Source organism: Schistocerca nitens, chromosome 3 (assembly GCF_023898315.1).
Source record: "Schistocerca nitens isolate TAMUIC-IGC-003100 chromosome 3, iqSchNite1.1, whole genome shotgun sequence".
NCBI lineage: Eukaryota > Metazoa > Arthropoda > Insecta > Orthoptera > Acrididae > Schistocerca > Schistocerca nitens.
In genome coordinates this window covers 431945068-432089246 of record NC_064616.1, presented here as the reverse complement: position 1 = coordinate 432089246, position 144179 = coordinate 431945068, and the positions used below count along the sequence as shown (strand labels likewise).

At 42.7% G+C, this 144179-nt stretch overlaps 1 protein-coding gene across 1 annotated transcript; it reads right to left on the bottom strand.

Moving 5' to 3' along the window:
• Positions 1-33402: 33402 nt before the first annotated feature.
• Positions 33403-118579, bottom strand: LOC126249267 (toll-like receptor 7). The gene is made up of 4 exons (XM_049950921.1): positions 118528-118579; positions 96083-96289; positions 91638-95704; positions 33403-33901 (listed from the first exon to the last, which is right to left on the bottom strand). The coding sequence occupies exons 1-3, from the start codon at positions 118577-118579 to the stop codon at positions 91656-91658; spliced, it is 4308 nt and encodes a 1435-aa protein (XP_049806878.1). The 3' UTR covers positions 33403-33901; positions 91638-91655.
• Between the last annotated feature and the right edge of the window lie 25600 nt (positions 118580-144179).

Below are 144179 nucleotides of genomic sequence, written 5' to 3'. Positions count from 1 at the left end.
TACAAGCAAGTATGACTCGTGCAAGTAATAACAACATTACCCCAGGTTGTAACCAATCCACCCATCAACAGATGGCAACCAGGAATTCGGATTCTGGGGAACCTGGACTTACACGATTACATCAGAGAAAGTCGGAGCTCTCTGGCAAACTTCCACTTAAAACACCTACATACATTGGAACCTTTAACATAAATACATTAATCCAACCAGGAAAACTTCTAAACCTTACAACAGAACTTGAAAAGCAAAAGATAGTAATACTAGCTTTACAGGAGACACGTTTTACAGATGAAGAAACATCAGATTATGGCAACTATCGCATCTTTAAGAGCAAAACGGATAAACGAATCGGAAGAGGAGCCCCCCATCTCGGGATGGCGTTTATCATACACAAGAGCGTGCTCAGCTCCATCAAGGAAGTTACTCCCGTAAATAATAGGATAATGACGATGCGCTTACAATGTGCCAACAAAACATACAAAACGGTTAATGTTCATGCTCCCACAAACGGAGACAACAAGAAAAACGCCATAGAAACAGAAAAGTTCTGGGAAAATTTGGAGAATATAATGGCCAGGATTCCAAAAGATGATACAAAAGTTCTACTCGGTGATTTTAATGCCCAAATGGGTAGAGAGAAAATCCACCAAAAAACCGTAGGCAAATATCCTGCACATAAATTTACCAATAAAAATGGTACAAGGCTCGTCGAACTATGTAAGCAGAATAACCTGAAGATAATGTCAACATCTCTAAGAAAATGTCCAAGAAAACAAAAGACATGGAGATCTCCTATACAACAAATTGGCGAGTTTCAAATAGATCATGTGGCGATTTCATACCCAGTACAAAAAGAAATTTACGACGTCCAAGTACGCAGAGGAGCAAACATTGATTCAGACCATTACCTAACTAGAATTAAAATCAAGTTTACAGCACGAAGAAGTCATCAGAAGAAAACAGAAATACAGAAATATGACACCAAGAAGCTTAAAGAATCTAAAGTAAAAGAAGAATGGGAGAAGGAAAAGGCAAACACATGGGAAGAATTTCATTCTAAAATCACGCGAATAGCTAAGGAAACTATTCCCTTGAAAAAGATATTCAAACACCCTTGGTGGGATTCGGACTGTGAAAATGCATTGGAAAGGAGAAAAAAGGCATTTCAAGAATATAACAGTAAAAAATCACAAGAAAGTCTACATTTATTTAACGAGGTTAGAAAACAGGTTTCAAAATCTATTAGGCAAGCAAAAAGGAAGTACACAAAGGCACAACTGGATGCCATAGAAGAAAATTTCCAAAACTGTAATACAAGAGACTTCTACAGAACTTTCGCAGATAAAATACGAGGATATATCCCTCGAAATTTATGTTTCAGAATACCAGATGGTAAAGTAGCCCTAACAAACCAGGAAAACTGTCAAGTATTGGCTCAATATTTTTCTAACCTACTAAATTGCCCAGAACCTAGTTTAAGGTTTCCCAAAGAAATCTGTGCCAACGCTCAACCGGATTCATTACCACCAACACAGGAAGAAATCAAATGTCACATTAAAAACTTAAAAAAATAATAGAACATCTGGCGAAGATGGCATTGTTGCAGAGCTATTAAAAAACCTAGGACCAAAGACGTTGCAAGAGCTCACAAAAATAATAACAAAAATATGGGAAACAGAAAAATTACCAGAGGAGTGGAAATGTGCCCTTATTCACCCGTTACATAAAAAAGGAGACAGAACAAATGTCAATAACTACAGGGGAATCTCACTTTTACAAGTCACCTACAAAATTCTCTCAACATGCCTGCTGAAAAGAACACAAGAGCAGCTGGAATGCCAAATTGGTGATTATCAAGCAGGCTTCCGCCCCGGTCGCTCATGCATAGAACAAATATTTAATTTAAAGACAATATTAAAACACAAAGCAATTAGAAATGCCCCCATAATTTGTACATTTGTAGATTTTAAGAAAGCCTATGACTCAATTGACCGGCAAACTTTGTCTAACATTTTAGAGGAACGTGGACTTGACTCCAAAACACTAAGGCTTATCAAAGAATCACTGACAGACACTGTATCTAAAGTTAAATTCAGGGGAGAAATCTCTGAACCTTTTCTCATAAAAACTGGAGTACGTCAAGGTGACGGGCTATCTCCACTTTTGTTTAATATAGTCCTGGATAAAGTCATTAAGGAATGGGAAAAAGAATTAAAAAATCAATCCTACTGGAAACCAATCCATCTTGGTAGAACAAAAGACAACGTGGAGATATCTTGTTTAGCATTCGCGGACGACTTGGCCATACTTGCAGATGATGAAGAAATCGCCACCAAACAAATAGAGATCCTTAAGGAATGCGCGGATAAAGTAGGTTTACAAATTTCGTTTCAAAAGACAGAATTTTTCTGTACAAAATTCCATATACACAGTTTGAACACAAAATATGGAAAAATAAATAGAGTAAAACATTTTAAATACCTAGGTGAAATTTTGGAGCCAACCGGAGGAGAGAAAGTTGCACAGAAGATCAGACAACAGAAAATGAAGAGAGCATATGGTATGACACATGAAATATACAATAAAAAAATGCATCTCCTCGAACACAAAAATCAGACACTACTGCGCAGTAATTAAGCCAGCAGCACTATATGCTAGTGAAACGCTCACACTCCACACAAAATGTGATTTAGAAAAAATACTAAAAGAAGAACGAAAAATTACGTGAAAGATTTTAGGTCCAAAATTAACAGAAGAAGGATACCGGATACAATCAAGAAGAACCACAGAAACTATATCAAACCTGGCAGCAGACATAAGAAGGCGAAGATTAAAATTTTATGGACATGTCACTAGACTTCCCCCCACACGACTCACCAACAGAATTCTCACTTACATAGAAAAAGTCAAATCAACAACACCATGGATTAGCCAAGTAAAATTAGATTTACAAAAAGCAAATATTGAACTTAAAGATGTCAAAGATAGAAAAACTTTTAGAAATAAGGTGGAAAAGTGGAATGTATTGTCGGAGAAGGAAGCACTAAAGAGACCAGGAACAAAATGGACAGAAGAAAGACAAAGAAAACATGGAGAACGAATGAAAGAAGTATGGAAGAAACGACGTCAAAAAGCTTTGCGTGATCCTTCTGGGTCCATTCGCGATAAGCAAGTATATATATATATATAAGAACGAAAAATTACGTGAAAGATTTTAGGTCCAAAGTTAACAGAAGAAGGATACCGGATACAATCAAGAAGAACCACAGAAACTATATCAAACCTGTTTATATATATATATATATATATATATATATATATATATATATATATATATATATATACTAGGATTATTTGTGACCGGGAGAATAAGAACTCTTAAGAAAATTAGCACTCCTTATTGCCTACTAGCTAATAACTCTCTTTTGTGTGACAAAAATTAAATATGAAGGCATAAAACCAGTAAAGACAAGAGACAAACAAGACAATGCACATTTCTTCAACCCTTTGGTACCCGCATTTTTTCTCTCTAATCTTGCTACAGCTTTACATGGTAGTATGTTTTCCTTTCTGCGAAAGAATCTATTGCTTCATCAATGTCTGTCAAACGTTTTGCTATGCGAAAACTGAAAAAGCTGTTAATACGAGTAGCACCCAAGGCAGGTGTGGTTTCTCGATTTAATGACGTCTATTTGGTCACTGTCTGCTAGATAAAACGAAAGAGACCTTCCAGTTTGCCAGAAATTGTAATACACGTCACATACAAGAGACTATTTTGGCACAAATCGTCATTTTTATGTACCTACTTACATAAATAACACGACAGAATATAATTCGCGAAATACCGATATGAAATACCTATTTGGCCTACTACAAGCAAAAAGCTTTCTGTTAGGAAATAGTTTCACATTTCATTCATACGCTCCAGTTTCTCAAGCTTGAGATCGAAAAGTAGTAGAAAGAAATTTTCATATGAATTTGGAATCGTTATATTCTTCCATATAATTTGTGTGATGTCCCCGTTTCTTCTCCTTCCTTGTTCTAACAAAGAATCTTGTCATCACTAATTCTGTAACTGTTTCTGCCATTGTCAAAACTTATTCTCCAGTTAATTTCGCTAACTCTGTCAAAATCACCGGTTCAGCTTTCCCGCGTTTATTCTCCGGTTAGGCGTTATTGTAGCTTCGAACAACGCGTTTTTCGCGCTATTCCAAGAACTGAACTAGCGGCTACTAACCGGGACTGTACAACTGGTCCTTAGCAATTTAGCGATCTGGCAAAACTTTTCTGTTACAATTTCATTTTCTTGGATACACCGAGAAGATAATATCTAGTCCTTACAACCTGTTGTTCCTGTTAGTCGTTTATTTCCACTCTGGAAGTCTCAATCTGTGCATTACGCTAACAATTACAACAACGCTGATCATTCGCACACCCAATCAACCACATAAACAAATGCGATTAGCATTCACCCGTTCGGGTTTATTCGGCTCCTTTTGCATGCATTCAAAAATCAACATATAATTCGTTCAGAAATCAACTTATAATATGTTCAAAAACAAACTGGGATGCGTTTCAAAATCATGCAAATAATCGATAGACCAACATACGCTAGATGCCAGGGGCATTGTGAAACAAGTTTTTTTCTTCAAGAATATGAATTTGGTGCCCCCTGAAATTGCCGCCCGGGGCAGATACCCTGGTTTGCCCCCTGCCACCCTTACCCTATATTCGGGCTTGATAACTTCAAGCTATGTATGGTAATGGTACAAGCAACTGATGACACAACTTTACGTCAGATTATACTAGGTCCTCACCTGTTACCCATCTACATCCACTTACATACTCCGCAAGCCACTGCGTGGTACGTGGCGGAGAGTACCTTGCACCACTAATAAATAGTCATTTCCTTCCCTGATACACTCACAAACAGAGCAAGGGGGAAACGCCTGCCTGTAATGCCTCCGTACCAGAGCTAATTTCTCTTATCTTCGTCGTCTTTACGCGAAATGTATGTTAGTGGCAGTAGAATCTTTCTACAGTAAGCCTCAGATGACGGTTCTTTATAAATTTTCTCAATATTCTTCCTCGAAAAGAAAGTTGCTCTCCTTCTAGGGATTCCCATTTGATTTCCCGAAGCATTTCCGTAATAGCTGCGTGCTGATCGAACCTACCAGTAACAAATATAGCAGCTCGAAGCTGAACTGCTTCGATATCTTCCTGTAATTCGACATCGTGGGGATCCCAAAGACACGAGCAGCACTCAAGAATGAGTCACACTGGTGTTCTGTTCTCGATCTCCTTTACAAGTGGACCACTTTCCTAACTTTCTCCAAAGAAACCGTAGTCTATCAGTTGCCTCCCCTACTACAATCCTTGCATGCTCGTTCCATTTTATATCGCTTTGCAACGTTACGTCTAGATATTTAATCAGCTTGCTTATGTCGTGCAGCACACTACTAACGCTGTATTCGAACACTACAGGTTTGGGTTTTCCTACTCATCTGCATTAACTTACATTTTTCTGCAGTTAGAGTTAGCTGCCACTAATCACACCAACTACAAGTCATCTTGTACCTTCCTACAGTCACTCAAAGACGACGGCTTCACATACACCACAGCATCATCAGCAAAAAGCCGCAGACAGGTGCGCACCCTGTCCGTCAGACCATTTATGTATAAGTTATAGAGAAAAACAACGCTCCTAGCAGAATTTCCTGGGGCACTCCCATCATGAAACCGAGTGCTGGAACCATCTTTCATAGGGACTATACCTCTTCACATAGTAGCTATTGCTGTTAACTGACTGCATGAAGATTATATTTCTCATTTGTCTAGCTAGGTCCACCGATCAGTCTCCGGTAGGACAGTTGTGTTACCAGCGTTAACGTCAGCTCCACATCGCTATTAATGTCCTGGACATGGAGCGTAAGTTACATCATTTGTTGAGTACTTGCTTCAGGGTATCAGCAGAAGATACACCAGATGTGTGACACCCTTAACTACACAAGTAGTTTTCGGTCCCGGCTCGACCAATAGCATCATCGTATTGCCAGCTTTGTTGTAAGCCACATAACGTCTAAATACACGAAGTTTCGTTTCATTTTCTTCTAACTATATTTTTTCCAAGACAGTATATGACTGTCTACAGCGCTCAGGGAGATTTGCACTGTTCTTTAGCAGATACTCCGACGACGATTTGCCGACGTTCCTGATACAGCGTGACCAAATGAAGTGTTGTACTTTGATAATGGCTTAGAGGTTACCTGGGCACTGTGGGAAAACAAGAAAAATACTATATGCCATTTTACCGATCGAATTAATCTCCGCTTACAGAAGAAACAAAATAATTTGGTTAAAAAGCCTGTAAGCATACGTCGCCTCAAGTTGTTCCAAATACCGCCATTTTATTTGCAGCCATTATATTGGTTTGTTAGGGACATTCTTTTGTAGTTTTCTTTTCATGAAAGAAGCAAGTTAATAAGATTGTAAAAGTAAGTAATCCCACCGCTTATGAAATTCTCATTAAAAGAGAGCGCATTCGTGACGGAGTATGAACCATGAGCTTCTGACTACAACGTGTATTCTAAACTGCTGTCAACGCAGTGCAACCATCAATCTTACCAAAGCTGCAAAGCGTTGAACGGACTCAGTCTTCACAGGAATTCGTGGCTATTGCATTTTGGGACTGAAGAGTATAGGCGGAATTTTTAGAGCCTTGAAAATCCATTCAATCTGAGATGTACTCCCAGACTAATTTGAAACTGGGACATGCTATTCTCAAGTCATGGAGTTAAAAGCTGAAATCTGGAGCGGTCTTGATTCAAGACAATTCACGCCCACGTATTATCACCCACACTGGTATAATCCCTTTACAACGTTCAATTCAGTACTGACTGAAACTCCATTAAAAGCTAAATCTCTCCTCATTGCGTTATGGAGTGAGAGACAGAGGCATAGTTGTAGTTATCCGTCGGCTGAATGGAGACGTTAGGATCGGTAGCACCTTGGCTCAGTGACTCACACGATATAGGTACACATCCAGCACATCATAACAAGTCGGAGAAAGGTAACGACAAATCACAGCCACGAGGACCTTCCCCTGTACGGCAATGCATGGCTCTCGTATCCTCCCTCCCCCAGCGCCACCACCTAACGCTCATATTCTGACTAAGACTCTAACATCTGGCAATATTCGGTACGTTTGCATAGCGTAGGTTATTAAGCAGCCACTTTCTGGACAAAAAGTTGGTTCACATGATAATCTAAACCGACCGATCTTGTGCGGCATTTTGTCGTGGTCGCACATAATGTTGGACTGCTTCCATGTTCACATCTGAGACAATAGAGTATCTTGAGCATCAAAATTGAATCGCTTGAAATTGCTTCATTATATTTATTATTTTACTTCAGTACAGTCTCCACGATCAACTCCTTTCGGTTCTACACTGCGCTTCTTTGAGTAAAAGGACGTATGTGATCGGGAAGAATGAACAAGGAGGAAACAGAGATCCTGTAGTTGACGCAGCCAAAACGCAGGGTTCAAAGGGTTTGTGGAGGCAGTGGTTAAAATTCTAAAGTTATCCTCCTGCATACTTCAATATCACATAGTGCAGTCTTATTAGATGCGGAAAACTGTTTTCCGAAAAAGAAAATCTCGTAACAGGAAGGTCTTTATAGCAAAAGTCGTCGAAATGAACCAAAAAATGAACTATCCTACGCTAACGGAGACCAAGAATAAACAACAGCCAGTCCATCTCATCTGAATGGCCAGCGGTCTCCCTAAATTAGGTAACACACCCGACAGCTGCCCATAATGTTGTCTCTAGCAGCTATGGTCATGGCCCCATCCTGGTTGAAACCGAGGCTATGCACTGTCTATAACAAACTTGTTGTAGACAAGACATTAAAAACGAGAGAAAAGCAAGAGGGAAAGTAAGAAGAGAAACTATTCGAAGCTCATAGTCTATTGAAACTCTGTTATGGTCCTATGTTCGTTGACTGTTTACGAGTTCTGTGTATCAAAATTTTATTTTTAAACTCCTCCGTATGACGTGCACTCTGTCTTTGTGTGGTGAACATTTAATGAACATTAGAAGGGAAAATATACCAAATGTATCGGCAGATCACTGATTTAAAGCTCGTGTCTGAAGTCTGTCATCGACTGACTCGAGCCATAGTCTTGCTGCTGAATTTCCAAAATAAGTCAAATGGCACCCGACTCAATGGCAGTAGTAGTTATGTGTATGTATTACAGCTACAGTTGCAATTGCAAGCGCAGGGAATTCAGTATGTATATTTTACCATCAATTTTACGCACGACATACTAGTCTAGTGCCATTGCCCGCATCTCGTGGTCGTGGGGTAGCGTTCTCGCTTCCCACGCCCGGGTTCCCGGGTTCGATTCCCGGCGGGGTCAGGGATTTTCTCTGCCTCGTGATGGCTGGGTGTTGTGTGCTGTCCTTAGGTTAGTTAGGTTTAAGTAGTTCTAAGTTCTAGGGGACTGATGACCATAGATGTTAAGTCCCATAGTGCTCAGAGCCATTTGAACCATTTGAACTAGTCTAGAAAACATATGACAGAGGAGCTCGAAAACACGCAGACACGCTTAACATTGGTCATGTTTGGTAGAGCTATAATTTACAACGCCAAAATGCATGACCCATCCTAAATATTCAATTCTTTAACGTTAGCTACCAAAGACCTCCGTGTTACGTCGTGTCTCAGCTCAGCGTCTCAAACACTCCCCACACGTGAATAAGGGACTGACACAAGAAAATAGAGAGGCTCATTTGTTATTATTCCCATTGTGTCGAAATTATTTTCAGTGTAGCATTTCCTTGGAAGTTATATATCCACAGGGCGTATTTGCTCTACACGAACGTAAGATGCGTGTAGTGTAGTAACTGTAACACAGCATCATCATTACTACGCCAAAGTGATACCGACCAGCACGATTAATGAGCAAATTGTTACAATCCTATAGCTGTAATCTGGTGGACAGGTGTTCAGCTCACCACCCATGATGTATTTTTACCATGGTTTCCCTAAAAAGACTTCCGTCTAAATTTTAGAATGTTCCTTCGAAAATTCCAGATTGATTCCTTCCCAGCTATTGTCTAATTCAACCTTGTGCCCCGATCATTTTATATTTAACTTCATTTTTTCAACATGTTCCATTACAATATTTGTAATACTACAGGATTTAGATACCGAGATACACAAAGAATAAGTCTAATTATGTCGAGTTACAATAGCATGGATGAAAAGTATTCGCAATAGAAAAATTATGCGAGGTTTGCAGGTAGAACATGATAAAAATACGTTGTGACTCTTGTCTCTTCACTTTTTGTCTGAAATAGCAAATAACTTACGTAGAAAAATTAAGCTAAATTTGACTGAAATTCAAGCGTCTCAATTGAGAGACGAGCGACTATGTAATTATTTTCTTTTTGAAGCCAGTGGTTTTGAGTTTCGCACATGCATACCGTTCTATTTCTCTTAAAGAAGCATCGTTAGGGCTACGAATTTTTGTTAGATTGACAATTACTTCGCGTGAAGATTTTGGTGTGTACGAACATGTGTAGTTCTAATAGTTGTGTTGTTATGTCTGTAACTAGGGAACATTAATTGTTACACTTGTTATAAAACAAAAATTATTTTGCGCATGTCATTCATTTCACTATTACCAAAAGGTCCTGAAAAAATGAAAAACTATTCCAGTGTTCTGTTTCCTAAACGACCGGCACATGTTGCTCACGATCACCATTGAGTTTTCTGAATTTCCTAATAAGTACATTATTTCATACTTCTGTTAAAAAATTAAACATTAGGCGTATCACAGTTCTAGTATAAAGCGAACAGTAAAAATAACGTGAACAGGAAGAAAATATGTGATCAAACTTTGTAGAAATCTCCAACAGTAAAAGTAGAACGAAACAGATCAGTTAATACCTGGATCAAAAATGTTGTGCCGCGTGGGATTAGCCGAGCGGTCTCAGGCACTGCAGTCATGGACTGTGCGGCTGTTCCCGGCGGAGGTTCGAGTCCTCCCTCGGGCCTGGGTGTGTTTGTTTGTCCTTAGGATAATTTAGGTTAAGTAATGTGTAAGCTTAGGGACTGATGACCTTAGCAGTTAAGTCCCATAGGATTTCACACACATTTGAACATTTTTTTTGAAAAATGTAGTAGTCTTGTCACGACGATCAAGTTAACCTTTGGGGACGACGTAGAAAGGTGACTGTTACCCAAGGTAAAAATCAAGCACGAAATAAGGAGCTAAACAAAAGAGATATAATACCATAATGAGGCTATGCTGCCATGACAATGAAACCAGCTGAACTCTCGGACAGACAGTTATGCGAAATACTATTGATCACGTTTCCTGAAAATGCTTTTGAGCAGCTAGCAAGGCAGTCCACGCGCAATGGAAGTATCTTAGCCCTTGTAGCTACAAATACACTCCTGGAAATTGAAATAAGAACACCGTGAATTCATTGTCCCAGGAAGGGGAAACTTTATTGACACATTCCTGGGGTCAGATACACCACATGATCACACTGACAGAACCACAGGCACATAGACACAGGCAACAGAGCATGCACAATGTCGGCACTAGTACAGTGTATATCCACCTTTCGCAGCAATGCAGGCTGCTATTCTCCCATGGAGACGATCGTAGAGATGCTGGATGTAGTCCTGTGGAACGGCTTGCCATGCCATTTCCACCTGGCGCCTCAGTTGGACCAGCGTTCGTGCTGGATGTGCAGACCGCGTGAGACGACGCTTCATCCAGTCCCAAACATGCTCAATGGGGGACAGATCCGGAGATCGTGCTGGCCAGGGTAGTTGACTTACACCTTCTAGAGCACGTTGGAGATCGCTCCCCACACCATGATGCCGGGTTTTGGCCCCGTGTGCCTCGGTCGTATGCAGTCCTGATTGTGGCGCTCACCTGCACGGCGCCAAACACGCATACGACCATCATTGGCACCAAGGCAGAAGCGACTCTCATCGCTGAAGACGACACGTCTCCATTCGTCCCTCCATTCACGCCTGTCGCGACACCACTGGAGGCGGGCTGCACGATGTTGGGGCGTGAGCGGAAGACGGCCTAACGGTGTGCGGGACCGTAGCCCAGCTTCATGGAGACGGTTGCGAATGGTCCTCGCCGATACCCCAGGAGCAACAGTGTCCCTAATTTGCTGGGAAGTGGCGGTGCGGTCCCCTACGGCACTGCGTAGGATCCTACGGTCCTGGCGTGCATCCGTGCGTCGCTGCGGTCCGGTCCCAGGTCGACGGGCACGTGCACCTTCCGCCGACCACTGGCGACAACATCGATGTACTGTGGAGACCTCACGCCCCACGTGTTGAGCAATTCGGCGGTACGTCCACCCGGCCTCCCGCATGCCCACTATACGCCCTCGCTCAAAGTCCGCCAACTGCACATACGGTTCACGTCCACGCTGTCGCGGCATGCTACCAGTGTTAAAGACTGCGATGGAGCTCCGTATGCCACGGCAAACTGGCTGACACTGACGGCGGCGGTGCACAAATGCTGCGCAGCTAGCGCCATTCGACGGCCAACACCGCGGTTCCTGGTGTGTCCGCTGTGCCGTGCGTGTGATCATTGCTTGTACAGCCCTCTCGCAGTGTCCGGAGGAAGTATGGTGGGTCTGACACACCGGTGTCAATGTGTTCTTTTTTCCATTTCCAGGAGTGTAGGCCGGACCTTATCGAACAATGTCAGTATAGAAACGGGGATTAGCGATCATGACGTTATTATAGCAACTATGAGTACGAAAGTTAATAAATCAGTGAAGAAGGATAGGAGAGTGTTTCTGCTAGACAGAGCAGATAAGCAGTTATTAACATCTTACTTAGACAATGAATTGGCATCTCTTAGCACCAGTAAGGTGAATGTAGAGGAATTATGGGCGAGGTCTAAGCAAATTGTAAATCGTGGTCTGGAGAGTCACGAGTCTAGTAAGTGAATAAAGGATGGAAAAGACCCACCATGGTTTAATAACGAAATTCGTAAGATGCTGAGGAAGCAGAGGCTGTTGCACTCTAGGTTCAAAAGGGGACGCACAAACGATGACAAGCGAAGGTTAGTAGAGATTCGTGCGTCTGTGAAAAGATCTATGCGCGAAGCATACAACAACTACCACCGTCACGCCTTAGTAAAGATGTGGCAGAGAAACCGAGAAAATTCTGGTCGTATGTAAAATCGCTAAGTGTGTCTAAGGTATCCATTCAGTCCTTTGTTGACCAACCTGGTGTGGCAGTAAAAGACAGAAAAACGAAATCTGAAGTTTTAAATTTCACTTTCAAGAAACCGTTCACAAAGGAGAAAAGTACAAACATACCGTCATTTGACCATCGGACAGGCTCCCGTATGGATGACATGGAAATACGCATACCTGGCGTAGAGAAGCAACTGAAACATTTGAAAGCAAATAAATTAACAGGTCCGTATGGAATTCCAGTTCGATTTTACAGAGAGTACTCTACGGCATTGGCCCCTTACCTAGCTAGTATAAGAAACTTCCTTCAGGTTAAGAAGCCTATGTCCACGTATCAGAATGGTTTTAGAAAGCATCGTTCGTGAGAAACTCAGCTTGCCCTTTTCTCACATGATATATTGAGAACTATGGATGAAGGGCAACAGGCAGATTTCATATTTCTAGATTTCTGGAAAGCATTTGACACGGTGTCCACTGCAGGATGTTAACGAAGGTACGAGCATGTAGAATATGTCACAGGTAAGTGAGTGGCTCGAAGACTTCTCAAAAACCCAATATGTTGTCGTCGACAGCGAGTGTTCATCAGAGAAAGTGTATTGTCAGGAGTGCCCCACTGAAGGACCGCTGTTGTTAGCATCGCTGTTGCTCTCCATATACATAAATGATTTGGCGGACAGGGTGGGCAGCAGTCTGCGATTGTTTGCTGATGATGCAGTGGTGTACGGAAAGGTGTAGAAGTAGGAAGATACAAGATGACTTATTAGAAATTTCCAGTTGGTGTGATGAATGGCAGCAAGCCCCAAATGGGAAAAATTTAAGTTAATGCGGATGAGTAGGAAGAACAAACCTGTAAAGTTAGGATACAGTATTACTAATGTCCAGCTTGACACAGTCAAGTCGCTGGTGCGACCTATTCTTGAGTACTGCTCGAGTGTCTGGGATCTGTACCAGGTCGAACTGAAGGAAGACATGAAAGCCATTCAGAGGAGGGCTGCTAGATTTGCTACCGGTAGGTTCGAACAAAACGTAAGAGTTACAGAGATACTTCGGAAGCTCAAATGGGAATCCACGGAGGGAAGGCGGTGTTCTTTTAGGGAAAAACTACTGAGAAAATTGAGAGAAGCGGCATTTAAAGCTGACTGCCGAACGATTCTGCTGCCACCAACATGCATTTTGCATAAGGACCATGAAGATAAGATACGAGAAATTTGGCTCATAGGGAGGCGTACAGACTGTCGTTTTTCCCTCGCTCTATTTGCGAGTCCTACAGGAGGGGAAATGACAAATAGAGGTACAAGGTACCATCCGCTACGCACATTAAGGTGGCTTGCGGAGTACCTATGTAGATGTAGGTGTAGCTGTAGAATCAGAATAAAAGAGTGTTGTCAATATCCTTAGATGAAGTGTAAAACAATGACGAAAGGATAATCAGTTGTTAATTTTTATGAGTCACAGGAAGAAAAAAAAATTCTTCCTCATTATTTCATACGAACACGTCACACAGTTCGTCTCTTAGAGGTTTTAGTAGCGTGAAATTCACTAGTAGATGAGATGGTCCAGAAAATTCAGCTTAGGATCAGTGTTGGGGTGATTTAGTATGTACTTGTATAAGTGAAAGACATAATCAACGCAAGAAAACTCTAGACACATAAGAGGTATGTGAAATCCACCATTATTGTTGAAGTACCAAGATTAACAATTCTTTGAATTTCTAACAGGAAACACAACCTTGTGTTGTACATTTGCCAAACCCAGAACCTCTAGTTCGCTTCTCAGGTATATTTCGATCCAAACCTCCTGACTAGTCGAATACGCAATTACGTTTCTAGTTGAAAACAGATTTATGAAGATATATGTAAGTCATATCGGTGTCGACCGAGATGGAACGTGTGTCTCCTAGCTCACTTTTTCATCTGCTTACTATATGGTTCTCAATTTTTCTAAACGGTTTCCCATGCACATACGGTTTCCAAGATCCAGCACCGCAGCCTCATTTCCAATTTTCACGTTGGCCTTCATGTACACTGAAATCAGTTCAAGATTAAAGGTTATGGCATATACACACGGTGAACGACATAAGTGGATCAGATACTCTACCTCTTTTGCTGAACGAATGAGTAACCATTTATTCTGTAGGGCAGTTTTTAACCACTTTGACATTATGCTACTGTAAAACTGTCATAGGAACTATAATGTAACTTGGTTTTACCTAATGCTAAGTGAAAAACTGGAGTAAATGTAAGCTGGAAAAAACTCAAACTATAATTCTTGAAACTGAAGTTTAGCTCCGGAAAACGTAGCATATATTAATTCTAATACTCTTAATTAATTTTAGTATTACTGTTGCCTCATCCTTATGTCTGTCAGAAAATGTCTTTGTGTTGAGATACGTAATATGAAAGAAATGTTTTCAGGTCTGCTTTTAAGAAATTTGAAAATATTGTAAATTTTAACCAACAGCAAACTAAAACAGGCACACATGTACAAACACAGCAGATCTAAATGAAGAAAGACGGACTACGATCATTATAATACTGACTGAATACTAAGAGACCACTCACGTATTAGTAATCCTGTGCTTTATTTCAAAGTTATGGGTGTAATTAGCCGATAACGTGAAAACATTCAACAGAAATGATACAGGATAAGGATATAGTTTATAATCAAGTAAGTAATAACTTCAGATGGAAGAAGGTAGGCAAAACTAACCACTAAATAGGGCCCTTTAACGTATACTGTTTCCAAAGGCGCAAGAGTGAAGAATGAGAGGTAATGAAACACAATACACTACACTAAAAAATTACAGAAAAATTTTCGTTTGGTTAATCCACGTCTCATGCTACTGGTTTGATTTCATTTATCTCGCATCGGCAATTTACTCTGAGCTATAAGTTTTGTACTAGTTTTACTATTCCTAATGAACACTAATGATTACTTCTCTTACTACCAGATTAAGAAACTGTTAGGATATCAGGTTTCTTTAGTTTTAGAACATATTTCTTCCTTTCTTTCTTTATTTTCTACTAGGTAAAAGCACACGCTAACGAGTTTTACAAAAAAAGCTATTTAGGACAGCCTTCTGTAATATCAGCTGAAGTGTTATAACACTTCGTCTTCTTGGTTCTTCCACGACTGAAGTTTCATTTCCGCAAAATGTTAAGCTGCAAAAATCGGTTTTCAAATCAGAATCATCGTTTTAACACTATAGACGTCACCATTCAAAAAGATAGATCCATGCTAATTTCCTGCAATTGATCGTTTATTCAGATATCTGATGCTCTTTTGCTTCTCTATTTTCAGTATCTAATTTGAAATACTTCACTGTTGACATGTGCCTGCGGCATTGTATCCTTGTAAATCGCTTGAGAAGTCACAGGGTCACGGACAGAGCGATGTATAGTTGCTGATGCAAGATCAGTTATACGGCCTCAGATAGGAACTGGGGTATATCCTTGCTCTAATTCTCTTAGGATGGCGCCCAAGTCCCCTAAGCTCCTGCTTAAATCAGTGCCAAAGCGTTAATTCCTCACAGCGGGATTAAGGGTTAGCCGAAGTACGAAGCCAGCTCCACTAGCTTCTCCGTCTTGCCGTTAAGCGGCATACAAAGACTACCACAGACCTTCTGCACCAATAGACTTAACAAAGAAATAAGTGGCCATAATGACTCATAAAAAATAAAAACTAGATTAAAAGTTAACCTAGGATGATGCTGGTTTTAACCACGGATGATGCTGATTTTAGAATTCAATATTTCGCAGTTAACCATCTGCAAGATGTGGACAAGGTTATAGAGAAAAGCAACTGATACAGTTTACGACTTTACCTTAGATTATTTGATTTCGAGAATCAAAAAAGTTATACTTGGTTGACAGCAACTTAGAAACTCGAAACCGAATCCCAGTAAATCGATTCGCAACCCACACATACAGTTAAGTCAGTTGAGGATTGAAAATGCAGTAAGACAAGGAAATTTCATCCATCGATAGTGTGTCTGTGAACTTGAAAATGGATTTTAAACTTCAGGCTCGATATGAAATGTAGTGCATTTTAGAGTGTTTTGCTACTGATTTGGTTTAGTTTCAACGCAGAAAAATTTAAACAGAGAATAAGAGTAACACAGAGAGATTTTTATGTCTGGCTGAAACGCAACCATAGTTTGCACAGAATCAAGTACAGCGAATGTAAGGCAGCGAAGATGAACAACACATTACTGAAAAAGGTGATATACTTCAGATACATGCTTGTGTGTGTGCGTGTGTGTGTGTAGAGTATAGCTTGAACAGTTGGAGGAAATCTAACCAAACTTGGTACCTATGCACCTCACTATCTTAAAAGAATTACTGGGTTCAATCCTAACATCACTAGGATGGTGGGAGGACGTGATACTCGGGTGCTTCGAGGTATTTCAACCAAACTTCAGAGATATGTCAATTATTATTAGGAAAGAAATATTTTCAGTACTGAGTGAGGAGGAGATGATATATACGAGGGTTGGAACTTTAACAGTGGCAACTATTTATTCACAGCTCGTGCAGAATAGATGCGTTTTTCGAAGTTTTACTGACCTTCAAAGGAGTCACCAGCATTGTGTATAACCAGTTGCCAGCGATGTGGAAGTCATAGGATACTCTTAGCAGTGCCAGTTGTGTTGACAGTTCGAGCGGCGCGGTCTATTGCCCGACGATTTTGCAGCAGTTCTGAAGCGAATGCCGTGAAGTGTTTCCTTCAGTTTAGAAATCGAGCTGAACTCACGAGGACTTAAGTCAAGGGAGTGCAGTAGGCGGAATAGCACTTAGCAGCCCCATCAGTCAAACAAATCAGTAACATCTTGCACTGTACGTGCTTGAGCATTGTCTTGCAAAGTGATGGTCAGGTCCTGCCGAAAGTGTCATCACTTCTGTCTCTAAGCTGGTCGTAGGTTGTGTTCCAAAAATGAAGAGGATGGGGAATAGAATGTCTGAACGAAGCACCACTGTATGGGGCGTTAGACAAGATTGTTGACTCTCCGCTTTATTGCTCAACTTATACCTGGAAGAGATTATTGGGAAAGGCGTAGATGGAAAATGACGAGTCTGTATTGATGGAAAGAGAACAGAACGTATACGATTTGCTGATGACATGGTATTAGTGCCAGAAAGTGAACGAACTGTAAATAAAATGTTAAAAGATCTGAACGGTGCTTGTGTGGAATAATGGATGAGAATCAATACAACAAAAACAAGGAGTATGGTGAACGTCAAAGGAAGGAGGCTGGCACTTACGAAGATAGGACAGATTATTATTGATCAAATAAGAGTAGTTAAATATCTTGGAAGTATGTTTACTGAAGGCTTTAGATACTATCAGGGACATGAAACTCCCATTGCTATAGCGAAGGATTACTATTTGACAAATTAGTCTGAGGAAAAGACTTGGCAAATGTTATGTCTTCAGTGTGGCAAACTAGCAGCAGAAGTATAGACACGGAGACGAGAAGATGAGAAAGGACTGGATGGAAAGATTAAGTGACGGAAGTGTTGGAAAGGAGTGGCGAGATCAGACGACTGCAGCAGATTATAACAGTAAGGAAGGGGAACTGGATGGGATATTCTTTGAGATGTGAGTGCCTGCTAACAGACGCTTTTGAATGTCTAGTTCGTGACAGGTCATTGAGGAGGAAGAAGGAGATACAAGATGATAAACCACATAAAGGGAACAGGAAATTACACGGACCTGAAGACGATGGCAGAAGAAAGGAGAGCATGGAAAGTTACCACGTGAAAACATACCTTGGGGCAGAATACTGATAATGATTTTTTGTATTGAAGTACCAGTGCCTTTAGCATGAAACCATCGACGCTGTTGCAAGACACAGACATCTAGTGATACCGTAAGGTACTTCCACAAAAGTAGAGAATTGCAGCACACACTTACAGCGTTCAAAAGAACAGGTGGAGCGGCGATTGTTCTACGTGATTGTAGTATATTGTGACAATAACAGCGGCCACGTTGAGGAGATCACTGCCAGTGAAATTCCGTAACAACAGCTAAATCTATTGTAAATCTGACCTTATAATACTGCTTTTATCAGTGGTTTGGAAATGAAAGCAATGGGACAGCATGTAGCTGCGAGACAGAATTCATTAATCTCCATATTGTCCCGCTGGCATACGTCATTACATTACAGTCACAAAATCCTAACAACACTCACTAAACGTAGTTACAATACTACATGTCACTAAAGACATTGGTTTTTGCTTGTTATTTAGAACTATAAATTGTTTTAGGTATTATGTGTTCATGGAAATTTCAAAACGTGGGATTGTGTCTAGGAAAAATGAGAATTTGCTTACAAATATATCACAGGAATTTGTGGGTGGTTGAAAACTGTATGTCCTAGTGGTGCCCTGGTGGTGTCCTTAAAACATTGATTGTTTGCTTTTTGCCAATTTCTTTTTTTATTCATTGCTTACTCTGATAATAATAGATATTTTTTAAAAAATTTAAAATTATTTATTTTTTCATGTTGGGGCTCAGAGGATTAAACCTTGATCGTTCTTCTTTCCTTCTAACTCTTTCGCACACAACTGGCAAAACTGTTGAATTTTCTAGTTTTGCTAACATTTTTATACGGTCCTTTTTTGACACACCAGCTAGTTTGGAACAATAAACAGCTGTCCTGTGCCATGTGGGATTATCTGTCATGGACATCTGTGACCACACTTCACGACATCCATTTCAAGTTTTCACTGTTATGTTTATTTCATAAAATATTTCTACTGTCTGTAGTATCGCCAAATTCCTTAGTGCCTATTCAATGACTGCTAGGTTATTAAAAAACATCTTATACTACGTAATACCCTAAAGCTACGACGCAGATTCTGTTACTTAGATCAGGGGTGTCCAACGTTTTAGCTTACCTGCGCCACATTGGAAGAAGACGAGTACTTTTGGGATGCAAATAAAAGTATGTTGGACATCTCTGGCTTAGATGAAGAACGAAAATATCCCAAAACAGAAATATTTAGAAATGGAGAATAATCTCGTTCGTAAGTTATAACGAGTGAGGATACTGGCTTAAGTAATTATAAGCTGCGGGTTTCGAAACCACGGCTGCCCATCTGGTCTACGTATCCCGTGGTTTCTCAAAAATAAATGGTGCTTTTTACAAACAAACATTACGCTTGTAAGTCTTATACGTTGGACTTGTCCACATGACCAACTCTTATCGAGGCGCTTTTATTTAACATGAGTTTCTATGGCATTGCTTCTATATGGCAGCAGCGCCAAGCGAGAGATTCAGATTTGCGTTCCTCTTATCCAGTTTTTCCCATGTGGACAGCGAGCACCTCCCACGACTTCAGCAACACACGTCGGGGGGGGACTGAGGGGCGTGCCGTCAGTTTACCGGGGATAGTTGTGTAAAGGAAATTAGGTCCTGGGCGTGCACATTCCAGCTGCGTAGCGTTTGTCAGGCGCGAGGGAAAGGGAAGCCCACACTGGGGCAGATCGCGCCGCAAGGGGTGTCCAGGCGGCAGCCAGGGATGCACAAATTAGCTGGCAGTCGCCAACCTCCCGCCTTGCGCTCCGCAGTTCGCATTAGTCACGACGCAGCCACGAATTCCTTGCGACGCCCGAACGTGGTCGTGCAATTACGCTCCACTTTGTACTGCTTTGAGTGCGTTTAGCTTTCCTTTTGCGCGCCTCGGGAGGCTCGCCGGCTTACGTTCCTCAGTGTCTCGACCGCCGACAGCCGGAATGCCGCCGCAACAGCGCCGTACGTCAGCAGTTACGCCCTGTAACTGGACACGTCAACTTTCTTTCCTCAGCCGCTCGCCTTTTTCTTTTCCTTATTCCAGTTTCACCTTTGCGACAAATTTTCGACCCGCATCGTAACAGGTTAGACCGGTTCTAGTAAGTACTGGACATCAGCGACCGCGCCGGTTGTCGAGTTAAGACAGCGTACAAATGGTTCTACTGGTGCAACCACTATCTCTTACAAGACATTCCGTAGACCCTAAATAGCTCTCTAGGTAGGACTAATACATGTAATACATTACAGTTTCTAATTATCGCCTCCCAATATTTCTATTTAGTATCAGTTTGAATGGTTTGCGTCACAGGTTTCCGTAAGAAGTAGAACAAAGCCGTGAGGCATCATATATTAAATCCTAAGAGTTATTGTACTAACCGACTGTATAACTAGTTACTCCCAAAATTCGTCATTCGAAATATATAGATCGATTCACACTCAGAGATGAAGCTTTAATAACTGAGGTCAATGTTATTACATTCTGTAGCATCCCATTCCAGGCGTTAAAATTACGAGTTATAGTGTTCTTTTAATACATTTGATGCAGTTTCCATAAGAGACGCGTTAGCGTTTGAATTTTGCGACAACCGATTTCTTAAAAGTGACCAGAGCATTCAGTTTACTTTCACTGTCAAATCTTCAAGACGATAAATAGTAGCGGTTGACAACCGACGCAGTTATAGAAGTGATTACATTGAGACATATCTTAGAGTTTGTAGTTCACAACTGGTTCACGTGGACAATACGACTCTAATTTTAAGTTCATGGGGTCCGCAGCTCGTGGTCGTGCGGTGGCGTTCTCGCTTCCCACGCCCGGGTTCCCGGGTTCGATTCCCGGCGGGGTCAGGGATTTTCTCTGCCTCGTGATGACTGGGTGTTGTGTGCTGTCCTTAGGTTAGTTAGGTTTAAGTAGTTCTAAGTTCTAGGGGACTGATGACCATAGATGTTCAGTCCCATAGTGCTCAGAGCCATTTGAACCATTAAGTTCATGGTCATTAACGAAACACGAGTATCCAAACAGCTGTGTGGCAGCTAGGAAGCGAACATTAGCAGATGCCGTCAGATGAAAAACAGATTACAAAATGCTACCTGACAACGTAGGAGTTTTAAGAGACCTGAAAATGTAAGGTTTACAGATATGAACCAGCACATTATGCAAGAGTTGCGATGGAAACTCTATGAAGCCTTCCCCATTACTCAAGAGATACTCACAGTGAAAGTGCTGGAGATACAGATGCAGAATTCAAAGCGACTACGGAATGGTGCGTGAAGAGTACGCAGTAGTAGAGAGGGGTGGGAGTGGGAGGGAGGGGGGAAGTGGCGTGGGAAGATTTATTACTACATGGAGAATAGCAAAACTCTGGTTCAGTGCCTTCATGAGGCTAGAAACCAACAGCATTTCAGCGCCAAGAACCTACTGTAAGGAAACAACATGTTGTTGTTGTTGTGGTCTTCAGTCCTGAGACTGGTTTGATGCAGCTCTCCATGCTACTCTATCCTGTGCAAGCTTCTTCATCTCCCAGTACCTACTGCAACCTACATCCTTCTGAATTTGCTTAGTGTATTGATCTCTTGGTCTCCCTCTACGATTTTTACCCTCCACGCTGCCCTCCAATGCTAAATTTGTGATCCCTTGATGCCTCAGAACATGTCCTATCAACCGATCCCTTCTTCTAGTCAAGTTGTGCCACAAACTTCTCTTCTCCCCAATCCTATTCAATACCTCCTCATTAGTTACGTGATCTACCCACCTTATCTTCAGCATTCTTCTGTAGCACCACATTTCGAAAGCTTCTCTTCTCTTCTTGTCCAAACTAGTTATCGTCCATGTTTCACTTCCATACATGGCTACACTCCATACAAATACTTTCAGAAACGACTTCCTGACACTTAAATCTATACTCGATGTTAACAAATTTCTCTTCTTCAGAAACGATTTCCTTGCCATTGCCAGTCTACATTTTATATCCTCTCTACTTCGACCATCATCAGTTATTTTACTCCCTAAATAGCAAAACTCCTTTACTACTTTAAGTGTCTCACTTCCTAATCTAATCCCCTCAGCGTCAACCGATTTAATTAGACTACATTCCATTATCCTCGTTTTGCTTTTGTTGATGTTCATCTTATATCCTCCTTTCAAGACACTGTCCATTCCGTTCAACTGCTCTTCCAAGTCCTTTGCTGTCTCTGACAGAATTACAATGTCATCGGCGAACCTCAAAGTTTTTACTTCTTCTCCATGAATTTTAATACCTACTCCGAACTTTTCTTTTGTTTCCTTTACTGCTTGCTCAATATACAGATTGAATAACATCGGGGAGAGGCTACAACCCTGTCTCACTCCTTTCCCAACCACTGCTTCCCTTTCATGTCCCTCGACTCTTATAACTGCCATCTGGTTTCTGTACAAATTGTAAATAGCGTTTCGCTCCCTGTATTTTACCCCTGCCACCTTCAGAATTTGAAAGAGAGTATTCCAGTTAACGTTGTCAAAAGCTTTCTCTAAGTCTACAAATGCTAGAAACGTAGGTTTGCCTTTTCTTAATCTTTCTTCTAAGATAAGTCGTAAGGTTAGTATTGCCTCACGTGTTCCAACATTTCTACGGAATCCAAACTGATCTTCCCCGAGGTCCGCTTCTACCAGTTTTTCCATTCGTCTGTAAAGAATTCGCGTTAGTATTTTGCAGCTGTGACTTATTAAACTGATAGTTCGGTAATTTTCACATCTGTCAACACCTGCTTTCTTTGGTATTGGAATTATTATATTCTTCTTGAAGTCTGTGGGTATTTCGCCTGTCTCATACATCTTGCTCACCAGATGGTAGAGGTTTGTAATGACTGGCTCCCCCAAGGCCATCAGTAGTTCTAATGGAATGTTGTCTACTCCCGGGGCCTTGTTTCGACTCAGGTCTTTCAGTGCTCTGTCAAACTCTTCCCGCAGTGTCGTATCTCCCATTTCATCTTCATCTACATCCTCTTCCATTTCCATAATATTGTCCTCAAGTATATCGCCCTTGTATAAACCCTCTATATACTCCTTCCACCTTTCTGCCTTCCCTTCTTTGCTTAGAACTGGGTTGCCATCTGAGCTCTTGATATTCATACAAGTGGTTCTCTTCTCTCCAAAGGTCTCTTTAATTTTCCTGTAGGCAGTATCTATCTTACCCCTAGTGAGACAAGCCTCTACATCCTTACATTTGTCCTCTAGCCATCCCTGCTTAGCCATTTTGCACTTTCTGTCGATCTCATTTTTGAGACGTTTGTATTCCCTTTTGCCTGCTTCATTTACTGCATTTTTATATTTTCTCCTTTCATCAATTAAATTCAATATTTCTTCTGTTACCCAAGGATTTCTATTAGCCCTCGTCTTTTTACCTACTTGATCCTCTGCTGCCTTCACTACTTCATCCCTCAGAGCTACCCATTCTTCTTCTACTGTATTTCTTTCCCCCATTCCTGTCAATTGTTCCCTTATGCTCTCCCTGAAACTCTCTACAACCTCTGGTTCTTTCAGTTTATCCAGGTCCCATCTCCTTAAATTCCCACCTTTTTGCAGTTTCTTCAGTTTCAATCTGCAGTTCATAACCAATAGATTGTGGTCAGAATCCACATCTGCCCCTGGAAATGTCTTACAATTTAAAACCTGGTTCCTAAATCTCTGTCTTACCATTATATAATCTATCTGATACCGATTAGTATCTCCAGGATTCTTCCAGGTATACAACCTTCTTTTATGATTCTTGAACCAAGTGTTAGCTATGATTAAGTTATGCTCTGTGCAAAAGTCTACAAGGCGGCTTCCTCTTTCATTTCTTCCCCCCAATCCATATTCACCTACTATGTTTCCTTCTCTCCCTTTTCCTACTGACGAATTCCAGTCACCCATGACTATTAAATTTTCGTCTCCCTTCACTACCTGAATAATTTCTTTTATCTCGTCATACATTTCATCAATTTCTTCATCATCTGCAGAGCTAGTTGGCATATAAACTTGTACTACTGTAGTAGGCATGGGCTTTGTGTCTATCTTGACCACAATAATGCGTTCACTATGCTGTTTGTAGTAGCTAACCCACACTCCTATTTTTTTATTCATTATTAAACCTACTCCTGCATTACCCCTATTTGATTTTGTATTTATAACCCTGTAATCACCTGACCAAAAGTCTTGTTCCTCCTGCCACCGAACTTCACTAATTCCCACTATATCTAACTTTAACCTATCCATTTCCCTTTTTAAATTTTCTAACCTACCTGCCCGATTAAGGGATCTGACATTCCACGCTCCGATCCGTAGAATGCCAGTTTTCTTTCTCGAAAAGGAAACTCTTAGTACTTTTCATCTGAATGTAAAAATAAATGTCACAAAAAGGAAATGAGATGTTGCCCATATGGACTAGCGGGTTGACATGATTTGAAATATTTCTTTGAATTCATGTTCGAATATGCCAATATGCTTATTCGCATTAAAGATAGATACTACACAAATCAGGAGAAAAGCAGGAAGTGAGAAAGAAGTGTATAAACACGATGGCAAAATACAGATCAAAAAAGGCTGAGCGGACCCCTCACGTTACCGAAGTTGTTTCAACTGCGCTGCGGAAGTTTCGCTGGCGAGCCCTTTACACATCCTCACACAGTTGCGATTTCCATATCTTTGGAGCCCTGAAGATAGGCCACTGATTTGCTTCGGCAAGGCAACAATACACATGTTTTTAATGAAGGCGCTGACTGCTTTGCCTCACAATGTGTTAACCGTTACGTCGACTACTTTTGAAATTACTGACAGTTCGCTTACTTCTTACTTTTTTTCTGTCTGCTCCTTTGTCATTTGACTCACATTTATATTTCAACTGAGTATGTCTGTATCAAGCTGCTACTGGGCTGAACGATCAACATGTCTAAGAAGAACGAGGTTCAGTCATTGAGACTGTCGAGTATTCTTAAATAATCTTCTCCATTACTTCCGAAGAAGATCTCTACTTGCGGAGTCGTAGCTAATAAAGTATTACATTTGGAAATAAAAATTTCCCACCTACAGTCTGGTTTTGTTACATTCCTTTGTATTTCATTTTTTCGTGCAGATGAGGTAAGACTACTTCTACACAGCTTGGTAGTACACATGAATGAGCGCTTGAGAAAGGGGCTTCTAGAAAAAATGAAATATAGATGAATAAAACATCAACTAAGTGTAGCTGGTTCCTTAAACAATGTTCTGAAATGGTAAGCGAAATGACATCTGATCCACTGCCTCGCGTGGACAACTCAGGAACTAACTGAAAAGAATCGGCCGCGGTTTCGTAGGCCGACAGAATGTACCGGGAAAATTGGTATGTTGACCGCATATCGCAACATTAGTAGAAAACGTCGGATGCTCTTTAGGGTTATTCGCAGATGATGCAGTTTTCTATACCAAAGTGGCAACGCCAGAATGTAGTAAGAATTGGAAGAACGACCTGCAGGGAATTGATGAATGGTGCAGAATCTTGCTGTTGACCCTGAACGTAAATAAATGTAACATATTGCACATACTTAGGAAAAGAAATCCACTACTGTACAACTACATATTGATGACAAATAGGTGGAGATAGCGCCTGCCGTAAAATATCTAGGCGTAACTATCCAGAGCGACCCTAAATGGAATGACCATATAAAACAGACAGTGATAAAAGCAGACACCAGGAAATGTAACTCATCCACGGAAGAATTGGCTGATGAGGCACTTGTTCCCCCAATTCTTGAATATTGTTCATCCATCTGGGATCCCTATAAGGTAGGACTGATAGAGGAGATAGAGAAGATCCAACGAAGAGCGGCGCGTTTCGTCACCAGATCGTTTTGCTGGCGAGAGAGCGTAAAGGAGATGCCAAGCAAACTCCAATGTCAGACGTTACAAGAGAGGCGTTGTGCATCACGGAGAGATTTGCTATTGAAATTTCGGGACAGTACATATCAGGAGGAGTCGGACAATATATGACTTCCCGCCACATACATATCGCGTATTGACCACGACGAGAAACTTCGAGAAATTAGAGCCAATACAGAAGCTTACCGACAATCATCCCTCCCACGCGCTATTCGCGAGTGGAACAGGGTTGGAGGAATCAGGTAGTGGTACCGAAAGTACCCTCCGCCACTCACCATTAAGTGGCTTGCGGAGTATGATGTAGATGTGCTGCTGTATGACCAGGTCTGATGCAGAGGCTGCAGCAACGGACGATAGTATAAAAATCTGTGTGGACCGTAGTGCCACTAAGTTTACTTTTAAGTCTGGATTAAACTTCTAGCTAGCTGCTCAGAATTTGTAAGAACCACAAACTGAGGAATTGGGGAGACCGCCAAAGTTGTGGCAACCCAGAACATGACAAGAACGTCAGTGTATTTGTTAAACGTTCTGTGTAATAAAAGGTATATGAAGTTCATTTGCAAATCATTATAAAAATATCCGGAATTTGATTGCAGAAAGGATAGACGCCTAACTTCACACAGCTGGTCCGGAAAATGGTTACAAATAAATCCCAGTATTTTACCTTTGTTGATCTCCGTTAGCCCCCAAAGGTACTGCTCCATACAACGTTATATCTGATCTTGTATCCTGCTTCTGAATTTATGCTGCCCATTGTTGCCTTGTGGATATTCACTACTTTGTTCGTTCTTTCAGTTTACCTTATTCATTTCTTTTGATAGAATGTGTCCCAGTGTGCCATCAGTATGTTGTCCCTTCAAGCTTTCTTTCCGAAGTTGTTCCCTATTAGCATTTGAATTGCTATTTAATGATGACTTACGCTCAAAGGCAATAATGAAGCATTTATCGCCACTTGCTTTTCTTTCAAGTACCCAAGTTATTTAAAACGCAAACACCCAGAAGAATATCTGTAAATCACTTAAATAATTTGAAGTAATGGTACTAATCATAGGCTATTAAAGTTTAGCGCACTACTTTATGCTACGCGTTGGTTTAATATTATGATCCCCTATGTACTTGGTATTTTCTTCACACAATAAAGCATGTATTTTAGTTTTTGCCGTCTGCCAACAAATTTTCTTATACATCGTTTGCGCACATTGTTTCTCTGGAAAATTGCTCAAAAATGAAATGTTCCAACTTCAATTAGCTTCAGGAATTCGAAAATTAAAAATCAATAACCTCATCGCAATACAGTAGTTCACGTTTACAAGTTTCATGCTGTGATGTTAAGGTATAATATGTTTCTATCGGTTTCTATACTTCTTCTCCGAGTCTGTGTATCTACTAGTGTTTTCCAGACAAGATTCATTCATTGCAGTTAACCTGTAAACTAAATCGTAGGATGCGAGTATCGCACACGATTTCGTTTCACAAACCATCCTATCCTATCACTATAGTGGTTATTAAGACAGACCGGTTTTGATACTTTTTACTGATGTCTGAAAGTTATGTAAGTGTAAACATTTCTATGGAGCCCATAAGCAGAGAAAGACAAGTCAATTACTTTGCTTCTAACGTTGTACGTCACTGACATCATGTCAGAAGAAGGAAGGAGGCAAGTTAGAGCCGCACGTTCCATCGGCCAAGAAGGTAATTGAAGACTGAACACAAGCTTGGAATGGACAAGCATAGCGTCCGAGTTCAATAGAACCGGCCTTGTTTTACAAGCTTTAGGAAGCGTGGAAAACCTCAAGCTAGAGACCTGAAGCCAACGTTTCCGAATGCCAGTCAAGTGTCTTAAGCGAAGTACAACCTCGGTTGGTAATTTTTTGTACTTCCACCTACAAGTGATGAAACGATGTATGTACGGGTATTTAGGAACGAAAACGATTAATGTTGATGACTAAGCTGGTAAATCACATACTTTTAATATGTTGGAGGGCTATCAAGTTGCAGCCATCGGGTTTTTAATGCTGTCCGTTTTTAATACGTGATCAGTGTGAAAGTGTTTCTCAGTGAATTAGTAAGAAACAAGAGGGAAAAAGGATTTTATTCCTGTTTTACGACTGAAGAAAACATATGTTTGTAACATTTGTAGAGAGCTTTTGACACTTATTGCTGGAATGTTCTAAAATACTGAAGGTGTCAGTAGTTGGGAAGGGATTGAGAAAAAGTTTTACCCAATCCGTGATATTATCCAGTCCGCGCATTAAGCAAGCAGTACCGGAAACGAAGAATTAACTCCAAAACTTCAAAGAGAAGGAATAAAAACTTTGCCGATTATATTAATATTCTTTCAAAGATGGCAAAGTACTTGGAAAATCAGTGGGACCCAATGGATACTGCCTTGAAAAAAAAGTTATAAGGTGAATATCGACAAATGCAAAACAAGGGTAATGGAATGTAGTCGGATTAGATCAGGCAATGTGGAGAGGGACAGATCACGGAACAAGAACTTGAAGTGTTGATGGCTATTGCTGTCTGGGCAGTGAAATAAGTAAAGACGGCGGAAGTATAAGGGGCATAAATTACAGGCTGACAAACACAAGAAAAGTGTTATTGAAAAAAAGAAACTTTTTGCATCGAGTATAAGTTTAAATGTTATTAAATACCTTCCGAAGGTATTTGTCTGGAGTGTAGTCTTGTACGCATATTCAATGCGGACAACAAACAATTTAGACAATAAGAGATTACAGGGCTTTGAAATATGATGTTAGAGAAGAATGGTGAAGATTCGATAGGTAGACAGAACAACTAATCACGAGATACTGAATCACATGTGGGAGATAATAAATGAAATATATTCCATATTTTGATCTCGGTTAATGTGAAACATCCAGAGGCATCTAGGTATCGTAAATTTGGTAAGGAAGAGAAGTGTAGGTGTACAAATTATTGAGGGAATCCAAAGCTTGATTGCAGAAAGCAAGTTCGAATAGGTTGCAGCAGTTGTGCAAGGACGCTTTCACAGATCAGATTAGCACTGATAGCTGCATCAGCCCGCATCTCGTGGTCGTGCGGTAGCGTTCTCGCTTCCCACGCCCGGGTTCCCGGGTTCGATTCCCGGCGGGGTGAGGGATTTTCTCTGCCTCGTGATGGCTGGGTGTTGTGTGCTGTCCTTAGGTTAGTTAGGTTTAAGTAGTTCTAAGTTCTAGGGGACTTATGACCACAGCAGTTGAGTCCCATAGTGCTCAGAGCCATTTGAACCATTTGAACCATAGCTGCATCAAACCAGTCTTCGGATTGAAGCCCATAATATCGAAACGCAACAATTTTATGTAACGGCGAGATTTTCATGGAAAATGTCAAGCTTCCATTGAACTTTTAGTCCCGCCCAAACTTAAATCATAAATTGGCAGTGTCTCTTTAGAAACTGTAGTGGACACGAAGTGCAACATAACTTGCTTCCCTAATACAGAAGAGGCATAACCGAAGAAAAAGAAATAATGTGAATCAAAGGACGCAGATCAATCGGATACCTGTTGTTATAAAGGGTGTTTCACAATTCATGTTACACACGCTTCTGGAGATTGTAGAGCGGGTACGTACAAGTTGTTGTTGCTGTTTTTCTTTCTTTTTTTTTTACGCTGGAACCCATGTCCAGAAACGATATTCATCGACACTACAGAGAGTCAAAGCTATATGCGCCGGCGCCTGTAAATGTACGTATAAACAGGGTGATTCCATGATGATATCATAAACTCTCTAGGATTACGGAGGAAAATAAATGCATTAGTTTTTAAGGTAAGAAACCCTGAATCGAAAACTAATGCATCGAGAGTTACTAGCGAAAACTGTTCTGATACCTCTGACAATGGAATACATGTACTGGTAGTGTTGTTGTCTACATTACAGCGCAGGCAACGTTCAGAGGTATGGACCAAAACAAGGAAAAAATGCCGGGTAAACATGGGCTCTAAAATGTATACCTGCGGAGCTATGTGCACTTGTTCATCTTCGTTAGTGTGAAACATATTTCCTCTACTGTACAAGTGCTCATAGCTCTTAAGGCATGCATTTTAGAGCCCTTGTTTACTACACATTTTTTCCTTGTTTTGATCCATACTGCCACCTCTGAAAGTTGCCTACCCCACAGTCTTAGAAACAACAGTACCAGCACATGTTTTCCGCTGTCAGAGGGATCAGACCAATTTTCGCTTATAATTTTCGACTCGTTCGCTCCCGGTATACAGGCTCTTACGTCAAATCGTTACATTTATCCTCCTCCATCATCTTAGAAAGTTTGTAACATCAGTCAGGTTTCACGTTGTATATACATACATTTACAGGTGTCTGCACCTGTAACTTTGACGCTATGTAGTGTCGATGGATGACGTTTCTGGACATGGGTTCCTGTGTAAAACTTGATCTACCAAGTCCCCTCTACAACCTCTATAAGTGTGTAACATGAATTGTGAAACGGCCTGTAGATGTAGGATGTCTCTCAACACTGTTGATTGTCTTCAGCAAACACATGAAGTCTATGAGGGGGGTTCTTATGTGACAGTAGCTTGAAGTCCCGCTCACAAGGCTTCAAGAATACTGATAAGCAGGACAACAGTGCAGTTTTAGAAATGCAGAAACATCCCTTAAACTTGACACTTGTTCGCAGAAATAACATTTCATAACGCAGGGAAGTACTGGCTTGTGATACTTTATAGATTCACTGAGAAAATCTGTGTTCCATGTGCCACTTGTTGGTATTTATGTGGATGTCGTCTCCTGCATTCCTCGCCAAGCCTGCAAGGTAAAGGCAACTGCTGTATCTATATCGACGGGAGGTATAGCCTAAGTGGAACAAGGGGCCGCTTTTGTGTATATCAACTGACCGCGCACCGGAAACTTGTGTCGTCTTCCAGTGATGGCGCTGCTCTGCTCCTCTCTACGCTTCTGCAGCCATCGCCCTAGCTGGGAAAAAGTTTGAGCATGGGAAACTGTATGTATAATGCTGGCAACGCTCTGAGCAACAGCTGCATCCACTGTAAAAATAAAGCTGTCGGAGAAAGAAACGTTATTAGTATGTCTGGAGAGCATCCTGAAAAAAAGATTTCAATCGATTTCCGACTATACCTGGTCGTTGGCGGCCGGCGAGCTACGCAGAAGAAAATGCCACCGATCGGGCCGTTCGTTATAGCTGTAGAAAATGATTCAACATAGTGGATTTATGCTGATTCATAACAACAGCGGTTCTGTTGCACAGCTGCTGTTGTTCACTCCGCCGCCTCAGTGACGGCGTGTATCTGGTTTCCATGACATGCTTCGAGGGTAGAAGTAAAAGTGAACAGCTGTTTTCAGTGGTGCCTCGAAGATACACTACAGTTTTCTGTTACTATCTGTGGAAGTAAGTGGACTGAACTGCAAAAGATCATAGAATTTGCACGTTACACTTTACTCACATACACTATCTGATCAAAAGTATCCGGACACCATTATGTAATGCGGAAATTACCTCTAGATGCGACGAGACGTGGAGCTGGCAGTATAAAAGGAGGCAGGGATATAGCGTTGTCGGTAGAAAAGCAGTAATAGCAGAGTGAGTCAGTCAAGAGCGCTCTCGGTCTTCGAACGTGGACTAGTCATTGGATGCCACCTGAGTAATGAATCCACTAGGGAAATTTCAATTCTTCTGAAGCTGTTGAAGTCGGCTGTCTGTGATGTTATTGTGAAGTGGAAACGCGAAGGAGCTGCCACGGCTGAAGTGAGACCGGAAAGACCTCATGTACTGACGAACAGGGACCGTCGAGCATTGCGGAAGTTGGGTGTAAGAAATTGTATGAAGCCAGTGAAAGGAAGTGAGATACGAGCAGTCCAGCTAGCACAATGACTGTGAGTACGGTATTAAACGAATTGGGGTAAAATGGAATTAAAAATAATGGGCTACAGTGTCCGAGCAGACCCGCATAAGCTACAGAGATCTGTAGTCAGAGCTAAGCGCCACTTGAAGAGATGTTTAGCGTTTGGGTTCGACGAATGTCTGGAGAACGTTACTTGTCATGTCCTGTAATGCCAACAGTGAAACACGGTGAAATTGGTGGTACATTAAGCAAATGCTAAAGGCGTCAGAATATGAATATATTTTGCGGCATTTGTACTAAGTTAAGGAACATTTTGGAGGCGATAATGGTTCGCATCAGCATAACAATGCACACTGTCATGATACAGTATCTGTGAGGCAATGGTTTGTGGACAATAACATTCCTGTAATGGGATGGCCTGCGCAGGGTCCCGAAATGAATCCAATGGAACACCCTTGGGACGGGTTAGAAAGTCGACTTCGCTCCAGACCCCAGCTTCCAAATTCACAACCTCCTCTGCTTTCGGCTCTTGAGGAAGAGTGGACTGCCTCCCTCCACATACACTCAGACATCTCGTTGAAAGTGTCCCTAGTAGAGTTCAAGCCATCATAAAGGTGAAGCGCGGCCACAATCCGTATTAATGTCCACTAATAGGTGTCCGGACACTTTCGAACAGACAATGTATAATTATTTTCTCGCTGTGCAGTTGGGATATAACATTAATGTGGAGACAAACTAATGCCAAAGCAACGATCATTTAATAGGAGACTGTGAAATCCTAGCTAATAAGTGTCAGACTATAAATACTAATATTCGGATTTCGTCAACTTACTGCTCTAGTTTCATTGTCACCTATAGTTTTTTTGCTTAAAAAACGCTTCACTGTACATCCAAAAAGGCGTCGTATAAATCATATGCTCTTTTAAATGGCTCTCGAAGTATGTGAAAAATGTGCACAATAGCACTTAATATTATATTTATTTGAATATTTCTATAAACAGTGCAATTAAGAGCACTGAGCACTTAAAAAGATACTTCTTGGCGCGCTGTCATATCTGCAAAACCTTATCTCGTAATCTTCAGTTGTTTATGGATTACTAGGAGTGCCTAGGTTAATTGAGAGATTATGATTAGGCAGCCTGCTCGAGTGTTAAAGATATTACTGTGCCCTCTGCCACAGAATCGTAGCAGTATCATTTTATGCTTTTGCCGGAGAATCCCGAAATACTGACTTCTAAAATGTACTGTTTTTAGTGAAGACCATCTGTTACTACCTAAATAATCACTTGTAATTTGCTGAAGCCAAAAAATAAACTGTGTATATTTTCTGCTTTTTTTTTCCTAGTTAAAAGTATTCGTAGAACCAAAGGTACTGATGAACATAGTTCCTTTTAACGAACGGGGCATGTTGACGTTACAGTGAAACAATGAAAGACATCAATGTTCATCTCGTATACCTTTTTCTTTTCGTGTTTAGGTTTTGGAGTGTAACCCACGTGATAGCAAGAACGAAAGCTTTGCCACCATAACAGAAATGAATGGAACTGGTGCTCAATAAAAATCAGAGTGATTGTATATTACGGTTAAAAGATCATGGGAGTAACAACTGCTTCAGATAGCTAAAATAAAGACATAATATTATTAAATAAAAGACAGGCATACACATTTATTGACAATGAAATCAAATACAGGTAATATTCAGTCGGGAGAAAACACTCAAACGCTTAAGAATGCAAAAGTACATTCACTACAGCGACAAGTCATGACTCAGTCAGCACATCATACATATAATACTGCTTAGTAATTGCGAAATTTATTCTTTAAAGAGAGAATGCAAGAATTCGGCTGAAATATGAAGGAAACAACCGACAAACAATTAGCAATATAGTAGCGCTATTTATACAGCAATCACACGTTCACTTTACGTATTTACAAATAATAATACACAATAATCACACACTAGTAACGTTGCAGAGGAAAATGTAAAAAAAGGAAGTCTCTTCCAGCTACATTTGGCAATTGGATTTCAAGAATAGATAATAAAATTAATATCACAGCGTAGTTTGTTGGTTAACATGCAGGAGGACCACGGCACAGGCTGCTCCCCGACGTTGTCGCAGCTTGCCCTGGTCCGCGCCGGCCGACACCTCCTGGATCCCTGCCAACAAGGTGCACTATTTTAAATCTACCGTTTCCAGCCGGTCACTGCACTTCTCAAATATATTAGTAATGGCTGTAGAGTGAGGAGTGTCACACACTCGGCTGTTAGTGAAAGAGAGCGGGATGCTTGTGTTCGAGCCAATGGCAACACGGGAGTATTTCTCTAAGAAGGCTGATTGCTGATTGGCCAGCGTGGAAAGTATTTTCAGGCCTGTTAGTGGAGAAAAAAGAAGTTAGTCACATTCACAAAGAACGTTAATGACGTTCGTTCATTCATACAAGATCTGTAAAAGAAAAAGTAATGCTTAGACGAGGATGCCAGCCTTGTGTTTTCAGTAAGCAAAGTCGCCCTGTGACGGCTCGTTCATGAAATGCTTGCTCCTTTCTATTTAAAGACGTGTTGTCTTTCAAAAACATCAGACCAAAAATATCTCGCAGTTAGTTTAGATGGAAAAGCATGCACGGACGAAATACTAGTTGATTTTCCAGCACTCCTTTCGTGGACTGACTTCAGAGTGGCGCCATACCGCGTATAGGAGGTATTGAAAAGGAAGCAGTAATAAAAACCTAAACGTAATGCACACGTGTTATTGTGTATTTCGATTTTTTCCATCCTTCCGCTGTGGTGCTTTTGTTTGTCGTCGGCAGTACACTACTCACTGACTTAATCCATCTTTTACTCTTTTCGATATTCTACTTTTAAGCAGCAGACCCAAGAGAACACTTGGTAAGCACAGATCGTGACGCTGAGGTTGGCCATGACATCCCCTATCTCCTGCCACCACGTTGAATTAAGTGCGCTACCACTGTTTCTGTAGTTTCTTTTCACGTGGTGTTCACTTAGATGTAATCACAGCGTAGATTGTAACTATGTAGACTTTCGCGGCGTATTAACAGATCAGATTCTTGACATGTCTTCAGCAGGGTCGAACTGTCATCTGCACACAATATTTCAGCAGTCGACCTGGCCGCCATTATTAGGTGAGGAAAGCTAAGGCAGTCTCGCCGATAACTGTTGATGGCGGACTGGTAGACAGCGGAAATATGACAGTTTGGGCCGGCTGAAGACCCGACAAGAATCTGATCACAGCGTAGACTCCTACCTAAATGACTTTATGTAAGCCCCGCTTGTAACTGCACTTCCTCCTTTATAAAAAAGGAAACTATGTAAACATTTATTTTTCATTTTATTATGTGATTACATAGGATTCTCTCAGACTATAACCACAGCGTACATAGTTACTCAAAAGACTTTGTGGCTGTCCGATTTGTAACATTATTTCTGCAATTTTCGGAGTGTATAAGAAATTTGTTTAAAATTTTTTTGTTTATGTTTAATGGCCCTATAACGGTGCCTGTGCGTTTTATTAATTACCAAATGTGTATTATTATATATCAGTTGCAATAACTTCATAAAATATTAATCCAGCCTCATATACGTACATTACGCAATGAGCGCTACAAGAATAACTTTTTGTAGCTTCTGCAAATAATAATTATTTGGCAATAATTTTTAAAACACGAGTTGAGAGCTCATCCACGTTATTAGCAATCACGCTATAATGTGACTAGTGTATGGATAGACTGTATCTCGGAAGCAGGTGATCACACCATCGATCTAATGCTACCACGCTGAACTAGTGTTTCCACCATTGCTGTAATTATTCCTTTTTGGCTCATGTGGTTTTCACTCAGATTTTTCTGCAGCATGGATGGTTACTCAAAAGACATGTGTAAGCCCTGCTGATAACTGTTTTTATAACAATGTTTTAATTTTTTTGTTTTGATTTTTATTATGCTACAATCTGAGCACACTGTTGTTACTTTGGACATAGTCATAGTTTACACGGCTGCTTAAATGACGCGATAGAAGCCCAGATTGCTCAAATGACCTTGTGTAAGCCCAACTGATTATCATATTTACACACTTTATAATAAATATTTTTACTATGTTATAATTTGAGTACATTGTCGTTGCTTTGCATGTAACCACAGTTTACACCGCCACTTTAATAATACTGAAGGAGCCCAGATTGTAATTTCTACCCCTGCATTTTAAAGATTTCTAATACTCTGAAAATTTTTCAAAGTAATTTAATGACCTTGTAAGTGTATCTATGGTTTTTGTCAATTGTTAAGTTCTGTGTTAAGTAATCTACAGTCAATTAGTTTGTGGTAACTGTACCAAACATAAATTCAGCTTCTACGTAGGAACATGGTTTAATTAACGTTATATGAATAATTTTTTTAGAGTCTGTGTTAATTATTAATTGGCAATTTTATAAACACGCTATTAGATTTATTTTCGTCCAAGTTTCAGTTAGCACGCTATATGTAATCAAATAAATGATTTTAAGCAAGAAATACATGTTATACTAGGGTCACCTGTCGATCCAATTGTCAATGCCTATCCTTCCTGGTCACCACCTGCCAGTCCAGCGGCGCCCTGGCTGCAATGAAGTGATCTGTTGTGAGTGACACAAGACAGATGTATGTGGTGAATAACAGTGTGTACAGTTGTTTTACTTTTGATATGTCGATGCATGGGTCTTTAAGCCTGTTACGTACCTGCCCATTCATGAGAAACAATACTTTTACTGCTATTTTAAGACATACGCAATAATCTGTCTGTCGAGGTATGTTGTTTTACTGTTTAGTTTTCTTGTATTCTCTGATACTCTATAACACAATTGTTTAGCATATAGTCACACTTTGATTACCGTAACCGGTTATCGAGAAAAAAAGTTTGTTAATAGCGATCTTGTTTATCTTCGCTCATGTACATATATTTTACACTTCTTGTAACGTTCGAACACACTGTAGTTCCTATTTTAGTTATAACGCTATGAATTGGTTCAAAGGTATTACTGGGAATATACAGATGCTTCACATTTAACGAATACAGAAATTTTTTTAAAACCTTATAAAGGCGATATCAAGATGCGCCACCTACGGGAACATTCGGAAGAGTTCCTTCTTAAGCCATGCCTAAAGATTGTTAGATCACATAGAAAGCGTTATCCGTACAGCTGCTTATGATTATGTTTAGTGCTTAAGTTGCTGCAGCGTGACATGTATGCATGATACAGACTGTAGAGCACAGTAGATTTCCGGAACGAGTTCGAAAGCATTTCTTATGTGTTTCCCCAAAGTCTATGGGTCCGCTCTAAGCACACAAAAGAAATTATTTGTAGTAAGCACACTGAGGAAAAAACAGTTCATTTCTCACTACACGGGGCGAGGCAGCTTATGAAGCTCTGGCGCATTTGTGTGTAGTGCGTTTCATATTTCGTCCAGCCGTCAAGAATTAACGTTTAAGTGTTTTCCCTAAGCCGATTAAGGTAACCAGGATGGTTTCTTTGAAAATGGAACGCATCGTGCTGCTCGCCATTCTTGAAGTGTACGAGTGTGTGCAGAGTGTGTGACGACATACTCATCAGATAGCACGAGAAGCCTTAATATGCCTTGCTACTTATTTTCTCTTTATTTTCTCCAAACGTGTTTCAGTTCTGTTGTACCATATCTAGTAAGATCCTTTATCACTGTATAGGTTTCTTTGGTACTGTTGACACAGGTAAGACCGACGTAACATTTCCACTTAATACACACAAAAACTATGCATGAGATCCACATACAGTGACATAGCTGGACGTTTGTGTTCTTTGGTACAGGGTAATATTTCCTTCAGTGTGGCATTTGAAACTAACCATGCATTTACTTAAAACATATTACACTGTAACGAAAATTTTCATAATTTTTGTTTACTTTTACAAAACTGAAGAGTAAAGGAAGACTCTGTGTTTCGTTCAAAGCTTTGAATAAATATGTTGATTGTTTAAAAGAACACGGGACTGTAGCTCGCCCAACTGAAGTGTGGGCTTCGGAAAATAAGCATATGTATTGGAATATTAACACGTACAGAAGCCCAGTGCATCTTTCACATACATTCTGAGGTAACACATTTTTAGGATGTTTCCTAGTTTCCTACTGCACTGAGTACTCGAATAGCTCCTCACATTCCTAAACGCACCACGAGAGCTACCTTGGAGAAGTGAAATTTATATGTCATCTCGGAGCACTAGAGTTAGCTTTTCCGTCCTTTCCCCAAACCACAGGATGGTTCTTTTTAGCAAAGCAAGCACCTGTCGCTATAAAATAGTAAGCTACAAAAACCCCAGTGTGTTCGTTTATGAATTCTCACGATGCTTACTTGCAAATGAGGCACCAAAGGCACGTGCAATGCACTCGTACCATTCAATTAATCCCACTCTTTCTGTTTAAGAAAGCACTTTGCAGATATTCAACAAACATCTTTAACGGGGTACGAAAAGTCGATTGGTGGACGACTCTGTGTAGCTATTTGGTGCGCACTTAAACAAGAAGACACGATATTCGGCTGAGAGGCAGCCGCGTAGAGTCGCAAGACAGGCGCCCGCACTGCTTGTTTATTGTGTTGCACGGTGTATAAGCAGCCTTGGCAAACATCAGCACCCAGCAAAACAAACAGATTTCACGCGCTGGCGCCGCAGCTTTTTGCCTAATCCAGCTACGCGGGCTTAAGCCTTCTTCTCCAAGTACTACTTGGTCAAATGTGAGCCGGCTTTTCCACTGCGTGCGCGCAAGCTGTCCTGCGAAGCAACGAGGTGATAAAGCATGGCAACGCTATTACAGGGAATATTCATCCCAAAGCGCCCACAGACATGCGAAACGACAACAAACGGTGAAACTCACATTGTGCAAAGATGGCGAAGGACCGGCTGCTTCCTTCCGAATGGAACGCCCTCAACTTAATTTAAAAATCAATATACTTAATTCGACTCGGTACCATGTATCAATTCTCCAGTTTACGAATACAGCATCGAACAGTCTACATAAGGCACAACACATCTGCTAATTACAAGATAATTTTTATATGTATGTAGATGTCCGAATAGAATTTAAAGCGTGAGCAAATACAATTATATTGACCTGAAACTAAGAAACATTAACGAATTTCGTGATATAATGACTACGGCCTTTTCTGTACGGTACTTCTCAAGTTCGTCTATAAACTAAAAGCAGCAGTGATCACATATGACTACTGTAATTTTGAAAGACCTGGAAAACGCACGCAGGACCATTTCAATGGCAACATTTATGTAGATCTCTTCACAATTTTAACTTCCGTACCGGCTTCAGACAATGGCCCTGGATGCCGTTGTCTGTGGTGGCCGCAAAGTGGAACGTAATTTTGTCTTCACAGGAAACGCTGTGAAGTCTGATGCGGTGTGCAATTTCCAGCGATAACAACTGACAATGAGAAACATAATTATGTCCTCAGACAGCTGTTTATTTTAGCATGCTTAAATTCATTTCATCTGTTAAATCGTGAAATGAGGAATATACGCTGTGCAATTAGCTACACCATCATCAGTGGCAACTATCATCTATTCTTCCAGTTTCAGATTCGTCTTTCCTTGTGGCTGCTGAATTGTTAACTCAGCGCATTTCCGAAACGCGAATCACTCGCGCACTCTGACAACGAATGGACAATAAAAGAGATCCTATCAATCATCGACAAGGCATTCTAAAAAGACATGCACCTACTGTGCTTTACTACGGGTTCTATCGAAGTTTTAGCTACGAACAGCAAAATATAAATAATACGTTACAAACAAGGTCTTCACAAAATACTATGATATCAACCACTATACAGTGGACGCAAGATTCGAAATTATTGCAATTTATTGGTCTCAGCACAAAGAACGTCGGCTCAATGTACCCCACAAGGAAGCAAAATTGTGGCAGAAGTAATTAACGAGAGGCTGCCAATATGTTATTGATCACGGCTCCTGACAGAGTGATCAAAGTATTCGCCCAGATATCGTGAGTGCTACCGCAAAAAGAGCAGCATGGTATTACGTCCAATACGCACGATCTCCATCGCATGAAACACGCTGAGTAATGCTTCATTTACAGCAGTTTACGCATATTCTGGAAACGCAATACTAATTTGCAACATAAACGATACTCTGGACTTCTCAACTAGCCTCTATTCGTACTAATCCCTTCATTGTTAACAGTGAAACACATCGTCACAATTTTTTACGTTATACATTCAATGTACCAAAGTACCGAATGAAACATAATACGCTTTCTCCTGGAACGAGTCCCTACTTTTGCACGGCAGCTACAGCAATAGCGCAGATCTCTCTCTCTCTCTCTAGGTATTGCGCTCTACTTCGTACATGCGATGAAAGTCGTGTACTTGCGCAGGGATAGGAAATATTACTGATGCCGAACACCGTAGCACACGTGATGCTACAGTTTCATGGAATGTCGTATCCGTGTAAATCCTTGAAGAGAAAACAACTAGTGTCGAGGAAGCTAATTCAAAGTAACGTAAGAAATGATTCAAGCGATTGAAGCAGGTTTGCAAAAAAATAGTTTTTGCTTTACTTGTTTTTTGTTTTATTACTTTCTGAAAACAAATATTTATTACAAACAGTAAGTCAAAATCAGAAGAAGTTAGCTGAATCATGAAAGGTATTTGCTAAAAGCAATATGGAACGTCGTAATTAGACTGATGTGTGTAGAGTAATTTGTAGTCCTCGGATTCTGAACAGCAATTATCATCAGCTACTGAAACGCAGCAACAACGAGTGTGACTGTGCGCGTCGTGGGCACAAATCGCATTCTGGAAACTTGTTTTGAGACGAATAGACAAAGACACAAAATATATCAAAATTTGCCATATTCACAAATAACATTCTTGTACGTTATCCTCCACGTTCGCCGTTCTCGAGCCTCAGACTTTCACACGACACACGCTGAGAACAAAAACTGCATCCTTTCAGTTGTAGAACTTTCTTCATAAATTACTCCGTGACATTCATTGTTGGTTCAAATGGCTCTGAGCACTATGGGACTTAACTGCTGAGGTCATCAGTACCCTAGAACTTAGAACTACTTAAACCTAACTAACCTAAGGACATCACACACATCCATGTCCGAGGCAGGATTCGAACCTGCGACCGTAGCAGTCGCGCGGTTCCGGACTGAAGCGCCTAGAACCGCTCGGCCACCACGGCCGGTATTCATTGTTGGTTTTACAATTGTAATTAGTGCACATGATGGACGCCATCCTGTGTTTTCTCCACAGGAAGGAAGTGGAAACATCAATGCTCCTCTTTATCATATTACAGTACAGAAATAGAGTACAGTAACTGCCTCCTGTATGTAACCTAGCCTACTGAAAGATAAGGAGCCTGAGCTGAACAAGAGTTAACTTCTAGACGCCGCGTTTACAGTTATTACTCAAGAGACCCGAACTTAAAAATAATAAAACTCAACGTTCCCTAGGAGTGCCCCGCTACATTCTACAAATGAATTAGATCCAATTTTGATTTTGGTATATTTTTCGTCGTTCATGTTACAACATTAATTTCACACTGTGTTAAGTTTAACACAGTGGTTTTTCGTCCCTCATTTCTCATTTAAAGTTAACAGATGTAGGATAATTCATTCCTTCGTCGGGGATTAATCCTCCTTCAAAAGGTGATTTATAATATTTCTGATAACTTGAAAATAAATTCTTCCTACCTTCGCACTATGATATGTAAATCTTGAATTGGATTACCTCTTCTGATGTTACGGTTTCACCATGAATACTTCGGCAATAGCTGCAAATTTTTAGTACGTGTTGTTCTAAGTACAACGTCGAAAAAGTATTTAAGGGGCTCCGGAAAGGCTCAAAATCATGAAAAGTTCAATTTTTACTTTTTTGCGTTTTCTGAATCTGCAGACTATTACCTTTTAATAGATATATAATTTATTCAATTCCGAAGACTACAACTATTTTTAAATTTTTTTTGAAATGTGTTCTACATGGGCGTGACCCACTGTGGCGCTGTTAAACTGCTGTCAAATGGTGTTATTATTAACGTCCATGTTCATCAGGTACATTTTAGTGATGTGAGATAAAGTATGTGTTGTGGCTAACCTGTGATGGTTCAATATATATCGCTGGTGTGATTGTCGATTGTTTCACTCTGTTTTGTTGAAGTATAATAATGAGTAAAAGTAAAGTTATTAGAAATCCTCTGAAGGCTTTTAAGAAAAGGAGAAATGTTGGAAAGCCAAGGGTATGTGTTATTACTGTAAACAATAAAGACGATGAAAATCCCCAACATAGCTTGTGTCCCAAAGAAGAAGAGAGGTGGTGTAAATATAACAAAGGAATGCTAACTGGTGAAGTGTACACTCATAAGCATAGTCTGCCTCATGCAATAATGGAGGTGATAAAACCTATTTTCAGAGACTTAGCAGCACCTGAACTGTTGAAAAAGTGTATTCACGGAAAAACTCAAAACCCCAATGAAAGTGTAAATAGTGTTATATGGTCGAGAATCCCCAAGACTGTATTTGTTGGAATAGAAACACTTCACTTTGGTGTGTATGATGTTGTTGCGACTTTCAATGATGGCAACATTGTAAGGTGCAAGGTATCTAGAAATATGGGAATGAAGATAGGTTCTAACATGGTACGAGCGATGCTTGCTTTAGACAAGGAACGCCTTCGGGCTGCAGACAGGGCTGTAAAGAGTCTAGAAATACAAGCAAGAGTAAACAGGAGGAGGAACAAGAGGAAGCTGGAGGAGAGTTTGCAGAGGATGAAGATAATCCATCCTATGGACCTGGAATGCACTAAAAAGTTAATCCAATCTTTGTCGCTCGATTCCCAAAACTTTTATTTTCTCATACTAATTACATGTTTTCTAAGGATCTTCCAAACATATTTGTTTCAAACTTTCAGTAAATGTTACACAGTACCTTCTGCATAATTTAACACAGCCTTTTTCCAAAAAACTGTATATTTTTGAATATATAAATAAAAAATTGCAAAAAAATGTTGTGAATTTTCATTACAATTGAAAAAAAATCATCTTTAATAACTGAACTAAAATTTTGTAAAATCCCTGTGTTAAGTTGTAGCCCATATTCCAATAAATAATCTGTAAAAAGTTCAACTTCCTACCTCAAATACGTTGTGAGGAAAGATGTAATTTATAAGCGTTATTTTAACATTGCAAGTATAGGGCGTTCCGGAGCCCCTTAAGAGTACAAATAACGTACGTATTTTCACTGTGCAAAAAATTTCTCGTCTCTCGAATAAATAAGGGAGACTGATATTACAATGTTTGTATACCAGACTGTTTTACCGGAATCGGTTTCCCAGGTTTTTGTAAAACGCCATTATTCAATTTGTGTATTTGGTTTTCTAGTCTCTCTTCCGTATTCGCAGTTTTACAGATAATATAGCATACCGTCTCTTATGAATGTAAAAAAAGTCTTATTTAGACCAGAGGCGCTTCGCTTTATTTGCAGACATCTTTAGTAGTGTGTGTAATACCGCGGCTTTTCTTACTAATCTGTTTGTCAAGTTCGTAAACAGTTTTCATCTTTTTAAATTAATATTATTTTCTACAGTTACATCCAAACACGAGTTTACACTTCAGAACCACACTTCAGCAAGTTATTATTTATAGTCTTACTGCAGTATAAATGGCATTTGCGGTTTTCATTTGACTTTTAATACGATGTAAATATAGTGATGACTTTTCACATCGTAATCAATTTTTCTGCGTTTCGCTAATGGGAAGAGTAGTAAGTTACCAAAATGAATCCATTTTTTGTGATATGCTGAACTATGTACAGCAGAATTTAATGAACAAAACTACGTCTAAATTTGCTCTAAAAGTTTCGAAGTATGAAACTGATACCTCAGTACGTCAATCGCCAATGACACGTGTAGTGCGTTTAGTACTTCAAGTGGTGGAAACGCACAAATGAAAACCGACAGATGGCCAACTAATGGAATAAAATATCATGCGAACAAATACCAACGACTGCAGTTATGTAGTAATAAAATAAAACTCCGCAGACAGAATGATTAAAAGAAATTCCTAGCATTAGGCGTTGTCGTTTGGGCTGAAATCTGCGATTATATATTCATTAACCCGAGTACGCTGTTAACATCGCCATAAACATTTCCGGCGTTAAAAATAGTAGCGCACATGGCACTTCATAGGATGCTGGTACGATCTAAAGGTGAGAGTATAGCTATTTTCCTACATGTCATTTAGATACGATTAACGTGGGACCTAACGCCGAACGGTGATGAATTTGTTGCGGAACTGCCTTCAGCACATGTGGTCGTAGTTAATATCTGCGGAAGCGTCGCGGCTGGTCGTTAGTTAGCACAGCGGCGCTGAATAAACGAGCGACGCACACGTATCCGAGGCTCCGGCAGCCGGCTCGCAACGTGCCCGCCCGCCATTCGTCTTGGCGTGGGTGGAGGCGGGGGAGGGCGCGATCGCGTGCAAAACGCGTGCCCATTTACATGCCGGCCGGCTACCGGCCTCTTCGAAGATGTACAGCTTACTCTCCGTAGGCATTTGTTGCACCCTTTTCCGCGCGGTAATGGTCTATTACACGCCAAGCAGTAAAACGTATTTCGAAATAGCTTACGGCGTCGCGCCAATGTTCACGGTGCTCCCTAAACGGAACTAACGCAGATTTAATGCGTCTGAGTGGGTGGAAGGAAGGGAACTTCGAGAGAAACGAACTGGGACTCGGAAAGTCATTTCGATGACATCTCCCGCCGCGGGAAGAGAACTCGGTGTCTCGTAGTCAACGGCATACCCCTTTTGGTTACGTGGTTATGTCGTTCGAGTAATCCTTAAGCCTGACTTCAAAAGCAAATAGTGTCAAGAAGTCATTTTATCATCAACTTCTTTATAATAATCGTTATTAGCAGTTTGTCATCCACTGCTGGATATTACCTTTCTCTTCACTGTCCACGTATTACAGTCTTCAGATATACGCAACCACATTATGCCACCATGTTTCCTAATGACATTTACACAACTTCAATTTCGTTATCTTGTTGCTCTTTTGTTATTTCTTGGAATCCATCAAAGAATTTCCTTTGTACATTACCCACACATTGTCTGGGCTACATATGCCTCCAAGCTCCATTTCATATTCATTACGGCCATAATTACACCTTTTATTCCAGTCTGTTTCTTCGTCCACTTGTTTGCGATTCTTTCTCTCCTATTAATTGGAAATTTGTGGTAAGGTCATATGGAATCAAACTGCTGAGGTCATCTGTCCCTAAGCTTACACACTACTTAATCTAACTTAAACTAACTTACGCTAAGGACGACACTCACACCCATGCCCGAAGGAGGACTCGAACCTCCGACGGGGGGAGCCGCGCGAACAGTGACAAGACGCCTGAGACCGCCCGGCTACCCGCGCGCTTCCTATTAATTCCAGATATTTTGCTGTCCACTCGCTGAGTGATCCTGAGTTTTTGAATAGCTCTCTTAAGTCCCATTGTAACCAACTATAAAATTTCCTTTCCAGGCACATCATAAACTTAGTTTTGATCATTTTGCGAGGCTTATTAAGGAAACTCCAGGACATTTTCACTCTTATGCTCATTTGTTTTCCAACTGATCATCTGCTCCAAATACAAGAACTCCTTAACTTGTTCTATAACCATGTAATTAATTTTAATATTTTCTTTCCGACTTGTTTGTTATAATTTATTTTAGTCTTATTGTAATTGAATTCTAGGTCTGATTACAATTTCTTCCATTCGTTTTTGGAGGTTACTTGCACTATAGGGAAATAGTACGTCGTCAGAAGCAAAATAAAGGTTTTTCATACAAGTTCTGCAGTTTAAGAATCAGAAACTTTCTCTAGGAATAAAGAGTATAATTTTTGTGCTATAGAATGTCGTTCACTGAATCCTCTATCTCACATATTCACATCTTCCTGATGTAATCTAATGGATGCTGTAGCATTGACCTGTGTATTCCTCAGTATACTGACATCAGCTGTATCAACCCATTGTTTCTCAAGGGATGTCAGCAATAAACGCGAATTGTCACTTTATTGGTGCATTCGAGGTAACCTTTGACTAAAAAAAAAATAAATAAAAAAATCCGTCGTTATAGCCTTTATATATGTAAGCAGCATTATTTCACATTCATATCATTCACACAATGATTCGTATCCTTTAGTACGCAGAGTACGATCGATACGTTATCGGTACTCTTATCTATTTTCTCGGGGTAAGAATAAAAGAGGAATAATACTGCACACATGAATCCAAACAAATCGTCATAGAGATTTTGAAGAAAGATGGACCAGTAACTAACTGTCGTACTCAGCCTAACCTTCGATTTAAGCACAGTTCGTTTTACTCTAGCAACGACTAGCACTGTACTAAGTACAGTTTCTGCATCCCATTTAGTACCATCCGTTGAATGTCATAGTATACACAACACCAACGCCATCTACTTGATTAAGAAGACAGGCCACATTAGTTAATAACACTCCCATTCGACTCCGAAACAGAAGCTCACTAACTCAGTATTTAACAGAACGATTTTAATATATATATATATATATATATATATATATATGTGTGTGTGTGTGTGTGTGTGTGATCAGTATCATCATATTATGACTGTTAACAAGAACATCCTCCGTGTTAGCGCTTGTTTCATTATTACTCTGTGTTTAAAATTCGTCGTTGAAGTGTTTCACACGGAAGAGAAAAATGATCTCGGTAAGGAAGGGAGGATGACAACGCCGTCTCCTTCCAAGCGGTGTGAACAATTTATCTTGCGAAGTGATCCATGCAGTGTGTTTAAGCCTAAATCATAATGGATGGACTATAGTTCGAATTACCAATCTCCAGTATACATGTCAAGGCAGTTACTGTTACACCGTCTCGCCTGAGGGAGAATTTCTGTGTGTGTTTTTGTTAGGTCAGTTTAAGTCAGTTGCAGAAGAAAATAAATGGATAAATAATTTAAGTACTCTGCGTATGACACAATCTTTGTCTGACACCAGCCTTTATAATACACTAGGAGACTTGATCGTTCAAAATAAAATGTCGCATTCATAAAGAAACACGGAAGCGGAGGATCTGAGTTACTGAATCGATACATCGACCGTCAAATGCAACAACTGTCTCGACACAAACAGGATGTTGAAACTCGGTAAATTATTGAGATTTCTGTTCATATTACAGGTGCACGGTTTTATCGAACGTGGGGCAAAGTTCGTTTGACCGCAAGTGTGTTATACGATACCTCTCTTGTATCATAAACCAGGTTCCTCACTGTGTAGACGGCGAACTGAATGAGACGTTTGTAATTTTTGTAATTAAAAAGAATTCGATTTCGCATACATACTCAGAGGAAGAGATGAGTGATCAAGGAAAATATTTGGAGAATATGTAACGCAGATGGATTGTATTTAATGGGATATATATTAGGACTCTAGATCTTCGCGCGCCGAAAATCGTTGCATTTAGTGCCCATCCTTTACTTGCAGAAATAAGAGCAAATCACACTGGGCAATGTGAGGGTTCTTAAGAGCTTACAAACGCCATAGCTAAATACAGGGCGCCAAATATTTTGACCAGTGTACGGAATATAGCTGCACTGAAAGAAAATAATACGGGCCTTGAAATGGCAGAAATCTTCGGTTGTAACTTATTTTTATAAATTAACAGAGAGGCAATACTTAATGGTCCATAAGAACCCCGTATTGGGATGAAATGAGGTTCGAATGCTAGTCTGTTCGTCCTGATTTAGTCTTTCTGTAGTTTCATTACATCACCTAAGTCAGATGTCGGGGTAGTTCCTTAAAAACAGCAGATTTACTTCTCCATGCTTGTTGATTCCGAAACTGTGTTCAGCCTTTGCCTACATCGACATTAATGGGAAGTTAAACTACGAACTTTTTCCTTTTTCTTTCGTTCACTAAAATTTTCGCATCAATGAACGGACAATCGTAATTTTAGTGCGAGTCTAGCTAAGCATGTTTTAGCTTTCAGTAGCTGATAGATGCATAAACATACAACGTTGAAAGAGATGCGGAAGGTATGAATATAACTCATCAGCAACCGTTCCAAATGGGATTTAATGACAAACATGTCTGCCACTCTAACACAATCTGCAGAGCGAATCTTCTTTCACTGTTATTCATTGTTAAAGGCAATATTCTTTTTTTGGAACGTTTGCGGATCCGCCATCAGCTTACAGTCTCAAATGACGCTGTACGAGACAGGTAGACTGTGCTGTAAATTGTTTAGCTTTCTGTTAATAAAAAGGGAAATCACTCCATCGATCATCCGACGCAATTTCCACCGCACATATTAACGATGATGGTTTTTAATTAAACAGGAATATGATGTCATAATTAAATAATTCGCTTAAAATTTGTGACGGCGAACGTATGAAGGCTTCACATTTAATATCACTCAACATCGGAAACAGGAAGGGAAAACAGCTCTAAAAACGTAGCAAGTTGCCTGCCAGATGGCAACCTTTATTTCATATTTGTGGTACAGTTTCTTAGAGCTAGTGTGCTACAAAATGAACAGAAACTCCCAATCTGCATACGCATTTATTTAACACTTTTGTGTTTTAAAGGCATATAGCCGTACTTGAAAGACAGAATCTCAATAGCCGAAAGCGATGGCAGGCACTGAGATTAAACAATAAAATCATAAGATGGTTTAACAAAACTAAATTCAAGGAATCCCTGGTGATAGCAGCACGTCTGCCTATTTCAGCTGGTACAGTGTTTTAGCACTGTTGTCACGTTTCGAAAAAAGTTTGGACAGGGCAGGTTCTACAAACACCTGCAACACAATGGCACTCTGAATCAGGTTGAATGAAACGTTCTGATGGTGACGTACGTTTATTTCTATATGGCGTATCTGTGAAATGGAACTGATTCAACAGACACAGCATTAGTATAAGAAAACAGTTGCCAAAGAACATCATGTTACAAAACAGAAACGAAAGTTATGAATTAGCGTCTAGTTGCCATTTGGTGTTGTTTTAGACAGAAGACCAGTTCAGTTTAACAGTTACTAAATTGGAGAGAAAAAGAAGGGTGGAAGGGGTAGGAAAGATTCTACTAAACTGAGTAAGGGCTTAGCACAGAAACCAAAATGTGGGTGGGTTGGAGAATATTTGAGAGAGAGAAAGGGGGGTTGGATTAAAGCCTCATCCACGTGGCAATTATGAGATGGAGGACGAGTTCGAATTAACCAGGTGTATTTGAGGTAGTTAGCATTGTATTTTTGCAAAAGTAACCTTACTATTCATCTCTACCACATACAACTAAGTCCCATAGTGCTCAGAGCCATTTGAACCACATACAACTGCGCCGGTTCACACCGTAAAATAATGAGATATAGCTTCCCTAAATAATATGCTCTATTGAAAACGTAAAAAGTTATTTTATGCTGGGTAGCCCGCCAACAGTAATAGGCAAAACCAATAAGAAGGAATGACCCGCACTGAAAAACTCATAAAAAGAGCTATAATCGAATAATGGGAAAGCTTGTGGTGACGAAACCTCGAATCCTCCTATCTGTCCAATCGGAAAGCGATGAATCCGATGTAATTCTGGACTCTAAACTAGCATAAAATGTTGCCTGCAAACGCATCGTACGCAGTGCCACTCGAGTCGGCAGAGCCATTATCATATGGAGGAAGTTACAAGAGGTGTCTCCCCCTCCAGAAGAGGCTCTATCTGGGGTAACCGTAGCCAAAGTGGGCGTTACGGAAAGTGGGCGTTTTATCATCTTACTTCACAGAAGCCATTCATCATTTTATGACACATAGGGTCTCCTCCGTGTATTCCAGATCGACGTTATGCGCTCGTGCGCAGAACGAACTGTTCACACCAGTGCGGAGCACTGACTAGCGAACTACAGCCGACCAAAGCGTCCCAGCCAGCAGCAGCTACTGTATTATAATACGTCGGATAAATATGCTATAGCCTGTGCTACTGCTATTCTTTTGTTGTGATTAACTGCAAGTAAATTTATGAACTTGTAGCTACTTAAAGTTCAGTAGTTTCTAAATTAGTTTCCTTCTTTTAAAATAACAGACAATATTGAAGAAAAGGGAGCTGATTCATCTCACACAGGAAGATTATCATACGCAGGACACAGAAGAAATAGGAAATTATGTCTAAGAATTGAGGCATGTTTTATCTAACAGAATGATGCAAGGAAATAACAAAAACTAGAAAGGCTGATGCAACGAAATAACAAAAACTAGAAAGGCTTGGGGTACCAGTATTGTTGTGATCCAGCTGCAAAAGCTAAGTGACAGATAACGTAATAGTTCTTTTTCTGCAGAATATATTTTAATTTGGAAATTCTCCAACGCGCTTTATGTATGAATAGGAGCCTCGTTTAGAGTACTGAAGTTTCAATCATGCCCTGGCTAGATTCATTTACGGTTTCACGCTTTGTTTAAAGAACATTGCGATATGAGGAGAAAGGGGCATAATGGACCTCTTTCCTTATATTGAGACCTATTAACGAGTATTTTTTCTTTTAATATTGATGTGTTACGATTACAAAAGACACCCTTTAGTTTTGTTAAAACTACAGGACTCTTACATACCATGTGAGTAGCTGCCTATCCTGAATATAATTCTAATGTTGGTTTTGGGCGATGACGGAGTACACTTTACGAAAATGATTTATTCGCTACCTAAGCGCAGTTTACTAGAAGAGATATTTCTGCTTTTACGTATGAAAATAATGATTATTTTACTTAAACGACACGTCATTACACTTCATACTTTTACATTAGAGAGAACTGTGGTTCAACTAATACGTCAGCGTGACGTGACACACGATTTGAAGCATTGTAAAAATGTTGCTCTTACTCAGACTACTGTTATTTTCCGCTGGAAAAATTACCAGAAACGCCGAAACGCACTGCTGCATGGAGTCGGGCCTTAAAAATGCGGAAAGCTGCCACGACATAACCGGATAAAAAGCTTTTAGCTTTTGCATTTTAATAATTTATAAAGCTCTCTGGAACACGCTGTGAGACACATGAGCTCTGCTTGTGTAGACCGGAATTTGCGCCCAAGTTTCTCGCTTCACATTTGTTTTCACATTCGTGGGTCACCTCTGAGTGACAAGAGAACTTTTCGTTGTCCTGAACTAAATTATGCCAATGAGCTTGATTCTTAGCTCATGTACGTTAATGCAGACGGACATAAAAACAATAAAGTACGTTAAGGGAAACCGCCTGTTTACAATTTAGAATAGGGCTCCATTGTTCACATTCGCGTAGTGTATCACTGGTGTTTCATAATTTCCGAACTTCTCAGGTACGTTATCCATATCTTGTTATTCGTACATCTTGTTCTGACAAATTTCCAATTTTACAACTCGTCATAGAAAATTCTAAACTATTATAGCTGTAAACGTGAGTCTTTATACATCTATATTAATTTTTAAGAATTTAGCGAAAAAATGGTAAGGAGTGTAATAATTAATTCGTCAAGGTCACTTAATAATGAAAATGTTCACATTACCGGTTTCGGAAACTGCCTGCTAATTGCCGGAACCGGCAATATGAACATTATAATTACTAATCCATCTTGTCACAATAAACTCCCGTTTGGCAATATGTCAGTTCTTAAAAAAATATAAATGGCCATTCCTCCTACGATTTGTGATTTGTTACACGTCATTGCAAGGAGTTTCTAATGACTTGACGGGGAGGAAAAATATAAGTCCCTTGAGAAAAACAGGCTTGCACGACAACTTTTATAAAAAGCGCACGCCACAACATCCACGTATTCGCTCATTATTCGAGTCTCAAAGTTAGCAAACGCACCGCCCCCTCTCATCCACCCCGCCACCCACCACCCGCAGCTTCCTTTCTTTTCCAACCTCAAGACAAATAATGAACTGACGTCAGCTCCATATGCTGAAAAGCTGTTTCATGCTGAAGAGCGGTTCTCACATAAGAAAAAAAATCACAAACCAGAAAAGACGGTACAACTTTGACTGTGTGGTAAACAGCTCTCATTCAACACTATCAACTTTTTTACTTTTTTTCTTTTTTGTTTAGTTTTGTTTTAAACACCTTGTGCGAGATAGCATGTGCAGTTTCAAACATTCCATATATTTTTCACTAAACTAGATGAACAGCCCAACTTTTTTGCTAATTCACGTGAAAGCTTATCTAAATCGAGAGATGGAGAAATTAAAAATATATAACGATCGGCATTAAAACCACCAACTTACGTCACAGTGTAATGGGGGCTGAAATACCGTTTGAATTTTACAGGCAACCAACAAAATCTGTTTTTCTTCGCTCAGGTTAACAGCGCGCAGTATCCTACAAGTAATTCTCATTATAATATATTACCTGTCCATTGCGGTGGCGTAACCACACGTTCGGAAGGCTCCAATTAAGTAATCAGGACTTGAGTTGACGCGCGCTAGTTCTCCAGTCAATCCTAAATGAAATACGACGCACGTTTGCTCGGCTACGCAATAATCAAACCGAAATCGTAGTTTATTTCGGAAGGTGTAACAAGGCCGGAATCTAAGCCACAGATAAATCGTTATGCATTTTATTACTCACTTACGACATGTCCACAGTCGATCAGTTATATTATGCACGGAAGCGGGAAATGTGAGCTGTTTCAACATCTTTGATTAAATTTTCCATTTTCTTTTTAGCTTCCTAAACTGGTCGCTGAAGTGCTAGCCATAAAGCCATTTTAGTTCTGACGATGTGTAAATCGTTTCGGTGTTCCGGAAATAAGGCTGTTCCTTTTGTATCCAGCTTACCTCATGTGAACGCCACGGCTTCTAATAGATCATCGACTCATAGGGCACTGGCGAAACATGCGCATTTTATTTTATGCATCACACAAAAAATTAAATTTCAGTGACTCCCAGAAAGCTTCAAGTGAGGCGGAGCATTTCAAAGACTGGAAAAACAAGATTCGAAGAGTTTCTGTGTTGTGAGGGACGGGCGAAGCTCAGTTTATTAGTAGACGGAGCGTTCGCTCCACATCTTTGTCACGAAAGCTTCTCGTTCTCATGTCACGAAACATTACAAAGAAAGTAAGAAAAGGACGCGGCGTGCAATTAATGACAGTTCACTCGAAACGCCGTTTCAAGCATGAGAGCCTTTCTTGGAGAAACGTGAATGCCAAAACTGTCTCGATTTCTGGACATTTAATGATGAAGTTACACAGAAAGGGAAACGTTTACTGTGGTGGGAGAGTTATTATGAGATACAATTCAATGAATCCTAGCCCTAGTCTGGGAGAAGAGTAAATCTGGATTACCAACAATCGAATCATTATGATATTATAATGAGTCCTCAACCGTGGTTTCTGCTTAAAAAGCAGTAAGCTGCCGCCTACTTCACCCTCATCTAGTGAAGTGAATGAAAAAGCGCTTTCAAATGCGTTTAAGACGATACAAACATTTTGTAACGCTTATCTTCATTCTGTGTACTTAATGATGGCACTAAGGAAGTAGTTGAATTGCGAGTCTAGCAGGCTGATACACGATAAGCGGTATGACCAGTTGCTGGAGCTCAGGATAGTAGAAAGTGTGATTTAGAACCTCTAGCCATATCACATCATGTTGTCTGACGTGTCAGTGCTTGTTCTTTCTTGCCTATTGAATATTAATTAGTAGAATGATCTTGGGGGGATTACCTGACAGCAGCTATTTGGCGCAGTGGTTCAGAAACTACGCGCAGTAGTCACAAATCGCCTCACGGCCATGCTGATATAGAATTTCCGCGGTGATCCTGAATCAGTTAAGGTGAATACCGAAATAATTCCTTTCGGAGCTCCAGCTCTAATATCGTCGTCGAAGATGGGATGTTGAACTCAAATCTTCCTTGCTTCCTTTGTAGGAGAGTATCTCTTGAGACTAATAAGCGAGACTCATCCTGATGGAATGACTGAAACATAAATGCGCAAACTGTGATACGAGATAGACTTCAGGGTAAGTGTCATGACAGGCTTCTATATCATACAAAAATGCGTCAGTCGGCGGTGCCTCGCTGATTCAACTTTTGGCCAAGCATTAATTTAAAGCTCGTTCATATGTGAATAATCCTCCTACCTGACCGCGAACGAACACCCTCTCAAATGCTACGTGCAACCTGCGTTAATGGTCAGTATTACAGCGGCTCACGTTCGTTAACGTGGGATAATCGATCCAATTAACGAGCTCACGGATTTCTGTGGATTTCCTCAGTTGGGCGGATAAGCGCGGGAAGCCCCGCGCTTACGCAAGTGCCAACTTTCGAACAAATCCGCGGCCTAGCTGCGCTGGCCGATAACGAGATGAAAGCGTCGCCGCTTCCATTCAGTCAACTTTCATCACATATCATATGACGACCATGTAAATTTTAATGGAGGCCCTGTCAGCTGCATTAATTTTTAAAACTATCTGTACCCGCCACCTTCATTAGCATATTATTATCGGCTTTTGCGTGATGAAAGAGGTCGATTTGTAAATGAATTCGATGCTATTAGGTGGTCGAAAACGTAATTTAAACTGTGCAGGTATTGTAGACTTTCTTTTCCCTTTTACTTTTGCTTTCATGCTACTGCGCAAGCCTTTCATTGTAAAAATTGTAGACAGTACAATTTTTAGGTCTCCTCAATAATATCAATAAAGTAGAGGTAGCTTCAATGACGAAGGAGGCAACATATCTAGTGGAAATCACAAATATATCATTTTCAAATATAGGCCGACTGTTACATAGAAGATAACAGCAAATTCTTAAAGTGAGTGATATCTGCTGATTCTGTTAGAGCAGGGATTAAGTCATTAAGACACTGTACTCGTATTCAAGAGTAGTTGAGTTCAAATTCGGCGTCGTAATTTTTCGTGGTTCCCTTAGATTCTTACGGGCAAAGAATGAGCTTGATCCCTGAGTGGTTGACGTCCTGCAACGTATTTGTAGATGAAGAGTCATAGATCCTTATGTAACGACGTCGATATCGACAGGTTCTTAATCTGGATGTATGTTTCTTCCTTTTCTGCGTTAAAATTGCTGACTGTAGTCTTATAAAAAAGAGAAAGAAAAGAATAACTCAAATCCATAAGTACCCAGAAAGGAGATGTTCGAACAGACTAATACTCTGGGCACATCGGTGGTCGGTTTACATTGCTTTCGACGTAAAGAAAACAGTGCCAGTTTAAATAACTCTGATTTTTGCGTAGTGTATTCTACCAACTAAATGTTATTTTCTGGAAAAGTACTGAGGAGGGCATGTAGTTCTGCCCATGTGCTACGAGATACGTCTCGAAGGTTGTTCGCCGGCCGCGGTGGCCGAGCGGTTCTAGGCGCTTCAGTCCGGAACCGCGCGACTGCTACGGTCGCAGATTCGAATCGTGCCTCGGGCATGGATGTGCGTGATGTCCTTAGGTTTGCTAGGTTTCAGTAGTTCTAAGTTCTAGGAGACTGATGACCTCAGATGCTAAATCCCATAGTGCTCAGAGCCATTTGAACCATTTTCGAAAGTTGTTCGTGCATCCTCCGTGTAGAAGCAAGACTTGGAAAATTCGCTAAGGATCAACGATCATTTAAATTTCAATATATTTGGGCTCTGAAAATATTTAACTGAGTGGTATGGGGCACGGAAACAACACAAGTCTAGAAGAAGAAAAGCTGCAGGAAGCAATCAGGTTGATCTATGAAGAAGACACAATGAAACTTATTGTTTCAGAAAAATTTATCTTATAATCTAGAGTGTTACTGAATAAAAAAACCAGATCGTACACTAACACAAATAATATGAGATTATTTTAGTTTTGCCGGTGGATTCACTATGTTGAAAGTTTACGCAAAGTAAATTGAATCACTGTAACATTGACGATCGTTCATTTACAGCCTGCCAGGTAACATAATTGCTAGATACACGCATGTGTAATTATAACTGAGTCATTGTAACTACGGAGCGAGGCTACGATGCAGGGCTCGTATGCGCGATTAGCAGGTTGTGGAAGCCAGTTTGGCCGTGCAGATTTAAGCTGTCCCGCGTTATCCTAAATAACATGAGGAGAATAGTCGATTAGTGGCGACGGCCGATTGCCCACACCATACTAGGCGGCTACAGTTAGTACTCCGTTTCTACTGGCCTCCTCGCCAACAGGGTATTACACTACTTAGCTTCTCTTCCCATTTATTGAACTCAGTGCGGTACCCCAAATAAAACTGAGTCATTGCAGTGAGCACAACTGTCGTCGTGCATATAATATATTTCCGCTCGCAGAGGAAAATAACTGCCGTACACAGTACCTCCCATGACTACCGTAATGCACAATAATCCGTTCTACTAAAGACCAGTAGAACAAAGCTCTCTCTGAATTTTACATCACTTCTTGCGTCTTATAATAGCGTTAATGACGCCTGCAGCGGGAATCGATTGTCGTTTCTTCGTGTCAACACCAAATTGTTCAGCCTGACATCGCTCATTTCAAATAAAGCACATCCGTCTTTTAACTTACCTATTCAGTTGACGTACAACCTTCCTTTAATGTCGTTCCTACGTACGGTACGTTCTTAGAGTGGAACATCCGGTACCAAACCGATGAAAATAACAGGTAAACATTCGGAATGGTTATGTCACTCGGAAGCAATGCATCGCTGCTACTTCTTTCTTTACATGCTGTTAAACAAAACAACCAATGGACATCGTAATGAAGGCTATAATTTTAGCGACAATGTATTCTCTCAGCTATTTAGCCCTTTTCTTCGGTATCCTTATATAATTACATAGAAAGAATAGAGTCAAATAAATGGCTTTTTTTTATTACGACAACAATGTATCCGTATTGGGTGGTGTTGATTAGAACAGTTTTTCTGATTTGCGTTTGGAAGCTCATGGTTTTAGTGATTCATATATTATTCATAATAGTTTTCATACTAACACTATTCTAGAGACCAAATGTGGTGCCACCTGTTCAAAATCGCAGGGTGTAGATACCCGACCGACCATCGTGATATTTGTCGTGCACGGTGCCATGTTCTAAAAAGTCGAGTTCGAAAATGCGCTTTTTCAGGGGGTCATATCTTGGACTCTATTGATCACAGAGATAAAGGGTCAAGTGGTTTAGATAGCCCTTGTCGTAGGGACCATTTGTATATTTGTCGGAAAAATGGGCATACTGTATCCTACAGTACAGAGTCAAAATTTAAACATTAAACATTTCCTCCAGCCAAGGCAAACTGAGCAAATCAGTTGGTTGTTTTGCATTAGGTGTGGTTTAGGGTGAGCCTTATGCACCTTGTAAAAGCAAAATGTGTTCATAAGCAGCCCCTGAAAAAAAAAAAAAACCGGAGAACCATGATTTTTGGGTGCCGGAAGTACTAGATGTGGCGATGGCCCCTTTGATAATTTCTGTTCATGGAAAATCGTTGAAGTTTTCAACATACGTTCTTAAGATTGTGTCTCAGTCAACCTCGAAAATTTTTGCGATATCATTTTCAATTTCCGAGATCCAGAGGTTCAAGTTTCGGTACTTACGCACGTATTACGCTATCTGAGGCGTAAATACAATTTTCACGGTCGTAATGAACACATGGCATGGTTCTGGGCTCATCGCGACATACTCATGTCACCGAAGTATGTTCTTAGTCGCCATTTTTTCATTAATAAAACTTTATGACGCGCCTAAATAACTGTCTTGGCCTGTAAATTATTCAGCGCTGTCACCTGGAGGCCAGAGCACACTGCGAAAATAATTTTGTCACGCGTAAGGCGCTGTAATTCCACAAACTTCAAATTTTTTTTGGTACACTGTAGGTGTAACCTGAAAATGTTCATTTTTGTGTAAAGTAGTGTAAAGCGAACTTACATAGGATATGAGACGATTTTGTATTACTCTTATATTATGTATACTTATTTGTTGTTTATATGTATCAAAGTACGTCAATTCTCAAAGTATATAAATTAACTGTAAAATTTTTAATGACCTACAGAATTCTTGTTATATAAGCAGCACACCCTGCGGTAACAGGGGAAAGAAGGGAACGAGCTGAAAAATTCTGCTGTGAAGAGAAGTCGAATATCATCTTCTTCACAAGACTCTGGCAGCAGAATAGGGAACAAGCTGCTTCAATCCTCATTCCACTATCCTCACCTAATATTTTTTGTATTTGCGCTTTTTGTGCTGAAAGAGAGTAACATAGAGGCAGTGACGGTGGAGGAGAGAGGAGACAATGCCGGTGGGATCGAAAGAGAGAGCAGATAGTGGTGGTGAGTGAGAGAAAATGGCATTGTAAGAGAAAGAGTGGCGGATAGAGATAGTGGCAATGAAAGCAAGTGAGAGACGAGACAGTGAAAATGTAAAACAGAAATCAGTGGAGACCATAGATAGGCTTGGGGATTCTGAACCTCCCAAATCTGCGAACTTTAATACGAAAAAATTTGTCCACATCCCCTACACTCACGTGTTAGTTTCTTGGGCTAGCGTCAAAACCCCGAACAAATCATCCCCAAGGACATGTGTGGAAAGAGACAATGGTGGGTGAAGACAGCAGACAGTAAGCGAGAAAAAGACAGTGGCAATGGAAGAGAAACAGAGTTGGTCAAAACAATGGCAGTGAGGCAGATAACTAGACAGTGGCAAGGAAGAGCGAGACATAGGGACGGAGAGAGTGACACCGGGAGAGCCAGGCAGGAGAAAGTGTCAATGGGAGGAAAAGGATACAGTAGGAAAAAGACATACGAGTATTGCAGGGTAGGTTGTGCTTACAAATAACTGTTAAGAGAAAACTTCGGTAGGCAGTACAGTTCACGTGTTAGTTGGCATTGAAGTTAGCCAGTCAGCCAGATTATGCTAGTTAACTCGGAAACAGCGCAACGTTTTGATTTTTTTCCTGACAAATATTCCTCAGCAAAAGCTACCCTACAACACCTTTACAAACTTTTCAGACTGTTTCTCACCTCCCTGTATAGACTGTGGCAGTGAGAAGGAGATGCTGAGTATCAAGGCTTCAAGACAAATGGAGCTTGGGCAAAAGTACAGAGAATGTTCTGTGCTAAGCACCAATATTATTCCAAGCCAAAATTTTTGTTGAGGAAGGCGAAGTGAGGATTGAGTGCTACTTGAGGCTAATATCGCAATGGTCCCATAAATAGGTCACGGTGTAATTTCCTGCTGCATCCTTTTCAGATCGAGCTACAGGTCCGTCTCGAATTACCACACAGTCGACTGGCCATCTAACTCTCATTTTTCGTCCTTCCGGTTACGACGCACTAAGTTATTTCAGTATTGATGCTTTTCGGAAATGCACTGAACACAGAAGCTGTGTTGCTACTACGTGAGTACATTGCTTTCAAAATGATAAATAAGACAGGAACGATCTGCTGTTTGTCGGCGTTGTCACGAAATTACAAAGCATAGCTCGTGTTTGTCGCATAGCAGCTTTCTGTATTATTCAGAGAGTATATATATTCATAAAAAGTTATTTAGACATTTGTACACACCACGTACAGAATATTCCTTTATAATCCACATACATTATTCCCCGAACTCAAGAAAGAGAAAAATAGGATAACAGACACTTTTCTTCCATCATTGCACTACCACGGAGTATCCTAATCTCTCGTAAGATATCGTCAGCTTCTTGTTCTGAATTGCAAAAAGGGCTTCATAATTTAACATTATATCAGATACAAGTCAAAAAAGTTGTTCCTTAGGTTAGTTAATCTGTGCAATACATCACAGTGCAAAGGGTGAGGAACTATATGTCATCTCGGAAGATAAATCAATGTCGAAAATCACATATTCCGATTTTGACGAAAACTTAGTCAACAAACTGGAGCTAACGGAATAGACTGTATGAAGATTTAAAGTTAGGTAAGACAGAAAGGTGTTGCACATCCGTAAAGTTTGGTTACTGGAATAAATTTCCTTTCTCTTGTTAGATTACCTTGTCGCTGCCACGTCATGTTATCCGCATAATCAACGGTCTGAAAAAAAAAAAAAAGACGGTTGTAGGGCTCCATAGCGATGACTACGAACCTGGGAGCGCCTTGGGTGTCTACCTGGTGGATTCTTCGGGAAGGCTTGTTTACGCGCAGTCAGGACATCGGCACAAAGGCAGATAAAGCGGGCCATTCTGCGCCACAGCGGGCTTCCGTGCCGGCAGAAAGTGGACTGACGACCCGGCATTAAAGTGCACGTCAGCCGAGCCGCACCGTTCAGGCAGCGGAGGGCTTCCCACACGTCACGTGCTTGTAACTCATAACAGACACCTGTTCGTCAGCTTTAATGGTTACAATTATCGCGGCGCGAGTTCATTAGCAGGGTATTATCTACTGGTAAGCGACGAAAGGGATCGCTCCGCTAATGGCAGATCATCAACGGTACGTCCACCAGGTGCCGAGACTTCTGTTAATCCTATCGCACTAATACCCTTACCAGAGAACACAGTAACAAAAAAGGTTATTTTACAGCACGAGTGACGGTGTGTACGATATTTTGGAGGACTAATAATTTGTATACGGTGAGAAATTCTACGATGCGGTCAGTTAAAAGGAAACTTTCTTTAAGGGAACTAATACATAAAAACTTACTAAACGAACTTTAAGACTGTCAAGTGTTCAAGTTAAGTCTCGCTTATTCGCTGTCACGTGAATTCTAGGGTGTTTCGCCTCAGGTGGATCGCTCCTTTCAATGGATATTACAAAAGCCAGAAATGTTCCTATAGTGTGGCAGTTTGTTCTTTTCTCTGGCAATAGCAACGTTTTATGATCGGTTAGAGATATCGAGCAATGGTTTAAGAAAGTGATAGTTCACAAGGAAGGGATGTTTTATTATAACGCAAATACTAGCAACTTTTTTATAATTTACCAAGATACTGAGGTAAGCGTGACTTTTAAATATATTTGAATACTTCTTAACATAACTGAACAGCTCGTGAAAAATAAAGCCCATCGTCATAACACTTGGCAGTGATGATAACTGAACTACATCTCTGCCAGTTAATGGCCTATATAGAAGGGCAAAATGTTCAAACAGCACAGCTTCGGCCGTCATTAAAGGCCTACACTGCTATGACGCACAAAATTCTCCGTTTTGAGACACCTCTACTACATTTCGATCATTTTCGACCTACCTTTTTCGAAAATTTTCTGTACTAATGTTATCATGTGTTACACAACTATGTGATCGTCTTTTCACGAGAAATCGTGTGTCGTTAAATAAGAAGCTACACGTAGAATCCAAAAGTTGTTGCTATTTTTTCTTGGCAGAGAAAATAGTTCAGAATATTTTAGATATGAAAAAATGCCCTCTTTTTGGGTGTTACAACCTGTAGATTTTACAAAGTATTACGACAATGTAGAATGTAGTACACGTTTTAAATTCTGAAACTACAAGCGATAAAATATTTGGAACGAAAGGCAATAGACAACCTGTACAGCAACCAGACTGCCCAGACTGCAGTTGTAAAAGTACAAGGACATGAAAGTAAGGCGGTAGTTGAAAAGCGAGTGAGACAGGGGCAGACAAAGTAAAAGATGATGACAGAAGTAAGAGGATATGAAATGTCGACTGTTAACAAATGCTTTTGTGGAAAACAGAGATGTTAACATGGAATATGTCCGCCTCGATAGCTGCGAGATCAGAGCGCCGGATGGCTAACCGAAGTGGCTCGAGTTCGACTCCTGGCAGGGTCCGGAGTTTTCTCCGTTAGGAAACAAAGTGTTGTATTGTGCTTACGTTCGTGTTGTCATAACTTACATTTCCACTGTTGAGAAGGCTGTATGGTTACTTCCTCAAAGAAAAAGAAAAAGTCGAATATACAAAGTTGTTTCGTGTCGGTAGTTGTGTGGAACGTAGTCTTGCAGGGAAGTGAAACGTGGACGTTAAACAGAACAGACAAGAGGAACTTGGAAGATTCTGAAGTGTAATTTTACGAAAGAATATTGAAGAGTAGGTGAGTCAAAAAATGGTTCAAATGGCTCTGAATACTATGGGGCTTAACTTCTGAGGTCATCAGTCCCCTAGAACTTAGAACTAATTAAACCTAACTAACCTAAGGACATCACACACACCCATGCCCGAGGCAGGATTCGAACCTGCGACCGTAGCGGTCGCGTGGTTCCAGACTGTAGCGCCTATAACCGCTCGGCCACTCCGGCCGGCAGTAGGTGTGTAGTTTGTATAATTAATGAAGAGGTAGAGAAACAAATCAGGGAGACAAAAAGTTTCATTTCATAACTTGACAAAAAGCAAGGATACATAGATAGGACACATCTTGAGGCATCAGTGAATTGGTAATTGGATGGCAAAAATTGTAGACGGAGACCGAACCTTGAATACAGTAAGCAGGTTCCAATGATAGTTTGTTGCACTAGTTACGTGAAGATGAAAATACTTGTCCACAACCCACTAGATGGAAGAGCTGTGCCAGTCAGAGTGGCCGTGCGGTTCTAGGCGCTACAGTCTGGAGCCGAGAGACCACTACAGTCGCAGGTTCGAATCCGGCCTCGGGCATGGATGTGTGTGATGTCCTTAGTTTAGTTAGGCTTAATTAGTTCTAAGTTCTAGGGGACTGATGACCTCAGAATTTAAGTCCCATAGTGCCCAGAGCCATTTTTGAAGAGCTGCATCAAACCAGCCTTCGGATTAAGCTTATAACAACACAAAAAAGAAACAAGTTGAAAATTGTTTTATGTCAGGAGCCTATTTTAACATACTAAAAACGACCACGTTGCAAATCCTCTCGTCGGAGAGGAAAGCTGATTATTATGAGCTAAACACGAAATACATTAATTGCTACTTAGATAAATTCAATTGTTGTTATGTTTGTTCAAAGGAATATTGAAAAGACGTTGCTCCTCTTTAATATAGCTCTGCGCAAATACTCTGGTATCCTCTTTGGACACGAGCTGCACATTTTCATTCGGACATCTTCATAACGAGAGCGCGCAGGGACAACGGAAAGATAGGTGGCCCGGGCCGGCGGCGCGGCACGCACAGCAATGTCTAATTGCAAATTAAACAAATAAATCACCTTCGGTTGTGTTGGGGTGAAATGGGTAGTGCGATCGCTCGATTTTGCGAGAGCGGAAAAGGGCTGTCCGGCGCCGCCCTTTCGGTGGACCAGAGAATCGATAGGCACGGCAAGTACGCGTGCGACCGCAGCAGCGCAGGGGACGAAGAATGCCGGAGATAAATGTCGGGGTGGCAATGACCGCACCGCCCATAAATCCCTCGTGGGAGGGACTTCAGCAGGTGAAATACAGCGGCCGCATCACGGACCCTGACGGCCGCCAACGAGCCCAAAGTGATATCGAATCGTCGCCCGCAATATGGAATATGTCTTCATTTCGCACCTGCCGCCGTTGGCAGTTTAACGGTTATACCCGCCGCTAAGAGCTTCCACAGCACCGCCGGACGTCTGTCGATGCTGGCATCATAGTCGTAAGATACGACAGTGTCCCGCGCATGGAGGATTGCATGGGATAATCAAAATATCTGCTTCCGGGCGTCCCCGGAATTTTCAGATTGCCGTTGTGAAACTGCGCGAAAGATGGATAAAGTAGCTCAGGCGTAAATTATTTTAAGCGCGGTTTATTACATATCAAAAGAGGTCAGTACAAATGTATATTTTATGGATTCGCATTCGCTTTGCTGTCGGCTGTAAGTCGAACCGCACGTCTTCGTAACGTTCGGTATTGCATTCATAAAGTTGAAGCTGTTATTCGGTCTCCGGGGTCAGGAGTGAATCCCACATTCTTTTGAATTTATAATGGTACCTAGCTGAGGTAACTGTTATCTTTAAGTAAATAAGGTAGTTACTGACTAATATTAAGCTCTCATGTACTTGTAGTCTGAAAGTGTAATACTCTGGGGAGCTGACACAGAATTGTATTTAATACATTCTTCGGATTAACGATCGTTATTTTTACATTACTGGATAACTTCAGTTGTATTAAGCCGCCAGAACTTCGCGTTTCAGGCGTGTTACGAGGCGAATAAGCCCTGAGTTCAACGGCGAATAATATTGGAACTGAGAATACAAGATGCAGGCCTACAGTCTCTCTACTGTTTTTGTCCTAGCTCTTCAGATGAAGTAAAGAAATTATGATCCGCTATACAAGCGCAGATTAATTTCTAGAAATTTTGATGACTCATACGACTTGAGAATTGAGTGACGGTACATATGGTGACTTTCCTAAGGAAGATTTCATGGACTCGGGCAAAACAGTGTGTGTAGAGGGAAGGGTGGGGCAGATACGGCCGGCGGAGATCGAGATGGTGCTGTGGGGCGCGCCTCCCGCCTGCAAGACGCAGCCAGTTCAATTTCCGGCGTGGGCGGCTGTCACACCGGCCTACTGCACCCAGGTGTCTGTAGTCACGTTAGTCAAGTGAAAAATCCATTCGACAATGTTAATTCAAAAATTAGTGTACGTCTGCATTACAACGTCAAAAGCTACTTTTGTCGTGAGATTTTAAATCTTTTTGGTGTTTAAACCATTAGAGACAACGTATCCCTAGTTCTATTTCTTCTTAGGCGACAGAAGTATCGTATGTCACTTCGGGTGAGTAAGTATTTTTATGGCTATATACGAGATGAGACAGAACTTGTTGATCACTCTGATGTTATTCAAATGTATCAAGGAAAGCGACTTAAGCTTCTTTTATTTTTTGTTACTGGCTTTCGGGACGTGCCCATACAACCATCTCTGTAATGAAATGTCAATTATGACGATACAAACGTGAGGGCAACACACCATCCCGATTCCGATCAGAGAAAAATCTCAGAGCCGGCCGGGAATCGAACCCCTTCGGTTAGAAATTCGCGGCGTTGACCGCGCAACTGCCGAGGAGGACAAGCGACGTAGGTTCATCAGTGCACAAGTATCACTTTTGTCTGAACAAAGTGGCGCTGTATATTGTCCAATTAGGAACGATGCGCTTGACTCATGTGGTGAATAAGATGACGAATGCCGTATGCTTCCATCATCAAAAGCTGACCTAGGAAAAGTACTGGCATAGAAAATGAGACTGAAAGCTACTTTTTTCTACTATACAGAACTTCATTCTCACTGTCCTTCAACACGTGTATGGTTGCCGGGCCTCGGCGGAAGCATCAAGACCAGCTCCCAAGTTAGAATGATTACAAAAAGGAAGGGAGGTTGAAGTTTAACAGCACTTCGATAGCGAGCTCCTTAGAGACGCCCTCGATACCTCCTTTAACGGTCCCTTCAATTTAATCTCTTTGCAACTACTTGGCAGACAATTTATTTCGTGTCATAGGGAGGTGACGTACAATTATAGTATAGTATAGCAAAGAAACATTTTCTCAAACTAACCATAGTAAGCTTCACGCAAAACAGAGAAAAGCCGGCCGCGGTGGCCGTGCGGTTCTAGGCGCTCCAGTCCGGAGCCGCGCTGCTGCTACGGTCGCAGGTTCGAATCCTGCCTCGGGAATGGGTGTGTGTGATGTCCTTAGGTTAGTTAGGTTTAAGTAGTTCTAGGTTCTAGGGGACTGATGACCACAGCAGTTGAGTCCCATGGTGCTCAGAGCCATCAGAGCCAAAACAGAGAAATTTTAACGGCCAGAGTGGCCGAGCGGTTCTAGGCCCTCCAGTCTGGAACCGCGCGGCCGCTACGGACGCAGTTTAGAATGCTGCCTCGGGCATGGATGTGTGTGATGTCCTTAGGTTAGTTAGGTTTAAGTAGTATTATGTTCTAGGGGACTGATGACCTCAGATGTTAAGTCCCATAGTGCTCAGTGCCATTTGAACCATTTTTTAAGAGAAATTTTCAAACGAAGTAAACAGCAGCTATTCAAAGTACACGTCAAGAATCCGTGTCTGTTTTAAATGAATTAAGAGATAGAGAGTGGACCTCAACCTAAAAAATGTCTAACAAGTCAGTTTGTAATATTCAGAATTGTGGATCCATGAAGTTTGCGGTCAACAAAAATGTTCAAATGGCTCTGAGTACTATGGGAATTCCTCTAGACTTAGAACTACTTAAACCTAACTAACCTAAGGACATCACACACATCCATGCCCTAGCCACGATTCGAACCTACGACCGTAGCAGCAGCGCGGTTCTGACTGAAGCGCCTAGAGCCGCTCGGCAACAACGGCCGGCTGAGGTCAACAAAACGAAATGTAAGCGAGGTATATTTTGCTTTTACAAAAAATGTTCAAATGTGTGTGAAATCTTATGGGACTCAACTGCTAAGGTCATCAGACCCTAAGCTTACACACTATTTAATCTAAATTATCCTAAGGACATACACACACACCCATGCCCAAGGGAGGACTCGAACCTCCGCCAGAACCTGCTGCACAGTCCATGACTGCAGTGCCCTAGACCGCTCGGCTAATCCCGCGAGGCTTGCCTTTACAAACGACCAAAAAATGTCAGATACCCTGAAAACAAAAGTCGCTATACGAGAACACAAATGAAACAGACAACGCCGCCATTACTTTCTACGGAAATCTGTTTTACAGTGTACTGTGACTTCGTCTCTCAAATGAAGATTAATTCTAGCGCTACAAATCCGGCAGCCTGGAGCACAGAAACGCCTATCGCCACTGTTGCCGTTGAACTGTGATATATTTCAAAAATGTTCAAATGTGTGTGAAATCTTATGGGACTTAACTGCTAAGGTCATCAGTCCGTTAGCTTACACACTACTTAACCTAAATTATCCTAAGGACAAACAGAAACACCCATGCCCAAGGGAGGACTCGAACCTCCGCCGGGACCAGCCGCACAGTCCATGACTGCAGGGCCTCAGACCGCTCTGCTAATTCCGCACGGCTGTGATATATTTCCTATGCGCGTTGAGTCTTACTTGCTGTTGAAAATCAGCTTATTAGAGACATGGACAGGACGGGGAGGGGCGTGAAAATGTAATTCTAGCAGTAGTGTGATTTGATTTTTAAATTTCTTCAAACTTAAACGTGTTACATTTAAAACTACGTCAAAATATAATGAAATATTAAGTGTTGATTACTCTGCTCTATGGAAAAGAGCACATAAAATGGACACTCCAAACCGACTCGAGATGCTGAAGCTAAGGTTTCGCGAGAGAGTACTGAGAGTCTTTAGATAGAACAAGTTAGAACGAAATAGTACTCTGAAGTGAATATTGTGAAAGACACCTGCAGACACACCGCCTGTGTGGAACAGTTGATGTGCAACGTAAATCATTAATTTTCATACATCATTCTGAAAGGTAAAACCGAAGTTTCTGTAAGAGTTGATAAAAGAACAACATCGTATTACAGAAAGACCTTAGAGACAACATGAATGAACACTTACGATTTTGTTTAAGTGGACTGATAAGATTAGAAATGAGGAGTTTGTTCCAAGAATCGACGAGGAGAGGGACATGTGAGCAACATTTATAAGAAGGAAGGAGTGGAAGACATTACACGTGTGAAGACGTCAAGGAATAACTTCCATAGTAGCTGAGGGACCTGCAGAGAGTAAAAACTGTGGAGGAAGATCGAACTCGGAAAATTTAGAAAAAACAACTAGGGATCAAAGGTACAAGTGCTGGCCTGAGATGAATGGGTAGCACAGGAGAACAAAACGTCGTAAAGAAAAGTTCAGAAACCGTGATATGTTGCAGAGAAGAAGATAAAGAAATAAAAGAAGGACTGTGGCAATTCACTAATTAACTTACATAAGTTAACAAGATAATATAGGAAAACGTAGTACACATGAGAACTCTGAATATCAAACTGGCGTCTTACTTTTGGCACACTAAACTCGACAGCTCCAGAAAGAGTACCAACTGAATTTTAAGAAATGCAACAAAAGTGGGAGAAAACTGAGCTTGTCCATCACTAGAAGATATTGCCTTCCGCCGTCCTAATCTCTGACAAGATATCTGTGAAGCATTCCACGCCCCTTGTCACCCTGAGGCCAACATGTGCAGCTATGCAACTGTGAATTTCGGTTGAAGAAGCGCCAGAAGACATGTAATTACTATTCGGTGTTGAATTCCGATCGGATGCTTCCTTCCGCCGGCTGGAAGAGCCGATGACATTCTGACAGGTCTCAGCGTCGACACGGGGAAAGGGTGCGGGCGCGTTCGATGCGAGTCCGATAAAGATGAAGCCCCCTATTCAAGGCGTTATCAAATGGCGCCGTCTTGACAAGTCTCCGATTCCATCTGTCGTAATTATGCGCGCCCAGGGGCGGCTGGCTTCGCCTCCGCTACGCTGCCATTAATTCCACATAAGGGCTGCATTAACATTCTCCGCGACGGCCAGAACTCGAACGTGAGACCGCTGACTAAATGCGTTCGGGACTAAATGAGGGTCAGAGAGAGAGAGATAGGTGTAAGGAAATAACTTCGAAAAGGGAGAGCGCCCCGCGGATTGTGGAACTGAATCGCATTTTCACCGTAAGCGGAACAGACGATTTCGCTTTTATTGCCGCTATTTACGGAGCGCTGCACTCTTCACCCTCTCGACGGCGAAGCTGACTTGCCGCGCACTAACTGCGGCAGAGGCTCGAATAACCTGATGACTCGCAGGGCAGGTTAACCCTAAACCGGAATGTCGACGAGGAGAATGTCTTCATTAACACCGATTAGCGGAGTTCTTGCCAAGAAGCAACACCCATACACGGCGTTCTAGCGCTGCACGAGGGACAGCAGAAGATATGCTGTCTGAGACCGATGAGAAATGCCGTGGTATAAGGACTATAACGAGATCATTTGAGTTAATGGTCGCCTCTTGCTCAGCGGAAAGTGCATATCAACTCAACAGAGTTTACGGTGGGAAAACGGTAGAGTGCACATCAACGTCATCTCCTGCATTATGCTCTGCAGAGAATTATCAGCGCTGCCCACGGCCCATTGAATTGTCCGCGCACCCATTGCTTTAACTTGTCGCTGGCTGAATGTTCGTCGACCGCTAAAGTAATTCTTATGTGCTGCTCGTTTGAAGTGACAAAAAACATAACACTGTGTCATCAATGAAAGGAGTATTATTTTAATAATAAATGAAAAGCACCCGTTTGCTTTTGTTCTACAAAAGCAAACTGGTGCTTTTCATTTATTATTATAATGTTGTTCTACCAAGAACCGACGGAAGATTCTGTTAATATGAGTATTATTTTATTCATGATTCTCTTTTAAGCCAACTAACGCCGCTTGGCCAACGGAACTACCTGCGATGCCAACCTAAACGTAACTGTCAGTTTATTCGGAACTCTTATCTCAGTGGGAAATGAGGCTAACGCTCTCCGTCCAAACAGTACAGAGACAAATATTCTGTAAAATATGTGCCATTGTAAGTCCCCGCATTTGCATACAATGCTAGCTAGCTAAATAAACGCAAATAAGAGAACGATTTGTCTTTTGACGGTTGTGTGTTTGGTGCAGTATACAATAGTACTTAGAGCACGAAATTCGAAGCATTCTACCTGCGGTACCAAACTAGGGGACAAATGTTAACACTACATTATTTTCTGCGTGTGACCGTGGTTTTGAATGAACTGGAGAGGGATGGGGAAGTGGAAAGGAAGGAGTGAGAGCAAGGCACCTTCCTATTCCTCCTTACCGAACGTGGTGCCGCAGTCGCGAAGTCGCTGGATTTGTATTTGGAGGAAACAGACTCAAACTACACGATGTCCTTCATGCTAAAGTTGTCTATCAATCACTACCTCAGAAGGCAGGTACTGCAACACATTGCCCCCACTACACTGGTACAGTCACGCTATCTTTCTATCTATAAAATAAATAATTTTGATGACGGAAAATGAAACTCTCAGATAGTTCTTTACTGTACGTGGGCATCAAACGGGTTGAAACAAAGTGCGAGTTTTACGAAAGCAATATGAAATAACAGACTCTGGTGCTATTCAGTGCCGTAACAACTTCGCCACATTTCTCTGTGTAAATCATGGTTATTTGACAAGATGGATAAGAAATTATTTGAATATACAATTACTATTTACACATTGTACCCAAATTGTACCCATTTACTTACAATACTAGTGCCCGAATTCGGGAGGACGACGGTTCAATCCCGTCTCCGGTCATCCTGATTTAGGTTTTCCGTGATTTCCCTAAATCGTTTCAGGCAAATGCCGGGATGGTTCCTTTGAAAGGGCACGGCCGATTTCCTTCCCAATCCTTCCCTAACCCGAGCTTGCGCTCCGTCTCTAATGACCTCGTTGTCGACGGGACGTTAAATACTAACCACCACCACCACCACCAATACTAGTGCCGTGTACAGCCTCGCATGCAGACTGAAAATGTAGAGCGCATGACAGCAGTAGAGATGTAGAAAAGAAAAAAGAGCAATGCTTCTTATTTTTTATAACGCTACCTGTCTATCAAATCATAGTTACAGCCAATTACGCAATGAAGATTTTAACTTAACTTCTGATGTTTCTAATTTAAACCATAAATCGCTTTCCAACAGTCATCCTAATGACAGCATTTCATACAGCCGGGTGATGCTAAAGAAGCACGAAAAAAAACGCTTTTGTAGTACGGAACGGAGGTGCCAACTGGACTAGCACCTACACACAGGTGCGAAGCAAACCCTGCGTGATCCTTAGCCGTATCCAGAGCACTAACAAACGAGCTTGAGTGGTATCTGGAAGATATATTTCTAATTACAGGCCAATGCAGCTCCTTAGAGGTGAGGCGTATCAGCAGGTGGGAATCTCCCGCCGGAGTAACTCGTAACTGTTGCTGTTGTGGCTTGAGAACTCGTTCTCGGGACCATATTTCCGCAATGTAAAGTAATAATGCGGCGACGGGACCGTGGCGTGCGCCTGATGGACGCGGCCAACACAATTCTATCAATCTCCGAGCGGCGGGTTAGAAACCGTTACGTGCTCGCCCTCCGCCACTCAGATAAGGCCGAGAAACATCTCCGCCAAAGGATAAATCGTGATTAATAAACGGTCGGCTAACAACAGTGCACTCCGTGACGTCACGTGGGGGAGCTATCGATTCGACTCGACCGCGAACTTCTCTCGCGCCGGCCGCCGTTATGAAGCAGGCAGACATTCTTCCGCACCGCTACGGCGCCTGCGACCAGCCGCCCGTGCGCTACCCACGGGGCGGCGGAGGTAACCTTACGCCACGACACTGGCGGATTTCACCTACGTTGAACGTCACATTCCCTTAGTGGACATAGCCAGAAACTTCAGATTAGGACGACTCATTTCCTCTGAACACAACAGCGATAGTCGCTTCTCAATTCAGTTCCGCAAATACAAATAGAGCCACTGAATTTCATTTGAATAAAACAACTGCGGAATTCGCTCCTGTTATTCAGGACGAAATTAATCTAATGGCCAGCACTGAAGTGAATCCACACCAAAAGAAGCTACACAATACTTAAAGCAATAGTTTCGTATACTTCCGTCCTAATTTACAGTGAGCTTCGTAGAATGTGATCGCTAGGATGGTTCCCAGAACGTAACCACTTTACTTCCTTCACAGATAACATGCACTACTCGTGTATGATCAAAAGCATCCAGACACCCATACTTAATGCGGAACTGATCACGAGATGTCACGAGATGCATAAAAGGCGCGGGAAGTGTTCAGTTGTCAGTAGAGGAGCAGTAACAGCGGGCTGTGTCGACCAGGGGAGCTTAGTGACGTCAACAGTGGACTAGTCACTGCATGTCATCCTAGTAACAAGTCCATCGGGGACATCTCAATCGCCGGCCGGAGTGGCCGAGCGGTTCTAGGGGCTATACTGTGGAATAGCGAGACCGCTACGGTCGCAGGTTCGAATCCTGCCTCGGTCATGGATGTGTGTGATGTCCTTAGTTAGGTTAGTTAGGTTTAAGTAGTTCTAAGTTGTAGGTGACTGATGACCTCAGAAGTTAGTCCCATAGTGCTCAGAGCCATTTGAACCTTTTTTATTTATTTATTTATTTTTTGACATCTCACTCCTTCTAAAGCTGTAAAATGCGACTGCTGGTGATGTGTTCGTGGAGTGGAAACGCTAAGGAATACCTATAGCCAAACCAAGACCACACGGACATCAAGTACTAACGGAAAGACTGTTGTGCATTGAGGAGGGTGGTTGTAAAAAGTCGCATCGAATAACCAGAAGGAACCACTCATCAGTTCCAAAGCGTTACGAGCAGTCCAACTAGCACAGTTACTGTGCATAGAGAGCTAGAAAGAGTGGAGTACAATGGTCGAACAGCTAGCTCCCCATCAGCCAAACGTTTCTGAAGTCACTGTTTAGCGACGCTTGAGGTGGTGTAAAGAGCGACGTCACTGGACAGTGGATGACTGGAAACGAGTGATGAATTATGCCATAACCTGTAGCAATCGGATGGAAGCCTTTGGGTGTCGCGAATATTTGGAGAACTTTACCTGCCGTCTGCTGTAGGCCAAAAGTGAGTGAAATCCGGAGAAAGTGGTGTTATGCTATGGAGATGTCTTTCCTGATATGGTGTGGTCCCCTTATTGCGATTAAGACAATACTAACCGCAGAAGGATATGGACAAATTTTACAGCATAGTGTACTGCATACAGTAGAGGAACAGTTCGGAGACGATGACTGTATCAGCATGACAATGCAACTTGCCATGAAGTAGCACCTGTGTGGCAATAGTTGGTGAACAGTAAGATTCCTCAAAAAGACTGGCTAGCCCAGAGACCGACCTGCATCCAACGGAACACCTTCGGGATGAGTTAGAACGTCGCCTTCGTTCCAGAACCCAGCATCCAATATCACTTCTTGTCTTCGGCTCTTGACGAAGAACCGGCTGTCATTCCTCCACAGACATTTAGCCACCTCAGTGAAAGAGCTCCAGCAGAGTTCAAGTCGTCATGAAGGCCAAGTGTGGACACATCCCTTATTAACGTCCACTAATTGATATCCATTCACATTTGATCGAACAGTGTAAATGGCATGAACGAAAAATGCAGCAACGGCACATAAAATGAGCACACCATAACAAAATAATGGAGGAAAATAGAATGTTGAAATGAGTAATCAGTTATAAGTGAATAGGAAAAAGAAATACTGTTTGAGCATAACGCAGATAGTTTTAGTAAGGAGAGCACAGACTATAAACCTACCTCATGAAATGGACTGGGGAAGCAACACGCGAATGTTAGCAGTCAGGCATCAAAAGTTGAAAAAAAGGGACCTCGACCATTAATAAGAAAATTGCTTATCTACTGCCGTGGACTGAAACCAGTCGGTGAGAGAAGACACTGTGGTTAAAACAATGAATTCGTATTCGGGAGATTCATGGTTCACACTCCCAACCTTCCACATTTATTTGTTATGTGGTGTTCTTTCATAGTGACAGTCGTAATGTTCCTTACAACGCGTCAAGGTAATTTATTAATCACCCATCAATTTCCAACTACTTTCGTAATGATTTTGTCCTCGACGAGATGAAGAACGTCTGGCCTCATTCTGATATCCGATCACGCATGGGCCATGAAAGAAGCGTTTTCAGTTTACTTCAGCCGACATCAAAGACGAACACTTCAAAATACTGAGTTATCGACTTAATTGCAAAATTTTATAATGGTTTTATCCTCAGAAGACAATTTAGTTGTGGAAGGTTTTATTCACAGAAGACTTGCATCGATCGAAAGATTCCTACCACACCTACACTCAGCAGGAATGAACATTAGTGTTTATCGTCTGTCGACGAGGTTGTTTGAGACAACACACAAAGGTTATTTTCAATGGAACCATACCGAAATTCGCCTGAAGCGATTTAGGGAAACCACGGAAAACCTAAATCTTGATGACCAGACAAGTACACAAACCGTAGTTCTCCACAATGCTTGGCCATTACCTTACCACTGCGCAATCTCACTCGGTCTGTACTGAGTACGTTCGGTGATATTGCAGTAAAAGTGAAACACTGAACCCTTCCTTGTGTTGTGCCAGTTCATCTGACTCCCCAAATGAGGACGGGGGTAGGTAGAAGAGTGTACAGCACAGTTTTCACAGCTTCTGGTTGATAAGTATGGATTTCTCCTCTAAACGTGAAGAATGATTTCATCTAACTGAAACTACAGGTTTTCAAATTACAATAGATACCGTTCGTTTTCGTATACAGCAACACCTGTAGTGAAAATGACCAAGCGTTTTCAATGGGCGGATATTCTTTGAAACTGATATAAACGACGGGGAGCATTTCTCGGTGAGAAAAGAAAATACGGTCATTGACAAAGCCTGTATTGTAAATTGAATTTTCCACTCCCACCCACCTCGAAAGAAGAAAGTGACATCATAAACGTACCAGACGTGTCACGAATGAATGTATGCAGTCACAGTGGAATAGATGGGCCTAGAAACCGAAAATGGGGCAGACTTCAGAAGTGTAATTAATGAAACGCAGGTAAAATAATAGTGTTAAGCGGAGGGAGGGAATATTATTGTGAGTGACTCTTCATATTCATACCGAGAATCAGCTTACGACAAGAGTGATGTGAAATCACTAACTCCAAGTCCTAATATAATTCTATCATTATACCTCTAAACTACTCGCTCAATGGTCTCCATACATTATTCATTCTATTGGAATTGAACAACTGCAGCGTCTCTGAATGTTCTAACAGTAACTGACTCTTCATAGAGATGCACATTACGAACTATATAACCATGGAACTAACATCAAAGGAAACAGTCCATATAGCTGGAACTACTGCAAATATTTCTTGATAAAAATGCGACGAAATTTACAATGATCGATGCAGAAATGTGCCCCCCGCTGTGTTAATAACCATATAATCTTCCGCTGATCGGCCAGGACAGTTTTACCACACTTCTGAGGTGTTAGAGAGGTCATACAGAAGGGCTCTCTTTTGTAGTTAAGACAGTGGGCCTTGCGTCTGAAGATCTCAGTGCTTGAGAAGTGTACCGCAGGGGAAAGACTTAGTAACTTCTTCGCCTCATTATTTATTCCGTTCTCTATCGTGTCCTCTATCTTCTGTCTCGTAGTCCGTAACGTCCTTTTCTTATTACCTCTGTCTTAGGTTATCAGTGAACGTGTCGCCGGAGGACTGTAGTCGTAACGTAAGTTTTCTTATGTCCTCTTGGGGAATAGGGATGTATCGTGTAACTGAAAACTTTGTAATGCTATCGTAAGTGCTTACAGTATTTTAAAAGTTCGTGAAGTGTGTGTACTGTGCGCTAAATGGGACGTAACTATATATAAGTCTGAATTCGTGTAGAAGAGAGTGATGTAAGAATTTAAAAACGCTCTTTTTTGTCTGTCACACCAAGCGTCGGATGAGTCGGTCTTTCGTGTTCCAGGACGCGAATACTTGACTCGCCTGTTTGCGCTGATGAGTAACAGTTGCGGCTCAGAATGCGACTATCTAACACAGAGTAAGTGCAATGTCACTGCCCGCTAGTGAAGCTGGCTGTTTGGTTGATATTTTTATTACACTTGAAGTCTTTTTCTACAGCAAAACGCACAGGGTTGGAGGTGCAGTAGATAAAAATAAAACATAAAAGCTGTCAAACTCCTTGAATACACAAAGCTAGGTATGTTAGTGGTTGTTACGGCACAAGGTTTTCAGTGGTTTTCCTAGAATATTTACGGCAAATGTCAGAATGCTTGCTTTGGAAGGACTCGTTCGATTTCCTTCCTTATCGATCCCAATTCGGGCTCGTGTTCAGACTCCAATGACTACTTCGTCCACGCGACATAAACTCCAAGCCTTCCCCCTATCCCTAGAAACAGTCCGACTCCGTATCTGACTGGCTAGCGCCAGTCAATGCCGTGCAGGAGGCCTGGGTTTGATTCCCAGCTGGATCAAGTGGGTGTTGTAATGTGCTCATTATTACTTTCATCATCATCGACGCGCAAGTCATCTAAGTGGAGTCTAGGCAACCGAAAAACCATAGACAGTGTCTCCCGGCCAATAATCCAACAATGCCGTACGATAATTTGATTTTTCTCCGTAAATGTATTCACCACATGATGAAATAAAGCTTCAAAAGTAGCAGTTTTATGTTTATAAAGAGCCGCTTTATTCAAACCATAATCAGGGCAACGAAGGTGCCTAAAAACGTTCATAACTAAAAAAGTGTTAACATATATTTGTGCGCGTTATTACACCATTATAAAAAAGGATCGAAGTACGATTCCAAGATTTTCTTACGATACTTTTTCTTTTTTAGGTTTAAGGATGGTATTGCATAATGATAAGAAAACTGAGTTCCGATTACTGGCTTGCTTCAGAATACTTTTCTTTCGAGTCACTACGACCTTTTCACAAGCCACTTATAAGGAAATAAGGAAAAAAGTGGCATGTTCGACCGTAGATCTAATTTCAGTTTAAACTTTAATACCTTCTGTAATTGACTGGGGAAGTCGGTTCACAGGCGTGACGAAGAGTGAAAGTAATACTAACTCTAATAGGAGTGAACTATGTGAAGAACTGCGGCTTGACCTTCGAGGTGATGAGCACTGTACTCCCGTTGCCTAAGCAATGCGGAGGTGTTGAAACATTTGAAATCGAGCGGCTGAGTCAAATTATTAGCGCCGTTAAGTGATTCCCTGCCGCGGCCCTGAGCTCACCTTCCGCTTTTATGTCAGACGCGGCGCGGGAAGACTTACCGGCACGTTACGCAAGGCGGCGCAACTGATTAGCACAAGTCTCCGGAACGAAAGCAATAAGGCTGGGCGGCGGTCAGCTCGCCGTGAGCACGGCACCCACCCCCGCCCATGCTAATCTGTATTCGCTCCCAGACGCCTTCGCTGTGCCGGCGGAAATACTGCCCATCGAATAACAACGCATTTCCGAAGGACGTCGAGATAACACCAACCGGGTGGACAGTAGCGAGACTCATTGAGTTATTTACTGTGTGGTGCATGCTTCTTTCCATTTTTGTAAGGCTATTATTTCACTTTCTAGGGAAGAATGAGGAAGGGTCATGCTCTTCATTGGTAACCTAACAGTGTGGCACTTCCGATTATAACCTTTTTCATTTTCTTTGTTTCCTTTTTCTACTCAGCGAAGTGTTTCAGTGGTTAAAATGCTGAATTGGCATATGCGTCGATAGGTATTTTAACTTATTCACGTTTGGATGTTCCGTGGTTGTTCGAAATTTTGTAAAGTGGATGTCGAGATGTTCTCACCGAGAGCGATATGGTCAGTTTTCAAGTCCACTATTTCTCTGTCTGTCTCCAATTTATTTTTTGCTGCCTTTCACGAACGAATGACAAAGTAAGGAAACGCACGACGACTGAAAGCTAGAAGGGATTTGCGGAAATTAGAAACAAGGCACCACTGGAACACAAACTTCAATTTGGTAATGAAAAGAGAAAGAAAAAAAATACCGCAGTCACAATGCATTAGTACGCATACTCGTACCTGAGGTAGTAAGGTCTTTTCTTTCTCCGACGTTGACACTAAATCACCCAGTCAGTTACAGGGAGACACACAATTGATAGCGACCCCGAATTATTGTGTAATTCGTGAATCTTCGAATTCAACAAAAAAAAATCGTTATCATAGGTGAAAGGAGCCGTAGGGGACTGAAAAATATCGAAAATAAACGCACCGCTGCAAATGGTTCAAATGGCTCTGAGCACTATGGGACTTCTGAGGTCATTAGTCCCCTAGAACTTAGAACTACTTAAACCTAACTAACCTAAGGACATCACACACATCCATGCCCGAGGCAGGATTCGAACCTGCGACAGGAGCGGTCGAGCGGTTCCAGACTGAAGCGCCTAGAACCGCTGTGCCACACCGGCCGGCCACCGCTGCAGTTCCAGTCAGCAAGAAATCTGTTCAGGGCAAACCACAAGTAAGGAGAAAACTGAAATTGATTTGCAAGGGTGAGCCAATTTTAAAGTACCATTTGCGACAAGTTCAAATGAAATGAGAACCAGTTCGAATTGGTTGGGGGTGAGGCAGGAAACTGACTCTCTCGTTTGAAAAGGCAAACCACTCCATTCGTCTAATGTAAGTTGGGGACACCAGAGGAAACGTTAAATTATATGACCGTTCCAAGGTTAGAATCTAGCTAGGACGTGAGTCGAGTTTCATAACCACTACTTCACCTGCCCAACAGGGAACGAGTAAAAGGCAAAATTGTTTATTATAGTGACATGAGAAGCCTTGAATCAAAATAATTCTCTTATTACAAAACAGTAGACAAGTACAGACTGAAAGACATACACCGGGCACGGATTCTAGTGATACTGTGACGAAGAATTTTTCCATTTTTTTTCTGCTGTAAATGTCCGGCGTTTGTGTAGTCATCACCTGAACCAGATTAGAGATCCACTGCAAGTCATAATACGTGAGCCCAGAATTGTCTTGAAGTAACTGGAGGTAAAAACGAAAAATCTCCGGATATTTAATTTCATGATCGCCTCTCCAAACTGAAACTTCCCTCTCGGTGACATAAGCATACAGAACAATGGACGAGCGGCAACAAACCAAGTATGTGGCGGAATAAAGCACGAATATGAAAACATTAATGACAACGAACAAGATCCTGACATTACTCTACTACCATAAATAGGTTCAGCCATCTCGCCTTGTTCCTGTGTTAAGGGCATCGAATGTAGACACTGGTTTGCAACCGACTGAAAACATTTCGCTTTGATACAAGCACGAGCAGGTGTAGAAGCCACATGCAGCTGTAAAGTGCGTGAGCGAGATTGTGTACTCTTAAGAACTCCTACAAGTGCGGCCAAGAAGCCCAGAGGACGTGACGCATTTATTTCGCCGCTAGCGGAATTCCGAGCGCCGCCGCGCGCAACCGCCGTGCGACAACCAATTACAACGGCCGCCACCTTCCCGCCATTCTGAGGACAACCGAGTGCGACGGGCCACACAAACGCAACGCAAGAGTTACTCAGCATCTCTTAGCTCCCATCTCCTGAATAAGGTGATATAACTTTTCCTTGTTGTCAAGAATATGAGGGCTTCTTTCTCTTTCACATTTTTAATTTATCAGTCTAGGGCGAGTTTAATGCTGCCACCTCTTCCTCTTTCCTTTACAAGTCCATACAAGGGAGACTAAGCGTGACACACAATATCACAAATGCGACATGTTTCAGAAGCAATTATTTTCATCTTTACACTATTCTGACGTTCTGCTGTCACGTACTTTACTAAACTGCTGCCAAAATTCTGACGTCTTACCCCTTGTCAGTGTTGAAATGTTTTCCCAAAAACCACGTGCCAATTTCTTTTTTCACTTTTATAGTGCTAAGTATGTTTTTAGGTAAATTTGCAGTTTCATGTATTTCCAGCTTACTTGCAGTTTCACCGCTACTCTCGAGTTCATATTTCACTGTTCTGCAAAAGTTTAATTACAAAATAAGTAAATAGCTGAAAACTGCCTATGGAAGTGTTTGACCACAGCGACTAGATGTTTATTCTTACAGGATTTGCCTCTTATTTATCATGTTACTGCGTCTTAACTATTTCGTTCATATTTTAAACACCTTGATCTTTCTTCTCCAAGTTCCGTTCTGTAAGAGATTTTTTCTTTTTTTAAAAATTTTCATGAGACAGTTTGCTCCTGTTTATTTCTACTGTAATGTTACTGTCTCTGTGTTTCAAACAGTTTTCTAAGTTATTTCTGTTTTAACCTAATAAAAATATGAAATTCAACATGAATGCCCTTACTCATATTAATATCGTTCCTCTTCCAAACATTTCAGAACTTCCACGGTTGATCCCCTTTTTAATCCTTCATGAAACAGTTTGCTACTGTTCAGTTCCACTGCAATTATATTTTCTATGTTTCAAATACTTTTTAAGGTACTTTTATTTTAACTGAATAAAAATTTGAAATTTAGCATGAATTTCCGCGCTCTTATTAGTTCCGTTCCTTTTCCAAACATTTCAGAACTCCCGTGGTTGACTTCTTATACATTAGAAACTAAGGTATGAAATTGTATGTGTGATTACTCGATACAACTCTAAAACTGTGAAGATCCATTGATTTTACTTTCAAAAGCAGAAAACATTTATTTTGCCCGCATCAGTTCCTCATTAAAAGAAAGATTTGTTCTCCAAAATTCCATCAACCAAGCAGCATTTGTTGTAAAAACGTCTTCAAGATTCTATTAATGAAGTTATTATTTCAGTACAAGATAGTCTGTGTCGAACATAAGCTTGAAAATCAAAGTGGTTAGTAGCTGTTTCAAAGCATATGCCGTAACAATAGTGTTTGGTCGCCTGTCTGACACGTGGTATTTTGCATTCCCTCAGCAGGCAGCGGATTATTCAACTTAATATACAGCGAAGAACCATTCAACACGACTAAAGATTAACTCATTTCTTCTGCTGTTCATATTAACTAGTGGTCTGCCTGAAAAAAGAGAGAGAGAGAGGGGGGGGGGGCGGATAAATCTGCAGAAATGCGGGAATACTTCCATCATTTTTCTGAACCTATTTATTGTCTATGGCACAGAGTAGAAAGAAAGATTGTATGATGCTGGATAGAACTATTCCTCTCACTAGGTGTCACTACGACTCTTAGATGACAGTATTACTGATAGAATTATTCTTGTATAAGGAAAGGCGTGAAACAAAATTTGAAACGTTCATAGTAGAAGGACAAAATTGTGTAGTACTGTGAATTCGTTAGTGTTACACAGTCAAGACTGAAGTGGATGTAGAAAAAAAAAGAGACAACGTTTATTTTTTGGAATAATTCCAAGATGTGGAGACTGTACCTGCACCCAGGTCAGATCAAGCATTCACATTTTCATTTGAAGAATAAATTTTCCAACCAGTGACGCAACATCCATTCCACTAAAAGAAGGGTCTATGCAGGAAGAAACCTAAGCCCTATTTTGTAGGCAGTCTGACCTACTGACAACTCCTGAAAACGGACTATTAAGACTGTTAAACATTTATGCAGCCATTAATATAAGTCACATTTAGTCGAAATACTGATAGAAGACTTTCCGATGAAAGTTTATTGTTTTATAGTCATTGTAGAATTGCCAATAAAACGTACTGATGTCTCAAAATTTTTCTACTAAAGGATGGATATTGTTTTAACTAAGGGCTAATATGTAGCACAGCATAACAATGTAACGAGTTACGACAGAACGATTTCCCTGTAATAAGGGTAATATTCACCTCCGAATAACAGTATGGAACTGTACAGATTGCTGCGAAACGACTTGTATCTCTTGTGTTTCAGCGTAAGTTTATAATACATTTTCACATCTCTCAAAAGAACGATCAGCACAGGACAAAATATAAAGTTATTCAGTTTCGTCTACGTAAGATTATCCGAAGTTAGATAGCTGATAATCGACCTGGAAGTCTTATAATCTCTATTAGGAAAAGTTTTTATGTAGATGAATGTGATATTAAGCAAAGGAGGAACGAGGAAAAACCCATCAAGCTGCATCAGCAGTTAATTCAAACAGAAATATTTATAAGGAACAAGCTGGACCAACTGTGCCAACGCCGGCCGGAGTGGCCGAGCGGTTCTAGGCGCAACAGTCTGGAACCGTGCGACCGCTGCGGTTGCAGGTTCGAATCCTGCCTGGGGCATGGATGTTTGTGATGTCCTTAAGTTAGTTAGGTTTAAGTAGTTCTAAGTTCTAGGGGACTGATGACCTCCGATGTTAAGTCCTATAGTGCTCAGAGCCATTTGACCCATTTTTGAACTGTACCAACAGCACGCGGAAAACGGGTATCAGGACGAACAGTTCACAGACCATGTGGGAAACCTGTTTGCGAATCGAGGAAGAATTTGTCTGAGGTGGTGAACAGTATTTTGAATTGCAGAACACAGAGTAAGAGATTGTGACAATCCCTCAATTCTACAGTCGCTCAGGTCGCTAACTAAGGCTAACATGTGAACTGAAGCTGCGTTGTATTTACATACATGCGGTGTGCATATATACTATTAAACGTCCTCTGATCCCTATATCTTCAAAGTTGCGGAAGAGAATAACCTTTTCTTTTGGGTTATCTTCTCGAAGTTTAATAGAATCAGATGTTTACTGAATTATACTGGTTACAGACAACACTAAACTTTTATAGATGTAAAATACACGAAGTTTATTACGTACTACAGTGTGTTATTTTAGATAGCAGCTTAGTTATGTTGCAGATATTTCCACCATTATCGTCTAATCCCAGTACAATAAACATTCATATACTGCACACCATAATCGGTAGTTACTTTAAAAATACGGGTAGAATCTGCTGTAAATTGTTGCCGATAATGCATTTCATACCCAAATGTATTAAAGTTCTCTCTTCCCCAGCACTCCTTCCGAGGCTAACCATCACCCCAAAAGCCAACAGAAAGGTGCGAGGTGATAACCACGTAATATTGACCATGGCGGTGCAGGTACATAAAGTTACTGAACTTGAACTTGTAGCCCATTACTGGTCTTCTGGATTTATATTTTATTGAGTATTCATTTAAGTAGCCAAGAGAGACATCCAAGAGTCATTCTGAGATCACTAGTTGTTAATGAGATGCTCTTATTCACAGGTGTCATAAAGCTGCTTACCACTATGAATCGGCGCAGAGGACAGGGACGGGATATTACAGAGGGCGGGTATAATCTCCTGTACGGGTCTTACTAAAAGACAATACGCTACTCATATAAAACAAAGATACGTGCAGCCCACTACTACATGACAATATAAAGGAACTTCCTGAATCCAATTTCCTGGCACATCAAATGATATACAGATTAATTTCACTCGATGTATTAGTTTCGAAGCAGTTAATCGAGAACCGTAGTCTATTAGTCGTTACGTTATTTCACTGCGTGCTGTACTCGCAAGGAATAACAGTAAGAACACGACAGAAAGAAAGGAGTGGAGTTAAATATAACAGAAATTATTGGCGAACACATCAAAGGTGCTTCAATTGAGAGTGAAAATGTATGAAAAATTCTAAAAGCAGGCGTAGGAAATTGGAACAACTGTGCGTGATGCTCTTGAGAAGACAAAGTGAATGGCATCTGGTGTACGTACATACTGCATTTTCCAGCTACACAAGCATCGCTACCAAAAGCCTTATGAACTGGAAACAGTTGCTTAATTGTAGCTCATGTAGAAGATTTTTCACAACGTGTGGCAGCTTAGGACTGTAACGAAAAAGTCTAGGAATGCCGTCATACAGACCGCACTGTATTTATTAGTAGGTGTGTGGCATAACTAATATAATCATGATGAGTGACAACAGAAAGATTGGACAATAACAGAGTGTATGTATTTTTTCATTTATTGGCTATTTAAATAGTATTCGTTGATTGATCTAATACTCAGAGGCGACTCTCCACATCAGAGAAAACAGGATCAGCGATGGTAATACCTTGGTTATTCGGTTCGTGTGATTTTTCTCACTTCAACACTTTTGCTTACATTGTAAGCAAAACCTTATGAGTGCTGATACAGCACTGATGTGACACCTACGTGTTAGAAATCAGAAGGCTGTATTTTAAGATAACCAGCTGGTAAAATTCGTTTTCTCTTTGCATCTGGCAAATCGTTTGAAATCGTGTAAACAGTAATAGAAGTATCAAAATTCCATGTTATTGATGTAGATGATTATATGTTTGTTTGGACCCACGAGATGCAGGTCTTCGCACTAGCCTCTTTTGTATTGAGAAATGGTATGTGAATACCGTCATACAATTTTTTTTAATGTACGTCTGCCTCGGTAGGTGCTCGATTAGCGCGGCGGATTTTTAAGCGAAGGGGCCCCGATTTGATTCCACACCGGGTCGAAGATTTTCTTCGCTCGCGGACTAGGTGTTGTACTGTCCTTACGTTTGTATCTGCCGTCATATCTGCCATTACACTACTGAGATGGCTGCATGGGCACGGTCCGAACGCCAATCAACTCAAAAAGTTACGTAGGCCAATGCAATTCTTAAAAGCACATGAGTTAAGTCGTAGAACAGAACTACTTCGTACAATCAAGTTATAATTTTTAAATACATTCAGTGGCGACAACCAAAGTTTTGTGGTATCGACTGACGTTCTCGCAAGGAATCAACAGGCAGCCAAGGGCCTGACTGTAAAGACTGGAAGTGCCATCGAGAACTCAAGTAGTTCTCTGATACTTTATTTGTACACCCTACGAACAATGAATGAACGCTATTATTTGCTCAGTTTTTGGATACGTTGCCTTAGATGCAGTGTAAACATTTCGTTGACAACGGATACAGCGCTAGTTCGTAAAGTAGAAAGAAAATTTCAGAGGGCCCAGTCTTTAGAATTATTACGGCCCGAGACAAATAGCACGGAAATTTAGAGAGATGAATTTTCAGTTCAGTATGAGACTGTAGATGTAAAAGTATGCGGGGAGCGTCATACAGAAAACAGCAAACGTAAATGTGTAACTCTACGAGCCGCAGAAATTTTATTTTGTCATATTTATAAATAGTGGAATGTAAATGAGTTAATCCAAACATGTCCGCCCCTGGTAGCTGACTAGTAAGCGCGACGAAATGTCATAACCTAACGGCCCAAGTTCGATTCCCGCCTGGGTCGGAGATTTTCTCCGCTCAGGGACTGGCTATTGTGTTGTCCTTATCATCATCATTTCATTCCCATCGACACGCAAGTCGCCGAAGTGGCGTCAACTCGAAAGGCCCGCACCAGGCGAATGGTTTACCCGACGGGAGAGCCGGCCGGAGTGACCGAGCGGTTCTAGGCGCTACAGCCTGAAGCCGCGCGACCGCTACGGTTGCAGGTTCGAATCCTGCCTCGGGCATGGATTTGTGTGATGTCCTTAGGTTAGTTAGGTTTAAGTAGTTCTAAGTTCTAGGGGACTGATGACCTCAGGAGTTAAGTCCCATAGTGCTCAGAGCCATTTTTGAACCGACGGAAGGCTCTAGCCACACGGCATTTCCTTTTCCAATTCAAGCATGACACATTGTACTTCTTGTTGTATCTCCTACACAGAAACTTTTCTTTGACAATATCTAGAAGATTCCTCCGTTTTCTTGTCTTGCGAAAAAGTCCGGGAAACAAAACGTATTATGGTATGCGCGTTCGGGAAGGCGCGTGAGCACGAATATTGTGGGACCACACCCCGAGACAAAACAGCACACAACTCGTCCAAGTTCGGCGGCTGGAGTGTGGGCGCGGGCGGCTGATTGTCAGTTAGTGTTCACACTACGGGCGGGATATAAATCTCCGTCGCATTCTCGCCGGGGGGTTCCCTCGGCCGCCACTGATGCAGCTCATCACATTTTAAAACAAGGCGCCTGGCTGGGGAGCCAAAATGAAACAGATAAATAATTTCGAAAGCCAGCAGGAGATGAGCCCACTTTTGTGGCCCGCTATTGTGGCGCACCTCTCCACAGTCCGCTTTCGAAATAGGTTATAAAAGTGTGGCAGATAACGCCTCGCTTCGGAATGACTAAGTTCCTTCTCCTTCTTCCCGTGGCTACCTGCCTCTGGGTTTTGTTTTCTTTCTGGGCGCGCTGTTCGAATTGTAATAGCGCCTGCTTTGATAAGCGACCAATAACCCAGGCTACCGGCATCAATTGGAAACGACGCGCTGGCGCTGTGCTAAGTACCAAGCGCACGTTCAAGCTATTCGGAGACCATTCAACTGTCACAACCCGAGACGAATTCTTCTCGAGCATTCAATCGATAGCTATCCATATTTGCCGGATGGCTGAGGCGGAATTACGTTTTTATTTCTAAAAGTTATTAATAGAGCATTACACGGAAATTAAACCAGATTAATTATCTGATAGCACCCAATACATACGAGATGCGAGCATCATTTCGTAAATCTGTACGTGTTCAGGCTTCCAAACATAATAACAAGAACATACACTTTACTCAGATTCAGTCCATTAACGCGAGTTTAACACTTTTTTAAGTAATTCCACAGTTCTTCCGCTGTTTCGATTTTTTACCAAAACTGTATCTTTTGCTCCAGAAATAAATTTATGAATGTGAAAAAGCTGAGTGGCACTAAATGAATTGTTAGTAACTTTGTCGAAAGAGAGACTAAATTTGTATGTTTAACTTTCAACATGAGCCAAGATGATGCAATCCTGAAGACATAATGAGAACAAAGTCAACACTGAACTGGAATATATAGTCTAGCAACTGCTTTCAGTAGTTTATTTTCAGCTAGCAATAAAAGCAGGATCGGCAAAAATTTGAGTCGCTCTCCCGAGATATAAGGAAGAAATGGTAATAAAATTCAGCTTTCCGAGACACACAATTATTATTTTCAGTTTACAAAGATACGTATTTTACTCTTTCAATTGTTACTCATAAATGTTTGAACAGTTAGTGGGCAATCTTGAATAAGTACACTAAAAAGAACTGACGGTTACCCAATAACGTATTCAAATTGTTGTATCACGTGTGACTGAAAAACATATACTGCAACGCGCAACAATTTCTTATCAGAGCTGCCTTGTAAATGCGGAAGAAAGAGCTATTGTTTTAAAAGATGTTACTTTTTCATGGTTTCCTCCTTTACTTCTTGGTAAACAGTTCCATATTTAAGGTTGAATATCAAGTACACTGTTTTTGTTCTACTGATTTTTATTTGTTTCAAACGAGTTTTCGGCTTATTGGGCCATCTTCAAGAAAAAACTGACTAACGTATGAAAGGGATACTAGTTCTTAGGTAACCAAACACTGTAAGTAAAGATACAATCCACTTGCATTGAGTGTCGTACATCAAACTTGTTTCTTAAGGTTGAAATTAAGACTTTACTCAATGAATACTACCGTATTAAGCACAATAAATAATTAAACTACACAAAGTTACAAGTTAAATGGTTATAATGCTAAAGTTTGTCAGGTCTTGACATTGTCTGACAAACAAACTTTAGTATTGTAACCATTTAATCGGTAACATTATGCAGTTTACTTATTTATTGCGTTTAATACTGTCCATTGTGTAAAGCGTAATTTCAACAATAAGAAACAAGTTTGATGCACAAAACTCCATGCAAGTGGATTGTCTCTTTGCTCATAATGTTTGATTACCTAAGAACTAGTGTTCCTTTCATATGCTAGTCACTTGTTACCTGAAAATCGCTCAATAAGCCGAAAACTAGTTTGAAAATAAACAAAACTCAGTAGCACAAAAACAGTGCACTTGTTATTCCACCTTGATGATGTAACTTTAGATTGGCAAAACAGTAGCATTTTGAAGGGCGTTTCTTCAGAAAGTGAAAGAAGGAAGAATTGTAACGACATAGGATATAATGACGAGAATGTAATTGCTGCGGAAAAAATTCTCTTTGTACAAACATTGCACACACGCTTTTCAAATTTTAGCTGTTTTGAGATAGTGCACTTTTGTAGGCAAGACATGGGCGAGAGAGTTGTGCTGTGGGTGAAATTAACGACAATGATTGTTGTAGAAAAAGAAGGCAATGAATTCATATTTTAGTGGCTTGGCTGCCATTCACAAAAGAAGAATCACACATGACGCGGAATAAATAATAATGATATACTGTTATCCCATTACAAAATTATTGTGGAGGCACCATGTTTAACAGATTGAAAGGTTCAAATGGTTCAAATGGCTCTGAGCACTATGGGACTCAACTGCTGAGGTCATTAGTCCCCTAGAACTTAGAACTAGTTAAACCTAACTAACCTAAGGACATCACAAACATCCATGCCCGAGGCAGGATTCGAACCTGCGATCGTAGCGGTCTCGCGGTTCCAGACTGCAGCGCCTTTAACCGCACGGCCACTTCGGCCGGCGATTGAAAGGTTAGCTCGATTCTGTACGAGAATAGTGTTTGGTTAATGAGCTTCTCAACAGGTAGTCAGAACTGCACCTCGTTCCTCTGCCTTCAGCCTACACACACAGTCCTATTCTATTGTTAATCATATATATGAGACATAACTTTAACTTAAAACATAAAGATATTTGACAGTTATAGCAGGGATGCTATCATACTTCTTACTGCGAGCATACGAATGTGCCTTAAGGCTCAGCAGTAAACAAACGAACCAGAATGTTAACCACGGCGTGGCTATAACGGCTGCCCTGGGTATCAAAATACAACACCCAAGTGTCTCGCCGTTGATTTAACGTAAGCCTTTACATTAGGAACACATTTGGGCTAGCTGTACGCTTGCCTGCAGCAAATAAAAAGGAATTATGGCCGGAATTTATAAGCGACTTCTTCAGCTTCCAATATTTGGTCCTCGTTCTTATTAGCGTCACAGGCATATTTCATACCTCCGGACCAAAATTTACGTGAAGCGAGAGAATAACCACGACGAAATGTTAACGTCAGAGTTACCCAGTGCAAACAGAAGACAATGTTAATAAGGAAAAAATAGCATTGGTACACTTGTGGGAACCAAAATATGAAGGAAATCGGGAAAGCGAGCAAGAGGACATAACCTAATGACGCCTACAAGGTGCGTATTTATTGACACGGCGTAAATGTCTCCACGAAAGACGGAACACCACAAAACAAGTTAAATTATTTGTTATCTTAATTCCAGAAATAGCTGGCAGAAAAGTTCGCGGCCTTTGTATTAAAAGTGATATAAGTGGCGTGCACGACGGCGCTACGGCGCTCGCGTGACCGGGCCAAGCCTTACTTACGGAGCACTTTCCCCGCATAACGCGTCCGTTTGCTCATTACTTAGGACGCGTCGCGCTCGGGCGAAACAAGGAGCGCAGTGAGAAAATCGAGACCTCGGCCGCACAGCACGGCATTTTAGACAGAGCGTAAAAATCGATGTTCCCATTCGCATCATCTAAGCACTGAACAGTATTCCATCGATTAGTGCCGATTTGCGCGAGTGAAAAAAAAAAGTGAGACTATATTGAATTTTTTATTTTCACACTACCTAAAATATTTCTCAGCCTAAATTTAGGAAAGACAAGATCTCGAATGCGTTTCTATTATTTCTCAACAATACGTCGTACCTGGAAACCTGTGAGACATTAGGTCTACCTTAAATTATTGCATTTTTCTTCTCTAACTCCTAATTCCAATCCACCCAGAAATAGAATTATCTATCCTGCTTCACCTAGATGAATTGCAGACATTCCGGGCGCTCGTCCAAAATATTTATTCGAGTGCACCTGAAGGCCTGCTGTGCATTTAATAAATCTTAAACATATTAAAATGTTCTTTTGTGAAACATAGTGTATGAACTAAATACCGATCACGAATTCCTTACAGAGCTGCCGACTAAATAATGCTTTCGTTTCGGAGCTCTTCCCTAAGCTGAACGACCACATATCACAATACATTTAACCGACATAGACGCATAGTGTTTCATGTGAAATATATTAATACAAAACAATCGCTACGTCTTGTATATAAATGCAGTAAACCTCACAGCGGGTTACGGAACGTACGCGAATTTCTGCAGATGTCTTACAAATAACCCAAATAACGTGGAAAGATGGGACTTTATTTTCAACAGAAATAGTTCTAGAACTGAGAAATTAACGGATTTCACCGTGTTACGTAGGACACCACTTGTAAACGAATTTCGCTAGAAAACAGAGAGGAAAACTCAGTTATAAACTTGTGATAATTATTCCAGAGAAAAATTATTCATAAGACATTTCAGAAACGAAGTGTGCTATTTTATAAACGTAATTTCTTTTGTGAACGTCTGAAACCAAAAAGGAAATCCTCGTTGATGTATACTACGGCCACATTTTGCATTCCAATTCTCACAAACGTTCCTCTTAACTTTGCAAGTTTTTTCTGTTGTCATAAACTCATCAATTTTACTATATAGTAAATGTTGCACTCTCATTTATTAAAGGACATAAATTTCAGAGCGTGAAAAACATTGTGAAACACACAAAATTTATCTCATATATTCAATTGCTGAATGTACACGGTCGAAGGGAGAAATAAATAATCACTTCAACGACGGCGCAATCGTGCGGCGGTACCGCAGCGCTAGTGCATAGAGTGTTGAATTTTTATTAGCGTCCCGTAAGCAACGAACTCGGCTCACTAATGAATCATTCATGCAGTGAAAACGACAACAAAGAAGTACCTGCTTCTGATGAGATGACCCACTTGTTAGAATCTTTTACTACATTGAGTGTCGAGCGGTGTTGACATACACTGCCATCTTTTATCTAATTTAAAAATATGGCATGAGTTTAGTAAGAGAAGAAAGTATCGTTGCAGCAGAAGAAATTTAATGAAAATGGATTTGGGCCGCGCTTTGCGCTCACTAAATTTCTTGATACGGCATGCGCTATAAACAAAGTTAATTTCACGAATTACGGAAGCCATACAAAGAGTTGTGTAAATAGACGTATTAATCGGACGAGCACTGCCATTTGCTTGTTTAAATGTGCTGTTTAAAATAGTGGGGGAAGTGAAATAGTAATCCCTGAGCATAGATAACAATCTTTAGATTTTCTATTGAATTTCCTTTATAGTGAATCCCTTTACACTCACTTTAATCAACAAGCGTTAGTGCTCTGATAATACCTTTACATTTTCAGGTTAAATTTTTGGTGATAAACAGTATAATCTGCTTATTAAAAAAATGATTCCTTATCATTATTCAGGCCAATATTAAAAGCTTTAGCGGGCGTCGCGAATTAATATGGTGAATTTCGACCAAAATTCTTTTTCACAACGGCATATCTTACATACAACTTCTACATACCCCGTTAATTCCAGTGAAACTAACGCTAGAAGAAGACTTATGATCCTGGAATATAACGATGAGGCATGAACGATCTGCAGCAAATTTTTGTTAATTATTTTACTGTCAAACTGCTTAGGTGAAATTTATCTTGGGAGATATAATTGCAGTTATTATATAACCAAGTTATCCAATTACATCACACAGCTAGCGCAACACCAATATTTTTAAGACCAGTTCCTTCAATTATTGAAAGTATGCATCAAAACTATTAAAAATATATTGTATTTCAGAAGAAATTTTCTCATTTTCACTACGGTTCACATGTTGCCTGTTAGCAACGGTAGCTCTGTCTCTTCAAGTTGAGCGTTTTGCCAGGTAATGTGACGTTTAATAAAGTATTAGAAAAATATTAATTTAGATTTAGGGATGTATTCTGTTTGTGTCTTGCACATCTGTCTCACTAAATTGGGGACTGTATCTAGTGCGAAGACGGTGCAAACAAATATAAATAAAGCGAGCTCGCAGCGCCCAGTACGTGCTGCAATAATATGAAGCAACTAATAATCTGAAGCACGAATTACTACGACGGACGCTATATTCGCTAAACATGGTGCACAAAAATTTAATATTGTTACCACACATAGGGCTTTACATTTGAGAACACTACGTAAACGATAGAAGAAGTACGCATGTTCGTCGATCGAGCGCTATATGAGATTTTTGATGTCCAGTTCTGAATTGTGAAGGAAAATGGGCTGTAAAGAGAAACGTAGAAACAAAACTGGGAGCTCTACAACCATGCAACGATTTATTGAAGAAAAGCAGCTGTTAACGTAAAGGAAATGAGGTAAGGCACATCTAAGCAATGACACGCTAAGGAAGAAATTTGAAGTATTAAATAACAATGCACGGTGTTCAGTCACTAGATGTTTGGTAGGCGGCGCGCTTCGAATTTAAAGCATTCTCGAGGAATTAAATTTCAGTGTAGTGTTTGTTCTGAAACACGACAGGCATTGCAGAAGTAAAGAAGATAGGATGAGTGAATATTGTGTCACACAGTAGTTACAGACAAAGTATGGCCACAGAGAGACAAAAGTCAGTTTATATCGAAGAAAAGAAGTAGAAAACACCACACCTAAAAGAAGTGGTACGAAAATGTAAATTGGCGGCACACAAGAGCAATGAAGATTTGCGTCTACGAAAAAGTTAGCAGGGAAAATGTACACATTCTCACACGGAAGCGGGAAGTGGAAGAAGATAAGCGTGCGGTGTACTTACAGGTGGGAGAGCGGTGGCTCAGACTAGGTAGGCCTGGACGCCGCCCGATTCGGTGACGGCGGTGGCGGCGGTGCGCCACGGCGGCCTGGAGAGGCCGCGCAGCACCACCGAGCCGTCGCGCTCCAGCGTCGAGTAGTCCGAGTCTATGGACGAGTAGATGTGCTCCGAATTGGGGCGGCTGGCGGCGCCGGCCGTGGCCGCGGAGGCGGCGGGCGAGTCGTCGGCCGCCCGGCGCGACGTGTAGCTGGGCGGTGCGTCGCCGCTGTTGCTGCTGGCACTCGCGGTGCTGGTCCGCAGCTGCTGCAGCGGCACCAGCTGCCCCAGGCCCTGCTGCTGCAGGCGCCGGTTTTTGTCGTTCGCATTCCCGTGTTGGTTGCCGTTGCTCATCGTCGACTCGAGCGTGTAGTTGTTGATGTTGCGCCGGTACATGCTGCTGTTCTTGGCGTGATGGTGCTGGTGGCGCGCGTAGCTGTCGCGGTTGGGCATGGCGTAGCGCAGGCGGGCCCAGAAACGCTTCTCTCCCCAGCGCACGCGGGCGCCCGTCTTGAGGTACGGCCGCAGGTCCGGGTCCTCCTCGGCTTCCTGTAGGTTGCTGCTCTCCTCGACGACGACCAACTTGAATACGCGACCCTTGAGCGCCTCGTGCAGCGCCGACCGGAACTCGAAGCGCGACCACTCGGTCTGCATGAAATTGCGAGACAGCACTAGGATGACGCGCCGGCTCGCCTCGGCCGCCTCCAGGACCACCGGCGACGTCGAATGCTGGAAGTAGGCCTGGTGCGGCAGGTCGCGATAGTGCAGGCACAGCTGGAACGACGGGTCCCCGTGCTCTAGTTCTGCCACGATAGAGTGCAGCACGAAATCCTCATCCTTGGGGCTGTAGCACACGTAACCGTCGTACAACTTCTCCCTCTCTTCTGCAAACTGTTTCGAGCCGCTTTTGAATTCGAAAAGACGTATACCGTATCGTGAATATACCCATATTCTCACTGGCTCTCTGAAGACGAACATGACGACAGTCAGCGTCAGTATTACGATAAACACGGAAAGTGTGGTGATTACCATGGGGAGATAATCGGATATCATGATACTCTGGATAACAGAAACGCTGGCGTAGTAATCGCTGCAGGTGGTGCTATTGAAATCGATCTCCCGTCGCTGTGGCGGTTTCGTGTCATTGATATAGCACCATATGTTCTCGCCGTCCATCACCTTGCGTGCGTTGTCGGAGACCCAAGCCTGCAACGCTTGTAGGAACTTACACCTGCACGTCCACGGGTTGTAGCCCAGCCAGATCTCGGACAGCCTGCCATTCAAGTTCAGCTGCCATACGGGAAATGTCATCAGGCGATTGTTGTCTAGTCTCAGTACCTCCAGCGACATGAGCGGCAAAAGTGTAATGTTGGCCACGAAAGATATCCTGTTATTCTGCAAGTAGAGCTCTGTTAACTGCGATAAACGCTCAAATTCGTAGCCTTTCAGTTCTCGTATCATATTGTCTTCTAGATGAAGAATTTCGAGAGAGCGCAGGCCATTAAAAGTGCGATTCTGTATCGTTCTGACGTTGCTAGCATTTACAAATAGGACGCGGAGATTTTTCCGGCCGATAAAGACGTGATCCTGCAGTTCGTCGAAATTGTTGCCATCCAAGTACACTTCGGTCGCATCCATGGGGATGCGCGGTGGCATAATTGTTTTCTTCAGTCCAGTACAGTCAACAATGTTGTGAGCCCATGTCTGATCGTGGTAGCAAGTACAGTTCTCCGGACACGTCATTTCGCAGTCACACGCGTCAAAATCGCAACAGTGGCACAGGGCAAAACAGTGCGTTTCGTAAGAGCATAGAAAGTTTGATGGCTGTGCTTCTATAGCATTAACAACGTAGCCGTGTCGGCCGTACGTCATTGTACACACAATACTCGACAGATCCATCACCCTCGGGTACTGCCTAGGGTTTGTCATATTGTTTATCTTCGGTAACCAATCCATCTGACAGTCACACTGGAAGGGATTGCCAGCCATGTAAAATTCTGGAAGAGATCTGTTTTCTGGCATGACAGGCAAGCGTAAAGCGTCTAGTTCCATCGAAAGAATCTTATTAGCGTACATATCAACTCTCACTAAATTGATCTTATCTGCAAATGTTGACGGTTGAATGACAGTTATTTCATTGTTGTTGATAAATAGAAGCTCTATACTGTTCGGAATAGACAGAGGATTGAGTTCCGTTATATTGTTGTGGCTACAATCCATTGTTTTAATATGCATTTTATCCTGGATTTCGTAATAATTTCCCAGTGCTTCAATAAAATTTCCATGAATGTCCAGCCATTTTAAATTTGACGGAATAAAAGCGTAATCGAACCAAACTAGATGATTTTCTGACAAATTTAGCCACACAAGGGTCGCAATCGACGTGAAAATGCCGTTAATATCAGTCAAATAGTTCGAATCGACCCTTATAGCTTCGATATGATAATTATGTTCGAACGTACCTCTTTCGATCTGCTGGATCTTGTTCTTGGACAGATTGAGCACCTGCAGGCTGGTGAGATCCCAAAACATCCCCTTCGTCAAGTTTCCGACGTTGTTACCCAACAGCCGCAAGCCGGTCAGCTGGTTCAGGTTACGGAAGGAGCCGTTTTGAAAGTAAGAAATTTGATTTTCTCCTAAGTCGAGCGTCTTGAGGAACGAAAGAGCTTGCAGTGCCTCAGGTACAGAGTCCATCAAGTTATTGCTCATATCAAGTTCTTTGAGACCTGAACAGTTACTGAATGCTTGATGGTGGATGCTAGCGATTTCGTTGTAGCTCATAGACAATGAATTCAGAATAAACAAACCACTGAACGTCGCTGCGCTGAGGCTGGTCAACTTATTGTGACTCAGATTCAAGGTGTGCAAGTTGTAAAGCGGCAGGAAGGTATTGTCCTCGATGTACATAAGAGTATTGTTCCGTAAGTCTAGTATCTGCAAGAACGACACGTCCTTAAACATGCGGCCGCCGATTCGACTGATTTCGTTGTTGGACAGGTTGAGGACGACGAGCCGAATGAGCCCGTCGAAGGTGTGCTCGTTGATATGCTGCTCAGTGAGTTTATTTTGGGACAAGTCGAGGACGAGCAGCTGTTCGAGGTTGTGGAAGACGCCGGGGCCCATGTCGCGCAGTTCGTTGCCGTGGAGGTAGATCTCGCGCAGCTCTTTGTTGGTGGCGAAGAGCTCGCCGGGCAGCGAGTGAAGCTTGTTGTACGATATGTTGAACATGCGCAGCTCCGTGAGACCAGTGAGGGCGCTTCCCGAGACGGCGCCGATCGCGTTGTACTCGAGGTACAGCTTTTGCAGTCGCTTCAGCCTGGTGACCGTCGAGTCCCCGCCCAGCACAGCTATTTCGTTGCGTGAGAGGTCGAGGATGCGCACGTCAAACCCTCCGAGGCAGTCTGGAGGCGCCGGATGCGGAGGGTAGCCGGCCAGTTCGACGGACGTGAATCGGTTGCAGGTCAAATTGATGCTCTGCAGGTTCGTCAGGCTGCAGAAGGAACCTTCCGGAAGAGCTTGGATGTTGTTGAAGGCTAAGTCGAGGTGCTGCAGCTCACTGAGACCACGGAGGCTGCCAGGGGCGAGCTCCAGGTAGTGACTTGGGCCCCAGTCGCCGTTGTGGCTGTTGATACTGAGACGTTTCAGCTCCGGAAGGCCTCCGAGGGCGTCGGGCGGCAGCGAGCGCAGTTTGCAGCTTACGAGGGTGAGGTCTTCTAGTTGAGGGTAGCGGCTGAACGCCTTGGTGGTGAAGGCGCTGTCGAATAGCAGGTCGGGACTACACGTGAGGCGCAGCTTGGAAGTGTACGGGTCCAACTGCAGCGCGGCCAGCGCCGGTCCGGAGGCGTCCAGCGTCCTGATGCGGCACCACGTGCCGTTGTCGGCCCCGTAGTTGCAGATGTCGGGCTCCTTGGCCGCTGCCGCGCCGCTTGCCAGCCACAGCGCCAGGAATGTGGACACGGCGTACACTGACGCGCGCACATGTCGCCTGCCCGCCGAGGAATCCAGGTCTGCGTTTGGCGGCCGATCGCCGCCGGCTCACGCACAGGACGACAGCTCACGAGTGCGACGGCACCGCACTCACTGGCCGTGCACGGCGCTCTACTGCTGTCCGCTGTGGCGTCAAAACTGTCTTCCGGGTGCAGATCAAAATTGGTGAAAAAATACTCGAGTCCCACTACATAACTGAGTCGAATAGGTAGAGAAAGTTCTTTCAGTCAGTTACTTGAAATTGCACCCGTTGGCGCCAGGAGCCAGCACGCCCACACGCGTAAGAACAGGAGACTGTCTATCCCCCCTACCTCGCTGCTGCCACACCGCGTCTGGCTCTGCGGCGCAACTGGCGCGATCGTGGCCGCGCGCACTAGTATATACCGAAGACGCGACTAACGCTTAGCGCAACTGCGCTTGCCGGCTGGCTGTGGCGGCGGGGTGGGGGCCGGCCGCCGTGGAGGGGGGAGGCGTGGCGGCGCGCCACCGCCAGGCGGCAGCACGGGCTGACAGGCCTGGGACTATTAACAGGCCACGGTGCACGCTCCCTCGGATTTTCACCGGACGCAGCCACGATAACGCCTGGCCGCACGTGTGCGCCGCACCGCGCGCGGGCTGGCGCTGCCGTTTAACTGTAAAAAGCAAAAAAGCCCAACTCCCAAAACTGACAGTAAACTTTCGGGCATGGCTAAAAGCAGTAATGACCATTTCTTTGCGTGCGCTATCCTGAGACAAATGTGGGTAAAACTACTAACCTACTGGGCCGTTTCAACTTGAGTACGTACACATGACACCCTATGAACCATCGTTCATTTTTACTTCAAGATATCTATTTTGCAGTGTTTTTGAAATAAATAAGACAATATTTTTATGAAGTAATTGATTCGGCCGTCTTAGAACTTTCACATAAATTGTTACTTGGTATTACGAATTCTACATCACATTGTCTTTGTGGAATTGTACTGCATATGAAAATTCATGATTGGGAAGTCATAAGTTTAATAACGAAAAGTAACACAATTCTGTGTTTAAAATGTGTTAATGAAAATAAAATCAACAGTCTTAGGGCGGTCAGAATTACATTTCTAATCAAAGCTTTCATCAACAAACTTATTAAGAAATAGGTAGTCAGTAAGTTTAGGGCCGAAGAAATTGGCGTAAATGGAAGAAAAGACAGGAATAAATAAACGAAGAATTAATTTCGATGGTGCGGTGAAGGATAGCGATGTGGCAGACAGACCGAAAGAAATGACAGAAACTATTACATTCTTATCGAAAAGGACGCTATGTCAACAAGTACAAAAAATAATTTACATTCTTCTCGATGTAAAGATGCTTAGAATTTATCTTAGATCATTGAAAATGCATGGATACACTGAAGAAGGCGTTTGAGACAGAACTGCGATGGTTACAATCAGCACGCTAAACAAATTTAACAGTGTATTGAATTTATGTTAAGGCGATAACTATCTACGAGGGCGTTCTGAAAAGTAATACCTCTGCATTTTTTATCTGAAAACTCTCACAGGTTCTACAAATAAAACAAGCGTTATTAACATTCTGCATCTTTATTCTTCGTGCCTATATATTTATTTTTGAACGTAGTCATCCTGGCGACGAATACATTTCTCCCAACAAGAAAGCAGTTTGTTGATATCATCACTATTGAATGTTTGGCTTTTTGACGGAACCAGAACCTCACCTCTGCACCGTTTCCTCACTATCAAAGTGAAGTCCGCGAAGGTGTTCTTGAAGTTTCGGAGACAGATGAAAATCGGATGAGGCCAAGTCGGGACTGTATGAAGCGAGATCGATGAGAGTCAACCCAAAGCGTCTGGTTGTTGCAAAAGTCGCAGCAGTCGTTTTGGTCTCGCATTGTCATGCTGAAGGAGAAGGTGATCCGTGTGTGAACGAACTCTTCCAATTCTAAACTCGATAACAGCACGCTGATTATCACGCACCGATATAGTCACGTTACACGCTGTCATGTTACACGCAGCAGTTCTGAGTAGCAAACTTTAAGAATTTTCACACAAGAAATTCTGGAGCATCACTGTTCAGAAAACCCTCGTAACGTATAAGAAAATGTACCGCCGGATCACTTTTGGATATACGGTGAGTGTCAGACTCACTATGACGGCGACAAAAAGGTACGTCTAGGCCTACACTCCAAAAACTACCTTACGGGATATGGCGGAGGGTACTACTGATGTCCGTATGTTTTCCCTGCTTTCCTGTGGGGAAGCGTGACTGTACACTAGACGAAGCTGAGCATGACATCTGATTCATTCAATTTTCTCGCCATGATTATTTCCCCAGAGGTATGCGGGAGGAAGTAAGACGAGAGGCGCTAAATAAGTACTGCAACATATTGTTTTCTGAAAGCAGGGTGGTTTTATTCAGGATTCCAATTCACAAAATTATTCCCCACTCTTTCTGCTACAAAACCTTATTTTTTTAGTATAATCTCCGTTTGGTGCGAAGGTCTTACGCCAGCCCGCTAGGAGGGCCGGTATGCCCGCGTGGTACCACTTTACTGGTCGACGTCTTGCTGCATCAGTAACCTCCCCATCATCCACGTATTGCCTCTCGCGGAGTGCATCCTGCATGGAAGGTGGGAGATCCGCGCTGTTGTGTGGACAAGGAAGTACAGTCAGTCTTGAAAGTCTCTTCGGGTTTGCTGCCGGATCTTAAAATCAACTTGACTCGATATTTCGGCGATCCAACTGTTCGCCATCTTCAGGAAATGCTGCTTCTGCTGATGAGTCCCGCTGAGAACTCAGAGGGACTCATCAGCAGAAGCAGCATTTCCTGAAGATGGCGAACAGTTGGATCGCCGATATATCGAGTCAAGTTGATTTTGGTATCCGGCAGCAAACCCGAAGAGACTTTCAAGACTTATTACGCCGGGAAAGCCTACGTAATCACATCAAGTACAGTCAGTGACGTTTTGTGAGCTCCTCTCCAGTGCGCAGACTTGTGTGCGGCCTTGCGTTGTCATGGAGAAAGAAAAGTTCGTTTGCTTGTTTGTGGTGACAAGGACGCTGAAGCTGTTTCTTCAATTTCCAGAGGGAAACACAGTACTCTTCAGAGTTGATCTTTGCATCATGCGAGCAGACATCAAACAGAATAACCCCTTCAGAGTCGCAGAGGACCGTCGCCAAGACTTTAGCGGCTGAGGGTGCGGCTTTGAGCTTTTTCTTCGGAGGAGAGATGGTGTGACGCCACTCCATGGGGACCCCATTGTTTCAAGTTCTAATTGATGATCCCACGTTTCACCGCCTGTGACAACGTTCTTCAAAAAATTATTACGACCAGCCTCGTAACACGCAAACAAATCCCCGAAGATGGTCGGTCTTTCGTTGCTCTGTACGGTCTGTTAGGCGGCAAGGAACCCAGCGGTGATATACATTTGAGTATCCCGAGTGGTGGTGGAGGGTGTCAGCACTACGAACATAGCTGTGCAACGAGGTAGTTGACTGTGATCTGTTGATCATCTCGAATAACAGTGTCCGCACATTCCAACCATGCAGGAGCCACAGCTGCCCGCGGCCGGCCGGCACGCGGGAGATTTTACAGGTTTTTGCGATCTTGCGATGATGACAATCGCCTCGCCCAATGACTCACCGAGCTGTCGTTGATTGCCAGGTCTCCTTAGACACTCTGCAAGTGCCTATGAATATCTGAGATGCTTTGGTTTTTCGCCAAAAGAAAATCAATGATAATTCTCTACTTGGAAGGCACCACCGTTGCAGACGCCATTTTGAGGGCTACGTATAGCGTAGACATCTATCGATACTTCATGAAACTATAAGGCTGAAGCGGGAATATTCCACGACGTCACTCAACAAATTCCGCATAATTTCTACCGGAACTGGCTGAGAAAAAAATGTGTTGCAGTACTTATTGAAGTCCCCTCGTACGTTGTCCGGTTCACTTTGGAACGTTTGGTCTCCAAATTTCAACATTAAACCTCTCCGTGAGGCACAACGCCTCTCTTTTAGCATCTGACACTGGATTTCATTGAGCATCTCTGTAATGTTCTCCCGCCGTGACAACGATCTAGTGACGAAACACGCCCCTACTCGTTGCATCTTCTCTATAACTTAACTGCCGCGCGGGATTTGCCGAGCGGTCTTGGGCTCTGCAGTCATGGACTGTGAGGCTGGTCCCGGCGGAGGTTCGAGTCCTCCATCGGGCATGGGTGTTTGTGTTTGTCCTTAGGATAGTTTAGGTTAAGTAGTGTGTAAGCTTAGGGACTGATGACCTTAGCGGCCGTGCGGTCAAAGGCGCTTCAGTCTGGAACCGCGTGACCGCTACGGTCGCCGGTTCGAATCCTGCCTCGGGCATGGATGTGTGTGATGTCCTTAGGTTAGTTAGGTTTAATTAGTTCTAAGTTCTAGGCGACTGATGACCTCAGAAGTTAAGTCGCATAGTGCTCAGAGCCATTTTTTGATGACCTTAGCAGTTAAGTCCCATAAGATTTCACACACATTTGAACATTTGAACATAACTTAACTAATTTTCCTTAAGAATCTTCCAATAAATCTCCGTCTGTCATCTACTATTCCTGTTATTATTTTATATGGTTGTTCCATTTTAGGTCGCTCCATACAATTAATCTTGGTTGTTTTACAGTAGTTGCTGGTGCCGGAGATGGGTCGCCTATAGCGTATTTGAAGAGCACTGGATCTCTTCGCCTATCTATGCGTAATAGGTTACATTTATTTACATTCAACATCAACTGAAAGTCCCTGCACTAGCCGTGGATCCATTGCAGGTCTCCTAGGATCTCGCTACAGTCTTCTGGCGTTGCAGAAGTCATCATCGTCCGTGAATAGCCTTAGGCTCTTCCTACGTTATCCGCTAGAGCGTTAATGTACGAGGGTTGTTTTTTAAGTAAGGGCCGTTCGCGCGTATAGTCCCGTAGTTCGCGCGAACGCCGCAACAAGCCACCGCGATACTTGCCGGCATCCTTCCCGTTCACACTGATGCAAGTTGCAGCTCCGTAGCTGACGTGTACGCAACGCTGTGCTACTTTATAATGTTTACGATTATTGAATCGCCCGCCGCGTGTGAGATACGGTCAGTGATACGTTTTTTGACCGCGAGAAGCCTATCAGCTGCAGAAATTCATCGTCAGTTAACAGAAGTTTATGGCTTGAATGCAATGAGTGAAGGGAGTTTAAAAATTGCCGTCAAAACGTCCATGACGAAGAACGCTCAGGCCGGCCCTCTGTGATCACTGATGATTTGGTGGCTGCAGTCGAAACAAAGATTCGTGAGGACAGAAGATTCACAATTTCCACTCTTTCTTTGGAATTTCCACAAGTTTCAAGATCGGTTTTGTACAAAATTGTGTCTGAAAACCTAAACTTTAAGAAACTGTGTTCTCGGTGGGTACCCAGACTCCTCACAGAGAACCACAAAGGGAAGAGATTTGCCACTTCATTGGACTTTTTGATTCGTTACGAGGAAGAAGGGGATGACATGTTGAGTCAAATTGTCACTGGAGATGAAACATGGGTATCCCATATCACTCCCGAAAGCAAGCGACAATCGATGGAATGGCGACACACAACCTCACCCGTCAAGGTCAAAGCCAAACAGACGCTGTTAAAGCGCAAGATTATGGCAAGTGTGTTCTGGGACCGGCGCGGTGTTTTGCTAGTGGACTTTATGCCACGAGGAACGACAATCAACTCAGATGCCTACTGTGCAACTCTAAAGAAGCTCCGCAGAGCAATTCAAAACAAAAGGCGCGGCATGCTGACAAAAGGAGTTTTGCTCCTGCACGATAACGCTAGGCCTCACACCTCTCAAAAGACTCGGGATTTGATTGATTCTTTTGGCTGGGAAGTTTTGGACCATGCACCATACAGCCCCGACCTTGCTCCTAGCGATTTTCAGCTTTTCCGGTACCTGAAACACCATCTTAGCCGGCAGTGCTTCAACGACGACGATGAAGTGAAAGCGGCCGTGAACTCCTGGCTGTCGGAGCAGGCGGCCGAATTCTTTGAAGAGGGAATTAAAAACTTAGTTGTACGGTATGACAAGTGCTTAAATAAACAAGGCAACTATGTAGAAAAATAGGTAAAAGTGTGTAGAATCAGAAAATAAAAGTTTTTTTACAAAAGTATTTGTATCTTTTTTTAAAAATAAAAACGGCCCTTACTTAAAAAACAACCCTCATAAAATGTCATTTACAGCTGGCCTCAAACGCTCCACTGTGGCAGTCCCTAAATTACATTAGTCGATAATGCTCCGTTAAAAACGATGTGTTGAGCTTTACCGGAAAGGAAATGCTGTATTCAATCACAAATTTTGTATGTAATCGCTAATAGTTTTTTTAACTATACTCTCTTCTACTCCTCAGAATAACGTGGCGAAGGTGATGTTTATTTTTTCGCGAAGCTTCGTCTACTCTGAACAGGCATTGTGTACAAGTATTCAACACTATATTATTTTCTTGACATTGCAGTACAAGTATCTTATAATTGCTGATATATACGTCCTCCCTTTTTGCTTGACAAATCGCACTACGTGAAGTTTATCGAAGTCTGGCAGAGATAAGATTGCATTAAACGAGAGGAACAGAGAGCAGGTTTCCAAAACAAGTTAATAGAATTTGAATTAGCGGCAGGAGAAACTCTGGGGTAGTCATGTGAATTAAACGAAACAGAGATGTACGAGGCGCGTTTAATAGGTAATGCAACAATTTTTTTAAGATGTAGGATAGTTTCATTCTTGATTTCAAAACGTCATATTATTCACCACTTATTTCAACGTAATCTCCGTTGAATGCGACGTCCACATTAGCGGGAGGGTTTGTATGTCCCCAGAGTACCGGCCGGACAGAGTGGCCGGGCGGTTCTAGGCGCTTCATTGTGGAACCGTGCGATCACTACGGTCGCAGATTCGAATCCTGCCTCCGGCATGGATGTGTGTGACGTCCTTAGGTTAGCTAGGTTGAAGTAGTTCTAAGTTCTAGGTGACTTCGCCGGCCGCGGTGGTCTAGCGGTTCTAGGCGCTCAGTCCGGAACCGTGCGACTGCTACGGTCGCAGGTTCGAATCCTGCCTCGGGCATGGATGTGTGTGATGTCCTTAGGTTAGTTAGGTTTAAGTAGTTCTAAGTTCTAGGGGACTGATGACCATAGATGTTAAGTCCCATAGTGCTCAGAGCCATTTGAACCATTTTTTTTCTAGGTGACTTATGACCTCAGATGTTGTCCCATAGTGCTCAGAGCCATTTTTAGCCCATAGTACCGCTCAACTAGTCGACATCGGAGCCAATGAAGTGATGAATCCATCTTCCATCGCCTGTAAAGATGTTCGACAAAATATAGTCACCATCAGCCTCGTAACGCACAAACAACTGTGAACATATGGTCCATTGTTGTTCTTGACAGTTTTCTGTGAGACGGCGAGGAAGCCAGCGGGCACACACGTTAAAGTACCACGAACGATGGACGAGTGTGTCAGCACTACCAACAGAGACGTCCAGTTGTGCAGCGAGGTGTTTGACTACGACTGCGATCCATCGATCACCTCGAATGGGAATGTCTGCACGTTCCAAAATTGCAGCAGTCAGCCGGCCGCGGTGGTCTAGCGGTTCTAGGCGCTCAGTCCGGAACCGTGCGACTGCTACGGTCGCAGGTTCGAATCCTGCCTCGGGCATGGATGTGTGTGATGTCCTTAGGTTAGTTAGGTTTAAGTAGTTCTAAGTTCTAGGGGACTGATGACCATAGATGTTAAGTCCCATAGTGCTCAGAGCCATTTGAACCATTTTTTTTCTAGGTGACTTATGACCTCAGATGTTGTCCCATAGTGCTCAGAGCCATTTTTAGCCCATAGTACCGCTCAACTAGTCGACATCGGAGCCAATGAAGTGATGAATCCATCTTCCATCGCCTGTAAAGATGTTCGAAAAAATATTGTCACCATCAGCCTCGTAACGCACAAACAACTGTGCACATATGGTCCTTTGTTGTTCTTGACAGTTTTCTGTGAGACGGCGAGGAAACCAGCGGGCACACACGTTAAAGTACCACGAACGATGGACGAGTGTGTCAGCACTACCAACAGAGACGTCCAGTTGTGCAGCGAGGTGTTTGACTACGACTGCGATCCATCGATCACCTCGAATGGGAATGTCTGCACGTTCCAAAACTGCAGCAGTCAGCCGGCCGCGGTGGTCTCGCGGTTCTAGGCGCGCAGTCCGGAACCGTGCGACTGCTACGGTCGCAGGTTCGAATCCTGCCTCGGGCATGGATGTGTGTGATGTCCTTAGGTTAGTTAGGTTTAAGTAGTTCTAAGTTCTAGGGGACTGATGACCTCAGAAGTTAAGTCGCATAGTGCTCAGAGCCTTTTTTTTTTTTTTTTTTTTTTTTTTGCAGCAGTCACAGCTGTGTGCTGCCGGCCGCCTCGCAGTAGATCGGACAGGTTTGCGCGACCTTGTAGCGATGGTAACAGATGCCTCGCCCAACGACTCACTGTGGTTTTGTTCACTACCACGGCTCCGTAGCCATTCTACAAGCGCCTATGAACATCTGCGATGCTCTAATTTTCTGCTCAAAGAAACTCAATGACAGATTTCTACTTGGTACGTACCTAAGTTACAGACACCATTTTTAAGACTACGTATTGCGCCGCCACAATCGGAGATTCGTGCAACTGTAGGGTTGAAACAGGAATATTCCACGTTCCACGATGTCCCGTAACAAATTCTGCGTTTTGTCAACCGAAAGTGGCCCAGAAGAAAATGTGTTGCATTACTCACTGAAGGCCTCTCGTATGATGACAGTCTTATGCGGAAAAGAAGAACAGGCTGCAAAAAGTCAGTTTCAGCAGAAGAAGAAACTCACTGCCTGTAAAACATACGATGAAAAACTCTCCTACAAAACTGTTAACTTATTAATACCACGCAAGGTCAGCATTTTCGTTTTAGCACAAAACGTGCTGAAACACATACTCAAACGCAAGGTTCCCACACGGACTGACAAATGTACACACTGTGATACACATAAAACTGTTTATGGCACTTGTGAAATTCTCTGCGTAGTTGAAATAGGGAAAGACTTTCACGAATGCAGTAGGGCGCCCATCGCCATTTATCACTCAAATAATTAGTCAAAAACCAGTCATGGCCACTCGTTCCAAAACTCCAGCAGTCACAGATGTGTAAGAAGGAAAAGAGCAATCATATGACGTTTCATAAGGAATTTAAAATATTTCTCGGTGAAATAGTAAAAAAATGGTTCAAATGGCTCTGAGCACTATGAGACTTAATATCTGTGGTCATCAGTCCCCTAGAACTTAGAACTACTTAAACCTAACTAACCTAAGGACATCACACACATCCATGCCCGAGGCAGGATTCGAACCTGCGACCGTAGCGGTCACGCGGTTCCAGACTGAAGCGCCTATAACCGCATGGCCACACCCGCCGGCGGTGAAATATTACCCGCAAATAGTTTGCTACGCGAACAGAAAGTATAAATACAAAACCTTTTCCACCATACACTGCTGTTATATTAATAGAAAAAAGCAGCCTCAAATAGAGCCTATTTATTTCAGAAGTGGCTACAACACTCATAACTTAAAGATCATGAAATAAAAGACTACGTTTCTTGGACCATCTCCATAGGTACCATACGGAATCTTCGCTAGTAGTCCTGTACTCTCCGCTATACTTCAAGTCTTCCAAGCCAAAATGTTTGCATAAGGAAAAGCTTCAAGGCCACCCTAGTCTTCATGACTACCCTATACAACAGCCAGGGTCAACATGTACTGCCTCCAAACACTGCTGATACATCACAAGTAAACTGCGTCAAAAGTCCGCGAAAATCACTGGGACCGCCAATAAGCTGCTGCTTATTAAGTTGCCCAGTAAGTTCAATGTTGATTGCTTTCAATGACCTATACACAGGAACATATCGCATAAGGCAAGGACGATAATAATGTCAACGACGCCCTGCAGCGGTACGTTAACACTCATTGTCCATTGATCGTGACCGGGCCAAATATCTCACTCGAAATAAGCGTAAATCGAAAAAACTACAAAGAACGAAACAAGTCTAGCTTGAAGGGGGAAACCAGATGGCGCTATGGATGGCCCGCTAGATGGCGCTGCCATAGGTCAAACTGATATCAACTGCGTTTTTTTAAGTAGGAACCCCCATTTTTTATTACATATTCGTGTTGTACGTAAAGAAATACAATGTTTTAGTTGGACCACTTTTCTCGCTTTGTGATAGATGGCGCTGTGATGGTCAAAAACATATGGCTCACAATTTTAGACGAATAGTTGGTAACAGGTAGGTTTTTTAAATTAAAATACAGAACGTATGTACGTTTGAACATTTTATTTCGGTTGTTCCAGTGTGATAAATGTACCTTTGTGAACTTATCATTTCTGAGAACGCATGCTGTTACAGCGTGATTACCTGTAAATACCACATTAATGCAATAAATGCTCAAACTTATGTCCGTCAACCACAATGCATTTGGCAATACGTGTAACGACATTCCTCTCAACAGCGAGTAGTTCGCCTTCCGTAATTTTCGCACTTGCATTGACAATGCGCTGACGTATGTTGTCAGATGCTGTCGGTGGATCACGATAGCAAATATCCTTCAACTTTACCCACAAGAAATAAATCCGGGGACGTCAGATACGGTGAACGTGCGGGCCGTGGTATGGTACTTCGACGACCAATCCACCTGTCATGAAATATGCTATTCAATACCGCTTCAACAGCACGCGAGGTATGTGTCGGACATCCATCATATTGGAAGTACATCGCCATTCTGTCATGCAGTGAAACATCTTGTCGTAACATCGGTAGGATATCAGCATACATTGCACCATTTAGACTGCCATCGATAAAATGGGGGCCCGTTATCCTTCCTCGCATAATGCCGCACCACACATTAACCCGCCAAGGTCGTTGATGTTCCACTTATCGCAGCCATCGTGGAGTTTCCGCTGGCCAATAATGCATATTATGCCGTTTTACGTTACCGCTGTTGGTGAATGACGCTTCGTCGCTAAATAGAACGCGTGCAAAATATCTGTCATCGTCCTGTAATTTCTCTTGTGCCCAGAGGCAGAACTGTACACGACGTTCAAAGTCGTCGCTATGCAGTTCCTGGTGCATAGAAATATGGTACGGGTGCAATCGATGGTGTTGTAGCATTCTCAACACCGACGTTTTTCAGATCTCGATTCTCGCGCAATTTGTCTGTTACTGATGTGAGGATTAGCCGCGACAGCAGCTAAAACACGTACTTGGGCATCATCATTTGTTGCAGGTTGTGGCTGACGTTTCACATGTGGCTAAATACTTCTTTTTCCCTTAAATAACGTAACTATCCGGCGAACGGTCCGGACACTTGGATGATGTCGTCCACGATACCGAGCAGCATACGTAGCACACGCCCACTGGGTATTTTGATCACAATAGCCGTACATTAGCACGATATCGACCTTTCCTCAATTGGTAAACGGTCCATTTTAACACGGGTAATGTATCACGAAGCAAATACCGTCCGCACCGGCGGAATGTTACGTAATACCACGTACTTTTAGGTTTGTGACTATAAAGCGCCATCTATCACAAACCGAAAAAAGTGGTCCAACTAAAACATTCTTATTTCTTTACGTACTACACGAATATGTAATAAAAAATGGGGTTCCTATTAAAACAAACGCAGCTGATATCAGTTGGACCTATGGAAGTGCCATCTAGCGGGCCAACCATAGCGCCATCTGGTTTCCTCCTTCAAGCTAGACGAGTTTCGCTCTTTGTAGTTTTTTCGTTTGATTCTTATTGCGTGAGATATTTAGCTTGGTCACTATCAATGGACCACTATATATATATATATATATATATATATATATATATATATATATATATATATATATATATATATATCCAGCGTTAACGTTAGGTGACTCACCCTATATATATATATATATAGGGTGAGTCACCTAACGTTACCGCTGGACATATTTCGTAAACCACATCAAATACTGACGAACCGATTCCATAGACCAATCGTGAGGAGAGGGGCTAGTGCAATTGTTTAATACAAACCATACAAAAATGCACGGAAGTATGTTTTTTAACACAATCCTACGCTTTTTTAAATGAACCACGTTAGTTCTGTTAGCACATCTGAACATTTACACAAATACGTAATCAGTGCCGTTTGTTGCATTGTAAAATGTTAATTACATCCGGAGATATTGTAACCTAAAGTTGACGCTTGAAACCTCCGACGTTCAGTTGCGTGTTGTAACAAACACGGGCCACGGTCGGCGAGCAGCATCTGCAGGGACATGTTGACGATGACGACCGTGTTTACGAGTGTGGCTGTAGTGCACTGTTGTGGTTTGGTCTAGCTGTCGCAGTGTCCGCATGTAGCGCTTGCTGCTATTGTTATTCTGCATTCGTCTCCGCACGCAGACCAACTGTAGTACACCGTGTTACCAGACGTCTGTGATAGTGTAGTGTTGTAGGAACTGTGACCATGGTGTATTCGAACTCTGAAAAGGCGGAGATGATAGGCCTACTCATCTATGGCGAGTGTCGACGAAGTGTAGCTGAATCCTGCAGGGTGTATGCAGAACCGTACCCGGACAGAGAGCATCCAACGTGCAGCACATTGCAAAACATCTTCCGCCAACTGTATGCAAGAGGTATGGTCGTAGCACGCAAACGGGTCCGTAACAGGCCCGTCACAGGAGAAGCGGGTGCAGTTGGTGTGTTAGCTTCTGTTGCCATGAACCCACACATGAGTACACGGGACATTGCGAGAGCCGGTGGACTCAGTCAAAGTAGTGTCATGCGCATATTGCATCGTCACCGCTTTCACACGTTTCATGTGTCGCTACATCAGCAATTACATGGTGATGACTTTAATCATCGAGTGCAATTCTGTCAATGGGCATTAACAGAGAATGCGTTGCAGTTCTACCTGTTTACCGATGAAGCGGGTTTCACAAACCACGGGGCAGTGAATCTACGGAACATGCATTACTGGTCCGTGGACAATCCTCGCTGACTCAGACAGGTAGAGCGACAGCGACCGTGAACTGTAAACGTATGGTGCGGAATCATTGGCGACCACCTCATTGGTCCTCACTTCATTGCAGGGGCCCAAACAGCTGCAACATACATCGCGTTTCTACAGAATGATCTGCAAACGTTGCTCGAAAATGTCCCACTGGAAACGCGTCGACGTATGTGGTGTCAGCATGATGGTGCACCTGCACATTCCGCAATTAACACCAGGCTGACCCTTGACAGGATGTTCGACGGGCGTTTCATAGGACGTGGAGGACGCATAAATTGGCCAGCCCGTTCTCCTGATCTTACACCTCTGGACTTCTTTCTGTTGGGTACGTTAAAGGAGAATGTGTACCGTGATGTGCCTACAACCCCAGAGGATATGGAACAACGTATTGTGGCGGCCTGCGGCGATATTACACCAGATGTACTGCGGCGTGTACGGCATTCATTACGCCAGAGATTGCAATTGTGTGCAGCAAATGATGGCCACCACATTGAACATCTATTGGCCTGACATGTCGGGACACACTCTATTCCACTCCGTAATTGAAAACGGAAACCACGTGTGTATGTGTACCTCACCCCTCATGGTAATGTACATGTGCGTCAGTGAAAAAGACCAATAAAAAGGTGTTAGCATGTGGACGTAATGTGCTATTCCAGTCTCCTCTGTACCTAAGGTCCATCACCGTTCCCTTTGGAGCCCTACGTACTTCGGTGCTGTCCGATACACACGATCGAACAGCGGAGGAGTGGTACTCAAGCGTCAACTTTAGGTTACAATATCTCCGGATGTAATTAACATTTTACAATGCAACAAACGGCACTGATTACGTATTTGTTTATATGTTCAGGTGTGCTAACAAAACTAACGGAGTTCCATTTTTAAAAAAACGTAGGTTTCTGTTAAAAAACATACTACCGTGCATTTATTTATGGTTTGTATTAACCAATTACACTAACCCCTCTCCTCACGTTCGGTCTGTGGAATCGATTCGTCAGTATTTGATGTGGTTTACGAAATATATCCAGCGGTAATGTTAGGTGACTCACCCTATATATATATATATATATATATATATATATATATATATATATATATATATATATATGCCTTCAATTGAAATCTAAAATTTCATCTCGAGAGTCTATACTGAAGATACTGAAGAGGGCTCGCATCATCTGATGTAGGTGGCCTTTCGACTGAATTCTGCACTTTGTTGGCGCTTAGAAACGGAATTTTATATATATTTGGCTTTAATTGAAATACAATATATATATATATATATATATATATATGCCGTTGCCAAGCGCCATCAAAGCGTGAATCTCTCTAGAACCCGTCGTTAATCGTAGGATTTGTTATAATAAAATGACGAGTAGCGACATATTGGTGCTTAAATTGTTGTAACTTAGTATTATGAAAGTATGCCGTTTCAAGGCAACAGAATATTGAGGATTCATAAAAAAACGTATAATTCTTGTTGCAATTAGTTGTAATTAAATGTCAATTAATAACATATCTACGATTAAAGCTTTCAGGACATGTTAAGATGCAAAGTATAGATATAATCGTTTTTTTTGTCAGTTTAGCGCACTTAGTAGAGACATAGATGAGCAATCTTACTCATAATGTGTTGCTTGTTGGCGTCCCGCTAAATCCGAATTTCTTTTTTTAATAACCTTTTCATTTTCTAAAATGTTCTGATACTTTCATATTAGTTTAGTAGAAGAATATTCCATAATATTTCGTGTTGTGTAAATGTAAGTGTGCTGTTTCTGAACAGTGAGTTTCTGCGGTTGCCTTTATCTACAAGACAGCTTGCACTAGGTGCAATAATATATTTGCACTTTCTTGTTTCAAGTTTTGTATTTCGCTTGTTGCAAGGATTCTGCTACTGAATAGGAATAGTGATTAACTAAGAATGACTTTAGCGTCTTACTAAAATGTGAGAATGATTACATATTTTTTATCTTTGCATCGCACTATTTGTAATGGAACTTTTACAAGGTGATGTCCTTCTTGACTGGCCATGGTACATTCTTTTTGGTCTTATGCCATGTTCATCCATATGGAAATTTTTATTTATGTATACTACAGTCAGAATAACCTGACTAGCATATGGATAAGGGAGGAAATGTGAGTTTTAATAGAGCTAACGCAGGAGTTTTATGCCTGCCAGTTTCGTAAACAGGGTGATTTGCGAGCCAGTTACCGCAGGCAACTGCCGTTGAAACGCACTGCGATCGCGTGTATCATTTCAGGCACATTTCCCGGCGTCCGCAGCTCGTGGTCTAGTGGCTGGCGTAGCTGCCTCTGCATTACGGGCTCCCGGGTTCGAATCCCTCCCGGGTTGGGGATTTTCTCTGGCCGGAGACTGGGTGTTTCTGTTGACCTCGTCATCATCATCATTCGTGACAGTGGCTACTTTGGACTGTGTAAAAAATTTGGACTGGGAAAGAATTGGGACGGGGCTATTTGTACGAGCGCTCATGACCGCGCAGTTGAGCGCCTTATAAACCAAACATCACACCTACCGTATTCACAAGTCGCATCGTTTCTGAACGTTTAACAACATGTTGAACTCGACACGCTCAACGTTGTCGTTCGAAAGCACCGTCCGTGTGCCCACGGCGTAACTGCGGTGGCGCGGCGTGGGCCTGTCCAGCGCGTATGCACCACGTTGACATCTTCTGGATCGTTCCTGCAATTTCAATACTAACATGTTATTTCTGGAGCTCTTAAAGTGGGATGCGGTCTCATTCTTGAATTTTGGTAAGTTGCATCAACACAGAGGGTGCGGTTTTTTAGGGTACAGCCCATCGCTTTTGCATCCAGTCTGATTATGTTGTCGGTTCCAGCTCAGTTTTTGGAGGATGTTGATGGCACCATTTAGCCGATTTACAGTTCGATTGTATGCTCACTTGACGGAGTACAATTATCCGAACAATGAATTTTGGGTCTTCTATCTATTCCCACATTCGGGTCTTTTATCATTTAGTTATTGCTGTTATTAGTGATAGAGGGGACATTCTGTTTTTCAACAGATATTTCCCATTTGTATTTAGATACCCTCTTGAATCTGCGGCTTGAAGCTACGAAACCGGTTTTGGTTCCAAAGAGAGGATCTTACATGCTGCTGTGAGGTTTTCATTTCACAAAATGTGCAGTATGCAAGTGTATCACGCATCAGAACCACTCCACGGGCGTTATAGCAATGGAGTTGCAAGTTTCCGACTGACGACGGTAGCGGCCGCGCAGTATCTGGCAGAACCAATGAAGCACGGCCGCTAAGCCACACCTCCACCGTCTCCAGCGCCCTCTGCCGCCGCGATATGGGACGGCCGGCGACGGCCCCTTAACCCCACTCGCACTTGGAGCCACTATTCTTCAACACTTCCGTTTGTGCTTCTTCCTTGGTACAGCGATAGCTGAACTCTATTTCTTGTCGCGTTGTTCGTACCGAGTAATTGAACACTTGGAGAAATCCAAGTTAAGTAAATCATGTTTGTTGTGTTAACTTGTCCGCCAATCATTTCTGCTCCATCCAGCTTTTCTAAGACGACAGTTGGCACACCAGTCTGTAGCCGACCTCTTCTTACTACTGTGCACGAAGTCATACACACCAGAAAGATGTAGTTTTCTTTTATAGAGTATAAATTATACGATACGTGCGGTAGCGTTCTCGCTTCCCGCGCCCGGGTTCCCGGGTTCGATTCCCGTCGGGGTCAGGGATTTTCTCTGCCTCGTAATGACTGGGCGTTGTGTGATGTCCTTAGGTTCGTTAGGTTTAAGTAGTTCTAAGTTCTAGGGGACTGATGACCATAGCTGTTAAGTCCCATAGTGCTAAGAGCCATCTGAGCCACACGATACGAAGAACATCATTATGAAATTAAATTGTATTAAAATTTCTCATCAGAGTCGCCATTTAACCACCTAACCTAACTGGCACACATCCCAGAAACATTTATCTGAAAAGAGTTTATACTACACGAAATAATGTAATAATTACAAACGAGCACTTGCATTTGCCGATCTAAGGCGCTGCGGTCATGGGCTGTGCGGCTGGTCCCGGCGGAGGTTCGAGTACTCCTTCGGGCATGGGTGTGTGTGTTTGTCCTTAGGATAGTTTAGGTTAAGTAGTGTGTAAGCTTAGGGACTGATGACCTGAGCAGTTAAGTCCCATAAGATTTCACACACATTTGAAAATTTTTTGAACATTTGCCGACGTCGTGACAGAGTAATAATATTGGTAATAAAATGTAACTGAAGTAGGGATCGAAGTTTTGCAAGCAGAAGTTTTGCGAACTAGTTAAATCACTGTACCCGCACTTTGAAGAGGAGCGATTCAAATACTCTTACTGGCGTTAAGGAATTTCCTAGAAAGACAATTAACGGTGGTGACAGGATGATTTCCTTGAAAACAACGCTGCCAATTTCCTTCCACGTCCATGTACTATTCGAACTTGTGCCTATTATGTTTCTCTTCGTCGATCTGAAGTTAAACATCAATCTTTATTGTTTTCCCCAGTCGACTGAAAAGAATAGCATCTGAAACAAGCTGGACGTAGATCGGAGAAAATGTAAATATTAAAAGCTGTATCAAATGGTTGCAGATCTAGGTTGTCTCTTTCCCGGAGAGTGCTAACTTTAATTAATCCTGAAACCGCTAGTCATTATCAAGGAATCCAGCCAGTTATAGCTGAAGTTTTAAGATCTGAAAGGTTATACTTTATTCCTGGTGCGTTTAGGTGGCTATGTGGGTAAATTCCCACCCAGCCAAATGTTCGGCATTCAATCTGGGGCCTCGTATTTTTCCTGCCACATGTCATTTATTTCAAAGCCGGCACTGATTTGTTAATGTGGAAAACGCGAAGTTGCATCACGGTTAGGAGTGGACGTGATAATGTACTGATAAATCTCGTTATACGCGGTAGTTACGTTCCGCGGAATCGTCGCGCATACCGAATTCCCGTAAAACGGGTGACATTATGTGGGCCTACGTAAAATATGGTGTTAGGTTCTCGTTTACTCACATAATGAGTCTAAAGTATCAGAGTTTCTAAGTGCTATTACAAAAAATAATCAATATCAACTTTTTGAAACTCGTTTTAACGCAAAATTTATGCACTTAAAAATTTAACACTGAAGCACTCAATAGTACACTAACATCATTTTCATTAAATATGCATCCTAAATGGCATCTGGATCATCCACATCGGAAGAATTTGATGGTGCTGTAGTCAGTTTAATTTCCGTGACTGATTTTCTTACATTGAAATCCTTTTGTACCAGAAGTGTTCTCACTAGGCGCTTGACATTCATTTGAAGTCTCGCATTGTTTTGCAGAGAAATGTTTAATTGTCAGCTGTGTAATCTTCTTTGCCGGTTGATTATACAGCTATTTGTAATACTTAACAGAAATTACAACTTCTCTCTTCGCTATTGCAGTTCTTACTTCATCATGATCACGTTCCTCAAAAACTGTTACTGCAGCGTCAATCACTCAGAAAGACTTGTTCATTTTCTCCTTTGTCAGATTTCTAACAGGATGAACTTCCCCGACTTCTGTTTTTTTCTTTATTATTATTTTCACTGAAAACAGTCAAGTCATCGTCGCTCAGTTCCTCAGAATGAGAGTTTAGGAGGTCACACACATTCTCTTCATCGAGATCAGTGTTTCCAATCTCCCGTGCTATGTCCGCAGTTCCTCTCTTCTACCACTGCCACAGTATCGGAGCAAAGTTTCCTCCATACAGCATTAATAAATTTTGCAGTGATGCCAGTCCACGGGTCCGTAATAACATCAATCGCCACCTTAATATTAAACTGTCGCCAGAAATCTTGATGATAAGTTCGTCACTTGAGTCATATTCTTCTATGAGATTGGAGAAAACTTTATGCGGATACTATGCCTTGAATATAAAAATAAAGTTCCACGGATTGAAGGGTAGATGTAGTGTTAGGTGGCGAAAACAGAACCTCAGTGTTTTCATTTGAACCAATAATGAAAAGTGGACGGAAACATAACTTCAATGTTTTCATTTGAATCAGTAATAAAATGTGGGCGGATGGGAACATTGTCAAGGTTCAAATGGCTCTGAGCACTATGGGACTCAACTGCTGAGGTCATTAGTCCCCTAGAACTTAGAACTAGTTAAACCTAACTAACCTAAGGACATCACAAACATCCATGCCCGAGGCAGGATTCGAACCTGCGACCGTAGCGGTCTTGCGGTTCCAGACTGCAGCGCCTTTAACCGCACGGCCACTTCGGCCGGCTAACATTGTCAAGGAGGAGAAGAATATTGAAAGAGATTTTTTTTTCTTTCTCACCGTAGGCCTTCGGTTCTCTATTTAGTTAATTAAAAAATAGTCACTGGAAGTAGGATAAATCATCCAACCTTCTTATTCAGTCTCCAATGAATTCCCAGGCTGCCCTTGTCACAACTCTTTAGTGCCCTAGGGTGTGAGAGTAGCGGATCATAAGGGGTTTTTAATTTGAAATTCCTGAAGCGTTTCCACCGAAAAGAAGAGTGCATTGATCGTTGGTAGCTTTAAATACTGGTGCGGGACTGCTACGGTCGCAGGTTCGAATCCTGCCTCGGGCATAGGTGTGTGTGATGTCCTTAGGTTAGTTAGGTTTAAGTAGTTCTAAGTTCTAGGGGACTTATGACCTAAGATGTTGAGTCCCATAGTGCTCAGAGCCATTTGAACCATTTAAATACTGGTGCTGTTTTTCTTCCAGTAGAAGCCGGCCGCTGTGAACTAGCGGTTCTAGGCGCTTCAGTCCGGAAAGACGCGCCTGCAACGGTCGCAGGTTCGAATCCTGCCTCGGGCATGGATGTGTGTGATGTCCTGAGGTTAGTTAGATTTAAGTAGTTCTAAGTCTAGGGGACTGATGACCTCTGCTGTTAAGTCCCATAGTGCTTAGAGCCATTTGAACCACTTGAACCATTTGAACCTCCAGTAGAAATCAATGTGCAGCTAGGAATTTGTTTCGAAAATAAAACCGTTTCATCAAGGACGAAAACCTGTTTCGCAGTGTAGCCTTCTTCTGCCAATATTTCTTTAAAACTCTCTTTTAAATTCCTCGGCTCCAGTCTGTTGCAGCTGCCTCTACTGTCATTTTAATGTTGTGAAAGCGAAAACGTTGCTGGAAGCGATCAAACCAATGGGAGCTGGCAAGAAAGGTGATGGATCGTCAGCTTCTTTCGTTAAATCTGCATTCACAGTCTCGGCTTAAGCTTGAATAGCAGCTCCCGAGAGAGGTATGCTCAATCCAATTGCTTAGCACTTCTTCCATTCTGTCCACCGCCTCTGGGCGAGATTTGATCACTCTATTCTCAAATACGTTATGTGAAGGTTGAGCAGCTTTTCGGATTCATTCCGAATTTTCAAGAATAGTTCTCACAGTGGATTCACAAAGTATCATAGCATGCAGAATGTGAACAAAACGTTACCTTTTTCGTAACGATCCTAAACTTTCTATTGAACGCTCTTCTTTCCGTCGACAGGCACACTTTCTTACTTTTGCTCGACATTACTGCATTAAAGATGTTCCTGCTTAGTATTGCTACCAGGCCTGGTAGAGTATCTAAAAGTGCGAGCAGCGTCAGATGCTGAATGATTACAGTTAAGAACACGGAGATGACACGTGCTCGTTTGAGACACTATATCAGCACCTGACAGAATTTGAAAGGGGCTTCATTGTCGATCTTCATTTGATCGCCTAGTCGGCTCGGGAAGCACTCACATTTGTGGAGCAGTCGGATGTAACAGTGGCCTTATCCTGGGCGTCGTGGGAACGTAAGGGAAAGTATACTCGTCTGCAAGATTCCCGTCCACCACGCCTGACCACCGCAAGAGAGGACCGCCGTATTGTGCATCAAGCGTATCGTAGCCACCTCACATCTGTGCCTGTCATCCAAGAACAAGCTATCGATTCCCTGCAACAGTCTCTATTATCCTCTACAAATGACAGGAGAATAGTAGTAGGCAGACGAGGGATTTACCGTCCCATGTGTAGCTTACCTTTAACACCACAATACAAACGACTGCGTTTGGAGCGGTGCCGTGACGGGGAAGCATGGACTGTGTTCAGAGACAAGTCAGGTTTCTGCAATACGGCGGATGACTATAGTTGGTTAGTATGGCGACGAGATGAGGAGCGATCCCGTTCTGTGAGAGATCGGAAAAGTCACAGCTGTGTTACCTTCAGCATCATGATGAGGGCTGATAATGACTGAGGGAGCTATGACGGCACAACTACACGTCAGGGACATCCAGAGTGCTCATGTGTTACCACAGTATTGTGGTGACATTTTTCAACAGAACAGTGCCCGTCCACAGATGTGTCTCTGTGAACTGTTTGCGTGATGTTGACGTAGCCTTATGGTCAACAAAAGTTTCAGATTTTTCACCGATTTGAGCAAGTGTGCAACCAGCTCTGATATCAAATCCCAGCCAGTGACAGTATCCGGGATATCAAGGACCATTTACAACAGTTGTGTGCCAGCTTGCCTCAGGAGAGGATACAAGGGCCTTATGAAACCTTTCCCTACCGAATCAGTGTATCCATTCAGCCCAGAAAGAATGCAGCGTCATACTGATAAGTGGGCTCACACTGCTACGTTCTTTGAAAATTTGACTCGATGTTCGAATCACGGAAATAAAAACGCATACCCTGTCAATCCGTAAAGTTGGTTGGTTGGTTGGTATTTGCACCTGTCGTTAAAGTATATCGTTCGAACTTCACACAAGGTGTACTGTTACTTGTTTGAGAAGCGCTGCTGCTTCATATGTCAGACTGGACTTCGGGTCCCGTCTCCGGTTTCAGCGTGAATTCTAAATGTGCCGTTTTGTGTGCGTCCAGTGGGTGTAACAGAACTCCACCGACAGAGGTGGTAGTACAGACCAAAACGAGAAAAATGCCTAGTAACCATGCGTTTTAAAATGAGTACCTAAAGAGCTATGGCCATTTGTTCGTCTTCGGTACTGTGAACAGGTATTTTGTATTGAAAGCTCTTTGGTAGTATAGATCAAAACAAGAAACAAAATCCAGTAAACTTGGGCTCAAAAATGCATACCTTAAGGGCTATGAGCACTTGTTCTATAAAAGTGATGTTTCACGGCAGCGAAGATGAACAAGTACTCATAGTTCTTAACTATGCACTTTAGAGTCCATGTTTACTGGATTTTGTTTCTTGTTTTGATCCATACTACCATACCTCAAAATGTGGAAAGCAAAGATGTTTATATAGACGAGATTTGTTTCACAGTAGCAAATGTGAACAAGTGCTTACAATCCTTTTGGTATGCAATTTACATCCCATATTTAATGTTTACTTCTATGTGAAGAGGCCCAACAGACCGCACCGTGCTAAGAGTCTCTTTCTCCAGTTTCTTCTATCCAATGCTGCCATCCGCCATCCGTTCAGTCTTCATGGGGATCTTCCCTCCACCTCTTCTTTTGTCTTTCCGATGGTCTCCTACCCGTAACATGGTGATCCGTCTTGGCTTTGTTCATGAGTAGCCTACATTTGCTGGTGGCCATCTCCAGTGCCCTACACATTTCTTTCAATCCGTCTTCAGAGTTGCCGATTAAGCAGATATCATCTGCGTATACTAGATATCCCTTCGACTTGGATCCCTTCAACGTTATTTTTGAAAGTGTCACGTATGATTTTCTCAAGGACAAAACTGAACGGGGTACGAGACAGGCCATCTCGTGGCCTGAGACCTATCACAATTTTGTAGTCGTGTATTAGTCTGTTTTCCAGCTTTACCTTACCTCGTGTCTCACTCAGACGGATCTTTATCGGGTCGATGATCTTCTGCGGCATCCCGAACGCTTTGAGACAATGGAACAGGCTGTTGTGGTGTATTTGCGATCATAGGTCCTCTTGAAATCTACAAACACAACATGTGGTTCTTCACCGAATTCTCTTAATTTATAAGCGAGCTTGTGTTAAATAAAAATTATTTTTTTTCTTTTCGTCCGTATCATCACATTTGGAACTTTATCGATGGCTTGCTGGTTCATTCTGTAGATAATAAGTGAATAACAGAAACATGTATACATGCAAAGTGGATTCGCGCATCTGAGAGACATAACTAATTGAGGAAAATAAATACGATGCGTAATGATTCATCTAAAATGCTGATATTCAACAAAAACTAATTGGCTATATGGCTGACTAGGCTAAATTTAACTTTAATTAAATATATCTGTGAAAAGCTTATTTTTCATGTCGGTCTTTGATAGGTAACACAAATATTAATACAGTCATTCAGTTTCAAAATCATTTATTCGCATCTTCTTAAAACTATACTTTCGAAAATGCTTCGCGAGAGTAACCGTTGAATTTTACATTACATATTTACTGTATTAGTGTTAGTGCTCTTGCACAGATGATACATGTATTAAATGGTACCCCGAAAGACACGGATATATTGATACAAAAATCATCCGTAACGTAAAACACCTGGTGTCCAAAAATGACCTGAAGCGTTTTCAGAGTCAAGAATCATTCTCTTTAAAAGTGAAATATTGTTAATAATCTCAGTGCTCTTTGATAGCACAGTTTGTTTCTGTGTTACGCATCTCACCGAAGTTGCTATGTTCCTTGCTGACGAGGTTGTTTGACTAGGACGGGACACGATTCAAATCTCAGTACGGTTATCATAATTTCGGTATTTTGTGGCTTCCACAGTTCGGTTTCAACGCATACTACCATCCTTGACCTCTCTCTCGAATGAGCTCACCGGCGACAGGACGCTTAACTCTCAGTTTTGAATCTTACTTCGCTCCATAAAATGGTAACGTGACAAATATACAAAATGAGAATAGACGTAATATGAAATTTGATAATCAGTTTTAACAGTTTCTTGGTTTTAACAAAACATATATTAGCACAAATTGCTTGCGAGGCATTACTGCGTACTACTACGGAATGAATAACAGACACGTCGACTACGAGAAGCAGTTACATAGGCATTATACACAATCTATTAAAATCTACGTTTACATCTACATCTAAATACATACTCTGCAAGCCACCGTACGGTGTGTGGCGGAGGGTACCTTTCACCACAACTAGTCGTTTCGTTTCCTGTTCCCTCGCAAATAGACCAAGGGAAAAGCGACTATGTGTATTCCTCCGTATGAGCCCTAATTTCTCGTATCTTATCCAGAAGCTCACCTCTGAATTGCTTCGATGTCTTGTTTCAATCAGACCTGGTGCAGATCCCAAACTCTCAAGCAATACTCAAGAATAGGTCGCACTAACGTCCTATATGCGGTCTCCTTTAGACATGAAACACACTTTCCTAAGATTCTCCCAACAAACCGAAATCGACCATTCGCCTTCAAATGGTTCAAATGGCACTGAGCACTATGGGACTTCACACCACGTTGCAACGTTACGCCCTGATATTTGAACGAGGTGGTAGCGTCAAGCAGGACACTACTAATGCTGTATCCGAACATTACGCGTTTGTTTTTGCTACTAATCGGCATTAACTTATATTTTTCTACATTAAGAGCCAGCTGTCAGTCATCACACCACCTAGAAATTTTGTCTAGGTCATCTTGTATCAACCTACAGTCAGTTATCTTCGACACCTTCCTGTACACCACAGCAGCATCAGCGAACAGCCGCAGATTACTGTCCACCCTGTCTGCCAGATCATTTATGTATACAGAAAATAGCAACGGTCCTATCACACCTCCCGGTCTCCTACGGACACTCGCCGTCGAGAACAACATACTGGGTTTTGTTAGGTAAGAAGTCTTCTAATCAATCACGTATTTGGGAGCCTATTCCGTATGCACGTACCTTCGTTAACAGTCTGCAGTGGAGTACCGTGTCGAATGCTTTTCGGAACTTTATAAAAATAGAATCTGCCAGTGCTTACAAACTTCCAATAGCCCATGTTTCAAGGAGAAACAAACATATCGCATAATGACAGCGGCACTAAAGTTAGAGAAACTGGCATCTGCAGCCTTTATTGTCGTGACTCGTATATCCACTCAGCTAGACATCTGGTGGAACAGAGAAGTAAATGTGGATGTAGATTTATCATACCCCTCTGATTGCTTCAAATTTTACTGCAGCTTTCCTGTGTACCTTTCTGAGCTCGAGTCTTTGTCAGCCGCATATTCTGAATCTGTCAGGCACATATTCTGCATCTGTTAGGAAGCTTTTACGTTTACTGCGGCCACTGTGTCGCAGAACGAACAATTCATTCTCGATACTTAACAATTGCACCACGAGGTAGCGACGTACACGGTGTGACCCAGTTGGACTCGCAATGAATAGCCTCGACGTTCGAATCATTTGCGAGCTCGATGCTATACAGTCCCTCACAAATGAGCACGGCAGTGTCGCGGTGGATTTCCGCGTAACTTGGTTGGCGCGTGCAAAAGGAGGAAGATAATAAGAACGAAATAAACAGAGATGTCAGTCTGGAAGAGCAACGGCAGCGGCTGCGGCGGCGGCGGCAGCAGCGACGGCAGCACGGAGGAAAAACTTAATTTCCGCAGGAGTCTGGCGCGGGGCGTGCGCTGCCGGCTGGCTGCAGCTATTAACCGGGGACTCCCTGCAGAGCTGTCTGCCATTACCTAACTCACTATTATAGGTCGCCAACGCTTCTGTTTTTACGATAAATTTGTTTCCGCCGCAGTTATAGCTAGAGGAACGCTTCTCATTGTGCTAAAGTTGAGGCCGATGGCGCGTAATATTAATAGTTCATTACCGCAGCTCTCGGGTGATTTATCGTGGGAGAAGGCGTCCAACATCGAACCAAACGTCAGTACATCTATATTTACATCTACATCTACATCACTGTTATGCAACTCACGTTTAATACCTGGCAGAGGGTTCATCGAATCGGTTTTACTCTGTTTTCCTGCCGTTCCACTATGGAACAAAGCGAAGGGATATGAGATAGTTAAATCTTTCCGTGCGAACTCCGATACCACTTATTTTATTAGAATGATCATTTCTCCCTTTGTAGGTTGATGTCAACAAAATCTTTTCGCATTAGGAGGAGAACGTTGGAGGTTGAAAGGAAGATTAGGTTTAATGTCCCGTCGACATCGAGGTCATTAAAGACGGAGCACAAGCTCGTATTGTGTCAACGATGGGGAAGGAAATCGCCGTGTCCTTTCAGAGGGACCATCCCGGCCTTTTCCTGGAACGATTTAGGGAAATCACGGAAAACTTAAATCTGTATGGCTGGACGCGGCTTTGAACCTTCGTCCTCCCGAATGCGATTCTAGTGTGCCAACCACAGTATCACCTCACTCGGTTTGAAGGTTGAAATTTCGTGAAAATATCTCGCAACAACGAAAAACGCCTTTGTTTTAATGATAGCTCCCTCCTCTCACGTAGCATATCCGTGACACTTTCACCCCCATTTTGCGATAATATAAAACAAGCAGCCCTTATATGAACTCTTTGGCAGTCCTCCGTCACTTATATCTTGTAAGTACCCGATACCGCAAAGCAGTGTTCTAGCAGAGGATGGATGAGCGTGGTGTAAGCAGTCTCTTCACTGGATTTGTTGCATCTTCCAAGTGTTCTACCAATAAAAGCCAGACTTCGATTCACCTTTCGTGCCAAATTATCTATGTGATAGTCCCCATTTAAAACTAATTCACAAACGGATGCCGTATTCGCCTTTGCTGCAGCATGAACGGAAGCTGCCGTATTGACGTTCTGATTGTCAAAGGCTGACATGAATCTACGAATACGACTTACAGCCCCAACACCAAAGTAACATCCTTGCTAGGCATCAAGACTCATTGCTTTGATGCCTAGTCTATAGTTCGAAAGACGAGGGCAGTATAATTAGGGTTTATAGTCCCGTGGATAATGGTGTCGTTCGAGACGGACCATATGTTCGGACTGGGGATGCATGGTCGGCCGTGTCCACTGGATGTAAACCATCTCGGAATATGACTGCACCAAGTTAGGGAAAAAACGGATACCCTACATTCTGATCTCCGGATAGTGGAAAAACGACGCCTCTCTTGGTGTAAGGAGAGTAAACGTTGGACGATTGAAGAGTGGAAAAACGTTGTGTGGAGTGACGAATAACGGTACACAAAGTGGCGATCCGATGGTACGGTGTGGGCATGGCGAATGCCTAGTGACTCCTCTGACAGTGAATCCAGTATCTTCCTTTCGCACCCGAAGAAGGTGGATTATTTTTGTGCAGGCTTGTGGAGCATGCTGAAGCAGCGCTGCTGTAAACAATAATAAAGTTGTAACGTATGATCGGACTGTCAGATATCCTTCATGTTCTCTCTTGATAAGGAAACAGTGACTTCAGGTAAAGGAGCATAGCCGGCCGAAGTGGCCGTGCGGTTAAAGGCGCTGCAGTCTGGAACCGCAAGACCGCTACGGTCGCAGGTTCGAATCCTGCCTCGGGCATGGATGTTTGTGATGTCCTTAGGTTAGTTAGGTTTAACTAGTTCTAAGTTCTAGGGGACTAATGACCTCAGCAGTTGAGTCCCATAGTGCTCAGAGCCATTTTCTTTTTAAAGGAGCATATATTCACATTCCAATGAGTATCTATTCCAGATTTACAGGCCGGACGCGGTGGCCAAGCGGTTCTAGGCCCTTCAGTCCGGAACCGCGCGACTGCTACGGTCGCAGGTTCGAATCCTGCCTCGGGCATGGATGTGTGTGATGTCCTTAGGTTAATTAGGTTTAAGTAGTTCTAAGTTCTAGGGGACTGATGACCTCAGATGTTAAGTCCCACAGTGCTCAGAGCCATTTGAACCATTTGAACCATTTGAAACCGATTTACAGGAAGTGGATTCGGAATGAGTAGGACAAAAAACAGCAAGTTTGTCAGACAGCTAAAGGGGAATACTACGCGCAAATAATATCAGTGTCACCAACCAAACATTGGTATAATGGATCACATGTACACGGAAATCTGAGTTACACTATGTAATCAAAAGTATCCGGACACCCACAAAAACATACGTTTTTCGTATTAGGTGCATTGTACTGCCACCTACTGCCAGGTACTCCATATCAGCGACCTCAGTAGTCATTAGACATCGTGAGAGAGCAGAATGGGACCCTCCGTGAAACTCACAGACTTCGAACATGGTCAGGTGATTGGGTGTCATTTGTGTCATACGTCCGTACGCGTTATTTCCACACTCCTAAACATTCCTTGTTCGAGTGTTTCCGATGTTATAGTGAAGTGGAAACGCGAAGGGACACGTATAGCACAAAAGCGTACAGGCCGACCTCGTCTGTTGACTGACAGAGACCACCGACTGTTGAAGAGGGTCGTAATGTGTAATAAGCAGACATCTATCCTGACTATCACACAGGAATTCCAAAATGCATCAGGATCCACTGCAAGTACTATGACAGGTAGGTGGGAGGTGAGAAAACTTGGTTTTCATGGTCGAGCGGCTGCTCATAAGCCACACATCACGCCGGTAAATGCCAAACGACGCCTCACTTGGTGTAAGGAGAGTAACCATTGGACGACTGAAGAGTGGAAAAACGTTGTGTGGAGTGACGAATAACGGTACACAAAGTGGCGATCCGATGGTAGGGTGTGAGTATGGCGAATGCCTGGTGAATCTCATCTCCCAGCGTGTGTAGTGCCAACAGTAGAATTCGCTGGCGGTGGTGTTATGGTGTGGTCGTGTTTTTCATGGAGGGGCCTTGCATCCCTTGTTGTTTTGCGTAGCACTATCACAGCATAGGCCTACATTGGTGTTTTAAGGACCATCTTGCTTCCCACAGTTGAAGAGCAATTCGGGGATGGCGATTGCATCTTTCAACACGATCGAGCATCGGCAATGGAGGCAGTTTGGCCCCCTGATACATAGGTTGGTGACCCTGTGGTGGTGTCAGGTCTCCGAATACAGGTAGAACTGATGTTCTTACCCCTCGGCGTGACTCCCGCTTGAATTTGTAAGTAACAGCTTTGAAATGGAACAAATTCTTACCATCTGGCTAATTTTCTGAATTAACTGATTGGTTAACATGACAAATGCTCCGTCCCAACCATTCGATGGTCCTCTACATAGGTGCAGCATCGGTGGTTGTAGTTGGCCGGGGAACACTGAATTTCATTCATTAAATTGACTGATTAATGTCATCGACCTTTCAATTAAATTATTTATGGGCCTGTGACTACTATCATTGACTATGTGATTACCTACGTAATAAGAATTCGCGATTGGAAACGTGATTTTAATTTAATTCAGCTCTCTTTCTTTGTAAGGAGCCTGGACTGGACAACTGCTGGGAATTCTCTACATGCCTTAGACATCACAGAAATGCCTTTGGATCAGAGTTTGTTATTTTTATATGCATGTGTGGTGTCTGTTCTTTCTGACATGTCTGAAAGAGCAGACACCACATATTCGTATAATTGATTCACCTCGATGGCTAATGAATCCACAGCCTTTAGTGCAGACGCACATTTACGTTAGACCTCCAGCGGGAATCTAAAATAAGCGAGCATGGAGGACATGGACAGGGACTTCGGGTAGGTGGTGCTAGGTGAGAATGTGGGTCGCCCACTGAGCGTGCCCAGACACTCCGCGCAGTTGTGCAGAACACTGTGCCTGGGTGGCAAAGTGGTCAACGCAGCTGCCTAGTAGGCAGGAGATCCCAGGTTAGAGTCCCGCTCCAGCACACGTTTTCACTCGTCGCCGCTAATTCCACACAAAGTCCCGCTGCAGCTGATACAATTAGTTCCTTTTCTTCCGTTTCCTTTCTTTCTCCCCCCTCCACCTTCATCTTACATAATGGTTTGTTTTACCAGTTTGATTTTATATATACCAGTTGTGTGTAATTCTCATTGATTTACGGTAATGGCTGCATGGGTTGTCTTCAGAGGCCAATAAATCAATGAAATAATCTTTCTTGTTAGACAATGAAGTGTTTCAAGCGTCAAAGCTCTCGTCATTATCATCAGGTAGCAGGCACTATTTCAATACAGCGATAAAAATTAAAAACAAACACCGATTTAAGGGTAATTGCTTAAATTAGAGTTAAATGTCGCTTTACTCCTCGCATGTCTCATTGCATCGCATTTGCACTTCAGGACTTGTCCTTTTGTCCGTCAGAGCGTGACCACTTTCCGCTGTGTTCACGTCCTGTTACTGTTTCGCACCACTGCATTCTTGCTTATTCCCGTGCATGTGCTACCACACCGTTGTGCCACAGTGTCATCATCCAGTCAACAGCTCTTCGGTCAAAGAGAACTACAGGCATTTCGACCTTGTCTCTATACACAAAACCTCACAATATTAAAGTTTAAGAAGCAGCATAAGCCACAAAATTCGGTACCGATTATACACACTGCTCAAATATTTCGCAGTAAAGAAACCACAGTACACCATATGTCATCATTCTGCTTAAATACCTTAACGCACACAGCGACAGCCCGCAAGGTATGGATGTGAGATTAAAGACCGTTGGTATGATACACAGTCCACCCTGAATACCATTATTGTGATACTCTAAACACTCATCTGTGGACTTTTCAGCGACTCTGAACGGAATCATGAGATGCCAACAGTTAAAACACGAATATATAAAAGAAAGTAGATATAGCTCTTCCAAGGTCCTAGGTATTCGGGTGTACTAACGGTTGCAGTCGTCGAAAGCCCCTGGTATTTCTGTGAATAGCCATTCCGCCATCATCAGATGATTCTGAAGGAATTATGTATCTGAGTATTATTATTATTATTATTATTATTATTTTAGAGCCCCTCCACACCCGCAACCGAGTAATTACATCGAGGAGTTCACAGGATGTCTTGTTTTTAGATTCATGGACCGTGCAAAAAGAAAAAATATATATACACCAGTTATAAACATGGAAAAGAGGTTACCATTTTAATGATTACTGCCAGAATGAATGGTATGATCCAACCATTAGGTATACAGGGTGAGTCACCTAACATTACCGCTGGATATATTTCGTAAACCACATCAAATACTGACGAATCGATTCCACAGACCGAACGTGAGGAGAGCGGCTAGTGTAATTGGTTAATAAAAACCATAAAAAAATGCACGGAAGTATGTTTGTTAAACCAAGCCTACGTTTTTTTAAATGGAACCCCGTTAGTTTTGTTAGCACATCTGAACATATAAAATAATACGTAATCAGTGCCGTTTGTTGCATTGTAAAAAGTTGACGCTTGAGTACCACTCCTCCGCTGTTCGATCGTGTGTATCGGACAGCACCGAATTACGTAGGGATCCAAAGGGAACGGTGATGGACCTTAGGTACAGAAGAGACGGGAACAGCACATTACGTCCACATGCTAACACCTTTTTATTGGTCTTTTTCACAGACGCACATGTACATTACCATGAGGGGTGAGGTACACGTACACACGTAGTTTCCGTTTTCAATTACGGAGTGGAATAGAGTGTGTCCCGACATGTCAGGCCAATAGATGTTCAATGTGGTGGCCATCATTTGCTGCACACAATTGCAATCTCTGGCGTAATGAATGCCGTACACGCCACACTACATCTGGTGTAATGTCGCCGCAGGCTGCCACAATACGTTGTTTCATATCCTCTGGGGTTGTAGGCACATCACGGCACACATTCTCCTTTAACGTACCCAACAGAAGTAAGTCCAGAGGTGTAAGATCAGGAGAAAGGGCTGGCCAATTTATGCGTCCTCCACGTCCTATGAAACGCCCGTCGAACATCCTGTCAAGGGTCAGCCTGGTGTTAATTGCGGAATGTGCAGGTGCACCATCATGCTGACACCACATACGTCGACGCGTTTCCAGTGGGACATTTTCGAGCAACGTTGGCAGATCACTCTGTAGAAACGCGATGTATGTTGCAGCTGTTTGGGCCCTGCAATGAAGTGAGGACCACTGAGGTGGTCGCCAATTATTCCGCACCATACATTTACAGTCCACGTTCGCTGTCGCTCTACCTGTCTGAGCCAGCGAGGATTGTCCACGGACCAGTAATGCATGTTCCGTAGATTCACTGCCCGTGGTTTGTGAAACCCGCTTCATCGGTAAACAGGTAGAACTGCAACGCATTCTCTGTTAATGCCCATTGACAGAATTGCACTCGATGATTAAAGTCATCACCATGTAATTGCTGATGTAGCGACACATGAAACGTGTGACAGCGGTGACGATGCAATATGCGCATGACACTACTTTGACTGAGTCCACCGGCTCTCGCAATGTCCCGTGTACTCATGTGTGGGTTCATGGCAACAGCAGCTAACACACCAACTGCACCCGCTTTTCCTGTGACGGGCCTGTTACGGACCCGTTTGCGTGCTACGACCATACCTCTTGCATACAGTTGGCGGTAGATGTTTTGCAATGTGCGGCACGTTGGATGCTCTCTGTCCGGGTACGGTTCTGCATACACCCTGCAGGCTTCAGCTGCATTTCGTCGACACTCGCCATAGATGAGTAGGCCTATCATCTCCGCCTTTTCATAGTTCGAATACACCATGGTCACAGTTCCTACAACACTACACTATCACAGACGTCTGGTATCACGGTGTACTACAGTGCACTACAGCCACACTCGTAAACACGGTCGTCATCGTAAACATGTCCCTGCAGATGCTGCTCGCCGACCGTGGCCCGTGTTCGTTACAACACGCACCTGAACGTCGGAGGTTTCAAGCGTCAACTTTAGGTTACAATATCTCCGGATGTAATTAACATTTTACAATGCAACAAACGGCACTGATTACGTATTTGTTTATATGTTCAGATGTGCTAACAAAAAAAAGTAACGGAGTTCCATTTAAAAAAACGTAGGTTTGTGTTAGAAAACATACTTCCGTGCATTTTGTTATGGTTTGTATTAACCAATTACACTAGCCCCTCTCCTCACGTTCGTTCTGTGGAATCGGTTCGTCAGTATTTGATGTGGTTTACGAAATATATCCAGCGTTAACGTTAGGTGACTCACCCTATATATACACTCCTGCAAATGGAAAAAAGAACACATTGACACCGGTGTGTCAGACCCACCATACTTGCTCCGGACACTGCGAGAGGGCTGTACAAGCAATGATCACACGCACGGCATAGCGGGCACACGAGGAACCGCGGTGTTGGCCGTCGAATGGCGCTAGCTGCGCAGCATTTTGCACCGCCGCCGTCAGTGTCAGCCAGTTTGCCGTGGCATACGGAGCTCCATCGCAGTCTTTAACACTGGTAGCATGCCGCGACAGCGTGGACGTGAACCGTATGTGCAGTTGACGGACTTTGAGCGAGGGCGTATAGTGGGCATGCGGGAGGCCGGGTGGACGTACCGCCGAATTGCTCAACACGTGGGGCGTGAGATCTCCACAGTACATCGATGTTGTCGCCAGTGGTCGTCGGAAGGTGCACGTGCCCGTCGACCTGGGACCGGACCGCAGCGACGCACGGATGCACGCCAAGACCGTAGGATCCTACGCAGTGCCGTAGGGGACCGCACCGCCACTTCCCAGCAAATTAGGGACACTGTTGCTCCTGGGGTATCGGCGAGGACCATTCGCAACCGTCTCCATGAAGCTGGGCTACGGTCCCGCACACCGTTAGGCCGTCTTCCGCTCACGCCCCAACATCGTGCAGCCCGCCTCCAGTGGTGTCGCGACAGGCGTGAATGGAGGGACGAATGGAGACGTGTCGTCTTCAGCGATGAGAGTCGCTTCTGCCTTGGTGCCAATGATGGTCGTATGCGTGTTTGGCGCCGTGCAGGTGAGCGCCACAATCAGGACTGCATACGACCGAGGCACACAGGGCCAACACCCGGCATCATGGTGTGGGGAGTGATCTCCTACACTGGCCGTACACCACTGGTGATCGTCGAGGGGACACTGAATAGTGCACGGTACATCCAAACCGTCATCGAACCCATCGTTCTACCATTCCTAGACCGGCAAGGGAACTTGCTGTTCCAACAGGACAATGCACGTCCGCATGTATCCCGTGCCACCCAACGTGCTCTAGAAGGTGTAAGTCAACTACCCTGGCCAGCAAGATCTCCGGATCTGTCCCCCATTGAGCATGTTTGGGACTGGATGAAGCGCCGTCTCACGCGGTCTGCACGTCCAGCACGAACGCTGGTCCAACTGAGGCGCCAGGTGGAAATGGCATGGCAAGCCGTTCCACAGGACTACATCCAGCATCTCTACGATCGTCTCCATGGGAGAATAGCAGCCTGCATTGCTGCGAAAGGTGGATATACACTATACTAGTGCCGACATTGTGCATGCTCTGTTGCCTGTGTCTATGTGCCTGTGGTTCTGTCAGTGTGATCATGTTATGTATCTGACCCCAGGAATGTGTCAATAAAGTTTCCCCTTCCTGGGACAATGAATTCACGGTGTTCTTATTTCAATTTCCAGGAGTGTATATATATAGGGTGAGTCACCTAACGTTAACGCTGGATATATTTCGTAAACCACACCAAATACTGATGAACCGATTCCACAAACCGAACGTGAGGATATATATATATATATATAGTGCTTAGTGGCTGGACGTGGGTAACTTCATTTTCATTGCAGTCTTCATAGGGGCACTAGGCCTGGCGTCCTTCGGCCCTTAAAGCATGTACACTAATCAGCCAGAACATTGTGATCACCTGCCTAATTGCCGGTATGTCAAAATTTGGCTTCGATGACAGCTGCAACGCCTTGGGCATGGAAGCAGTGAGGCCTTGGTCGGTCGCTGGAGGTAGTTGGCATCAGTTCTGCACATACAAGTCACCTTATTCGCGTTATTCTGGCGAGGGGGCTGATGAGCTCTGACGCCAGATTCAACCACATCTGACATGTGATCGATCGGTCCAGATATGGCGAGTTGGGAAGCCAACACATCAGTTAGAACTTGCCGCTGTGTTCCTGGAACCATTCCATCAAACTACTGGTCTTGTGACATGGCGTATTATCTTGTTGAAATATGTCACTGCCGTTTGGAGACATGGTCGTCATGAAATGGTGTACGTGGTCTGCAACCAGTGATGAAACTCCTTGGTCATCATAGTGCCTTGCACGAGCCCCGCTGGACCCATAGATGCCCACGTGAATATTCTCCAGAGCATAATGGAGCCGCCGCCAGCTTGTCTCCGTCCAGCATTACATGTGTCAAGGAGATGATCCCCTGGAGGATGAAGGATTCGCGCCCTCCCACCTTCGCAGAAAGTATCGGGATTCATCAGACCATGCAATGTTCTGCCACTGCGCCAACATCCAGTGCGTAGAGTCACATTCCCATTTCAGTCGTAGTTACCGATGTTATGGTGTTAACATTGGCACATGCATACGTCGTCGGCTGCGGAAGCCCATCGTGTGGAGTGCTGGGTGCACTGTGTGTTCACACACACTTGTACGCTGCCCAGCATTAAAGTCTGATGTTTTTTTCTGCCATAGTTCACCGCCTGTCCGGTTTTACCAGCCCGCGCTCAGCCTACGACGTCCGACATCTGTACTGAGAAGTGGCCGCCCAAACCCACAACTTCTGGAGGTGGTTTCACCTTGGTTTCGCCACGTCTTGAAGACGTGGACTACAGCACTCCTCGAACATTCGACAAGTCGTGCAGTTTCCGAAATGCAGGTCCTGAGCATCGGCGCCATCAGGCGCACCTTCTCCATTCTACACGCGCACAGCTCGGTCACTGATACTACGTGCACCACGCGTGAGCCTGAATAGCAGTCATTCCCCGCCAGGTGACGCTACTATCACGTGGACCGGTTTATATCGATAGTAGGTCAGTAGTCATAATGTTCTGGCTGGTCATTCTATGTTAAAGTAAAGGCGGGTGGTTACTGCGGGATTTCGATTATCGTTCGAGGCACCCAGACCAGGTGCCAGCGCTCAGGAGCTACTGATCTATCACATTCTATAGGACGTGACGTGGGCTGCAAGGCTTCTGTTCTGCCCAGTACCTTGCGCGTGTTTCTCGATGGTTTGTTGGTTAAGCTCTTCACGTAGGTAAAGGATTCTTGCCCACCTGGACACCCCAATAATCAGTCGAAGACATAGTTTTGCCAAGTCTGGGTGGTTTTCAAATTAGAGGGGCTGGTTGCCCCCACGTGGGACCATAAAATAGCTGGGAGGACTGTTACCCTGTTACCCTGGACAGTAGGGAGTGTAGTCGGCGGATAATGTGTAAAATCGTCAGCTTCTTAACCTGTACATGCAGTTAACTTGTTGTCGAATGTGACCGCAAAGTGCCTGATCTGATTGCTGCAAGGAATTTCCTGAAGGTCAGTCTGTCTCTCAAATCCGAGCAGCGACGGGTAAACATCACCACTCTCATCTCATCTCGTTTGTTGGCTGTGTACTCACCTGGCAGTGTCGTCAGATCTGCTGTATTGCAGGAGGTCTCCGATATTGTGTTATTTGTGTGTGCTTTGGAAATTTGGAAATTTGTGGTAAGGTCTTATGGGACCAAACTGCTGAAGTCATCAATCCCTAAGACTACACTCTTCTTCATCTAACTTAAACTAAGTTACGCTATGGACGACACACACACACACCCATGCCCGAGGAAGGACTCGAACCCCCGACGTGGGGAGCCTCACGGACTGTGACAAGGCGTCCAAGACCGCGTGGCTACGCCGCGAGGCTGTGTGCTTAATTTGACCTTAGCAAAGATGATGGTTAATGACCCCCAACGAAGAGAGTCTGATGTATGCTGTCGGCATTCATACCTGCCGGTCCACAGTTCGGGCCTCGCCAGCAACTCACAGTGCTCGGTAGTGAGGGGTGAGTGGGGAGGGGGGGGGGGGGCTGCAACTGCGACGGCCTTCCGCCCGCTGACTCTGTCGCCTCTCGCGTCCGGATGTCGCGTTTTACTTTGATGGAGCTTAGTACTGGCTCCCATGCCCTGCTGATTTGGAAGCCCGTGTTCCTATTGATTACATTATCAGTCACACGGATGTCAGTCGCTTCTTTGAAAATCGACTCCCTACATTTATCGGTGGTTCAAATGGTTCAAATGGCTCTCAGCACTATGGGACTTAACTTCTGAGGTCATCAGTCCCCTAGAACTCAGAACTACTTAAACCTAACTAACCTAAGTACATCACACACACCCATGCCTGAAGCAGGATTCGAACCTGCGACCGTAGCGGTGGCGCGGTTCCAGACTGTAGCGCCTAGAACCGCTCGGCCACCCCGGCCGGCTATCGGTGGTAGCCAGGACTTTCGTTTGATGATAATTCAATTTATGTTCATTTTCAATGCCGTGTTCTGCTCAGAGCAGTGCAGATTGGTTCGCCACGTAGCACTCAGAGCCCGTGGACTTCTGTTGTCGCCGGCCGATGTGGCCGAGCGGTTCTAGGCGCTTCAGTCTGGAACCGCGCGACCACTACGGTCGCAGGTTCGAATCCTGCCTCGGGCATGGATGTGTGTGATGTCCTTAGGTTAGTTAGGTTTAAGTAGTTCTAAGTTCTAGGGGACTGATGACCTCAGATGTTAAGTCCTATAGTGCTCAGAGCCATTTGAACATTTTTTTTTTCTGTTGTCGCATTCGACGTGGTCACCTCACAGCCACTGGAGACACAGCGCCTGCAACCCTAAGTAGGCATAGTGCATTAGTCCCACACTCACCTGCCCTCACTGAAAGATTTTTTGTATTCGCAGGTGTCTTGGTCGCATTTGTCAGATATATTTTAAACTGCAACAGTGTTTTATGACGATTTCATGTATTACTTTCGTAACAAGATACTGGAGTTTTAGTTCTGATGATGACTCAGTACAGTCGAAACAGGTTAATATAAAATGATGTACTTTACTAAATACTCACTTTAAAACATGAAAAGATGAGGCTGAAATAAAGCTGTCAATATTAGCGCGCTGCTCAGTAACAATATGGAAAAGACTGACATAAAGCTGTCAATATTAGCCCACTGCTCAGTAATAATGTGGAAATAAACTAGATCTTACTTCATTTCAAAACATCAAAACTAGTTTGAAAAACAATGCACGTAAATCAAACATACACAACAAAATATGCAAAAACGAAATGTTTTTCACCACTAGAAACAAAGGAAAACGGAAATTAATGTTCGAAAAGCGTTTCAGCACTCTTTTTGCTCATTTGTCTCTGAATCGCTTAGTGGTAATAAAAAGGAGAGCACCAGTATTGTCCGGGGGTAAAAGTGACCGTCTAGTGTTTTCAGAAGTAGAGCTCAATGCTTGTATACCTAACATTTTTCTGGAGATTTTCTGAAGAGTCGGAAAAATTTGGTCCACCCGTTTTCAAATAAGAAGCTACGTTTTCTTACATTTTGCTATTTTGATTTAAATATCTCTCCAACTCATCTACTGGAGTAAAGCAATCGTCGACGTCTATCCACAAAACAAACATATTAACTTAGGCGGTAATGGAGTTTTTGTAGAATTCGATGAAAAAATTGGCTCTTCGTGGCTCGTACACGCCTCTTTCACCATAATGTCGTTTATCTCGTTGGAAAAATACAAAGGGTTTTCAGTATATCGTTCTGAAAATAAGCGCCAATATGAGCCCTACTCTGAATACGAAAATTTGTTGAAAATAAAATCAAATGTTCTGTTGTCTGTTGTTGAAGATATATGAGCTATTTCAATCAATTTCATGGCTCCGCCAAGGTCGCTAAAGAATTCGATCAGGCGATCTGATAACCTATTCTCGTATAGACCAAAATTCTTTTGGGTCTTAGGGTACGTCACTATAAAATACTAAAGCAACTAAACTGCCAATGTTTCGATCGATTTGGAGCGGTGCTCTTCAGAGCCGTTGACATTATATTCGGCTATTCCTTAGGCGAGGGAACATCGACTCTGAACCTATGAGGCCTGTACTCGATTCTGTGACGGTTTCACTGTTGACTGTTACTGAGTCGGCAGTCACGTTTCAAACTGGCTACTGGGAAGACTAATGGGATTGCACGACTTAGATATTATTTTGAAATGAAGAAATGGTGGCCAGCGAAAAGTTTCTATCTCACGGCAACTCTGAAAAATTAACTTTTCCTCTAAGTATAATTTGAGGCGTTCACGTACAAGTCCTATTTCAGAGGCTTCTCTATCCTGAGGCACCTCAATAAAAGGTTGTAATAGCGCAATTTAAAAAAAGTCGTAGGTTTCACAGTGTTTTGAACGACGAGCTACGCCCGGATATCGCATCATCACGTTATCTGAAAATTTATGGGTAGGACGACATTACTTTTATGATGCCCTATCCGGGCGAAAAGCATCGTTCTTGAGTTAATAAAGAACAGCTGGCTATTATTTTTAAATAGCGGCAATAGTAATGTTTTTGTACCACCACGCCAAGATGGAACGGAATAATTTTATGTTGTAATAGTGAAACGTCTCCATGTCAGCCGTTCCATGGAAAGCAACCTCCGGTTTTGCTACAATTCTTGATGACTCAAATGTTCAGTATGACTATGCCTGGAGAGAAAGATGGACGAGGATGCGTGATATTACAGCAACATTTCAACGCCACAGGAGAATGTCTGCTTCAATTTCAAATTCATATCTATGTTTTGTATGTATCTGTGTAATCCATTAGCCCCCACTGCCGTCTGATAGTATGAATGTGTGGTTTGTCTGTAGCTGGCTCTTCAGGCTTCCTTAGTTGCCAGAAGGTTTCCTTGAATTTTAAGAGCAGTTTAACCAACCTTTGTGTAGAGCTTTGAATACGCCTAAGTTGGGTCAGAGAGGCATTACTGGTCAGTGGTCAGCATCCATTGTGAGGTTGGTACAGGAAGAAACCGCTTACGTTCTCTGTGTCCTAATGGGTCGCTGTGGTGACCCCTGTGACTGGGTAGATTAATTTTACTCTTCCCTATGACGCCTGTGAGTAAGGATGCTCTGAATAGCATCTCTAGTCGTTAAGTTTAAAAGCGTAAGAATTAGCTTTGTTTGAGTTTTTGTAGTAGTCACTCTGGTCTGTGGCATTGATAATCACGCTGCACCAATTATTTCAGTCAGGGAACCGTATTAAATTCATTAGTATTCAATTTATTCGATGAGATCTTTTGTGCAGCTGCAACTTACCGTAGATGAGCGGTGCCGCCGCGTGAGGTACAGTTTCAGTTAGTTTCGTATAGTATGTGTGAATGTGTTGTGTGTTTAGTGGAATGCTTGTGTTAAATTTTATTTAATGTGCCGTCCAATTTGTGTTTCATTCTCACGGACTTAGTAGCCCGCACTCTGCTGCACCACATGCGTTAATTTGTAAACCACGAGGCTTCAATTCGTCGTAAACACCTCTCGTATTCGAATTGAAGCCTCAGTTTCATCGCGGAATAGATGTGCTAATGTTTGATAAATTTATTTAAAATTACTGAGTGGGCTTTGTTCTCTGAAACTGACCGTTAAAGCCAGTCGCACTCTGACCCCGTGAGGTTACTTGTGGAGTAGGGAAGTTTTCTTGTAAATTCTATCTTACGATGTGTGAGTGATAAGTGTGAACGAGGTGTGTGTGATTAGCAGACTTGCCCCACAAGTGTCAGTCCAGTTGTTGCCTTGTATAATGTGCCATGCGTCGAGCTTCACGCGCCAGTAGTCCCTGTAACTGCATTTTAATTTAACATCTGTGTGTGTGTGTGTTACGTTTCATGAGGAAATAAATGTTAATATTGCTAAATTCGTTGGTATCACGTCTCACAGTGCCATTCCGCTCCCTAGTCAGGATCCTTAAAATCAGTCAGTTTGCATCTCCACTTATCATGATTATTTTATATCCAGTATATGGATTAGTATTTTATTAAATCTTCAAATGTTCTGTGAGGCGGCGCCTTTTTATCAGTTCAGTTAATTAATATTTAAATAAATTTGGCCCATTAATCATAAATATTGTGTCTGGTACCAGTTAGAGGCAAGCGAACGTAGCCTCTAGTTGCATAGTCATTCTTAAGATTTGGGAAATTACAAAAGAGATATTTTGCGAAGCTGATCCTACCAGTACCTTGCAGTAGTTAAAGACGACAGGCATCATTCTAAGTGTCATCTTCCATGACAACAGAAGATGCAGTATAGGTAATTTCTCCAGATCTAAATCCTCGGACGTTATCTTGAGAAGCTGCAAAAAGCCTGGCTTGTTATAGATTAGACGATAACATATAAGACTTACAATAACGTAATAGTATACATGCTGTGAGAGAAAAGTTAGTGAGTTCCTCAGCGTGATATCAATTCCTTCGATTCGAGGTATTTCTCCCTTCTCAGAGAGCTTTTTGCTCAAAGCAGAATATTGGCTTTCTACGAATAGTAAAACTGTGTACCGCTTATTCCAGTGAGCATCATTGGACTGGTCCAGCGATTTGTCAAAAGCATTGAGAAGACCACATTTCTTTGTGTAAGTGATGAGTTCTTTCACCGCAGTCAAAATATCACGAACTTATGGACAATTGTCTCATATATACTCCCCTTTAAAAGTATTTGGTAGTACTGTATTTAGCACATGACAGTTACAGTTTAGTCGTGAATAATCACGCAGCGCAGCGACGATGTTGGCACCTTGATCAGTAATAAAAGGAATGTCTTACAAAGTGGTGTCGTGGACGTCAGGTGAAATAAATATCGTCTCAACGATTCTCTTCTAATGTTTTTGGTTCATATGGAAACTGGGTTGTAAGCAGAACAAGGGATCTGAGAGTCCATAAAACAAAATAGGACACAACAAATGTATGATAATGGTTTCTTCACGCAACACATGTCTGTAGTTGCTTAGCATTTCCCTTTTTTTATACAGAGTGATTATAATTAAACTTTCAAAACGCTGTAGAAGTAACACCACTGGTCATAATGACGTCAAATTGCAACGGAATATTATCGGAGAAGGGGGAAAACGTATGTCAGAGGAAGAAAATAGTGTGAAAATTAATCAATAGATGGTGCGGTATGTGTCAGAATACGTAAATGAAAACACCTGTCATGCGCCACTGAAGTTGGTATAAACAGGACGGCTAGACGGCTTTTCCTCCTTTCACGTCTGCGACGTTCGCTGTGAGTGTCTCAGTGCAAGTTCGGGCTCTGCTTGTGAAGCTGTATTACAAGAATGATGACTGCTCACACGTCGTTCTGCAGATGTACCGGACACTTGAAGAGTAGGGGCGAAAGGCTACAGCCTTGTCTTACACCCTTCTTAATACGAGCAATTCGTTCTTCATCGTCCACTCTTATTATTCCCTCTTGGTTGTTGTACATATTGTATATGACCCGTCTCTCCCTATAGCTAACCCCTACTTTTTTCAGAATCTCGAACAGGTTGCACCATTTTATATTGTCGAACGCTTTTTCCAGGTCGACAAATCCTATGAAAGTGTCTTGATTTTTCTTTAGCCTTGCTTCCATTATTAGCCGTAACGTCAGAATTGCCTCTCTCGTCCCTTTACTTTTCCTAAAGCCAAACTGATCGTCACCTAGCGCATTCTCAATTTTCTTTTCCATTCTTCTGTATATTATTCTTGTAAGCAGCTTCGATGCATGAGCTGTGAAGCTGATTGTGCGATAATTCTGGTACTTGTCAGCTCTTGCCGTCTTCGGAATTGTGTGGATGATGATTTTCCGAAAGTCACATGGTATATCGCCAGACTCATATATTCTACACACCAACGTGAATAGTCGTTTTGTTGCCACTTCCCCCAATTATTTTAGAAATTCTGATGGAATGTTATCTATCCCTTCTGCCTTATTTGACCGTAAGTCCTCCAAAGCTCTTTTAAATTCCGATTCTAATACTGAATCCCCTATCTCTTCAAAATCGACTCCTGTTTCTTCTTCTATCACATCAGACAAATCTTCACCCTCATAGAGGCTTTCAATGTATTCTTTCCACCTATCTGCTCTCTCCTCTGCATTTAACAGTGGAATTCCCGTTGCACTCTTAATGTTACCACCGTTACTTTTAATGTCACCAAAGGTTGTTTTCACTTTCCTGTATGCTGAGTCTGTCCTTCCCACAATCATATCTTTTTCGATGTCTTCACATTTTTCCTGCAGCCATTTCGTCTTAGCTTCCCTGCACTTCCTATTTATTTCATTCCTCAGCGACTTGTATTTCTGTATTCCTGATTTTCCCGGAACATGTTTGTACTTCCTCCTTTCATCAATCAACTGAAGTATTTCTTCTGTTACCCATGGTTTCTTCGCAGCTACCTTCTTTGTACCTATGTTTTCCTTCCCAACTTCTGTAATGGCCCTTTTTAGAGATGTCCATTCCTCTTCAACTGTACTGCCTACTGCGCTATTCTTTATTGCTGTATCTATAGCGTTAGAGAACTTCAAACGTATCTCGTCATTCCTTAGTACTTCCGTATCCCACTTCTTTGCGTATTGATTCTTCCTGACTAATGTCTTGAACTTCAGCCTACTCTTCATCACTACAATATTGTGATCTGAGTCTATATCTGCTCCTGTGTACGCCTTACAATCCAGTATCTGATTTCGGAATCTCTGTCTGACCATGATATAATCTAATTGAAATCTTCCCGTATCTCCCGGCCTTTTCCAAGTATACCTCCTCCTCTTGTGATTCTTGAACAGGGTATTCGCTATTACTAGCTGAAACGTGTTACAGAACTCAATTAGTCTTTCTCCTCTTTCATTCCTTGTCCCAAGCCCATATTGTCCTGTAACCTTTTCTTCTACTCCTTCCCCTACAACTGCATTCCAGTCGCCCATGACTATTAGATTTTCGTCCCCCTTTACATACTGCATTACCCTTTCAATATCCTCTTACACTTTCTCTATCTGTTCATCTTCAGCTTGCGGCGTCGGCATGTATACCTGAACTATCGTTGTCGGTGTTGGTCTGCTGTCGATTCTGATTAGAACAACCCGGTCACTGAACTGTTCACAGTAACACACCCTTTGCCCTACCTTCCTATTCATAACGAATCCTACACCTGTTATACCATTTTCTGCCGCTGTTGATATTACCCGATACTCATCTGACCAGAAATCCTTGTCTTCCTTCCACTTCACTTCACTGACCCCTACTATATCTAGATTGAGCCTTTGCATTTCCCTTTTCAGATTTTCTAGTTTCCCTACCACGTTCAAGCTTCTGACATTCCACGCCCCGACTCGTAGAACGTTATCCTTTCGTAGATTATTCAATCTTTTTCTCATGGTAACCTCCCCCTTGGCAGTCCCCTCCCGGAGATCCGAATGGGGGACTATTCCGGAATCTTTTGCCAATGGAGAAATCATCATGACACTTCTTCAATTACAGGCCACACGTCCTGTGGATACACGTTACGTGTCTTTAATGCAGTGGTTTCCATTGCCTTCTGCATCCTCATGTCGTTGGTCATTGCTGATTCTTCCGCCTTTAGGGGCAATTTCCCACCCCTAGGACAAGAGAGTGCCCTGAACCTCTATCCGCTCCTCCGCCCTCTTTGACAAGGCCGTTCGCAGAATGAGGCTGACTTCTTATGCCGGAAGTCTTCGGCCGCCAATGCTGATTATTTATCAAAATTTAGGCAGTGGTGGGGATCGAACCCGGGACCGAAGACGTTTTGATTATGAATCAAAGACGCTACCCCTAGACCGGACACTGAAGGGTCTGAAAAAAGGTGTTGGTCCGATGACTGCCGTGGATCTGGAGAAAATGACACGTAAATTCGAAAAGACGGGTTCTTTTCGTGTGCAACCTGGTTGAGGGAGGAAACGAATTGATTCGGCGTCAGTGGAAGCAGTGGTCACAGAAATGCAGGAGAAGACGAGTGGTGGTGTGCAAACGTGTAGTGCACGGAGAATTGCCCAAACTTTGGACATACCAGTGAGCACGATGCGTAAAAGTCTACGAAACATCCTTCTTTGATATCCAATCAAAATTACCTATGTGCACGAGTTGTTCCTGTTGACCTGTCAACAAGAGAGAGCTCTGTTTTAGAATTTCTTGGTCGCGTGGATGTGGACAATGATTGACTGTGGAAGATTTTGTGGACAGATGAAGCCCATTTCCATCTGACAGGATATGTCAATATACAGAATTGTCGAATATGGGCAACGGAAAATCCACACGCATACCAACCAGTACCACTTTATCCTGAAAAGGTGACTGTGTGGTGCGGGTTTATGGCATCATTTATCATAGGCCCATAAGTTTTCGCAGAGTCAGGTGCTTTCGGTCCTGTTATCTGTACCGTCACTAATGAACACCATGAGTGTGTTTTGCGCAACCACGTCATTCCATCTCTCCAACAGCGAAGATGTGTGGATGGGGTCATTTTTATGCAAGATGGCGCACCTCCGCACATTGCAAATGCAGTGAAGCAGCTGCTGAATCGTCATTTCGGAAATTCTAGAATTATAAGCCGATATTTTTCTACTGCCTGACTGTCCCCACCACCTGATCTTAATCCATGTTTTTTCTGGCTTTGGAGCTATCTTAAAGATGGGTTCAGTGTTCCGATTGCAAACTTAGCTGCTTTGAAAGCACGCATGCCCAACAATTACTTGTGGAGTAGGGAAGTTTTCTTGTAAATTCTATCTTACGATGTGTGAGTGATAAGTGTGAACGAGGTGTGTGTGATTAGCAGACTTGCCCCACAAGTGTCAGTCCAGTTGTTGCCTTGTATAATGTGCCATGCGTCGAGCTTCACGCGCCAGTAGTCCCTGTAACTGCATTTTAATTTAACATCTGTGTGTGTGTGTGTTACGTTTCATGAGGAAATAAATGTTAATATTGCTAAATTCGTTGGTATCACGTCTCACAGTGCCATTCCGCTCCCTAGTCAGGATCCTTAAAATCAGTCAGTTTGCATCTCCACTTATCATGATTATTTTATATCCAGTATATGGATTAGTATTTTATTAAATCTTCAAATGTTCTGTGAGGCGGCTAGAGGAGGAGTTGTGGAACGGCCGGCCGCTGTGGCCGAGCGGTTCTAGACGCTTCAGTCCGGAACCACGAGGCTGCTATGGTCGCAGGTTTGAATCCTGCCTCGGGCATGGATGTGTGTGATGGACTTAGGTTAGTTCGGTTTAAGTAGTTCTAAGTTTAGTGGACTGATGACCTCAAATGTTAAGTGCCATAGTGCTTCGAGCCATTTTTTTTTTATTTGTGGAACATGTTGTTTCCCGATTTCAATTTGTTGCAGAAAACGGTGGACAGCATATTGAACATGATTTGTGCAGATCACACAGAACTTAATAATCCGCTTTCATTTTGACTGATGCTTGTTATGCGGTTTTAGGCCTCGAGACAGTTAAAAACTGATGTGACTGATGCTTTTTGTGCGGTTTTTGGTCTCCAGACAATAAAAACCCAATGTGATTGATGCGTGTTATGCGTTTTTTTTCGTTATTGCAATTACATTCCCCTGCTCCATACGGGCAGGGGAGGGCTGGCAGCAGCATAGTCTACCGCTCTTCAGCCAAACGGCTTTATAAAGTATGCAAAGGCGAACTCTTACACAAAAAAGGGGATAAAAAGGGGTGCATACAAAACACTAGATATGGAGATGGTGGGAGTTACAACACACAACAATATGGGGACATGCACTAGGGGACAGTTAAAAGTCGACGTAAATTTAAAAGAACATTTGAAAAACACTCGAGGCAAAAATAACGTAAAAGTCGGGCACAGTAGAGAAAGCACACGAACAATCTTGTACTATATACATGTCAAGCACATAATTAAAACCACATCACTAGATGACACTGTATGATGGCACCGAACACAACACTAATGGAACACACTTGAGAATGAAGGAAGACCTGGGAGGATCTACTGGGGGGGGGGGGGGGGCGACATTGAGGAAGAGAAAAGGAGGCGAGAAGGAGGGAAGAGGATGGGAGATGAGGTGGGAGGCGCGCCGAAGGAGGGCTTGGGAGGGAAGAGATGGGAGAGGAAAACAGCCAAGGAGGGGGTGCCGAGACTCGGGGGGGGGGGGGGAAGAGGAAAATCTGCTCTGGGAGAAGAAGGGAAGAGGACAAAGGGGACCCGGGGGGGGGGACAAGGCCAGGTTACAGTTGGAAGGAAGGGTAAATGTCATGGTGAAGTTCAACATCTGGGAGGGGGAGGTGCTGGAAATTGCTGTGATGAAGGAGATGAAAGGTGTGGAGACAGAGAATGGGTGGGAGGGGGGAGTGGAGAGGAAGGAGGAAACCAGGGGTTTGGGGGGATGAAACCTGCAGAAAGTGTAAAGGATGTGGAGATGCTAGAGGAAAAGAAGGAGGTGGGGGAAGGGGATGATGTCATACAGGAGTAGTGTGAGTTAAGGAAGGTGGATATGGAAGGCAAGGTGGAGCACATGGCGTTCGAGGATTTGGAGGACCTTATAAAAGCGGGAGGGGGAGGGAGGGTGTTGGTGGTGGAGATCCAGGAGACACAGGCATAACAGAGGATAGGATGGATGAGGGATGTGTTATAGGTATGGAGGATGGTGGAAGGATGCAATCCGCATGTCTGGTCAGACAGGACTTCAGGAGGCGGAAACGGGAATGGGCTTTCTGCTGGATGGTCAGGAGATGAGGGGTCCAGGTGAGGAGATGGTTGAGGGTGAGGCCTAGGTATCTCAGGGTGGGGTGAGCTGTATGGGACAACCATAAATGGTGGGTTAAGAATGGTGGAGACAGAAGGAGCAAATGGTGTGGCTTATGATGATTGTCTGGGGTTTGGAGGGGTTGATATGAAGGAACCACTGGTTACATGAAGTGGTGAACCGGTCAAGGTGGGTTTGGAGGGTGTGTGTGGACCGTTCAAGGGTAGGAGAGAGAGCCAGGAAGGCGGTGTCATCAGCATATTGGAGGAGGTGGACAGGAGGGGATGGCTTGGGCGTATTGGTGGTGTACAGGAGAGGGGAGAGGACGGATCCCAGGAAGACGCCAGCAGTGGGATAAAAGATGCAGTAGTTGGTGTCATGGAGGGTGACATAGGAAGGATGACATGAGAGGAAGGAAGTGGCCAGATGGACAAAATTGATAGGTAGAGCGTAGTTTTGGATTTTAAAGAGGACACCGGGATGCCATATGCGGTCATAGGCATTTTGGAGGTCGAGGGGAACAAAAATGGCAGAGCGACGGGAGTTAAGCTGGAGGGAGAGAATGTGGACGAGGTTAAGGAGTTGGTCTTTGGCCGAGAAGGAGGGTCGGAAGCCACAATGGGTAAGGGGGAGGAGGTGGTTTTGATTAAGGTGCTGATAGATATGACGGAAGAGGATGGATTCGAAGATGGAGGTGAGGCAGATGGGATGATAGTAAGAGGCGACGGAAGGGGATTTGTTGGGTTTGAGGAATAAGAGGATGCAAGAAGTCCTCCACACGTTGGAGTAGAAGCTGTTTGAGAGGATGACGTTGTAGAGATTGGGAAGTACAGTCAGGAAGGAAAAGGGGTTTTGTCTAAGGTGGCGGTAGGTATTACAGTCATGACCAGAAGATAAGTTGAATGTCTTGTGCTGTGATTGGAGGGTTGATGTCGGAGGGGGCCACCTGTCCAAAGT

Bases quoted from the DNA above. Each gene is read 5' to 3' on its own strand.
- LOC126249267 (XM_049950921.1), bottom strand. From the start codon at position 118,579: ATGCCGCAGAAGATCATCGACCCGATAAAGATCCGTCTGAGTGAGACA. The intron at 96,290-118,527 runs GTAAGGTAAAGC...TGCTTTTTACAG, and splicing joins CCGTCTGAGTGAGACACGAG to TTAAACGGCAGCGCCAGCCC. The intron at 95,705-96,082 runs GCCGGCAAGCGC...CCTGTGCGTGAG, and splicing joins CCACCCCGCCGCCACAGCCA to CCGGCGGCGATCGGCCGCCA.